We start from the raw sequence: 135742 nt of genomic DNA, 5'->3' as shown, positions 1-135742 counted from the left end.
CTGTTTGGGGTTTTTTGTGTGGTTTTGTTTTTTGCCAATTGACCAAAAGCTGCACGAGTCAAAGGTGAACTGTACAGGCTGAAGCCAGTTTAATTTGAGCGTGACTTGGTAATCGAGGACTGATGTGAAACATGGATGACGTGAACTTAATAAGTGACGTTTATGTTCTGATGCAGTTTATGTTTGCTTTTTAGGAGAAGTATTACAGGTCATATAAATTATTTTTCTGCATGTTTTGATATCATAGAATGTGTATTGTGTTCATATGTGACCTTGTTGATTGGATTTCTGTTCAGAATCAGTTATTAGAGAAAAATATTGTTCATTCTGCTGTAAAGTCGACGTTTTGTAGAAACTCTGTTGGAGAAAGCGTCCAATTAGAAACAGCTTCACTGCAGAACATCAGTAACCGTCTCCACATCCAGTCTGCATGTTTTTGGGTTTATGGTCCTTTAAATCGTTGGCACCCGCGAGCCCCTGCAGCACCAGTGGAGTGAATGAGTTGTTCCCACTTGGAACATCTACCCTGCAGCTGGCTAAAATGCTCAATAGCCGCCCAGACAAATCGCAAATGACCCAATCAGATAATCCAATTCCACCTGGCCGTCCAAACGAGCGGCTGAGCTGCCTGGGCGGTTATTAGCCATTGATTACAGCTCGCACAGATTGCCTATCATAGCTTTAGATAAGGCTTTAAGCACCCATGTGCTGCAAGCTCGCACTGGGTTAAATGGATAATAATGCAGATAGCAATGTGCGTGATTGATGGTAAGATAGCGGGCTGATGCCAGCAGCTGTTTGGCTCGACAGCAGGCCGCCAGTGGAGGATGACACTGACTGGATTCATTACAGAACCGAATGGGAGCGATTGAGCATTGTTTGCTTTTGTAATGGGGATTAATGGTGATGATGAACTCAGCAGGCTTCATAAGCCCATCAAGTGTGCACACAGAAGAGCGCAGACTCACACACTCACACACATGCAGTGTGCTCACAACAAATTGGTGGGAAGGAGCTACATATTGACGATATTCCTGCCCTCATTATGAAGAAAGAACCCGAAGAAAGTCACAGTGTTTGATCAGAAACCTGCTGAGGATCTCACTAGGGGGACACAAAATCCCAGGAGTAGACCCCCTCTCCACAAACAGACACTAGTGGTGCTTATTGTCGCCTCTCTTGTGCTTTTCTGTGAGGAAACAAACAAAAAGCAAGCCAATCCATTTGCATGCAGAGGCCGGTTCAGTTGAACCCAGAGTGTTTGTTCATCCTGCAGATGCCTTCTAGCCTTCAATACAAAGATAATGTAATATTTGCAGATATCTTCAGCTGCCGGTTTCAGACAAGCCTGACCTTTCAAATGAATATATCTTCTTATCATGAATGCACTTTTGATAGATTTGTTTGCCGCCACCCCGAACCCAAACAACAGCGCTCCCCTCGGCTGAATTTATTTGCAGTGGCATTTTGATGTGGCCCGCTCCACGCAGCGAGCTGCTCATCGGGGCCAGCTCATCATCCTCGGGGAGGAGATTGCTGACCTGCACCACACACTCGAGACAACCCACACGCAGAATAAAAAGTCTGCTCTCCCACCTGTGGTCAACAATCCTCACCTAATCCACAAACCTGTCTGGGGTTGTATAATGAAAAATTTACAGTGTGAAATTTACTGCCGGTGTGTGTAAACACATGTTTCAGTGCAACACCGTCAGCTCTGCCGCCTGCCCTGCAAAAACAACCCTGTTATACAGCAGCTCCACTGAAATGGAATGATGTTGATTCATTTTCTGGAGCCCGTGGTGCTGCATGATCAAACCGCCACTACACAGGCACTTTATAGCTTCCTATGAAGGTTGTGTTGCTCAGCCCCTTTAAGCTTTACTGTGTGGCGTATAATCAGGCAGACTGAATCACCCCTATATACGTGCACCAGCGGGAGATCACACCGGCCGGGTCAGACGTATAATAAAAGGTTAACATACAGTAAATATCAGAGGATATGACCTACTGCATCCTCCGTGCAGGGAGCCAACGCTGATGCAACACACACACATATGCACGTTGTTCATCATCCTCAGCCCGGCTGGCAGTTTGCTTTATGAGTCAGGGTCAGAAGCAGCAGGTGAACTTCCTGTGATGCCGTCACAAGCGAGCGAGGGGGGGAGGGGCTGCCAGGAAATGACTCCACGTCTCGGCGGCGATGCAGCCAGATTGCTCTCCTGCATGCAAACACACACCCGCTCCGTCCGTTTGTCCGCGCACGTGTCCGCGACGCTCCCATATGTTTGGCAATAAGATCCCTCGTTTTGTTCGCGTTCCCTCCGTTTGGATCACGTGACCTCAGGTTGCCGCTAGTGATGTAAACAAAGTCATTACTGTGGAGGTCAGCGAAGCTCCTTAAAATTACTGCAGCGTTTTATGCTCCCTCGTTGGGCGTTTGCCGAACTCATGAAAGGAAGGCTACAGAGTGGACGGGGAGGTGGAACTCCAGCCACGGTCCCTGAAAACGTGTCGTCCACTGGAGATCAGACACCAGACCATGGTATAATGCATAATAATGCAACAACAAACTAAAGATAGCTGCTCATCAAAGTGTCCAAATAACTGATTTATTTATGATTTCTGTCCATGTGTAATTATAATTAACTACAACAGTATAATAGCGGTGTGATGGATCCTGTCTCCACATCAGGGATCATTTATAATCATGACTAGATAAGGAAGTTATTGCTGTTGCTGTGTGCGTGCTCGTATGAATCCTGTCTGGTTCTGCAGGCCTTTAATAAACGTAGAAGAACAACTCCTAACAACACCTGGAGGCAACAAACCAAACTGTTAAACTGACAACTCACCTGTCTGATGTGAGGGTGGCTGTCACTGGATCACAGCCTGGACTGGTCCTATCTCCATGTTGGGGATAATTTATAATATAAGTTAATAATGAGGCTACAAGCGTTCCAGATGCCACATACACACAGCTGTCTTGCTTTTGAGACACTCATATGGATTCTCCTGCTGTCTGATGCTTCAGATATCTAACAAACTAAGAAGAATGACCCTCTCTGTGATGTTTTGATGACTATTGGCACTGAAATGTGGGAAAAGCATCATTGTTTGTGCCTCTGTTACTGTGACGGCATGCAGTTAGACTTGTGTCTAAGTGACAAGAGCACTCATTTAGACACAAAGCTGATGTGTTCAGTTGTTGTCAGATTATAGGTAAGTCATATAAGTCTGATAGGAGCCCAGCAATCAGGGTTGAACTGAGCCGACTCATCCTAACACCCAGCTAAATCAAAAATAAGCAAAGAGGTGGAGCATGAGTGGAGCTGAGCGTGCAAAGATCTCCAAATGTTTCTGTTGAAATCAAAACCATTCTCTTGCACCAGGCTGTAAACGTGCTACTTTTCATTATAAGGTCGGCCATTTTAACTCTCACGGGGATTAACTCGCCTCAAGTGGACATTTAAGGAACTGCAGTTTTTGGCACTTTTGCCTGGAAGTTGCTAAAATATAGATTTTTGCACAAAGATATCAGCTTTTGAAAGAAAATGTAATGAAGTCTCATGTAGTATGTTGTAATTGTATCTGACTCACACTCTAAAAGCAAACACAGGAGCCTCTGTTCCACCAGTGTAGATATCTGCTCGTTTTTACAGCTCTACCATGTGTGTATTGACTCAGTTGGTTTTGATGCGTCCCATGTTCTCTGAGTTACAGTATTTTTGACAGAAGTAAGTGGCACAGAAATCCTTCTGCTAGCTCGTGTTTTGATGGTGTAGCTGCAGAAACGCCAGTGGAAATGCTGACAAGGCTCTGTGCAGTTTTAACAATGGAGTATAGATCAAACTTAGCACGCTAAGTGTTCTATATTCACCATCTTAGCTTAGCATGTTGACAACATTTGCTAATCAGCACCTAACACAAGGTGCAGTTGAGCAGAATGTCATGATTTCTGCAGGTAAATGGCATCGATGCAGTAAAATGACTGCAGCTTACTTGGATGAGCATTGATTGTGAAGCCATCATGTGTCCTACTGTACATGCACTGTAGTACTTCATCAATAAGATGAATTCACATCGCGGCAGAAAAACAAAGGCCTTGCATGTTTTTCTGTGTATTGTTCACCTCTCTGGAGTTCCACGTGGTGCGATGCTAAACGATGCCCTGCAGCTACAATGCTGTTGTTACTAGAAGTAGATGGTTTAAGAGAATGAACCAGGCAGCTTCGTCTGCATGCTGACTGTGATCAGTCGTTTTATCTGGTCTCGATATGAGGCCAGGTTGTTTTTGTACATTTTACCCGTCTTCCACTTGAAGCGGCGGTCTGCAGCAGTTTGCTGTGGCCACAAGGATCAAAGCACCTCGGGTCACGGTTCTACCAATCTGAACTCTCTGTGCACCGCTGCTCCTCCTGCAGACATCCAGAGTCATCACAGACATGCAGCATAATGAAGACCAGTATCAGCAGATTATGTGCCGGGATGATGTCAGGCACCGTTAAATAACCAAAACTGTTCCGACAGAAAACGCTGTGCTCATGCAGGATCTTATTACTCATAACCAGAGCCTGCAAGTGATTTGAAAAAAAAGCGAGTGTGTTGTGTGTGTGCACCGTGGCTGTAATGGATTAGCAGTCCTATGTCAGTTTAATGTCTGAGCTGCAGGTGCGCTCTGCAAAAGGAATACTTTTTAATGAGGTTGCATTATTTGGTGTTAACAAGCACAGCAAGCCCACCTCCTTTCCTCTGAACGCTCCCCGTAGTGTTTCCACTTGCACCGTTTGAAAGCTGGCTACACTCTTATATCTGCAGTGAAACATAATACAAATCCCTCTACTTCCTCACCAGTGTTCCCTGTTCGCCCGGCTTATTAGTGAGGCATGTTTCACTTAATGATCACAATCTGAAGGTCCTTCTGTCTTCAGTTCATATCAGCTGTGCATCTGCGGCGTAGCCTCCCTCAAAAACTGTTTTTAAACACAAGCAAATTTGCCTTTGAAAGCCCAGGGCTTTTTGCTTACAATTAACATTTTTAAAGGCCTCTAATGTCATAACACCTTTGTTTTAATATGATCATTCATCTGAGAAGCATCTGCCGGATAATGGTTTTCCCATGGCATATTTTAGCTCATGATTATTCTTGGCCCAGGGCTAATTTAGCCCATCACAGTTTTTGCATTTACATTTTAGATGCACAGCTAACGCTGGGATGTGTAGCTGTGCCATGGGAGGAGGCCTCAATTTCAAGATCACCAGCATCATAAGCAGTAAATACATTACTTGAAAAACATGGACTTAAAACACCAACTGAACGCTTATTATAGGGGGTGTGATTTGACCCACATAAACCTTGTTGTTTCAGTTTAGCCCTGCTCTTAACATTTACCTCTGACGAAAAAAGAGGGCAAGTTCAGAAAAGCACTGGACAATAAAGCTGCTGTAATCAATAATCACATGTTAGCAGTAACTTAATTGGCCATGTCGTGCTAAAGGGACTGATCGTATATATAATAATCAACAAACAGGGAATTATCACCCAACTCTGCTCCTCTCAGCTCTCAAGCATTCTGCAGTGTTGTTGTCTGGTTCACTTTCACTATCATAGTTTCCCAGAACAGTTCCAGACCAGCACCACATGGCTGATTGATGACACAGCTAGCTAGCTCGTGAACATAGTCAAGCATTTAAAACTAAAAGAGCGCGAATGTCAGACGGGAAATCGGTCATTTGGGGTCAATGTGTTCGTGACTCAAACCTGCATTCTTTCTAACAGCCAGCAGGGGGCGACTCCTCCGGCTGCAAAGTCTGTGAGCAACTGACCTGAAATCTCACTCGATTGGTTACCTCACAAAACGTTTTCCTAACGTCTTTATGGGATTAGCTGCTAGTTTCAAGTCTCCTTCAATACAGTAGGATGCTCATTTAGTAAATTATTGTTCCATTTTAGGTTAAACTGACGATAAAGCAGGATATGCTTTAGGGCGTGGCTACCATGCAACAAATCTTTATTGTCTGAGGGTTTACAGTCAGATCTAGCTATTGTGCATCACATCTAATTATTAAAAAATAATCAGATGGCAAAAACCCAAAGCTTCAGAATGGTTGTCAACAAAGAAAGTATCTAAAATAACGTCACAGTGGTTTTTTCCATCTTTTCTACAGTTTGGGAATAACAACATAAATCTCTTCATGTTTAAACTCTAAGTCTGTAAATGGTGTTTATTTGTGATGCACATGTTCCAAATGGGCAAAAACAAACCCGTCATCACAACTTCTATGAACAAATTAGACGCTATAAGTGCATGACTCTGCAGGACTCCAGGTGATGCAGTAGAATCTCTGTCATCAATAAACTGATCAAGTCTGTCGGTATGTAGAGGAGACGGCACTCGCTTCAGGTGAAGCTCTTTGTTTTTTTGGGAGCCTTCTGTTTTCGTGTCTCCGACCTCCTGGATTGTAAAAGCAAACAGCAAGAAAGTGCAGCTTCAGATTTGAAGGATAATATTTAAAGGATTTTAACATTCGTCCAGTGCGGCTTATCAAGAGTGGAGCAGATGGAGCTCTGATGCGAACTGTCAGTGTGGCGCATTGTTGTTAAAAATTCCTTCAGTTCCTGGACATTTTCTTTTTCCCTCCCTTGAGCTGAACTGACAAAAACGTTGTCAGCAAAGTCTTGTACTGCTTCACACTTCATAACCCTGGCCAATCTGGGCCAACAATTCAGACATATTTGAAAAATCATACAAGGCCCCGACTGGGCCTGAGCCCGGTCTGCAGTCGGGAGGGTCTAGGTATTCAGTCTCGAACCCTTTCAGACTACGAGCTAATCTGCGCCGACAGCTGGGTTACTGCAGTCACACTCAGAATGAGAATAAAACTCATCCAGTGTGACATAGCATTAATTCATATGCTAACTGTGGCCAGTCTGGGCTAACCCACTTCTGCAGGCTACGTTCTGCTTTAAAACGGTCGGGTGTGACATGTTGCTTTGCCCAGAGCCAAGAACCAATTTAGTGTTGGTAGAGGGCTGGTGTGGGAACTGCTTCGGGGAGCTATAATCAATCATAATTGCTTAAAGTCGGGAGGTGAGTGCATTGCTCACCTCTCTGCAGTGGCAGTCCCCTCACTGCTTAGCTTGATCTATTCAGCTTTATGTAAAGGCGAACGCCGGCCGACATCGAGGGTTTCTGCCTCAACATCAGCCTCACAAAATCTGGATACTTCCTGTGTCTTAGGTCACAGCCAACTTCTGATTCCAGACATAAGAAGACGACGGTGCAGAGATCATTAGACCCTGACTGGTAAATTATAGATCAGCTGGCAAACATCCGTTCTCTTTCACTGTGATGCAGCTTTTTCTGCTTCTTCACCACAACATTTCTTTAAAAAAATGACTCTAACAATGAATTATGTATTGGTGTCAGTAATTTCTACCATTCAGTTTTCTTTTCTTCATACAAAGCAGTGGTGCTGCTTCCCACATTAGTGCATCAGTATGAGTTGTATAAACAGCAATCATCAGAACTGGAAAAATGGAAAAGCAATTATGTTTTGTGAGGATTTCCTCTTCTCTTTTTTTTGCCCTTTCTTCCCTCACTTATCATTGGATTAAGAGTTAATTAGACATTTTGCGAAAAAGAAGAAGAAGAAGAAGTGCATATTCGCTTTCTTTGCTGAGAGTTACATGAGAAGATCCCACTCTGGGCGTATATTGTGAATTTGTGACTCTACAGCCAACAGCTGCTTGGCTTCGCATGCAGACTGGAAACAGGGGAGACATATAAACTGGCATTGTTCAGAGGTGTCAGAATCTGCCAGCCAAAACCTCTAAACCTCACTCATTAACATGTTATATCCAGAGTGTTTATCCATCCGTGCCCTGTTGCTTATTATGTGCTGGATTGTGGTGGCAGCAGGCGAAGCAAGGCCGCTCACTCCTCACTCCCCAGACGCATCTTCAGAGTCCCCAAAAAGAGTCTGAAGATGTGTCCGGGGGATCCGAAAGCATTCCCAAGCCAGAAGAGATAAAAATCCTCCCACTATGTTCTGGGTATTCTCAGGGGGGCTCCTAGCAGTTAGAGATGCCCACAAACATCTCCAAAAAAAAGCACCCAGGAACCTTTATGGGATGGATAAACTGCCTCAGCTAGCAAAGAGAGAGCGGAGACTGCTTGTATTTGTGATTTCATTCTGTCAGTTCCTACATTCATGGGGGCATTTTATGGCTTTATTTGACAACCACTGTGGAGAAAGATGCAACATGTGGAGGAAAAGAGTAAGCGTCATAACTGCTTGGCTATTGGGTTGTCCCTTTAAGTTCAAAGCTTGTTGGAACGTCAACATGAAGGTCATTGGTTCGTCACCAATCCACCTCATCCAACACGGACACTTTGGGCAGCGACTCATTCTCAGCCCCAAAGGAGAAAAACCATCATGTTCCAGCGGAGAACCAGGACCTGAGGCGGTGGAGGTTCTGACTCTTGGTCTGACCTCGTCCCACTCGGAGGTCACATCTACAAACAACGGAGAAGCCAGGCTAAGGTTTCTTAACATGGACGCCTTTAGATTTGTGATCCTGTCCATGAAGACCCATTTAGAGCCCAACGTCCATCATAAATATCATGCCAAGAGTCTGGATGGTTCAGTTGATTAAATACACATGTAAAAACGATTCATCTGCTGTTTCTTGGTCACTACTTCTCTTGTTTATGGCGAGCTAAGCTAACCTGCTGCTGGTTCCACCTTAAAACATACTGTCTGCTCTGCAGAAAAGCACATTTTCCAAAATTGGAACAATCTTTTCAAGTTCACTGTATTCAGTGCCAGAAAAACAAAACTCACTTAGTGCAGCAGGTCGGTCCACATTTTAATATCTTGTCCTTAAAGTGCAGAAGCTGGGACGTGGTCATTGCCTTCTATAGCGCTGTCGTTCCCCTCCAACTTTCTCCCACTGAAGTTATTAACGGCTCAGTTATGGCATCAGCCCGCCTTATTCCCACAAGCGCAAGTTTGAAAAAAGAAACTGTTGGCCACACTGAGCCGGGCAGAGAGAGAGAAAGTTTGCCAACAGCACCAATTGACCTACTTCCGATTATGCGGTGAAGATCGGTTTCAGGTTTATGGCCAGTGGGTGGCTGCATGGTACGAGTGTTTACCCCGTACAGGAAGGGTGGGAACGTTTTTGGTGCAGAGCAAAAAACTCTGGGTTTCAGAGCCGCTGTAACCACAACCAATCAGGAGGGAAAATCTCCCCAAAGCCATTTGTGTGTGTGTGTGTGTGTGTGTGTGTGTGGTGAATTACTTTCCAATGCTCCAACTTTGAAGCTTACAGTTTCTAGTCTTATCAGATCTCTGGGGAGGTGCTGCACAACTATTTCTGACATTGCAGTAACCGTCTAGCGTCTGTATGTTGGCTGATACTATCAATGCATGTTAATAACGCCTGGGCCGATGGATGGAGCACAAGCATACAGCAGAGCACACCGACTGAACGGTTTAACTTTTGCTGAATGACATAGAACTACTGTGTTTTGGGTTGAACCTCCACATTGCTATGCGACTGCCAAGCTTCTTTCTATGGCATCCGTCTTTATTGTGTCAGGCCAGACTCACCAGGAGTTGTGTTCCTGTTTAGCAAATTTACCTCCAATGTCAGCACTGCCTCCTGTACTGGCAGTGTGTCCCACAGTATGTATAGCAATGTGAGGTGTGTGTACTGTGGAGATTTGGGAAATGAAGATCCTGAGAATTTTTTACACATATCTAGCCGGTTTGGCGTTGCTTGTGTCTCTTTGTTTTTCCTCCTCTGTTCTGTAGACTCCAGCTCGAGTGGAATTACTCATGGTATTCCAAACAAAACTGATTATCAGTTGTCCTGAATTTTAAAAATAGCAAACCTGGTCCCTGCCAGCAGCGTGCCTACAGTCAGCATGTTACTGGCATGTAGTTCGGTTAGCCGGCAAGTTGCCTGCTAATCCGTCAGCTTCCTTTTGTGTGTTCGATTTCAGTCAAACCCAGAAAAAATATTTGAAAGTGGCTAAAAATTGGTTAGAAATTAACTTCAAAAAACTTTAAGCTGCTTTCCCTACAATGAGCTGGTGAGGACAACGTCAACCAGACCCGTAAATAATAAGTCATCTTCTACTGCAGGAACTTTATTGGATGGCCGGACCTCTGAGCATGTCCCAACAAGGAGCTATCCCCGTAGAACAGGGGTGTCCAATCCTGGTACTCGAGGGCCACAATCCTGTATGTTTTAGATGTTTCTCTCTTCCAACACACCTGATTCAAATGATCAGGATCATTATCAAGCTCTGCAGAAGCCTGATAACGATCCTGATCATTTGAATCAGGTGTGCTGGAAGAGAGAAACATGCAGGATTGTGGCCCTCGAGGACCAGGATTGCCCACCCCTGCTGTAGAACTTCTTGAGCAGGTACTTTTTGTAGGTAGTAAAATAGTCCCTAGTCCAGGGTATAAACTTGTAGACATGTGAGAGGCTTGGTGCTGATCGGTAAAACTCACTGATTGGCTAAATCGACTGGTTCCAGGACAACAAGCATCAGTTTTTTTCTGTCGTCTTGACGTTCTTCGTTGACTCTCTTCTCTTGCATCACCTTTAAATAACATACAGTTTAACATTAGTTCAAATTCCTACATAGAAGTGGAGTTACAGCCAATGACTACTGTTTGTTTTCTTGCACTCCGAGTTACAGCTGTTGGATCCTACATCATAATGGAAGCAGGACTGGTAGTGTCCATGTAAACATCTGCACCGCCATCAGTCAGCTGCTGTAATCACAATCTTTGCCTGACTTTACCTGTACCTGACCTCTACAGGTACCTGCATGCATAGGTATTGAATAAATAAAGTCTCATCCAATCTTCTTGTTTCGTCCGACAATAGTTGATGCACAAAATACCTGCAGATGTGATGAGGATTCTTAATGATTGGTAATACTTAAAAATGGCAGCTTGACTCTGCCGCAGGAACACCACACAATCTAATAAATCAACAATTTTCTAAGCAATAAGGCATCAAATGTGAGATGACCATGACTGAGAGATTGAGAGGAGAATCTGGAGAATATATTTACACAGTATGTGACACTAGGTAGATGTTCCACCGTGGGAACGCTCCACAGAAAGAAGCTGAACTGCTGAATGAGTTTCTATACTGTGTACAAGATGGAAGACAGAACCTCCCACTGAGCCCAGTTTTGAGCCTAGATAAATACTGACAGTGAGCCTGGTTGACTTTAAGAATAGCCAAAGCTCTTTCACAAGAAAAGTCAATAAGGTTTCTTCCTTTAAAAACAGAACTCCACTCCAGCCTCCACAGATGCAGTCGGGCTGTAGTAAAGTGTGCAGCGTGTCCTCCGCTGATGTTCCCAGCCCTCCTCCACACCTTCTCTTTCTGTCCTTTTTTCTCTTTTGTCTCTCCGGTTTCCTTTTATTGGGGTTTTTTTTTTTTTTTGCTTTTATCAGCGAGGAGACTGCCAGCATTTCAAAGCCAACAAATCCATTGTCATCCCCGCGCGTCCTCGACCAATTTACTGCCAAATCAACTGACCGCCCCGCTGACTGAACAGCTCCATCTCATTCATGCATCTATTTCTGTTCTCAGTCGCATCAGGTTGGGCTTTTTGAGTCCGGCGGTGAAGCATGACGCACTCGTGTGTTACCTGCATGTGTCTCTCTCGATGCAGATCACAGGAGCTCCATCGGTTTTGTGGTTTTTTTGAAGCTGACTGCACGACTAAGCTTATTATGTAAATATCCAGTCTGTTTCAGCGATGGCAACGTGTGGGCCGTAATCGGGTTATTTTTATACCGAGTCGACCCATTTCAGCTGTTTGTCTGCGCGTCCAAAGTTTAAACAAGCCGGTGCCCAGCTGCAGCGGAGCCGGATGGCAGCGGCTCTGGCGTCATGGCCGAGTTAATAGAGATCAGCTCTCTGCCTTATGTCAAAACTTCCTAGAAGGAGGCGCAATCACGTCGCTGATGGGCGGTGATTGGAGCCAGGGAGCCCAGATGTGTTGATTTCCTGTGTCATTTGGTCCTCGTGAGTGGAGCCAAGCCATGATTCAAAATGGCAAAATTAAAGGCTCAGCGAGCGCCATATTCTGAGATGACCTCACGTGTAGGAATGCACGCATGTGAAAACTGCAGAGGGAGGTTTTTTTTTTTTTTACACATGCAGCTGAAATGTGGAAGAAATACGGGACAAACTGGGAAGGAGAGAGAGCAGACGTTCTGTTTTTTATTCTACTCTGGCAGCTCCAAACGCCTATAAATCCACTAACAAAGGAAAAATTGCAGCGATAATGAGACGTGTGGGGGGAAAACCTCAGGAAATTGAGTTTTGAATGAAACCAAGAAACCTTTTTATTAAAACGTATAATGCGATAGACAAGAAGTGCTGCTTTTTTGTAGATTTAATTAAAAAGAAGTGGCACGAAATAAACAAAAATATAATGCTGATTATCACTAAGTGCTCGTGGTCGGGAAGAATTTTCATGTGAAAGAAAAACACCCCAAAACGATTTGGGATTCAGACCGAACCGAAAAAAAAGGCCTCTTGTTGGAATACAGCAGTTATTTCTTACTGGAGAGGGAGGTTTTTCTTCTTCTTTGGCTTCAGCTGGTTGTACGATAACACGGCAATCAATCCAAGACCTCGTTGAAATGGAGGCTTCTCGCTGTGCTTCCAAGTCGACCTCTCATCTGGAGCGAGAACGTGATCCCATCGTGATCCCACCCAGCCTCAGAAAGCACATTAGCAGTTAAACACGCTGCGTTATGTCGCTTTACTCCCCCGAAAGAGTGAAGTAAATGCCAACTGCAAATTGCTTTTTGTTGATAAATTGCGGTGCATTTGATATTTCGGCGCGTGAGCCAAAGCAGGAGTGCCTGGGAATTACTCATCCCCACAACAGTGTAGGTTTGAGCTCTTTGTTTAAATTACCAATGAGAGCTCCGCTGCCGATCGCTGGCCTCTCTTCATCAGATCTTTTTTATTTTATTATTCTTTTGCTCCGAGAGAAAGCGAGACAGACGGGAGGCTTTGGATTCACGCTGCCAGGAGATCCAGGAGGTCTGACTGGGAGCAGATGCAGCAGTTATGAGACAGAGTCGTGTTCGCAAAGGGAGGCTTTGAGGATCCTGGCAAAGCTGCGCGCTGGTGGGAGGACCAGTTGGAAAGGGCCAGAACCTTTCAAAAAGGGTATTCAGGATTATCGAGAGAGCGAGAGAGAGAGAGGAAATCATTAAGGAGAGGAGAGGAAGAGAGAGACGGTGAGTGAGAGAGAAATTAGGAAGGAAAGAGGAACTCAGGATGAGAAAATGACTCAACAAACTTCTACACGAGTGCTGAGCCGGGATGTCAGACTTTCTAACACCAGCAGAACTACTGTAAATATGTGTCCTGGCACTCTCACAAATCTGCAGGTTTTTTTTTAAAGCTGTGTTTGTGCAACTTATCCAGCAACAACTGCAACACAAATGTAAGAATTTTAAGAAATCACTGATATGATCTTCATAAGTTTTGGCTTATATCCTAGTTTCTGAATGAGGTGAACACACCAGGATGAGTGGGAGCTTACAGGATCATCAACATGTTGTTGTTGTGTAATCAACTGCACATACTGTAGCTAAAATCTAAATCCCACAAAAGGGGAATCAGGTTTTCAGCTGAGCTCATGATTAGCTATTAGCACCAACAGTTTTAATGATTTTGTGAAGAACCAGGTGAAGAAGAGATCCCTGTGTAAAGGTAAGACAGCTCCATCGATGCTTGTTGTAAACGATAACCAGGCACTTTGTTTTTTACGTTTACGATATCTCACAAGCACACGTGAAAAGTTTATTTATCCTGTGTGCCTGACAAATAAGTCTAATGTTGTATTAATATGGATTTTTATGAGTAGAATTGTGCCTCTATACCCAGCAGTGCATCACACTTCTGGCAGTTCAGTCTATTTAAGAATGAAAATCAGAGATTTCATACATGTTGATGTTACCAACATAATAAAGAAGGGAGCTTCTGTGCTCTTAAACTGAGTAGCAGCTGCTAACTTGTGAAATTTCAGTGGAAATCTTTGGATCCATTTAGAATGTTGTAGGGTCTTAATCTTGACATTTAAATTAATCAGGGATATCTGTGTAATATGTCATATTGTAGGACCTTAATCTTAATATTTATATTGTATTAATCTTGTAGGGTTGAAACCATCAATATTTAAGTCAGGTTAATGTATCATGTATATAACATTGTAGGGTCTTAACCTTAACTTTTAACTTACTCAGACATGTTTGTGTTATGCATAATCTTGTAGGATCATATTTTGAAGTCGTATTATACATGGCATTGTAGGGTTTTAATTTAAGTTAGTCAGGTAAATTTGGACAATGCATCATATTGTAGGGTCTTAATCTTAATATTTAAGTTAGGTCATTTGTATATTTGAGTTTGGTAAATTAGTTTTATATATAATCTTGTAGGGTCTAATCCTTAATATTTAAGTTAGTCAGGTGTATTTGTGTTATATATCATATTGTAGGGTCTTCATCTTAATATTTAGGTTATGTAAATATGCATTATATTTAATATGTAGGGTCCTAACCTTCAATTTAGTCCGGTTTTCTTATACATAGTCTTGTAGTGTCTTAACCATAATATTTAAAGTAGATCAACTTGTTGTGTCTTTACTGTAATATTTAACTTGTTTGCTAAATATGGGATTATTACAGATGTTCTGGGATGCACTTTGGTTTAAGGTCTCTTGTTTTAAATAACAGTGACTTGACCTGATGCTTTACACCCACCTGTACTACCTGTACAACCAGTGCTGTTGTTGTTGTTTTATAAACTACCTACTTCTGGCTACTGCTTAATGGAATCTGCAAGTTATTTGAGCTAAAACAACTGCTGCATACAAATCCGTCTCTGAACAGTGATTCCACTGGTTTCCAGTCAAGTTTTATTATTTAAATACTCAAAATGTGCCTATAAGCTTTCATGACATTGTGGTAATGAGTTTTCCACCTCCTGCTGCTCAGTTATTAAACAGGAAACCCATCTACGCGTTAGCCCTCGCTGTTCTGAGCGATAGGGTGACATTAGCATCATCTCCCCGGTAAGAAAATGAGAGCTCGTCGTATTAATTTGAACTGCTCTACTGGGAGCTCTGAGGCTGATTTTAGTGTCCATATTCTCATCACTGATGAGGTGAATCAACCGTTTCTGTCTTCCCTTATTGCCCTCAATTCTAAACAGCGGCTCAGCTATGCAAAAGGTGAATCAACAATTCATGAGCCTCCACCTCGTTACACACAGTGTCGATTAATGAGTGTGTGCAGCAGCGTTGGCAGGCCCCTGAGCACAAACACAACCTTTATCCTGTGGGACCCGTGATGAGCTGTGTCACACGTCATCCCCTGTGTCTGGATACAGTCCATTCACACATGCAAACTGCATTAATAATAGTCCCACTGTTTGCAAGATAACATTTGTTTTTGGGATTCGGTGTCGCGGCATGTGCTGCAGGAGTTCGACACACGCGGGGGTCAAACAGCTGTCTGCGGTCGTACACCTGACTTCCATGCTGCCAGCGTGTTTTAAAACTTTAAATGGAGTTTTCCATTTAGTGTGATCTCTGAGAAGTCCTCGGAGGAGGACGGCAGGGCGTGTGGGCAAATTGAAACCTCATCAATGGGCTAATGGTGCAGCTCACCTAACGTGGCTGCAGCGCACACACCGACACACACATCTGCTTCCTCCTCATCCCTCGGTGTTAGTCTAAGTGGAAAATCATTGATCTGGCTCATTAGATCTGACCCTTCTTTATTATCCAGGAAGATTAAAGAAAGGCTTTTTTCATTTGATGCTCTTCTTTGTATGACTGAGGAGCCCCTGTATGGCTCCTTACAGGGCAACAACACGACTGTTTTAACACACAACACTACACCTTATGAATTTTAAGGAGATTGATTAAAAGGCTTCCTTGAAACCTTGAACACATCAGGCTCTCTACAGTAACAACAATGACAGTCCTGCTGGCATCATCATCATCATCATTTTTTACTGGAAGTGATGCTGACACACAGAACAGAGATGCTCACACTGATGATGATGTGAAGCGAGCCCATCATCGCCCTCTAGTGGCAATGAAGGGTTCATAACATAAATAATCGATCCCACACAGACAGACAGAGAAGCACAGTCATAGAACATCTACTGCCAGATAGAAAGCATAACAAAAATCTGCATAATGTTTTTTTTAAGATCTTACATAATAATAATATTTATATACATAATAATAACTTATAAAGTGCCTCTTGAAAATAGAGTCACAAACAGGCAAAGAAGAAGAAGCTGTCCAGGGGCTGTAGTCCCGGAGGTCACGGGTTCGAGTCCCGCTCATGGCCCTCTCCTTCCCCCATTCTTCTCCCCCACTTTCCTGTCTGTCTCTTGACTTTCCCATCCAATAAAGGCAAAAACGCCCCCAAAAAACTTAAATATACAGATATTCAAAAAAGAAATTCATATAACAAAACAATCAAGGGACAGTATGGATAGAAGCTTAATTAGCATTAGCCACATTCTGCTTCTGTCCCCCAGTGTTAGCACAAGTTGTCTGTGTTGTGATAAACTCACTCCGGTTGTGTTCGTGTGATAAAGTGCGCTCCTAAAATGCAACACAAGTGTTTATTTACGTGAAAAAGACGCGCACCGGGAGCCGCTAAGCTCCGGAGCAGCGTGTGCGGCTCCGCTGGCAGCGCCGCTGTTTTTATAGCGCCGTTAGATGAGGCGGAGAGGGGAGGGGCGGGGGGGACGCTCGTGCCAGCCCGCACATGCGCACTCGGTGGGAAACACGATTGAAAACGGGCAGCTATGCCGCGCGCTGCAGAAAACGGGGTGGACGCGTCCGCTTGGAACAACGGCCGGCGTACCGGAGGACTGACCCGGGGACTGCGGGACCACCGGGAGGCTGCTGACAGGCGCTAACAGGCGATTCTTTCCCCGGGGATAAACCTCCTCCTCCTCCTTGAAAAAGCGGCGGTCCGCTCCTTTCTCCCCCATTTCCCTGCTCCGCTAGCGGCTCCGAGGCACCAGCGATGTTGCTACCGAGCGTCTAGGATTTTACCTCCTCCTCCTCCTCCTCCTGCCGCCGCCGCCGCCGTCCGTCCGTGCGTTTGTACCGACTGTAAATAAAGCCGAGCGCAGACAGAAAAGCGACACCAGCGGGCTTCACTATGGTTTTATCGGCGCTCCGCAGCAGGAGATGTCTTCATAGCTGCTGTATGGGGACGTTATGCTTGCAGTTGTTGCTGTGGATTTTATGTGCCGTGAACGGAGAGGAGCAGCCGTTCAGCGTGGAGGTAAGATGTTTGTTGACATGACAGCCGTTCAGCTGAGCTTCACCCTCCCACCTTCGTGTTTGACATAATTTTTATTATTTTATAAATCCTAAAGAATAAAGTGTGAGAGGCTGCTGAGGCTCATGTTGATGTTTGAGCCACAACAACAGGGTCTTTGTGAGGATGTCCAGCTGGGTTGTAGTCCTGCCACACTTCTCTCTCTCTCTTTTTATTTTTAATTATCCTTTCAAATGGACACTGGAAATATAGCCCCTCATGTTGCTTTAAAAAGCTTTATGTGATGAAGCAAAAAAAAAAAAAGAGGAGTAGCTTCATTTCTGTGTGTTTTCATTCAGTCACAATACAAAGACAAAGAAAGTGTGTCCGCTCTCACACATCCAGAGAGACTACTAAGTGGACTATGTGAGCATCCAGAGACCGTCTTGTCGCTGCAGCTGAACCAGCACATGCTCCAGGGCTTAACTCTGGAGATCTTGTGGGGTCACGGGCAACAATGCGAGCAGCCAGATGAGAAGAGGGGCTTTCTTCACAAAGGGGGCTTTTCATTCTGATCTGATCTCTCGGCTTAATGGATCGCCAAAAGTCTTCAGGCTACGAGTGCAATGAACTCTGTGTCAGTGTTTCTGCTCTTTTCTTTCTTTCTTTCTGTGCAGGACAAGCTTCCCTCCCTGAGTTTTTTTTTTCTTTTTAAATGAAGGGCACATCTGTGTGTTTTACATCCTGCTTCTTGTTTCCAGAGCAAAGTGTGACACCGAGTCCCCCCTTCGCTTGTCTCTCGCACTCGGCTGCACATGGAGACGCCACACAGGATCGCCCTGGCATGTGCGCCGACACTCATTCAAGCCCTCACATCCACATGATTTGCGAGCTTGGCATGCCACGCCGTTCCATTTGGAAGGGCTGGAAGGCAGCAGATTTGGTCCAGATGCTACAGGTTATTCAGTTAAAATGCCCCACATGACAGGAGGAGGAGGAGGAGGAGGAGGAGGTGAGCTAGAGGGACGTGAGGAGTTTCATTCACAGCTCTTGTCGTCCCCGTGTGACCGACGTTGTGTTTGTCAAAACTCACACACTTGATCTGATTCTCCGCTGCACAACATAAACGTGATTAAAAGCGTAATATTAACATTGTTGTCATACTTCTCCCACGTCGTCCGCCTCCACTTGAATGTCATTATTCCTCCCCCTGCCTTTGCATCTCTTGTTCCTTTGTGCCACTGCATTGTGAGTGTGGCCCTGGCACTCTGACTTGCTCTTTAGAAATCCCACAACTGTAGTAAATCACTTTCAAACCACTCGTAGTCAAAGATATTTTGACTTCTATGCGTGCGAGATGTTTGCTTAGCGAGCTTGCTTTGAAGCTGTGTTTTCATTCACAGAAATGCCAGTTTGCATATTTTTACATGTGCTGGAGCCGGATGAGATGTTCTGCATGTATGTTGCTGGCAGCCTCCCGCCGGGCCTGTCATGTGGAGATACTGCTGAGCTCACACATGTCAGCTCATTATCCCTTCCTATAGATTGTAGCGCTGCGTAAACGTGGTGGTTTCACATCCGTGGATGTTTCCAGCTTCCTGACATGACAGCATCTGTGCAGGATTTCAGAGCCTTCACACGTTCTCGTGTTGGCGAGAGCAGGGCTTCTCGCCGTAACACGAGAGCTTTACGGCCCCTCATCTGACTGCTCTTGTTGTTTTGAAGCCAGAGAGGTCTTGTGGCTCCGGTTAATAGCGTTTTAAACTCTTTCATCGACAGCTGGTGAAGTGCCCATGAGCAAACTTTGAGGGTTTAACGCTCATCTGTCAATGTAATGTGCAATACTTAGATTTCATGTGTGATATCACCTCACTGTTGTCGTTACTACTTTTCAAACTGCATGTCATCTGTGCAATATCTGCCAAAGTTTTCTTCTGTCTTCAATGATCTTACCAACATGTTCAACATACGAGCCACCGTGGTCCCCAATAATAAGCCAATTTCTTCCTAAAATAACATCAGTCGCTTGGAGAAAAGATTATTATCATGTTGGGAAGTTATTTTTTATAGCGTGCAAAACATAAATCATGACATTACATGTTGTATTTCTGACTCTGACCTTCATTTTAGCATAGAAGGAGGAAGCACAGAAGGTAATCCGTCTGTCTCCTTCACAGTGATTGACACTTCCCACCCTGATGGTGCAGGATACTGAGCCAACATGAAGTCAATAGGAACCGATTGACAACAAAAAAAGGAATAACACGGCCGTGGTAGGATGAGGGTTAAACATGAAGGTGACTTTAAACTGACAAATAAGTAAACTTTTATTTGACCTCTGGGCGATCTGAAGCAAACCGACTGCGTTGTCCTTCTGTCAGGCGGCGGTTCAGACTCCACTGACTGATGTCTGTCTGCAGACGTATAAACACTTTCTGTCTTTGAAAACCCAAACTGGTTTCACTGGAGCCACTTCCAGCGCTTGTTATGACTGTGTGTATGTAAGTGTCTGTCACCACACCTACACCGCGGGTCACAGAGGGTAATAATGAAGCCAGAGATGAGCGTTTCTTCTAAATAACAGGTGTGGTTTGAGGTGGGAGGTCAGACCGAGCCTCCCCTGTAATTGCTGGTCAGACTGCGGCCTCTTAGAAAACCTGACCCGTTCCAGCGCCGACTTTCTGGATTTGGCTTCATGGCTGAACTGACTTTAATGCCACTTGTTCTCCGATCGTTTTTGCTTTGGATTGTGTTTTTACAGAACAAGCCGCCTGTCACTCAGCGTGTGATAAAACAGTGATTAATGCTAACGTGCTGCGCCTCACTTCAACCCTATAGATGTGCCAGTCTGTGCTTACTGCAGAAATATTTCCTGAAGCTCTTCAGCTTTTGTTTATCCGATTGTCTTCCCGCGAAGAAGTAATTTTCTCTGCAAATTAGACAATGTCATTAACAATGGCACAGCCACGAGTTAATTTTATTTATCTCCTCATGAGTTTTATTTTCTGTTTCAGTTGATTTTATGGAAAAAAAAAAAAAAAGAAAAGCTAATGATTTAGTGTGACAACCATGAAGTCATTTTTTAGTGCTTTTCTCTGCAAGGCCTGGTGCTGTAGGTGGGCTGTGAGAGCAGTCGAGCTATCTTGAGTTATTTTTATCATTAGCTTTTATATAACGCAGAGTAATTAAAAGAGAGATAATGGAGGTTTAATCTCTCCTCCCTGTCCTCGTTTGACACTGTCCAACAGTTAGGGGGAAATTTCACTTAACATTACGTAACTCATTCAGCGCCACCGACACACAGACGGTCGCTCCGAAGGATTTCAGCGTACGACGTCACATTCAGCAGCTTTTAAGGACACCTGGAACCGCCGAGCTAAATTTATTCATCTTAAACGCTTTTTGTTTCTAAAAATCGTTCAGTTACGTAAAATCCTCACTGTACCGCTCGGCTATTTCTGTACCGCGTGGTCTGCGTCCTCTGCGTCCTGTCGGGGTTTGATTCATTTTTCTCTCTCGCTGCTGCGGTGGCTTTCTTTCTCTAGGTACACAACAACAACAACAACAACAACAACAACAATGGAGGCCTCATGAGCTTCTCGCCGCCTTGGTTGCGCCGAGCGCTTCGCAGAGAGGCATCAGGTGCAGCGCTCGCGCTCTGAGTCACATTAAGTGTTTGAATCATGCCACTGTGCTCACCAGAGACAAAGTGAAGTTGCTTAGTCAGAGATAATCTGCTGTACAATAAAGAGTGCAAAGTTGTACTCCCATCTGCTAACACATCCTGTCTCAGATGGATGAATGAATTAGGAGGAGGTGGTTTGGTTCGACTCCGCTGACTGTCGGCTGTAATTATTAAATCCACCGAGGATTTCATCTGCTCCCTCTGGTTTTTTTTTTTTCCCTCCGTGTGTCAGCTGGTTATCTCTAGCAAAAGATCTCCAAGAAACGTAGTGGACAGTCTGAACTTTAGTCAGAAAACAACCGATTGCTGGTTGGTTGTCATCCAAAGAGACAGAACTAAGTTGTTGGCTTTTTGCTGTAAATGTCGGGACAGAAACACCTTAAAAGGATTCATAAATGTGACCGTATTACTGATTATCTGATCGCATCTGGAGCTGTGCTATCTTGAGTAAACTGAAATATTTTGCAGAATAATAACATTTATTTGCTGTCATTTATTTAGACCGGTGCCACTTGTGTCTACAGCCCACGACGCTAGATTAGCTTAGCATGAAGACTGGAAACTCCACGACAGATGGCTTTGATCCGTCCATAGCTCTGATATGCGTTTACAATCATCGATTTAAGCTTCTAATTAACACAACTCTCGTCTGGGCGAGCCGCGCACGAACTCAACTGGAACCGTTTGGTGGAACCGTTTCTGAACCGGGCACGGCGAGCTGTCGGTTTTACAGTTTAGGAACGAAACAAACAAACGAGATGTTAATTGGAGTTAGCTTTAGAAGCGTCGGTAGGCTTTCTGTACGCCGAGCTAAGCTAATTGTGTCTCTAGCTTTGTTTTTAATGGACGGACGTTAGAATGGCACCAAAGTTCTGATCTGGCGTTGGGCAGGAAAACAAACATGTGAAATATTCCTCTTATGGCACAAAAACAAGGAGCAGCGTTGCACGAAACAGTCATTATTTCATATAGACATTTCAGCCTCCTCTATTCCCATTAACCTTACGATGGTGTCACATAAGTGTAAGTGGCGTAGCTGTTTTCAGCGCCGTGCTAATGCCAGGCTCAGCGCCGTCCAGTGCAAACTACTTAGTGCTGTTGTCACTATGTGAGGAATGGCAGAGCTTCATCCCCGTCTCAGCTCTTGTTACCAGTTGGCATGCTCGGCCCCTGAGTGGCATCTGAATAATGGAAAGCAACTGGTGGGAATGTGTGTGGACCAGTGCATGTGTCTGTTTTCTTCGTGTTGTGGCTTCGCTCGCGTCCATGGATTCTTCTTCTAGCTTTGTGATGTTTGCGTCCGTTCGTAGCCGCTTGCGTGTTTGTGCCTCCAGCTTTAATTCAGAAACCCGCAGTCTGCAGGTCAGCGGACTGAAGGAGAGACTTTAATTTGGGCTCGACTATAACTACACACAACAAAAAAGCTGTGTTATAACCTCTTACTTGCTATTTTTGGTGCTAAGCGCCGAGCGGCGTGGGGTTTTTCAGCTCTGCATTTCCCAGAAATTGTTTGGCAGTCAAACAGTGTTCTTTGGTGCTTTGGCGTGTTTTTCCTTGAAACTTCTCCTAATGAAGTTTGAACGTTTCTTTACTTCCCTGAGCCATGGTGGTTATCAGCATTGATACTAACGACTTAACTGCTCCCCACAATTGTCCGGAATAGCCTCAAATTGAAAATGCATCTCGTCCTTTGCAGCAGAAGCTTTTTTTTTTTCCCCCCCAGAATGTAAAAGCTGTAATTGCCTCCGTCAATCAGCGGCTGTGATTGGGCTTTTGTTTGCATGAAAACGAAGTCCTTTATTTCCTCAACAGTTTACACACTCGTCTTTAACACAGCTGATATTGAAGCGTCGCTGCTGTTCCCCTGCAGCCACGTTTCCCTCCTACATACAGTACGCTTTGTATGTACGAGCTTACCTCCAGTGTCTGAGCGCACGCAGGCGTATTTATGTTGATGCGCTCCGGCCTCGTTTCTCGCCGAGCGGTCGTACGGATTGCGAGCGCGCACAAACGTGGCCGTTCTTGACGTCATTTGGCTTCGGTGAGGGAGCAGATTTCTGAGGCACCGGGGCGTCTGTGTCAGTCTGTTCACCCAATCCTGCAGAAATACAACAACACCTGCACGGACCTAAATGATTCATAATCACACACACACACACCTGACACTCGGCGGCAGCCACTTGTTATTGTTATGTATTGTTCTAAATCTTTCTCGGCGCGTGTCAACCGACAGCTTTGCTCTTTCCAAGACGTATCTTTGGTCACAGCTTACTGAGCTGTTAAATCTTTAATGTGACTGACAACTGCAGCATTAGATGATGCTGGTGGGGCGTCACGTGTAAAGCTGTCAATTAAGCTTTTGACAAGCACTCAGGGACGAGTGTGTGTGTGTGTTAGTGTGTGTGTGCTTCCACGCTGCACAGCTTCGTGAGTCATGACAACTGTTGCAATCTGTTTCTGCGCGCAGTAATATAATCACATTCCAGCATGTTTGAATAAGTGATTACTCTGCGCTTCATCCCAGAATTAACATAAGTTGAAACCTGAATATCAAACAGCCTTATGGGCGTTTTTTTTTTTGTGTGTGTCTATTAGGGTTTGATATCACGCTGCAGCTGATGTCAGATCTCATAATCTAGACATTTCTTGCTATCATTTTTCATCATCTTAAGTCATTAAAATCCTTTGACAAACCTCCCCGACAGATTATCCACTCACAAGCCGGCGTTCTGATCAGTATGTATGATCAGGCCGTGACATTTTTGGGTGACATTTTTGTGACATTTCGTCCTAATGGGGCCACTGAGATGGTGGACATTGCATGCATAAAGCCGGCGTGTGTGTGTGTGTGTGTGTGTGTGTTTAGGAAACGTGGCGGCGCCCTGTTCAGCCTCTGTGATAATCGCGGTGCGCCGGGGTCATGAGGTGCAGATGATAGTTTTGGTATCATTAAAACTCCTGTTGGCTCTTTTTTTTTTTCTAATTTAAATCTCACCAGCATGAATTCGAGTACAGCACTTTGAATTACGCGTGCATGTGTGTGTGTGTGTGTGTGTGTGTGTGGGTTTGTGGTTATCGGTGTGGGCAGGAAAGGCTGTGGTTGCCTTGACGACCCTGGCACACTCACCAGCGGTTCGGCGTGTAACCGATGAATAATTAAGGGTGGTCAGAGGCGGCGGGGCCTTCCTGGGAGCCCGGCATCGTGTTCCCACCAGCAGTCACCTGCGCTGAGAGCCGCCGTCGCCCTGAGCTGCTCTTTCACCCGACAGATTGACGTCTTACTGTCTCCACCTGCCGTGTTGTTATACAGTCAGAAAGATTAATGCAGGGCTGCTGGCACGCTTGCTGGATGCTGTCGTGGAATATCTCTGCCGTGCTGAATATTTTGCAAATGCATGCAGTAGCTGGATGCGCTTTAAAACGTAGGTGCAGCTGTTCTTAACCGTCCACAGCTGGAGCCCCTCTAATAAGTGACTTCTCTCCTTTCCGCTTTTTAAAGTTTGGAATAATTGGCAGACCTGTTATTTGTGGTATGAAAATGACTTGGGGCAAGGTCTTCCACTGCTGATTTTCCATCCTAGCAGGGAGCTAATTGTATTCTGTCAGCATCCCTGGATGTAAATCACTCACTGATTAGATGAGCAGAATAGAAAACTAGAAGGGCTTTAAGTGTCTGTGTCCTCGGTTGACAGGTCCTGGCCTATAGCACAAAAAAACAAAAACGCGTTGGCATTTTGCAGCCTACAGGCAGTATTTCTGTCAGCTGTATCTGTCTGTTAGTGTTTGTGAAATGGTGCATTTGACCACCGGATCAAGTGGTGCTTACAGGTTGTGCATCTCGTGCAGTTATTGAATCAGCTGTCAGTCATTTTCTCGACTTGTTGATCAGTTTGTTTTTGTATAAAATGGCAGAAAGTGGTAAAAAAAATTTTTCCTCGTTGTTTCGAAAGGCCAAGGTTACTTTCCGGAATTGCTTTTTTTATTTTGCCGGGGGGGATAGGAACCCGGAAATTTTTCCCTTTTGGGAAAAAAAAAAAAAACTTTAATCAATCCATACATTACCAAAGTAGTTGGCAATACATTTTATTGGTTGACAACTAATCAATCAAACATTGCAGCAGTGATTTGAAATAGCTTGATGTAAAAACATACTTTATTTTGAAGATGTGGTGCTCTAATTACAGATCTTTGTGTTTTGAGACAGAAGATGCCATCGTGCCGTACACGATAGAGGTACTGATGCTATGATATGAACATACAGAACCCCTTTGTGGGCTCAGACTGAGTAATATTACTAAATTAAAATACGAGGTACAGTAGATCTCCTTTGTTCCATTTCCCTGTAAAGCTTCTCCAACTGGCTGAGCTTTGTAAACAAGCTCTACTTTGTGTCTGCGTTCATTGAAGGTCTGTCTCATCACCAGAGAGAGATTTGAGACCAGGCTGAGCCTAACTGCCCCCGACGTCATCCTGTTTATCATTTGTACAAAACATTTAAAGTTTCTAACTAAAGAAAAGTCTCGACACCAACATATCAAAGCTGAGGTCACCTGATCTCTCCACCGATGTCTTTTTGTGGCGTCTCATAAAACTTTCAGCCGTTTTGAAGTCACCTTAATGTCAAACGTGTGGCCCCGCCCCCCGACTAAAGCTCAGCTCTCATGTCCACAACTCGCCATCAACAATTAATGCACATGTGATCTGCAGCGCAGACCGCATGCTGTCCCTGTAACCTGAGGGGGACCGGGCTCCCGTCAGCTGATCAGTCACCAACGTCAACATCGCCAGGCGCCGCGTGTCGTCGTCGCCATGCCGACCGCACTTCCCGAGCCACGTCTCATCAATAATTAACCCTCGCTTACAAGTCGGCCTTTTGATGGCACCTATCGGCTAATTGGCGCGCCTCCTGCTCGGCGGGTAGTGGGCCAAGCCGGCCCGTTGAGAGGTGGTCTGGGGACATGAGCGCTGCGAGTTCACCTCAGTTGGCTGGTTGAGGACGAGGCCTCTGAGTCATTCCTGTGCTGTGCTCGCTCGCCGACTGGATAATTCACCTGCTGCTCTTTATGAGTTTACCTGAGATGGCTTTGCTAATGCTGACTCTGGTTTTAGCCGCTCTGTTTGCAAGCATTCTCCACCTGAAAGGTCTTAAGTAGCCGGATAAGAGGCTTAGAGAAATGGGAAAATGTATTTTTCTGAAGATAAGGGTGTTTAAAAGCACTGAAGTGTCCTTTAAGGCCGGCTATAGGACCAAGATTTCAAACCACAAGCTGTACTTTTTCCATAATGTGACAAAGGTGAAAAATAAATGCGCTCTGCGTGAAGGAGTGCGGAGGGAGGCCAGGCCAGGTTCTTCTCGCATCTGAAGCATGAGAGAAATCTACTTCAAAGTGAAGTGAAATCAAGTGTGGAGAACCCAAAAATAGGCACTGATGCATTTCAGAGATTTTAGCCTTCATCAGGGCCTTGCTGGTGGACTCCTTATCTTTCCACTTCACGAGCGCCTTGATTTCTGGAGAAGTTTAACCTCGTTACAGCACTCACTGCTTTCTGCTTTCGGGAAGTGCTCAGTAGTTCTAACAACATTATTGTTAGATCACACAGATGTGAGGGACCCGCGCTTGTTCTCTGACATATTAACGCTTGGCTGGTTGAAATCGGTTGAAGCCTGGTGAGAGCTAGAGTCGCTGTGAAGGCGTAAATGAACCGAACTGACACTCCGAGATTATTTCTGCTTAGTTTGTGATGAGAATGCAGCACAAACACAAAGCGCGCTGTGTGTTGAGATTGATGTTTGGCAGACTTGTTTTTCTTTCAGTCATTTAAGAGTAGTTTATATTTTGATAAATATTCTCATTCATTTCATTCATGGCTGTACATGAATCTGCTGCTAGTTAAAATTAGCATCAACGGCTAATTAGTGAAACTGAAAGATGCTCCGAGATGCATTTTATCACCTTAAGAACAGAGCTAGGAAAAGATTTTGTTATCGTGGACTCTGTTGGCCACAATACATGTTTAGCTTGATGCTAAGCTAAGCTAAACACCTGCTGGCTGAAGCGTCACATTCAACAAACAGTCAGAACAGAGCATCTGATTGTGGAGCGATAACATTAATGCTTAGCTTTGCCTTCTTCAGTTCCCTTTCAGTCGCTGTGATTCAGTTTATGGTTTAAATGGCTAAAAGCTAAACTGTACCTATGAATCATTTTCTGCTTTGATCCACAGAACTGAAGCGTCGTGGTGAACATGCTCCTAACACGTCTTCATTAACCTTTAATGCAGTTTTCAACCCCGTCTTTCCTCGTTCTATCATCAGAACAGTAGTTTATCGTCCTGCGGATGTTTTCCTGTAGTGACGTGCGCTTACCGTCCTGTGTCACCGTTATTACATGAACAAGGAGTCCAAATTGAACAGCACCGTCCATGCTTACAGGCTCCCTTGTTATCCATTTGCAGAGAGAGGACGGGGAGGAATTTCTGTCTTATTGAATAAAGGAGGCTGTCGAGCCGGAGCCTCCTGCTCTCAGGAATCCTTACATCGGCAGAACGCCGGGAACCATACATCACCAAGCCAGAGAGTGAATCAATGAGAAAGAGAAGTGGGCAGCGGCGAGCGAGGGCAGAGAAAGAAAACAGAAAGATGTGAGACAGATAGGAGAGTTAAAGGTAGAGGAAAAGCAACGAGCTCGGCACTGATTCAGCAAAACGCATCTCTGAGATTTGCACTTTTTGGGTCGCCATCGTGGACGTGGTGAGCTGGACGCTGGATTTAACAACATCCACAGTGTTCAGCTGTATTCTACGTTATAGGAAATGCAATAATCGATTCCTACTGTTGCTTCTTTTTTTAACCACTTTCCCAAAGAAGACGCAGAATACTAATAATGTAGAAGTCAAGACATAATCTATAAACTCTGGCATGATGATGGAATCACAGATCAAAGACTGGGGTTTAATCTTTGAGAGCGTATGCAGTATTCATGTGTTTGAGCCTTGAGCTCGTGCTTCTCTTTGATTCTCAGATTGGAGGGTGTGGATGTTTGATTCTGGAAGTGCAACTGTGGCAACTTTTGTTTGGCCATGGACGGAGGAAAAATGCAAAAAAAAAAAAGCAGGTGGCGGTTTTGGGAGAAGCCTTGGAGGGAACTTGGTGTCGACTTATAGAATATTTAACTCATTTAACAAAAAACTTAGTCAGAGCTACTTAATAAAAGGGAGGCGTTTTGACAGAGATGGGTAACCTGATGATGACATTGTGATTTTTAAAAGCCATTTAACCATCCATCCATCATCTCTACACCTTAATCCTCACTAGGGTTGTGGGGGGCTGGAGTCTATCCCAGCTGACTCAGGGTGAAGGCAGGTTCACCTGGACAGGTAACCAGTCTATCACAGGGCTACACTTAGAGACAGACAACCAAGCACACTCACATTCACACCTACGGACAATTTACAATCACCAATTAACCTCAGCATGTTTCTGGACTGTGGGAGGAAGCCGGAGAACCCGGAGAGAACCCACGCTGCACGGGGAGAACATGGAGACTCCACGCAGAAAGATCAGGACGCGAACCGGCGACCTTCTAGCTGCGAGGCAACGGTGCTACCCACCGGGCCACCTTGCAGGTCTAGTTCCAAATATCTATAGTGTAATTCTGACTCGTCGTACTTCTAGTTTGCGGTATCTTTAGTTCCCCTCAATACAAAACATCCACAATGTCTTTTTCAGATGTCGTGAATAAAGTTTGAACTCGTCAGCATTAAATCCAAGAAATCTCGAACTGGAATTCTTACAGCATGCAGCAGAGATATCTTGATTTTAGGGTTTTACGAGGTGAAATGACAGATAATGGCAGATATCTGCAGTTACATCAGAAGCGATGGCAGGCGATGGACGGAGGTGGAGGAGGCTTCTCAACACACCAACCGCATACGGCGGCGCTGCGTGGGAGATCAGTGTTCTGAGCCCGTCACAGGTCCTCAAGTGGTTCTGGAGACAGAAAATCACAAAAAAAAAACAAAGCTTTACGTTTTAACTGCGAGTCTCTAATGAGCAAAACTCTTGTTGTCCACAAGTTCCTGCCTGTAAGGATTTCTGCTGATGAGCTTCTTTTATTTCATGTTGTTTTCAAACGACGCAGCAGCAGCTGGCTTTGCTTCTGCTAACGTCGTTCAGATGCTTCGCTGGAAGATATCAGATGAGGAACGCAGACAGAAACAATTCAGATTAGTCACAATGATGTTTGTTGACAAGTCAGGATGATGTTATAGAAATGTTGAATACAAACTCTGACTGGTCGCAGTGTAATTACTGATCAGCTATTAAACGCTTCAGTGATTAAGCCTTTAAAAATTGAATGTGAAGAGTTTGAAAGAAGAAAACGTGAATATTTATGGCATCATGGCAACTGTAGGACTTTTGGAGCTTGTGTTGGACTAAAAAGCAGTCTACCTCGCTGCTTACACAAGTATTTAGTGCTAAACACAACTAATTTGGGCTTCTCTACTGTAACGTTATTGTTTACTACACTTACATTGCTGTATTTTTATTTTACTTGTTATTTATTAGGCTTTTTATTAGGCTGAGCACTAATTTCGTACCATAAACACGTGAATGTGAGCAGGCGTGACAAACAAAGTTCCTTGAATCCTTCAGCGTGTGATCATGCACGACCAAGAAGCTGCAGCACGTGTGACGTTTACCTGCTTTTCTATTTTCATCTCTGCATGAACCAGTATCAATTTTGATTTGTCTGCGAAGCGCTGCAGCAGAAGAGACGCGGCGACCAGAACGACTGGGCCGACGGCGCTCGCTGTCATCGTAGGAAAGTTTCGTTGAAATCACCGGCTGCCCTCTTTCTGCTGGATCCATCCTTGGTGCCGTCTCGCTGTTTCCCGGCGGTGCTGTACGTAAAGAAGCAGCGTGACAGCTACACCCTCCACATCCTGCCTCCGTCTCGCCGTCTTCATTCTCATGTGGGACGCCGAGCTCGCCTCCTGCACAGACATCATCCAATATCCTGTCAATATCTGAGCTACAGACATGACAACAGCCTCTGCTTTCCGTCTCTGATGCGTCTGATAGTGGCTGCAGCGTCTGGAGGCGCACAACCTTCACACTGTTCGTCACGAATACTTTCTTCATGCTTTACAACGTCTTAATATCTGGAGTACACGTTTTCCTCGGGAGGAAAGATAAAAAGGCCGACACAGGCTCTTTTATCTGAGGAAAAAGTGGTCTAAATTTTATTAAAATGCATCAAATGTAGTGCAGCTCAAGTTGAATTAAAATATTCCTCTGCTGGCAAAATCAGGTTGTACAGTCGTCTTTTAAGACTGCAAAGGGGGAAAAGAAAAGCGCTTTTCTTCAAATACGCAGTGCCACGTCTGAACTACAAAACTTTTTCATCTATATCTTTTTTTTTTTCTTTTCTTTCCTATTTCACCCCAAAAGCACCAAAGAATCCACCAGGGCAGCGGTTACAGGACAGAGCCGAGTTTCAATATAAAGCTGCAGTGTCAGAGAGGAGATGAGAGGGAGGGACGGAGATGATTACAGGACAAGAAGAAGGAAAGTAGAAATTAGAAAGAAAAGAGAGCGACGTGAACGGAGGGAAGATGTCGGAGGAGCGAAGATCTGACGGCGTGAATGCATGATGTTAAATGTTGCTTCGGGTTAAAGCGAATTGACGACGGAGCGTTTGAAAGGCTGGAAAATAAAAAAGATGTCAAGGATTCCAACTAAGATTTGAATGTCTGTAACAGCAGCTCAGTATGTAGAGACTAAAACAGGCCCTTTTAGCTCAGTCCTCTGGTGTTTACATCTCCTATAGAGCGTCCGTCATTCATTGGTGCGATTTAAATTTTTTGTTTTACTTTCAGAACTAAAATTTTACCTCCTACATTTTGCCTTTCTCACGCCAGAACATACCGTCTGCTCTGGAGGAAGATTTGTTGACGTGCTTGTTTGTCTGCTGCAGCGTCGTCTCATGATTTCTTGACTGTGGACTGTCATGTGTCATTTCATGCCCGAGCTCTCTAAAAGCGTCACCGGGCTTCAGAGTGTGTGTTTGTGTGTGTGTGTGTGTCTTTGCCAGCTTGATTTGTTTGCAAGCGTTTCGTCAGCGTGTGCGTCTTTGTCTGAGCTTGCATGTGTGTGTGTGTGTGTGCCACATTAGTGTAGTTTCAGTAGCCGAGCAGCTGAATGAAAATCTCACCCATGAACCTCTCTCTCATTCTCCCCAGAGGTTTTTTTTCACAGTGTAAAAACCTGACACACATTGTAATGTTATCACCCACTCACTCAGCGCTGGGGGGTGGAGGAGGGTGGTGGAGTGATAGAAACAGAGAGGTGGTGGGAAATGCATGAAAAAGACCAGAGCACCGAGCGGAGAAGGATGCAAACAGGAAGGAAAATAAGGGAGGAAAAAGGACAGCATGCAGACGTCAGGTGGACAAGGTTTGCAAATCATGTCGTGTGCTTTTTAACATCTGTCCCGCTGATGGGTGCTGCAGAGTGTGGATGTGTGCATGCCTACGTATAGTCCTCAGCAGGCAGCAGAGCAGAGCATCAGGGTTTTGTCAGCGTGCCAATCACAACACAGATAATCTGCAGAGAGAAAGTCAGGCTTAGATACTGTAGAGCTTAATGGTACAAGGAGACTTAAATGTCAGTCCATTTTTTCCTGTGATACACGTGTATAAGTCGAGGCTTTCGCTATAGGGTTTAGTGTCTTCTAGGATGTGGTGATTGTGCTATAAAAGCAATACTTTATTAAATGGGCTCTTAATTTTATTTCCAGGAACAGTAAAGGGAAAATGTAGACAAAGCTCTGAGACTCTTTTAAATTATTTAGCTGCGTTGGGTGGATAAGCAGTTGTGGATTTGCTCCAATTAAACCCAAGTAATAAAAATTACTACATGTTCAGCTGACCGCAGATTAAAATAAGTAAGTTTGCCATTTTTGTACTGCACATTATAATAGCTCCCAAAAATAAAGTGTTATTTGTTTAGGTAAATCTAAAAGTGTTTGTTTTTTTAATGAATAGTTTAGTATTTTGGGGAAATAGCCTTATTCACTGTATTGTAGAGAGTTGGACAAAAAGATTGATACCATACATGGCAAGGCTACAGCTAGTAGCCGGTTAGGTTAGCTTAGCTTAGCTTAGCATAAAGACAAGAAGCAGGCTAAGCTAGCCTTGTTCAGTTTGAATGTTACAAAAAAATCTTGCCTGTTTTTGTTTTTACAGATTAAACAAACAAGGTATAAGATGCTAATTAGTCAGCTTTAGAGATGCTGGTAGGAGGAGACATGCTGCCAGTCTTATGCTAAGCTAGCCTAATTATTTACTGCAGCTTCACCTATAGGACAAAAATTAGCTGTCGAGCTGCACACAGAACATAGTCCTTATTCTTTTAACAGAATATTGTAAAGCAGTACACATCTTATTCTTCCTAATAAGCCATCATGCTCACTGAAAATAGTTCCTAAATCACCGGTAGCTACCCCAAGACAGTGTTATTGTATTTATATATTTAGCATTTCCAAGTGCTGGGTATCAATATTTTTTTCTGAGGGTTTTTTTCTTTTTTTAATTCTGTATTGCCCATAGCGCTTCACAAGTACTTTTTGTCAGATCTCACCTGGTGTTAAAATTCACAGTTACATTTACAGGTTCTGTAGGATCTATGTATATTTATATATATTTATATATATGTTCTGTATATACACAGTGTTCCTGCAGCTGGGCTTCTCTCTGGTCTTAGAAGACATTACCAGAAGTCAAGTCATGTTAATTGAGTAGCATCCTCTCGCTACGTTTAATTTCCACAATCAAAAAATAACAAAGATGTGCTTCCTTTGCACTTGTGACAGACATATATATTTTCAATCTTGCTTGCACTCCCGTTAAACATTTATACGAACAGCGAGTTTTAAAGTCTGATTTTTCTAAAGAGCTCGTTGTTGTTGCTGCTCAGAGTCCGACACGAGGCTCACTCACTGCAACCAGAGCTATAGGCTCACATTTGTTCCTTTGTGGAGTAATGGTTTGCCTTTTATTGCGTTCTCCTCGCTTGCTCTCACACCATGCCTCCCTCCCAGTTTGGTGAATTTCATTCTCAGTGTGTATGCTATCCTGAGCAGCAGGCCTCCGCGATGACTGAAGCAGCTCGACAACATTGTGTACGAGAATAGCGCTCAGGTTTCACAGCACACCGCTGCTGAATGAGGAATAAAAAGGGTCTGAGGCAAATACGCAGCCTGTCGGCTCCGAGTTCATCGGGTCTTTGAGATTCTAGGCCAGCGTCGTGTTGTTTCGCTTTCTCTACACTTCAAGCAAAACAATTTAGCTGCGTTTTTATTGGTTGGTTGGCTTTGTGTTAGGAAGTGCAGCAGTTGCCGAATCTGTTTACCATTTTTATGATGAAAGCTGAGAGAAGACAAAGAGGCTGGGACTATCCAAATCCCTAAAGCCTCTTCTGTGGGAAAGCCCGGCCGATCCCCCCTTCTCCTGCCTGGTCCAAAGATCTGAGCTGTGATTCCCTCTGGCTGGATTTTATAGAGACACGGAAAGCTCTATTACACCAAAGCTTTTCCCTGACAAGCCAAATGACATGATAACAGATGACATTCTGCACTATAACTGGTACAGAGATTTCTCTTTCTCTGCTTTTATGCCCTTTTACAAACGTCTTTCCCGAAGCGTCTCTGGATACGTTATTTGCTGGTTTTTGTTCTCTGTAGCTTTCATACGAAGCTGTATCTTGATGACATTTGAGTGTTGTAGGTCACGTAGAACAGGTTATATTTTATTTTACTTCTACTGAGTCTGTTTAAAATGCTTTTCAAATACAATGCTATGAACTCACAGCTAACACGGGGGTTTACACTGTAGTTCTGGTGGCCCTGCGCTGCTCTGGTGGGCCACATGGACCCTGGTAATGACTGAGCTTCAGAGCTGGTGGAAAGCATATACGTTTAAACAGCGTCAATTAACCTTTGAAGCATCTCTATATGGTGTTATTTATACGCTAGAAGATGCATCATCTAGAAACTGTGCACCGTGACGTTATATCTTATCATTTTAAGGCAGGATGGGATTTGTTTCATGGGAAAGAAAAACCTAAATATGTACTTTTGACACACAGAGATGAGTTTTGAGGCGTTTAATGAAGAACCCAGGGCTGCACGGTGGATCAGTGGTGAGCACCGTTGCCTCGCAGCTAGAAGGTCGCCGGTTCACGTCCCGGTGAGGACACCCGGGATCTTTCTGCGTGGAGTCTCCATGTTCTCCCCGTGCAGCGTGGGTTCTCTCCGGGTTCTCCGGCTTCCTCCCACAGTCCAGAAACATGCTGAGGTCAATTGGTGATTCTAAATTGTCCGTAGGTGTGAATGTGAGTGTGCTTGGTTGTCTGTCTCTAAGTGTAGCCCTGTGATAGACTGGTTACCTGTCCAGGTGAACCTGCCTTCACCCTGAGTCAGCTGGGATAGACTCCAGCCCCCCACCACCCTAAAGAGGATCAAGGTGTAGAGATGATGGATGGATGGATGAAGAACCAGAGAGAGATTTTAACGTTGGACAGAGCCACGCTAGTTGTTTCTCCTTGTCTTTATGCTAAGCTACGCTAACTGTTTCCAGGCTGTAGCTTCATGATAATCTATTTATTCTAATGATGTCAAGCTTCCAGTTAAACTCCTTTCAAAAAAGACAATAAGCATATTTCTAACTGTCCTTTTAGCCACTTTGCTGCGCTCATGGTTGAACTCTGTGCATTGGCAGTAATTTGTGGACCCTCCGATAATGTCTAACCTTTTCCTTCCTGTTTGCTTGTTTGCAGGCATGGCTCCAGAGGTATGGCTACCTCCCTCCTGCAGACCCCAGAATGTCAGTGCTGCGTTCTGCCCGAGTCATGCAGTCTGCTATCGCTGCCATGCAGCGCCGCTACGGCCTAAATGTCACAGGGAGTCTGGACAGCAACACTATAGAGTGAGTCACACACCTTTAAAAAACACCCCTAAAGATGCCACAGTGTGAACCGGTCGCTAATAAAAACAAGACAACACGGGCGGGTGATAGCAAGCAGTCGATTCCAAATACAAACTGTAAATGTGGATTATAGACTTTAAATTGATATTACATCTGTGTGGTTAATTATGGAAATGTCAAAACGTCAGCCAAAAGAGATGCATGCTCCTTCGATACTTTCAGATTTAGCTTTACGCTTGATGTTTATAATCTGAGTTCTCTCAGGGCCTTAGGCGTAGATAGATCTTTTACAAAAAGTAGTTAACGAAAGGCAGCGGGTACGACACGCTGTAAACTGTGTTGTTGTTGCAGCCGTTTGTTGGTTTTGATTAAGATTCACAGTGTTCAGCGTTAAGTGGACGCGACGTGTTCAAAATGGGGCTACAAATGGTCGGTGCCGCTTTCATTCGGGCCCTGTTCTGCATTCTGAAGGCAAGCGGAGCCATTTTGCCAGACACAAAGTTACACTGACATAGATTAAGTGGGGCGTTTTAATTTGATCAAAGGGACCTTTTGCAGAGAGTACACCTCCGATGTCAGATCAAAGGCTGCAGAACGCCTCAGTGTTAAGATTCAGCGGAAGAGAACGAAGAACGGGGACAGCGTTTGGTTTCCATCAGTTAGACCTCAACGTCGCGGCCACGAGCAGACGAGGACGACGCGTCGGTTTGGGATAAAAATCAAAAAGCGATTCAGTCTTATGTTGTATGATGTCCACACACACGAGTGTAGACGGGGATAAAACCCACCTGACGCGTCCATGAATCTTTAAAGAGACGTTTTTAATTATGCATCACGTTAAGAATCATAGTGATAGAGGCAATAGATAATTCATGTTTGAAAAACCAAATATAGCCTGTTTTACCCGGATTAACCTCCGCGCCTCAGCCAGATGTCTTTATACCTGCACATCTCTGAAACAGTGCTCACTGACATTTGTGCCCACCAACAGTGAAATACCATCCGTGCCACAAATAGCAAATGAGCTGAAATTGGCCACTGAACTGTGAGGCGGCGATGTGGTGGCCAGCGATGTGAACGCCGACTAACAGCTGTCCAACCACTGGGCTGAAACACAGTGAAATGTGATAAGCTAACAGTGTGTCTGCTTTTTTTTTTTCCCTCCTCTTCTGCTTCGCTTGGTTGATGTAGCGATAACACGATAAGGTGAGGCGGCTTTTGCGTGTGGAAATGTGTGAATGGAAATACATGAAAATGGCATGTAAGACGTGTGTTTTATCGACTGATGGTTTGTGTGTTTCTTCTGCCAACACTGTGTTTTGATTGCTTATATTCTACATACAAGTGGCTTCACATCAGTTACTTTGCTCTCATCTGTTAAGTCAGAGATACAACGGGTGAGGGGTGATCAAAAAGTTCTGGTACTGAATACATCATCCCACACTGTGTCTGTCAGCAGCCTGGGATGATCCAATGTTTAGGATCATCACTGGTGGGAAGGAGTGGGACTGCGGCTACTGCTAAGAGAAGAAGTTTTCACAGCCCACAATTTCCAAAAACACGCTTGTTGTTATTCTTCAGCATCCATGTGCTTGGTGTGAAATTGTTCCCCAGGGTCAGACTGTCAAGGTAGAGTTCTAATGTGGTGTCAGCAAGCGACCCGAGCTCTGGCGTGGTGGTACGTTGGTGCTCCGATCACAATGTGGTAAATGTGTGCCGGGGGTTTTGTTTTTTTTTAGTTTTTTTTGGGCCACAACACCACCGTGGTCGTTCCCCACCATCCCTGCTCGCTCCCTGTGACTTCTCCCTCTTGCCCAAAGTGAAATCCAAGTTGAAGGGTCACCGTTTTGACACAGTTAAGTAGAGTCATGGTTCACTGCAGATGGTGCTTGACATGTTTGCATAACAGGACTTCCAGGGAGCGGTACAAGCAGGAACGCTGGGAGCGCTGTGTCACGACACAAAGACTCTAATGGGGAAAGTTAAATCAGGTAGAGGTTTTTACAGGGGCAGTCTCAGAACTTTTTGATCACCCCTTGAGCGTCACGAAATGCTGCATATGTATTCAGTGTTGTCCTGTGGCCTCCTCACCTTTGTCCTGCAGGTGGATGAAGAAGCCCAGATGTGGGGTTCCTGACCAGGTAGGAGGAGCGTTCAAATTCAGCGTCAGGAAACGGCGGTACGCCCTCACAGGACAGAGGTGGCAACACAAACATATCACATACAGGTGGGTGGATTTTGATTTACCGAACCAAATTTTTGCAATGTTTTCATTTGGGTCAGTGCCATAGACTGTGTAAAAGATGGACGTAGCTACCGCGACGTCACCCGTTGGTTTCTGCACTGAGAAAATGAAGCCAGGGTTTTATTACTTCCTGGTTGACATCTTGGATTTTTGGAGCCAGTGACGCAAAAGTAGTCGGAGGGGGGCGGAGCCATAGGAGCAGCGATTGGTCAGACGGATTGAGAGGCGGGCCCTCTCTGCCCCGCCCACATTTACCGCCTTCTGCTCACTTCGTCTGTATGGTTGCTGCCGACTGTCAATCAAGCCAGCCACGCCCCTTGCCCCGCAAAATGTTGACGATTTTTTTAAAAATCAGTATTGATTTATTTTCAGATTGGCCACCTGATCTCTGGATTTGACCATGAAAACTAATTTTTAAAAAATCCTGAGCTGTAGGAATGCAGTATTTCATGATCTGTGATCACTTCTTTTCCAATTCCAGTCTATGGGAGCCAGGGCTTTGTGGAGCCAGCAGCGTCCGGGTTGGCTTCATTTTTCAGGGCCGGTCCGTCTTTTATACAGTCTATGGTCAGTGCACCATTTCCTAATAATCCAGCTTCCCTCCGATCCCTGTGACACGCTCAGAAAATCCCAGCAACACATCCCGACTTTCCCCATCAAGGGAGCTTTTGTCAAGTTGACACTCAGTCATCAAGCCAGTAGAGGCCTGCAGCCACAAAGCAGTAACTGATACGTGCACACATTCAGAGAGGCGTGCACACAAACAGGGCTTCAGGACTCCACCGGTGTCGCCGACCTTTTCATCAGGCAGCACGGAGACAACCAGAAATCAGCAGCTGTCGTAGCTCTCATGCACACCTCGCTCGTTTCTCGTCTTGCAGTTTTCAAAATCCACTTAATATTTCCTCTTTGACTGTTAGATCTTTTGATTGCACAGATCCCAGGCTTAAACATGTCCCCCCTTGTTCAGCAAATAAACAAGAGATCAACACAGTATTTTACATAATGGACAAAAAAAATAAAAAGGTCAACTGAAATGTGACGTTAAAGCCGACATCTCATCACACTGGCAGCACAGGCCCGGCTCCTCAAACCCGCCCCGCTGTAGGAGAACCGGCCTTATCCCTCAGGGAACATGAAGTGCAAATGGGAAAACAGTGTTCATGTACATGTCTCTGGTACACACATGTACCAGAGGCCTCGTCGCCAATTTCATAATTCACCAGCCCAGTTCTCTGACATCCAGCTACATGAGTAATAATGTATAGGACAACATGCTGTACTTATATAATATTTCTCTGTAGATTTAGCGAGGCCAGCAGCCCAGATTCTGTAATATTTTATGCGTACTATACTGTCGCTTGCCCCCAGCTCCGTGTTTCATGGATTAATCCTTAAGAACGGAGCTTGTTTTTCATTTTTTGCTCTGCCTCCGGGATAAATGTATAAGCAGCATTACATGCTAAATATAATCTATGGCTCAGTGACCTACAGCTGAAGTAGGACTGTACATCACCGACGGCTGCGCGTTCCTCTTGTGGAAGAATTACACCGCGATCGGCTTTGAAATTAGTTACGTGAGCGCGCGGTTCATCTGCGACGGCTGTGAAAGGAGGCAAACGAGCGGGCTTGATGAAGAGCAGATAGGTGGAAATGAGAGAGGAAGGCGAAGAGTGGAGGGAGGAGAAGCAGCTGCAGAGAGAAAGCCGAGCTGAGAGGAAAGGAGGAAACCCCAGTGGAAGGCAGAGGGTGCTCTCTGACAGATTAGGGTTACGTAATAGGATGGGAGCGTTTTTGAGAGTGTGTGCTCGTGTGTGTGTGCGTACGTATGTGTGTGTGTGTGTGTGGTACATGGATGTGTGCCTGGCCTCCAGTCAGCAGGAAGATGTGCCTGCAGCTGCTCCTTTTATCTCAGATTGGCGCAATGGAGGTGGCTGGAGAATGCAGCATTCATGGAAAGATTCTTATAATCTGCTTAGAAGTTGTTGTTGGAGTTACAACCGTGATGTTACCGAGAATAGAAGATGTGCAGCAGGAACCTGAATAGAATGAAAGTGCAGAAACAAGAAACATCTTCATCGAAATTGTCACTCGTTGTAGCATCTTGTCCTCAAGATGGACCACCATGATGCCACCCACTGGTTTGGGGACTGCCACCATCTTTTAAAAATGGACAGTGGCTCCATCCGTCTCTTACATGCAGTGCTCTGGCCTTGAGTTTTCATTTTTCATATCACTGCAAACTACAGACTGTCAAAACCGCTTTATTTAGAAGTCAAACGAGCCGTCATCCAACTTGGTTTTCTCTTCCACATAGTTTCTAGTAACCCAGGAGTTTGACTTTCCTCATCAACATGCGATAAATGTCAGTCCTCCGATGCAACTCTGTCCTAACATTCTCACATACTGGTCCGAGGTTTTTAACACTCACCACCCGTCACCAGAACCCTTATTAACCATCCTCGGAACATCAGCAATATACAGGAATCTGACTCAACAGAAATTTATTTCCTGCTCTCTTATAACTGCAAAAAAAATTACTCTTGATGTCATGAAAAGGACCAACAGTACCCAATGGCAAGAGAACTGTCTAATACATCACATTTGGAGAAAATAGGATACACGCTGAAAGATAATGCGTCACAATTTCAAACTATCTGGCAACCTTTTGTTGATTTTTTTTACAATCTGTGTCTGTAAACACCCAAAACAACTTTGCACTATATTAAATATTTACATATCTATAGTATGTATGTTCTGTGTTCTATTGTTCTTTGTGTTTTTTCTATATATACAAAATTCTTGAGCTTCACTAAAATGGTAAACGGAGCTCTGTGTGTTGTAAAGTTCGTGCACATAACATTGTTTTGTTGTTGTCTTCCATGAGGACAGTGTGGTGACCGCCATCGCTATGTCTGGCTGCCACACGGTCACACAAGCAGCTAAATGAAAGGTTGTTTTATTTCAGTTTAAAACGCTAAGTTGCAGCGTTACATCACCCAAAATAAGCACATTTAACAGCATCCTTTTTTTAAAAATCACCTTTTTGATGAAGTTTAAAGCCGAGGGATCCTTTCATACGCTGCGTGTATCATGTGCCGTTCTGACACGAGGAAATGCTTCAGTCAAAGGAAACGATTGCAAACGGATGTCTCGTAACTCCCTCTCCTTGAAAAAGCCTCTTGTTTTTCTCTTTCGTGCTTTGAGCTTTTAAAATAATCTTGAAAAACAACGCTGGCATTTGGAGAACATAACAAATGCATGAGCGCCCCAGGTGTGTGCTGGTTTCCATGTAGCCACATACAGTCGTTTCTGTGGGGAGGCACTAATTAGCTTTGGCATCCCCACTGCTCTCCCTGCGTGCAGGTACTATTACGGCACACGAGTCGCATCCAGTATCATTATCACCTCGCCACGTGGAGTTTAATATAACTGATACGGCCTCAGAGCAGACTGGGATGCTTTTCATTTGTTGTTTTGCAGCTTTTCCCTGCGTGCGTCTCTCTCTTCACCCTTAAAATAGGACACAGCACCTCGGGTCACAGGCTCAAGTGAAACCTTCTTTTTCTTCCTCAAGTAGTTGTCGGCGAGGCCTTTCGCACAGGGCAGGACACGTATTCACAGAAAACCAAGGAGGTGCGACGGTGTTTTCTCTCGATTTGAATCTCAGGTGAAGACGTTTGTGCCTCTGCAGACCGTCTGAGCTGATATTGATTGGGAAGAGAGGCTGTTTCCTTGTGTTTATTGTGCTCGTGCTTCTATCTGCTCTCTGCAAGCCCTTCAAAAGACAAAGCTGCCATTTGCGCTGCCTCCATAAGTGGTCTCAATCAGGCAGAGATGGTTTGCTTAGTCAACAGCTAACTATGGCACTAATGCTTCTTCAGCTGATGTTCAAGATAGTTTCTGTGATTTGGGGTTTGCCAGCCTCCCCCCCCGTCTGGAGATGGACGCACTTATCAGCCAGGACGACTGAGGACAGTCTTCAAGCTGTTATTCATCACAATTTGTACCACTTAAGACAAATGTGATCACGTTCAGCAGCAGGCTGTCGAGCTGCGGTTGCTGCTGCTCATAGCTTATGGTCCTGTTGGATACGACGGAGCATTTAGGAGTTAGAGACGCTATGTTTCTCTCAGGAGAGACAGCGTTGGACTGTTTCTCTGCTCAGTGTGTAAATGAGCTTCTGTTCACTGTGTCAGTGGGGTTATGTTGAAAATGTAGTTTACCAGAAAGTGCACATACATGTCCTTAAAAGTAGGTGACAATATTCCATGACTCAAAGTGAGTATTTTATATACGTCGGATTGCTTCACCATCGATTTTATTGTATGAAGGTAGCGTTTACACAATACTTCTATCTTTATCTGTTTTCTCACAGTATGAAGTGGGTGTCAAAGATAGAGAAAAAACAACAACGTCAATCTGCAGCGCCTCACAGAGCCGGGGAGCTCGCTCGCTTACCAAAAGGCTGACGTTCTCAAATGTAAAAGTTGTTTACTCACTACAGGCCTATTTGACTTCAGTGTAAATTCCTGCCACTCTGGCAAATCATGGTTAGAAGTACTGAAAAAATATTTGGAGTGAATTTTGTAGACGATGCCAAATAGACAAATTTTCATGAAATATCACAATTTCGAGCTTTGGTTGAGTTTCTGAGACACATTACAGGACTGTCTAAAAGTTGAAATATCCAACAGTTCTTTCCCTTTTTCTCGTTTCTGGCTGCAGTGGAAGGTGTGATTTTGGCAATTTTTTAAAATGATGACGTGGCTCTCGAACCCGCCGGCAGGTCTGGGGGTTCAGAGAGAAGGTTGAATAAGAAATCCCTTCATGTGATCTACTGATTTAAGAAGCACCTGTAATACCAACTATTTAAACTGTGACTATAGCTAAATGCAGTGTTCTAAATACCAGCTGTTCTATTCTGTGATCATCACAAACAGAAGCCACGTCGGATATCAGCTCCTCTTTATGGTTTGTTTCCGTGGACCTGCCTGTTCACATGAAGTGTTTTCCATTTCCTAGTGATACCTGAGTGTGTGTCTGTGTGTGTGTGTGTGTGTGTGTGTGTGTGTGTGTGTGAATGTGTGTCTGCAGCTCTGTCAAAACAGAAATCATTAGCTGAAAGAGAAAGTTTTACAAAACTTGTGAGAGCGTAATTAAAGCAAACACGTCTCCGCTAAAGTGGCGGTCGGCTGTCAGCGAGTCCGTCTTGAAAGAGCCGACAGAGAAAGAGAAGCGGTGTGTGATTCGGTATTAGCAATTACAACATTTTAAATGAACATTGCAGGTTGTTCAGCAGCAGCAGCAGCAGCAGCAGAGTGCTATTTATATTTCCCAACCAGCCTGTAGGTTTCCCTATTCACCGAGTTTGATTTAATAATGAATCTGAGCTTACACGCGGTATAAATATGCACTATGGATAAATGTGCCTCGCAGCAGCAGACAAAGACAGCCTGATAATGTTTATTCCTATTATGAGAAATGACAGCCTGACAGCCGAACATAGGCGCTAAAGTGAACAAGGCAACAAAGGCGAGGAGGTGACGGAGGGTACACAAAGGACACAGGGTGAATGGGAGGAGGAAACGAGGAAGTCTTGAATAAACTTGAAACACTTGAAGACATGTGAAGGAAAAAAAAAAGAAAAACAAAGAAATTGGCACGGCGCTGTTCTGCTGCACACTTCTCTTATTAACTGAACTTCAGCCAACCACCTTCATACCCAAACCCAGACGCTGAACCACCACCAGCAGCAGCGTAATAAGACCCAGTGTGTTTACAAGAGTCTAAGTTGGATGATGTAAGCGACACCTATCTACCTCTCCCCGGAGACAAACCCCGTTTTAATAGAGCGTGACACTGAGATATTTCCAGAGCGAATAAAGTGGGAGAGGTTTTCCTGATTGCCCGAACCAGACCGGGGCTCTCAGCAGGCAGTGGGCTGTTGATAATCCTTAATTAGAAAATAAATTCCAGAGGCAGGAAATTGTCCCGTCCTCTCCACACCTGCAGCAACTCGAAGCCGGCAGGGGAGGACTCAGCTGTTCCCCCTCGCAAATCGCTCCATTTAGCTCTCTGTCGGCGAACAGGATGAGCGTGAAATGGCAGCATGCAGGGAAAACACTGATAGTTGAGGGGTGGTTTTTTTTTGGGATCATGTAGATTGACATGCAGAAGGAGTCTCTGTCCTAAACTTCCCATTGTTCTCTATCCCGTCACATCTCATGCTTCACAGGAGTTTACTTTCCCTGATTAGGTTCTATTCTTCATTTTTTCCTCCGAGTGGACATCCAGCAGAATAAGCCACTCTTCGGTGTGCTTGTTTTACCAAACGCTCGGAGCGCCCGAGAGTCTTATCAGGCCAATTTACAATGGATTTGCTCATCCTGACAGCTGAAGGAGAAATCCCGATCTGAGGCTTACTGGGGCGTGATGATAAGAGAAAATTATCTGCTTGTGTGAAATGTTTACAAAGACTTCGAGTGTTTTCCCGCTCTAACTTTCCTCCTCCGCCGCGTCTCGTGTCTCCGCAGCATAAAGAACGTGACGCCCAAAGTGGGCGCCGAGGAGACCCACGACGCCATCCGGCGAGCCTTCGACGTCTGGCAAAACGTGACGCCGCTGCGCTTCGAGGCCGTGCCCTACAGCGAGCTGGAGAGGACCAAGAAGGACGTGGACATCACCATCATCTTCGCTTCAGGTTTCCACGGCGACAGCTCGCCCTTCGACGGCGAGGGGGGCTTCCTGGCTCACGCCTACTTTCCAGGGCCGGGGATCGGAGGCGACACGCACTTTGACTCGGATGAGCCGTGGACGCTGGGCAACCCCAACCATGACGGTAGGCAGTGGTTCATGAAAGATCACTCAAGAATCAGGCAACTCATCTAGAATGGCTTCATATATATTTGAAGGTATTTATTAGGTATTTGAAGATAAAAACGAGGTTTTCCTGGTATGTCTGCTGCTGTCCATCTGCACCATTAGCCAGCTGCATACATGCGTGTCTCCCCGTCTGCTGATGCATTTGTCTTAACAAACCGTGAGTCTGCGTTATTCTACGTCATCCCACTCAGCTGCTGCTGAGTCGCTTGATTAGCAGGTAAACAGCACAAGTTGTGATTGTCTCGTTGCAATCACCCTAATTAAGCAAACGCTGCCACAAAGTTCAGGATTATATTCTGCAGATTAGCCGAAGCAACCGGCAAACTATTCAAACCGGCATAGTTTCTTTATCAAGCTTTGCATTTCTGCTGCCATCACGAGTACGGGAGGAGGCCGTAGTAGCATCACCTGCTCTTTATTTCTTCTCTGTGGCAGCAACGCACAGACATAACAACTGTTTTGCTTATGGAGTCACGTCATGGCTGATAGAAGTCACCCTCATAGCAACGCTTTCCTGTGTGAGAGAGACTCACTTCACACAACAAACCCACTAGTGTGCGTCGTCACCGCCTTCCTTAAAGGAGATGTGCAGCCAGACTGTGGCTGTTCTAACCTCAGTAGTAAAAATAAGTAGTAGCACGGTTTGTTTACCTTGATGGACGGAGATGGGAAGTGTACAGATCTTACACCACGCTGGAAAAGTCCTGCATTGAAAGTTCTGCCTGAAGTAAAAGTATCTTGGTGTAATCAGAAAAATGCAGCGTGGTAGTAAAAGTAATAGTACACAATAATACTATAATACAGGATATTGCATCCATATATTGTTAGTACCTCTGTAGTAATGTAGAAGTAGGCTTTTGTTTTTTTTTATATTTCTGTTTAAATAATCTCAGCAGACCACTTAAAATGTTTTTCAGAACGTTCAGCTACATCTTAAAGTTTTCTTCGGCGAGTTAAACTGACTCAGTATTCGTGTTTCATTACATTTATTATCGTTACTGAAACTGAGCGTGTGATTTGTTGCTCATCGTTGGGAGGTGATTTTCGTGGTCCAGCCGTAGAACCAGATCTTTGCAACACCACGACTCTGACAAACATGGAAGTGGAGGATATTTTGTGCGTGATGCCTGCTGGACGTCGGTCGGTGTTCTGCTGATTTCTGGTCCGCTCTGGTGTGATTTAAGTCTGATTTGCTGAGACTCGCTCAGTCCTCTCTCTCTCTCTCAAAGCAGATATCTCCCTTGCTGAACTACAGTAATCATATCACCTCTCGCTCCACGCTGACCTCCAGTCCGTGCCCTAGCCGAGTACTTGCCCTCAGAGCCTTGCAGCTTGTCAGGCTGCCTTTAGCGGGGTCTGTATGTCATTCTGCTGTGTGGGTTGCATGTTGAGCAGCTGTGTTGCTGTCTTGCGTTGAGAAGAGATCCGCCCGATCTCTGCTCGTGTGTTTGCATGTTTGTGAATCAGCGGCAGCGAGCGGCCGGCTGACTAAGCTCCCAGGTCGACCTCCGAACCCGGCGCATCCTTCAGTGAGCGTAAAGAGGCAGAGGAAGGGACGGGAAATGAGATGCAATGTAAGCAAAGGTAAATAAGAGTCAAAGATAAATGACTTGGGGGCTGATTCCAAACTTGTCTTGGAGATTGTAAAACAAGGACGATTTCAGCTTCTCCTCATTAAATCTAACAGCGATCCTGCCCTGCAGTCCGCGGAGAGAGAACTCAAGAGGAGTCATGACTGTGACTGAGTCATGAGTCAAAGCAATGACAGAGGAGACAAGGAGATGCTCTTAAGAAACAGGGACACCAACGTAAGGCGGAAAACAGATGAGTTTACGAGCAGGAAGGCAGCGGAGATAACAGTGAAAGAGAGGATAAGAGAGAATGGCAGAGTATCTCTAGACAAATATTGGAGGTTCAAGAGCTCACAAGAGAGACAGACGGAGAGGGAAAGACTGAAAGAGCAGCATAGCGAGGAGTAAAGAAAACATTTGAAGAGGAAAGGGGAGAGAGGAGAGCAGAGGAGATGAGTGGGAGCTGTTGAGCACTGTGCGTCGGAAATAGAAGTGAGGAGCTCGCTGCTGCCGAAGACTGAATTTTAAGCAGGAGCGGAGGGCCGTTTGTAGGCTTCAGATAAGGCTTCTGCACGGTTTGATCGAACCGACAAGAATCAGTCCTGCAACTTTAACATCACAACTGACGGGATAACCGTTACCTCCAGCACGTGATGGATACGTGCCAACACATACATGTGCGGGTGAAGCGCCGGCGTTGTCGTGGGGGAAGGAGAAGCAGCTGTCATTGAAGGCTATGATTCACTCCCTTCAACACACTCTCTTCTACCCCTTAATGCAATATTAATACAGCCCTGCTGCGGCCCACACTTCTGTAAAAACATCCCGTGATGCATGCAGTTCTATTACCCTCACTCCAGCTGGCTTTCTGGCCAAATGTGAACACGCTCCGGCTGAATCCTGACTGCCCGCCGCGGAGTCGGGGGTCGCTCCTCTTCCTGCATGATGGCCAGCGTTACACCGAAGATGAGTTTCTGAAGACAGATTACGGCCGCTTGTTACCAGTATTTTGTGCTGAGATAGAGTTCTTATGCCAAAAACTACTACAAATATCAGGTACTCTGTATTCCTGCCAGATTGTTGTGTGTTTTTTTTTTTTGTGTCTTGGCACGAGAGCCGAACTTCTGAGGCAGTGTGTAGCTTTTGGCAGACTGAGACTTAAAACTTGTAAAATAATAGCACTGCAAGTAATAACAGCAGCGTTACTACCAACAATCAAACCTGCTTCAGTGCAGCAGCTGAAACCAGTGTAGGAGTGATCAGTTGAATATATTATGAAACAATCTCTTATGATACAATATTGACTCTCTGGCTGCAGTTTCTGTGAGTCAGAAACGCTTTCTTTTCATCTCATGAGCAGATTTAAAGTCTGATATCTCTTGCGCTGACAGTCGAGCCGTTTGCCAGTTTAGAGCTCTTTGGTGTTACTGTATACGTTATAAAAACTAATTTACTGAATGTTTAAGAGCAATACTAAAGCCAGAACCTGATTATAATTCAAATCTAATGACGGAACTGTTTACACAAATGCATTACAGATGATTTCATGATCAAGAAATGTCTGAGCAAAGATCCATCCATCATCTATACACCGTTTAATCCTCACTGGGGTCATGGGGGGCTGGAGTCTATCCCAGCTGACTCAGGGTGAAGGCAGGTTCACCTGGACAGGTAACCAGTCTATCACAGGGCTACACTTAGAGACAGACAACCAAGCACACTCACATTCACACCTACGGACAATTTACAATCACCAATTAACCTCAGCATGTTTCTGGACTGTGGGAGGAAGCCGGAGAACCCGGAGAGAACCCACGCTGCACGGGGAGAACATGGAGACTCCACGCAGAAAGATCCCGGGTGTCCTCACCGGGACGCGAACCGGCGACCTTCCAGCTGCGAGGCAACAATGCTACCAATCGAGCCACCTTGCAGCCCCCCAGCTACACATGCAGTCATTTAAACTGCAGCGTTTTCATTCGACTGGGACGCCACTGGCCGGCCAGTATCAGGTTCTTGATGCAGAGTCGTTCATCAGCCCAACAGAAAGGCAGCAGCCTGTGACTACAGATATAATATGAAGCAGGAGTGTTTTGCATCCAGATAGTGAATGGTTACAGAACGCTCAGTACCACATTAGTAATAAAGGCAGAAATGACGAATACAGGCGCTCTGAGCTCTATGAGGCTGGAGGCTCACTGGATGCCAAAAATCCTTCACAATGGTTTATAATGTTATGAAACTAGAACTGACCACTCTGGGAAGTTATCATAATGTGCTCTGGACTGGCCGGTGCATCACCTTCCAGACATGGCATTGTGACTAAGCACGAGTCAGACCATCTCTTTAATGGAGCCGATGCTCAAATGAACGGCGTTGCTGCATTTTATTTAGTTTTTCAGTCTCCCTGCTGACAGAAGCGACGCCTACTAGATTATGATTTCCCTTAAACCTGTGAGTCTGAACAGGATTGATGAAATAGATTTAAACAAACACGTGTCCTTTGTTTTTGCCTAAACATAATCATCATTTGATTCCAATCAGCCCTTTTTTTTTTTTTCTCCACATCTCCAAAATCCAATAATTTAATAAATACACGCACGTAGATGTTCATTTTAATCTGGATGCAGTCGGAGCAGAGATGGATAATTCCATATATTTCCAGTACATGTTGTTTCGGGGATTTGTAATCCATCTCCCATCAATCTCCTCTCCCGTTCCACATCCACGCTTTGTGAGGAACAGCTGGGAATGATGTAATTTTAGCTCAGAGCGGCACATGATGTCTGGCGTTTTCTTTTTCCTTTCTTTCTTCTTTGAGTCTCCCTTTTTTTTTTTTTTTATTGTGTTTTAAAGTTACAGCGGCAGACACACACACACACACAGGAGATGAGCTGCCGTCCGGTAAGCTGCCCGTGCCTGTCATACCTAATCCCCCCGTACACTGTTGTCGAGGAGGATCAGTCGTCACGGCGACTGTTGCCAGCATCGCACCATAGATGTTATTGTTGTTGTTTTGGATGATGACATCACTGATGCACACTGGAGGATTAGTCCCCGTCTGCATGGAGATAAACACTCGCATACACGTGTTTTAAGTCCTCACACACACACTTGGTCGCTCGCGCACACACACACACACACACACACACACACACACACACACACACAATGTCTGCACCTTCTCTCACGCTGCTGCGACTCAGGCATTTGAGGATAGAGGATTACTCAAAAGTTAAATTCGGTGGGTTTTTTCGCACACACTGCAGAATGATGTACTTATTAGGATTAGCTAATGGCATTCGGAGAGACTTGGACGTACAGTATACAGCAGCTGCTTTCTGTATGTGTGGGAAACCACAGTAGCATCAAGATCAAGCAAATAGCATCTGATCTGAGGTTCCTTTTTTTTTTTTTTTTTTTGCAAAATATTGAATATTTTAGTCATCAACATTCACTGGAGCTGCCCTCTCGCTGTGAGGATGTACTGTTTTCCTGAAGCTTTACATCGTTGTAAATTAGATATCTGTGGATTTTTGGAGCATTAGTCAGACGAGACGAGAGAGATAAAATAACTCCTCGATGTCCAGCGTTGTCATTTTGAATTGCAGATTTTTTGACGTTTGATAAATGAAATGATTTAGAACGTGCTTGTCAGATGCATTGATGATGAACGTCAGCTGCAGCTCCTCGTGCATGTAAACACGGCCTTTCATCCATTTATTAGCTGAGCATCGACTGATAGCATCATGCAGGGTTTTGAGAATCGTTTTTAACTAAAACGTTCAGTTTGAGATGCTACAGAAACACTGCTGCATATTATGAAACGTTTTCTGGACGTATCATCTGTAATTCACTGCATAAGAACAGGTATCATATATTTACACTGAATACTTTGATTTCATCGATGTGTTTGCATGCACACAGTCCACACTTTATGCTGCTTTTTCCGCCTCTATATATGAACATACACCTACAACGTACCCATGAAAGCCACGATAGCCGCCGTCACACACCGTGGTAATGAGAGTGTCCTTGCCTGTAGCGGCAGCGCTGTCATCCGTGTGTCATGACTGGGAAAGATCAGGGGAATCTCCAGGGAAGTGAATCTCACATTCAGCCTCTATCAGGCTTCTGTTATCGCCTCTGCTTCACACTAAACCCTCTCCTCGGCGCTGAGTTGTAACTCGTGCCGCGGCTGACGCTGGACTCTGGGATCGTGTGACACGTGCTGAACCTCCAGAAGCTTTTGTGTGCGACATACTACATCTGGAAAGAACGCCTTAAGTTTGGAGGTTTGGAGAGATCCTCTGTTGTGAAGACTAACTGATGGGTTTCCTGCCGCTTGTCTCCCGTTCACTACAAAGTGTGCTTTTGGTGCTGCTTTCAAACAAAGAGGATTTGTTTAGGCAATATACTAGCAGTGGATTACAGATCGGCTGCTCTTGAAGTTTTGCACCATCATAATGAAAACCTGTATCATGTTTGTTCACCGCTCACACATCTAATAGGGCCGACCAGTAAATTGGATATAAACAACCTCCGTGTCCGTAGAGGAGATGCTGTTCAGGAGGATGTGATTGGTGCATCCATCCTGGAGGTAGATAACGCTGTTATGTAATCTCAAACCTGCTGGCGCCGTAGACCGGTCACTTCCTTCTCCTCGTGCCTCTGAGCTGTCGAAGAAGGACGAAGAAGTCGCATTAAAACGAAGCCCACTGACTGACTGACTGACTGTTCTTGGATCTTTTTCATCTGTTCTACATCGCTTTCTCTCACTCCGTTTCATTCGATCTCACACTGTGAGAATTCACACATTATTGTGTTAAGCATTGCACAACGATGGCTCCCGGTGTTATTTTAGCCGGGATGATGCACAGCGAGAGACAACGGGGAAGCAGCGTGAGGGGGCGGGTGATCGGCCAATATTCCCATTCAGAGAGCAACAACCCTACGGCCAAAACAGAAAGGAGTGCTTCTGGAGCTCTTACAGCTGCTTTGACTGTTTGGCTTTAGAGGCTGATGGATGAATAGCTGTGAGGGATCAATAGATGGAGGGACAGATAGACGCACGGGAGAATAAACTAAAGGCATCATAGGTTACGTTGGGAGAGAGCACCGGCTGAATGGGAAAATTATGCAAGGAGAGTAAGAGGATGAAGTGTGGCTGCATGAAACCTCATGGAAAAAGTGAAATGGGGATACAGAGGCAGAGCCTGGGAGGGCAGCGAGGGGAGGATTGTGGGGGGATTTAGTGTGAATGCGGGATAAGGAAGAAAAGAAGTGGAGATGGAGATGATTAGATTGTCTTTTTGCCAGATCTCGGCGTGCCACGACCACTTTTCAAAGGGAGCGCATTTGCAAAGAGACGTTTTTGTTTTCCGGTTTTCCATTTCTGCGCAACAAAAAAGGCGAACAAGCGAGCGCTCATCTGTGCTTTATCACAAGGTCATCTTTGTGGGCTGAGGCCGCTGTGTTTTCCTTTGTGAGGAATCAAAGCGATTCACGCAGGAAAAGATAAGACGGATTCCATTTACACTTTCAGTGGCGCTGAGGCTGATTGGATTTTACGAAAGAGAAAAAAAACAGTTTGGCACCCAGAAAAAAAAAAAGAAAATCAGCTTGTGCATACCATGACTGTACACAAACACCCCGCTTCACCCGAGGGTGACTTATAAGGCCTGGTATGTCTATGTCAAGGACCTCCAGCCTCCAGTAATATCAGTGAAAACTATGGAACAACACAGCATGCGGGCCGGACCTACACACAGGAAATGAGAGATTCCAGGGCTTTATTATGTTCCTCACCCTTGCCCCCAACATGAACCAAAGAGGTTAGAACAACACGCCGTCACCAGGAGCAAAAATACGGCGAGAATTTATGTTTCCAGGTATCGGGATTAGACAACGGGGGCTGGGTTGGCGGCGCACTCGATAACAGAGCGATGATTGGCTGAGGGAGGGGACGCTGGGTCGGACGCGACATCAATCAAGCGGCCTGATTGATGGTCGCGGGAGAAAGCTCGGCGTCCTGACGTCGATTGGCAGAACAGTTTATCATCCGTGTCGATGTGGCTCGATCGCACGTCGAGAGCGGCTGTCGTTTAGGGTGTTTTTACCAGCCGGCTATGAAAGGGGATCAATTTCTGTCTTCTCAGCAGCCGGCGTTGTTATGTGGAGCATCCTCTGTCGAGACGGGGTACTGTAAAGATAGAAAATAGAAGAACTAAATTAAAAAAAAAGAGAGAGAGAAAGGCAGAGATGCTGGAGCAGGTAGAACACAAGAGAGGATAAAGAAAGAGTAGTTGAAGAATAGAGGAGCATATGGTGTCCTTGCAGGTTTATTTTTAGGTCGCTACTCCTACTGGGTGATGAGGAGGAAGCAGTGCACTCTGTCTTTTCCACCCCGTTTCTCTTTTTCTGTTGTTCCTTCGCTTGTCATTCTTGCACTCGCTCTCTCCATTAGGTTCAGTGGGTTTGCTTGGCCTGATGCGTTTCCAAAGCACCGTTAAGGCTTCTGAAATAATAATGACTACAAAACAAACTGGCAAAACAAGAATAAAAACAAATTTGACTCCCGCATGCGAGCGACTGCGTATCCCTCCCCGAATAACGGAAATGGAGAAACCTGCTTTATTTGCTTGATTGACTTGATGATGTTTCCCTCTGGGTGTCGGGGTTTTTTTGTGGCAGGCAGTAACGTACTTAACAGCCAGATTCAGGAGTTATTTCACCTCGTTGTCCAGACATTAAAATTTTACTCGTGTATATTTTTCCAAATGCTGGAAAGAATGCTGTCTGGAGAACGTTGGAGGAAGTTTGTCTGGGGCTGGTCTCAGGCTGTAGTCGGTCATGGCCTTTTTTTTTTTTTTAGATTTCTTATCAGGTGTTTTTATTTTAACCACTCAGTGTGCTGCTGCATGTCTTCCAGGTTTGTTTGTTTGTTGTTCCACTCCAGCACATGATCTAGTTTGTGTTTTTTTGGTGTAATTTGGTGCCATTTTCTGGTTTATGATGCCAGTCGTTGGTTCGATAACCTAAAGGGATGGAGTCTCTATTTTGTTTATGTGTCTCTCCACATCTTTTTAAATGTTAAAGATACTGACCTCAAGTGAAGTGTGAGCTTTGCTAAGCCATGAAACTCAGTTCCACATAGATTTTTTTTGTTCCAGTTACTTCACTGGCGCGGGTCGGGCCTCGTATCTCGCTGAAACCCTGAGCATTATTTACTTTAATCAAATGGAAGTGCCTTTCACAGTCTATTTCCAGTATGATTCGACAGATAGTCTCCACGTTTTCTGGGGCTCCGCGGCGCATTGTTAAGTGGATTACTTGGCAACACTGACTTCGTGCTGGGATCAGATAAAGGCGCTGAAATTCTTGGGAAAACATTTGTTGTTTCCTCATAATCGCTAATAATGTGCGCATCAAAGAGCCGGTTCTGTGCACATTTAAAGGTTTCTGATTTAGTTTTTTTGGGGGGGGGAGGGGGGGTCTTGTAGATTAGATTTACAGGCTTTAATGTTCAAAAAGCTTAATTATTTTTCTCATGCTGTACACGGCTGCAGCACTTCTACTCAATGCTCAGTTTCAGCTCTCGACTCTTCCTGAAAAGTCCGGTGTGCTCTGGTTACGTAACATATCCACAGATCTATGAGTGAAGGACGGTAGCTGTGTTTCGTGGTGATGGAGATAAGTGACGGAAGAAGAGCCCGGAGTTCAGTGGTTTGTTGAGGAAGGTAGGGAGCAGTGTTTTCTGTGGGCGAGAATTACTCCCTTTGATGTAGCTTCATATGGGCTCTTTAACTCGTCTAAGGATGATTTGAATTCGATGCTCGATGGTTTAAAATCACTTTTTAGCCTCTGATGTTAGTGTGACTGCAGATTCCCAGACATCAGAAATCCCGTTACCTCAACCTAGATTTCTTTACAATTTGGCTTTTTTCAGTAATGACTGAAATGTTTAGGCCTAATTTAGTGTAAAAGAAGCGTGTCGTCTGCGTAGAGGAGGACTTTGTTGGTAAATTAGATTACGTATTTCACTATAGTTTATTTTTTTATATATATAACAAAAGAAACACACTGATTAAAATATAGACAGGAATGAAAATAGATATCTAATCTTATTTTTTCAAAGGGTCTCCAAGCTCTTGTTCAATTAAATCCAGAAAAGTTAAATAATTCCTCATTCTCTCAAGGTTGCCAGCTCAGAAAAACCTTCCTTCATCATTTGGCCGTTTCTCTGAAGAGTTTTAATCTTTCCTGTGCCCTTCAGTCTCTATCTTTGTCCTTCCATCTCCCCAACTCCGCCGCTGCCTGTCTCTATCTCCCAGAGAAAATAAATGGGGAGATTCAGATGCTTTTTCTTACTGCCGGAGTAGATCTTTATCTCTTACTGGAAACACGTGTATGTGCGAGTCCACGGCCAGCACATGGCTACATTTGGGCAGGCGGTAGGAGCGGTATTGATGGCCGGGTTACTGTAAGTCGGGTGGTTTGTGGAAGGACACGGCCGGTAAAACAGTTTATCTCAAGGATACTGGATGGCGGTTGACATTAGATGATGTAACACTGTGATAGGATCCAGTATAATATAATGGATCAGAGTGGGATGCTGTGCAAGCCCGGATAGGAGCGTCATGATGAATATACTTCATGCAGTAACATATAATACATACATACATACACACTGTACGATGGGTCTGATATGAGATGATACCTGTGAAGTATGGTGTAATACATATAGGTCTGTATGCTGTTGTTTTTTTAACCCTGGGCTTTGTCTGTCAGGCTACGTACAGGCTGTCATAACAGTGACTGGGGAAGGGGCTGTACGTGACCTGACAGGAAGAGCTGCAGATACTGTTCAGGGCTGCTCTTCATTATGCTAACTTATGCTTCCTTGCGTTCTCTCTCCTCCGGTGACCCAAAAATCGGTTCCCCTCCACCATCGTCAAGGATTTTCCTGTTACCCCCTTGAGGAGCGAGGAGAAAGGGGGGATTTGGGAGTAGCTTAGAGCAGGAAAACACAGGTGTATCCTGTGCAAGAAGCATTTTATGAAGTGCCACACCTTCGTAGATGGTTTTTCGACTCGACAGGATCGTCATCAGTAACTGGTGTTGAGTAAAACTGACACTATAGAATGAAAGAGTTCTCATTTGGCAGATTGTTTTGTTTGTTCTCTTCACTGCGTCTCTCTTTCGCGTCCTTGCTTGTAGGGACGTTTGCACATTGAAAAGCTCTCAGGGATTCAACTTTAAAAAGCCCTGCTAATGTACATCTTTACTAAAGCTATTTGTCTTTTTTGTAAAGCTACAAATACAACTATCAGTGAACTTCAATGGGATTTTAAGCATAGTAAGTATCATTAGAGACTGATAAGACTGGCTGCTTGTGTCAGAAAATCAGATGGATTGTTGTGCAGAAAGTAATTAATAGCTTCTACCTGCGTCATGAAATCAGATTGTGTGGCGCTTTTTAGCAAATAAATAGGAGGCATATGCTTCGTGGTAGAAATCTGGCACTGAAGCCAGAAACGATAGTAACGGGGACGGGCGAGGTGAAGAAAGACGGTCTTCTATTTTTGTTAATGTTCGCTACAACAGTTAGGCAGGTGTTAGATAATGGCCAAGTGGCTTTATCGCCTTTTTACTCGCGTCTGAATACGAGTCCGGCGCCTTTAATACCTTCTTTATGTTTGCGAGTATGTATTTTGTGATTGCGTAACCACATTTGCGGTTAACAGTTTGGAGAGAGATGAAGGATTTAAATCGTTGCTTTCACACTTTTTTTTCAAAGTAAAAAAAAAAAGCAATGAAGAGAAAAGAAAGCAGAGATATCACCATGCGTTCCTGCCCACCAGGTCGCCACTAGAAATAGACGGCCGCCTACTGACAGCAGCATCAACTTCCTCGTGGGCGGCAGCACTCTCTTCCGCCCCCGCACATGAACACACTCACGCACACACTCACACACTCGGAGACGCATAAATCGCGCACCTGGGGAGGCTCGCCCTCCCACCAGCCAGTCAGATGCTGTCATAACCTCGTACCCATAATCCTTAGCAAACAAACAGCGTAAACAACCCTGCCTAGGGTACGCCTCCTTCGGAGAACACACAAAAACGCTCTTGAAGGAATATCACTTGTGTCTCTACTGATATGTGATGCATGTTTTTGAGTTTTGAGGATGGATGTTGTCATCTCTGAGACCTCTACGGGGCGTCAGTGAGATCTCAACCTTTGCTATCATTTGGATCAACTAACAACCGAGACAATCACTACTTACATTAAGACCTCGGGCTAGATCGGGGTCGGCCACCTTCGACACTCACAGAGACATTTGGACCCGTTTCCAACAGAAAAGAAAACACCAGGAGCCACGAAACCCTTCTGACATCTAGAACGAAGATAGCACTGCATATATCGTTTTTACATTAAGCTCTAAACAACTATAATGTGTTGCATTTATGAACTCAATGAACTGCAACAGAGGAAGCTAAATTTTATTTCTGCAACGAAAACATTTTGAACTCAGAATACAAAAACCCCGCTGGGTTGAAGGTTACTTTCAAATAAAATACTCAATGTCTATTTGATTCCTCCTCGTATTTATGAAATAAAAAGCTGAACTTAAATCATCCACCTGCAGCAAAGTAAACATGCTGTCTGGTTGTCCTGCTGCCTGCAGCTGGGCCTGCTGACCAGACTGCTGACCGCCTGTGAGTGCTTTGGGACGGGAGGAGCTCACGGCTGCTCGCTGAGGACAGTAGCTGCAGAACAGAGTCTCCAAAACACCAGAAACAGTCGCTAGATTTGTCTCTCGTCGCTTTTGACAAAGAAAAAAGTCGCTAAGAGGATTTGGAAAGTCGCCAGATTTAATGAGAAAGTCACCAAGTTGGCAACACAGAGCATGGCGGCGGGTGTGACGCGTATTTAGAGCGACAAAAAATTAAATACGTTTTATCCATAATCTTCAAATTCAGAATTGCATTTTAAAAACTAACTACCTGAAAAAATTACATCGGAAACACCTCCACACGTGTCTGTAAAGATCCGATTGGTGGTCGTGCATCCTGGGAGAGAATCGCACCTCATAGCGCTGCTTCAGTTGATACACTCATGAAAGCGAGAAGCGTTTCGGCAAAGCAGCAAACACTTTGACGACACAAAGAAAGGTGGAAAAAATCTGAATTTTGCAGTCAAGAGATTTAAAGTAGCTGAAAAGTTGCACCAGTAAAAAAACGTTGCTATGGCGGTGAAAATGGAAGCGCTGAAAGAACCTGAAGTGTCGATTTAGGCGAAGTATGAACGGAATGCGCTGAAAGGTGCTGAAGTGTCAGGCGGATGGAGTTAAACTGGAAGGTGAAGGAATGAGTGTAAACAAAAAGGAAGAGCAGGTTTTAGCATACATCACATCGTACCAGAGAGTCTGTATGTAGAAGCTTAGCAGGTCTACACAATATATTTCTATTGTGTTGAGCTTCCTGGATTTATTTAAAATTCTATTTCCATTATGTGTTTGGCTGACGGGTACGAGGTGAGTTCAGACGGTTACCGCCAGCGTTTTTGTGGTGAATCAACATTACTACAGACTCAGCTCCCGACGTGTACACACACACACACACACACACACACACACACGCATGCCTCACTTACCATAGCCGATGCATTATTAATGATTAATGATCACAATGAAAATGTACACACATCCCTGTCTTGCTCGCAGGTGCTGCGCAGAGATAAACATGACAAGAATAAAAGATGTCCTTTCCTTGGCAGCGTTTTTTTTTCCCCCTCCCTCCTCCTCCTCCTCCTCCTTTCTGCCGGTTTATTTACCTCGAGTCCACGGGAACGGCCAATATTTGGATCCCTGGCAACGTTCCACGCACCGAATTTCAGTCTGTAGCCGTCTCTGTAAATAAATAATTACTCCAGTGTACATATGTTGCTCTCATCAGTCGGGGTTTTTTTTTTTGTTCTCTTACAAGCTTGTGAGAATTAAGTGTAATAGATTCGACGGCACAAGTGTTGCTCAACCAGTGTCAACAGCCTCGAGCGAGAGGAGCAGAGAGGGAGGACGAGGAGAAAGGGAATGTAAGAGGAGGCGAGGGAGGCGAGGGATGGACTGTGTTCCTCTGTAGGATAGTGTAACTCAGTGGCTGCTGCTGTAATACTGCAGGGCTGGGGCTTTGATTAACGCCGGGGATAACCGCACTGACACTGAGGCTATTTGAAGTTTCCACTGGTCTCTGTGATGTTTTTCAAATATGAAAGAGGTGGATGAATTTGAGGGAACGCTGCTCTTGTGATGACATTGTTGTAACGCTACTGAGCCTGTATGTTGACTATATGACTGTTCTGCTCCCGTCACACGCTGGTTCAGCATCGTGTATGATCATTATCCAGATTGTCTTGTGGCCACGCTGGCCGCTAAAAGGCAGCTTGCGTAATATACTGAGCGACTGATTATCAGTGGTAGGTGGCACATCTACATTTCATCAGTGCCCACAACACCAGGAAGCAGTGATATTTTCCAGCTCTGCTACCCGACATCTAAAAAGCTCGGCGTTTATACTCGTGCTACTGTAAGTTAATTTGGTGAAATGCACCGACTGGCACGCTGTGAGCTTCTGTTGTGTCCTGTGAGGGTATTTTGGAAGCGGGGAGAGTGTGAAGGCGAAGCGAGCAGAATGCAGCCATTGTACATTGGCTGCATTCTTCACAATGGTCACTCTGTCAAATCAGGCACACAGCTCGGGTTTGACAGCCAGCAGAGCTGTGCGTGCCCGGGGCCCTCTGAGCCAGGCACTGAACCACTGGGCTGAGATCATCTGGCAGCTTGTCAGTGCAGCACACCACTCCTGGACAGCCAGCGCTCTCATTGACTCACACTCTCCGTCTCACTGTCTTCTCCGGACTCTCTGCTTCTCCTTCTCACTTCGCATATCTCCAGCCTCCTCCGGTGTCAAGGTTGATTTCTGATGACGTGCCGCCTCGGACAAACAACATCCAGTGTCGGGGTTGTGTGCTTCGCTCCAGCTAGTGGATAACAGCTGATTTCCTTCCTTTTCCCGCCCGGCCCGGTTTATCTCTCGGCCGGTTTCAGGGACGATGTGACAGCGTTTGCTCTTTACTTTGCGTTTAACTTCATAAAACCTGGTGCCAGTTCCTCCATCAATGCTGGTCGAGCACTTTTCAGATATTTAAATTGTTTTAATTAGCTCCTATCAGGTGACCTTCTTCTTCTTGTAGCGTTAGAGAGATTCTGCCTGAGCTAACACAGCTTAAGCGTGATCATGACTGATTAGGTGTTAATGAGTAATTATTAAATGTTTGACAAAAGTAGTTCGCTTGACATAATGGATAAACAGTTGAGCTACAAGTCGCAGTTGAAGTAGCTTAAAAAATATCTGTAAATGGTTGAAATAACGGTTTAAAAGTACAGATGAACATTCGAAAAAGTTGGTTAAAGGAAATGGATGTACAGTTGGAATGATGAGTTAAATAGTTTGTATGTTTACAAGTAAAACGTACTGAGTTAACAAATGATTAAAATAGTTAGCTAGTGATATCTAAAATAGATGATAATGAAAAGGTTCGTTAAAAGTTAAAACATCTTAATTTGCACCATGTGATACTTGTAATGGAGTAGTGAGAGAGCCAAATGACAAAAGATAAATCAATAAATGCACATTTTTCTGCACATATTTCCTTTTAAATGTTGCTTTAAATGAAATAAACTAATGTCGCTTTGAAAGCAAAAAAAAGCAAAAATTTTTTTTTTTAAATATCCAAAAATCTTTTTAAAAAATTATTTTAAAAAGTTAAAAAATGATTTTAAAAAATACATATGAATAAATACATTTAAAAGAAATTCAAAAATAATAAATAAATTATTATTTTTTAAAATTGCATTTATTTGACTTTATGTTTCTACTTTTATTCGCCTTTTCTTTTATGGATTCATTTTTGATTAATATTGCTTCATATTTCCACATTATTTATTTTTTTTATTTTGTTTAATCTTGTTTTTACTTCTACTTTTTTTTTTTTTAATTATTTATTCAGTTATTGATTTATTTTTGTAATTTGGCGCTCTCACTACTCCATAACTTGGTGCTCAACAAATAAACAAATAAATATTTGTGTTAAATAACATCAGGTTAATTATCCAATTTAGGTATTCTTAGGGGAAACTTAAAAGTCTCCTCCAGTCATTAAAACATTTAGCATTACTCTAGTGTGACTAATAACTCATTTTATTTTCCACATAAAACTTTATTTAACTCTTTTTCTGTTCAATTCAGTATCTTAAATGTGGATTCATCGTTCACTTTTAAAAGTTTTAAATCAAAAACAAGCTCCTCTTAGAGCTCCTTCTCATTGGGCGTTTACTTAAAGCTATACATATACATACCGCACTTGTTTACATCGCTTATGGGCCTTATGGGATTCTCCACACCACAAATCATGCTCGTACATCTTCACAATGTTTTTCTAAACGGAGGGAGGCTCCAGGTTCTTGTGGCGCTGCAGAAACCACCCAGTGTTCCCGCCGCTCCACCAAACCACCAAAAAACATTCCTGCAAATCGCAATTAACACCTTTTTGTGTTTACTGCGCTGGTTTTTTTCCGACACCGTTCCCCAAAGCGCTGCGTCAGCCGCTCGGGGAGCTGTGGGCGCCGAACAATGGGGAACATTCGAGGTCCTCGGGGGACAAGGAGAGCGCTCGTGCTCGCTCGCACTTGGACGGCAAAAACAACAGCAGCTGTTTTGCGAAGAAGGAGAGAAGGAGTTTAGTTGAATTGTTCGTCTCTGCTGGACGCCCTCGCCGCCGCCACGGGAGGAGCAGTGACAGTTGTTGCTGTTTTGTTTGAGTGCTTCCGCTGGTTCAAGATGCTGATGTGGTGTTAATGTCACGGGGGGATGCTGTGTGTTTGAAAACATGGGGTGTGTCTGCTCTGGACCAAAAAAGACTGGAGAGGGTGATGATGAACATGCAGGAGCTGGAGAACCAAGAGTCAGAGAGGGTTCCAGGCCCCGGGAGGCGTCCGCTGACATCCTGAGCTATTACTGCAATTGAACAGCAGCGACCAGGACCCTACGTCTGTGTGTGTTTACATCTTAAACCCGGTGTTGTCATGTCATGTGGACCTGCCTCCCCCCGGCAGCTGACGGGCCGCCGTGGCATCGAGCCGGTAAATTATGGAGAGAGAGAGCAGGTATACTGGTTTCTAATCACAACCCCTGTTTGCTTTACCGGGGGATACACAGGAAGGTACATCTGATCATAAATCTCCAGTGACTCCCCTCTTCCACTCCATCTTTTTTTTTTTTTTATTTCTCTTAGCTACACTATCTCATTAGCGGCAACCTTGACCTATCCCGAGCAAGACTGCTGCCGCCGCGGGCTGCCTCTGTGATCATTGCCCACTTAACATAGAAAAAAAAAGCTAAATAATTTAACAGAAGTTGGAATTTGGTTGCTTCAAATGCAGCTTTCATGCTCTAAATAGATGCTGGAGATGACTTACTTTCATGCCAAATTCTCGCCCAAACGGCACACGTGATGAATCAACATATGATCGCTTCACCGACAACACGCTCTCGTCCTCAGCGGGTCGGAGCACAAGGCCTGCAGGGATTTGTGTTTTCTCCAACTGTATCCTCCTGTTTTATAATTTGGACGGGCGGGCGATGCTATAAATGCCAAGGTCAGAGGTCACAGCCGTATAATTCATCATCTCTGTCGTCCGTGATGGAACATCTTACAAGATAACATACAGTCCGGAGCCTTATCGTTTTCCTCGCCTCAGTTCTTCCCCCTCTCCTCTTTATCACCCGGTTTTCTCCCACTTTCCCTCACGTATCACTCCCAACGTCCTTTCTCCTCGGTTCGCCTCATCTTTCTTTTATATCTCTGTGTTTATGTTCTCTTTGTCTCCCACTCATCTGTTTGTTCGTCCCGTAACTTCTTTATTCCTCCCCTTCATCTCGCTCCTTTTCTTTTCACTGCTCTTTGAGGCTTTCATCTCTCTCCGTCTTCCTCGTACCCATCTCTTTCCACACTTTGCCGTTTCCTGTGTCGTACCTTCCAGCTGATAATTAGGCAGGCGGTACAAAGCGCCTCGGCTCTGTTTGTGGCCCCGGGGCCGAGGGGACATCCCCGTCTGCAGCAACGTGACTTACATAAGCGACCGAAAACAAAGTGACGCCGCCGACCTCGGATGGACCCGGGAGGCAGAAAGGCTGACTCAAGACCGAGGGATGGAGCGAGACAGAGACGGAAAAGCATCGAGACAGTCCTTCAGTTCGCTGGTGCAGCTGAGGTGACTGGAGCATCTTTAGCATCAGAACAGCTCCGATGAACTGCGTTTAACTGGAATAACTACTGGCTCTTGTTGATTTATGTTTGATCAGACAGTGAACACAAAGAAGCAGATAATCAGGCCGGATCTATTCTACATTTCACACCTTTTTCCAATCTTGGAGATAATTGTGTAACAAAAATGTTTGCTGCATCCGCTTTTTAGAGCATTTGGTGGTAATAAAATGGGTTTTTTTCCATTTCTACATGCGTGTTTTTACGCTGTTTTTATTAGGGATGCTACGGATCGCTTTTTTATTTGTTTGTTCGTCTGTAAGCATGATTATGCAAAAACTGCCAGCTTGAATTTCATTAAAACTTGGTGGAAAATGGGGCTGCACGGTGGCTCGGTGGTTAGCATCATTGCCTCGCAGCTAGAAGATCGCTGGTTGGCGTCCCGGTGAGGACACCCGGGATCTTCCTGCGTGGAGTCTCCATGTTCTCCCCGTGCAGCGTGGGTTCTCTCCGGGTTCTCTGGCTTCCTCCCACAGTCCAGAAACATGCTGAGGTTAATTGGTGATTGTAAATAGTCCGTAGGTGTGAATGTGAGTGTGCTTGGTTGTCTGTCTCTAAGTGTAGCCCTGTGATAGACTGGTTACCTGTCCAGGTGAACCTGCCTTCACCCTGAGTCAGCTGGGATAGACTCCAGCCCCCCATGACCCTGGTGAGGACTAAGGTGTAGAGATGATGGATGGATGGTGAAAATGGAAAATAAAAGTTTGTTTTTTTTAAGTTGGGAACTGATCTCCGAGTAGGAGTGTCGGTAAAACTGTGTTTGACGCTTTCATGGGATAATTCTGCAGCTAATCTGCAGTTTGCTGCCAAAACCTGGATGGAAACACGTACAGGTTGAGGATCAACTATGGTCCATTAAACCACAAACTTTTAGAAAGCACATGTAGGTTTGTGTCTTTAATGTTCCTGAAAGATGTGCTGAGCATTTTCTATGGATATATATATAAACTAAAACTGCACCTCAGTACAGTGGAAGCTCCTGAATGGCCGCTCATTAATGCGCCATATGCTCATTGTGATGAAAGGCGCGTTTTATGAGACATTATGTCCGATACGGTCCATTGAGCTTTATGGAGCTCCGTTCCTCTCAACCAATGCATCAACTCCTTAACGCTCACCCAAGTTTCTGCTGCTGTGAGCTGAATGGCATCGGCCCATTTTGGATCAAAACGTGTACTAATACTGTGCGATGTTTGAGAAGCACAAACCCGTTTGTAATGTACCGGAACTGCTGCAGCGATGGTTCCTCGCTCTGTGATGAGCGCTGTAAGAGCGCACACGCTGTAAAAGGTAGTTTCTGACCTTCTTCTGTCTAAATAGGGGAACATTACGATGTGCTGTTTTCACCCGAACTACCAAAATGCTTCCAGGCTTTTAGAATTTCTTTTTAGCAAAAAAAATCGAGGTGAATGTCAAGATGTTCAGGTCAGCGAGTCTCCATGTAATCCAGAAGTCACAAATGACGGCAATCAGGATTTTCCTTTTTAGAAATTGCCAACAGAACGTCTATTTTGAGAACAGAGTCTACATCACAGATCATCATCACACTTGTGTACAATAATTGCACCAGCTGTTTGCAGCGCAGTTAATTTGGAAATGCTGTTTTGGAGCCTGGAGTTTAATGGAGCTCTCTGAGTATCACAGGAAGCAGCCCGAGGAGGCATCTGAGGAGCTGCGTCACTCCGTTTCCTCCACGAGTGATCCCCGAGTCGCCGAGCCGTATCTCTGTCCTCTTTATCGCCCGTCTTTCCTCTTTATTTGCCATAAACCACGTCTCCAGACACTTGTTCGATGTTACAAGCTTGCATAAATTTTGCCTCAATTTCTGGACTTCTCCAACTTTAACAAGGCGTCTGCTTTCACTGGGAGGCTTTTGGCTGAAACATGAAGCTCTTTGGGCCAAACCCTGGATATTAACGCAGCCCTGTGCGGCGCTGGACTTTACATCAGGCCCATAAAGACTCCCTGACATTTATTCAGGCAAATATCATTCACGAGGTCTCAATTAAGCCGTTTCTCTGTGGTGGCCTGGTCTGTAAATTCTCAAGCATCGCACTGTACTCGCTATGAAGTGATCTGAATCACCGTCTCTATCTGCTGATGCGTTATTCATGTGACAGATTTGCAGCAGATAAGTGCCTCACTTTAGTAGGAATTCCAATGAATAAGTGATGCTCTTTTCCATTCCTGTCGAGTCCCAGCGTGATAAGAAAAAGAGAGAAAGGTAGAACTGATGAGAGATGGCAGCGGGGAAGGCATCAAGGGGGCAACCTTGAAACTAGAAAAAATGTTTTCTTGCTTTTGGCCAGCACAAGTCCAATTCACCAGTATCAAGTGTCATTACATCGCTGGGTTTTTAATGCAAAAGAGACCGCAACTTTTTATTTATGATGGGGAGGGAAAGGCTCCCCTTTGAAGTCCAAGAATAACATATTGAAGCATGAGACGTCTCATTGGAATCAGGTTAATAGCTCGCCACAGACAGCCTGTGTAGCGTTATAAATAATAGAAGACAGAGCGGTCCGACCCTAATCGTATGGTGATGAGCTTCTTTATGGGTCGGGCTCGACGTTTCGTTGGCGAAACATCAGACGGGAGGTTGGTTTTTCTGTTGTTGTTTTGGTTTGCCAGTGACGCAAGTTGAGGAATTCAAACGGGACGCAGACGGTGGCGGCTTTAAAATCCAGAATTTCTCAACCCAATACGTTTGGGGATTGGTTTGGGGGTTGGCTGTCGGCCACGGAGGGTTTCTGAGTCAAAAGGTCAACGCAGCGTAGTCATCGGCTTACCGCGGCTCGAGTCTAATTACAGAGCGCAGCCTTGTCTGTATGTGTGCATGTGTTTCTGTGTAACATGCATCAGTGCTACATAATCCACTCATTAGGTACACAAAGGGCGGATTATCTCCGCTCACACACTTATCCGTACATGTCTGGATGCATATCGGTGCGACAGGAACCCTGAACTAACTTTGCCCCTTAAAGCGGCCGTTTGTTTAAATCAGTCGGTTCAAAACTTGCAGAACTTGGCTTTATTCTGAAGGAAGCGCTCCGGCGCTGCCAACCAGAACAGGTGCAAACTGACAAGCCGCGAGGTGACAAAAAATAACCCGAGGCTGACCAAGATTTTTATTCATCTTCGCTCGCTTGTGAGAGACATAAAATGCTACAAACAAATTTACTGCCAGCAGCACTGACAGAACCGCCGTCTCTGCTTCCCTCCCTCTCGTCTTTGTGTTTCTAGGTAACGATTTGTTCCTGGTAGCGGTCCACGAGCTGGGCCACGCGCTGGGCCTCGAACACTCCAACGACCCCACGGCCATCATGGCTCCGTTTTACCAGTACATGGACACGGACAACTTCAAACTGCCCATGGACGACCTGCTGGGCATCCAGAAGATTTATGGTAAGGCTTCATCCAGGAATATCGACACACCAGACAGTTGGCGGAGATATTTCTCTGCCAGTTATTGTGATTTTTTTTTTGGTTCTGAAAGCCTGATGTCACTGTGACAAACTACAGCTATTATGCCAGCAAGCCAGCGACATGCTAACATTGTCAGTCACAATAGCTCTCCAAGCTACTCAGCCTGCTAACAGGACAATGAGTCAACACAGTGTTCCAGCACAGACATGTACCAGCAGCTGATTGTTTGCTGCCCACAGTGAGCAGCAGAGAAGCACACGGTCCAACACAGCGACGCTTTTTAGCTACAATATCTTCGACCGCTTTGACCCACAGCTCCCATAAAAGTCAGTAAACTAAACTGATGTCGCCACAAGAAGTTTACATGAATTTACTTCAGCAAATCCACTTACTAGAATAGTTCTTTTAAAATGAATTCATATTATTACTGACATCATGTGCCGACTAGCCACTAGCTCTACATCCATCCATCATCTCTACACCTTAATCCTCACTAGGGTCATGGGGGGCGGAGTCTATCCCAGCTAACTCAGGGTGAAGGCAGGTTCACCTGGACAGGTAACCAGTCTATCACAGGGCTACACTTAGAGACAGACAACCAAGCACACTCACATTCACACCTACGGACAATTTACAATCACCAATTAACCTCAGCATGTTTCTGGACTGTGGGAGGAAACCGGAGAACCCAGAGAGAACCCACGCTGCACGGGGAGAACATGGAGACTCCACGCAGAAAGATCCCGGGTGTCCTCACCGGGACACGAACCGGCGACCTTCTAGCTGCGAGGCAACGATGCTAACCACTGACTAGCTCGACTGTCACAATATGTTTTTATGCACATTTATGTTGAAGTATCGCACTAGAAAAAGTTTATGAAAACAGCAAATTTTTAAAAAAAACACTTCCCCAGTTTTGCCCAAAACGTTTAAAGCTTGGTCGAGGTGGTGTTTGACTTTTTAAAAAATGAGTTAATGCTCATGATTGGAATATTTAAGTAACGAGTGATCAGTGTGAAATATGATGAACACCAGCTGACGTGAGAAAATAATTACAACTCTCACAACTGAAAACAATTCTTTTTTCTTTGTAGATTGACACAGTTTTGTTCCTTCGTCTTCGACAATTTCGACGGTTTTGTTTCCAGATTCTTCTACTCTGGTTATCACAGTCCTGCATCTTATCGCACATACCAGAACCTTCTGATGGTTTATTCACTTCAAAGCAGCAAACTAGCCAAACTCAAATTCACTCAAATTATGTTTGTCTGCTTTAGAATTTCTTTCAGCTGTGTGTCTGAAAACCTTCGGCCTGTTCTTTGGGGCTACTGTGACTGTTCTGGTATGTTTTGTGGGACAAAGCGCTATCTGCTACAGCGATGCATGTCCGGCTCTAATCTCTGACGAGTGTCCACAGCGGTCGCTCCTCTGTGCCCTGCTGCTGTTCCAGACCTATCTGAGCTCGCCACGAACCCTCCACTCATTTGTTAACGACGTATCTTATCTGAGCACATGAGGCAACCCAGACGACGCACCGACAGGAAAAAAAGCTGCAATTTTTGGATAGCAGCGTAGTTAAAATAATCACATGTGTTTTGCATTTTAAACGCCGCTACGCCTGCAGTCAGCCGTCATGAACGGGTTCCTCGTAGCTGGAACGGTGTGTTTTCGGTGTTATTTTAGCCCAGTTAGAGCAACAAATCACTCTGATAACACGTAAAGCAGAGATGTAGGATTATGACCTAAATTTAAGATCTCAGACGTCACCATCGGAGCACCTGCAGCACGCATTCCTCACCGACACGCATCTCGAGCTGACAGGCGCTGATTGCAGAGCGCTTTGTCTACTCATAAAGCTGATGTGGCTCCTGGGCCGCAAGCGTGGAATTCAATTTGATGGTAAAGGATTTATGTAAGCAGAGTTTGGAGTCGAATACGTAGATCGGGGTGGCACAACCGGGGTTTAATGTTTTAGTCCAGCGAGGTCGCTCTGGTGAGGAAGAGCTGCCCTTAATATTTAAATGTTGTCATCTCCGCCTCGGTCTGACATCTGAGTTAGGAAACGACTGGGTGGTAAGTGACAGTATTGTCCCTCACAGCTGTCGACGCTGTAAACCGGTCGCACTCCGCTGAGATGACTCGTCACACACACTAACACACTAACAGACACACAAAAGAACCTGCCATCTGCTTACATGGTCAGGGCACGTCCCTCTGGGAGTGACAGACCTGGGCAAGCGATCAAATCTCTCCTCATCCCTCTTGTGTTTTACTCCTCTCCCTCCTCCCCCTCTCTGTTGTACCAAGAGTTGAAGGGCAGGACGAGTGATGGCAGCTCAGCCTCGGCCTTTTTTTTTTTTTTTTCCCATGCAGCAATTGGCCTCCTTTTCTTCCTCATGGCAACAGCGAGATGCTAGGTGTTGGAGCTAAAGACAGGAGAGGCACGATTTAGATGGACTGCACGGCGGCGGGGTTGAGGTTCAGTAGGCCGATAGGTGAGGGGGTACAACAAGCCCAAACAGGAAGGAGGTTTTAGATTTAGGAATTTGCAGTCAGGTGCAATAACAAGAAAAAGTTTTGACAGATCAATTCGCCGTTACCGTGTTTTTAGGCGTGTAGCTCCGCTGTTTGTATTTATTGCCTCGCTTTGTAGGTGATGGTTCTGTAGGGAAGCCTTCTGGCTGCCTTTATTCCTCAGATCATTTTTATTTCTTTTACAAACCCATAAAGATATTTATTGCCTTAAAAGATAATAAAAAGTGTAACAGCTTGCGAGTAACGATGGAGTCATTCCATATAAAACCCAACAAAGGTGAAAAAAAGTCCCCGTCTGACCTCCTCACAATCAGCTGATTCGTAGTAAATGATGTATTTAATAAAGACATGAAGTGTTTTACCTGGACAGACCCTCAGAGTACGTGTTTAATTCAGATTCATTTTTGAGCCTCTATAACTTAATATGTGACATTTGAGCTCCGTTGAAAATCAATTCAATTTTGCATCCAATCGGAAGCTAAAATCATGTTTCTGTTCATCACAATTTTGTCCAGAACTGACTTTGTTCATCCATATTGTGGAATATATAACATAATAACAGAAAAACTGCACCTGTTGTGTTGTTCTGACCATCCACTCGTCCCACAGGCTGATACGAGCATTAAATGTTTTCCCAAAATGCATCATCCCATGATATCACATTTTGTTGAATACACTAAAAAATATTGTACAAAACAAATCGGCTGATTCAAAGACAATCACATCATTAACACGCTTATAGAAGTGGAGCTGCTCTCACATAGCCTCTACTTCTTCCTCCCTTTAATTCTTTGTGTTTTCCTCGCTGAGCTTTGAAGAGAATGACTTCCTACCCTTTTGAAGAGAACAGCCCACTTCCTATTTACACAAGCCTCTGATGTAGGACAGCGCTGACTTCACTGACGCTGCTGCCAACTGAGGAGGAAAGTCAAAATCAGCTTTTTTCAAATCACACAGCAGTAATTGTTCTAAATTTCAACCTGATATTGAGAGAAAGCTCTACCGCACCCACTGACTTTAAAAAGAAAACTAGTTTTGTACACATACAGGTCGCATTTGTCCACGTTGTAACAGGAGATATTTACACAGAAAGATGTTTTAAACTTTTAATTAAACACATACCAGTTACGTACACAAATATGTACCGTAGATGCTTTTTTCCCAAACAGTTCCTGTAACACGGCTGGTTAAGGAAATAAAATTCCAGCAGCCTACCAGGAAAAGTCACTGATCGCTATCTTCATCTTCCTCCTGCACTAGAACCACTAAAGTCGTCTTCTTCAGTGTCTTCAGGAATTGAACATCCTCAGAATCACTTCGTCTTTTGTTGTCGCTCTCAATGTCACTTTGGTCTCGAGGCAAATTCGTAAAACTTTTAAAAATCCATAAATTAGCCGCATCATTGTGTTCAAAGCGTGTGAAAAAAGTTGCCGCTTATAGTCCGGGTTTACGGTAAAAGGACAAAAAACATGTGGATGAAGTGCTTTCGATGACTGTGCAACAACAAATTACCCCGACAACATCACGGCCAGGTCATCGAGGGAGTCTTTAGGTGTTGAACACCTATAGCGCTACGTCCACGTGTGTTTAGCAAAACAAATCAGCAATACATGAATGTCATTTTATGGTTGGTGTAGTTTTTTAAGGACACTCTAAAAGGTTCTTCAGATGCTTCTGTTGCTCGTCTACTGGTTTCCATCTACGGTCCATTAAGGTGGACTCTCACCGCAGTCGGCCGCCCCACCAGCTGAGTCCACTGATTAGATTCCCGTCCTCTGGTTTCGAGTGCACCAATCAGCGAAATGAGCTGATTGGCCGAGGCAGTCCTCACAGCGCCGCTCTGGCATGTGGGACCACCTGAAGATCTCCGGCTCAGTTGTCACGCTGAAATCTGCAAAATGCCCCCGTTTAATATTTCATGTGGCGGGTTTAGCACGACGCCGCTGCTGTGTACACACATTAGCATGTTTGTTTACATGTCTGCGACTCTCCCCACGCTTACATAACGGCGCAGTGCATCGGCGCCGCTAATCTGGGATGCGTTTCAGGGGATTTCATTTAGTCGGTGAATGGAATTTACTCTCGCCTCGACTCCGCCGATCAGTTTTGCGGACTGGCCGATGTCTTAATCCCGCCGTCGTCTGGTTCGTCAACTAATTTGTCGGTTTATCCTTCCCCCTGTTCGTTTGTTGGATTGCTCACCGTGGATCATTCAGCAGTTTTTAATCCCTCCTTTCATTCACTAACGTTTAAATCAAGTCATCATTCATGCATAGCTGCTGGAAGCTTTCAAGGTCATTATTTATATACGCCACCGTTACTCATTGATACTTCCCATGACTGGGGAGAGGAGGGGGAGGGCCGTCGCGTTTACATCTCTGGTTTTCGCGGCCGTCTATTCCTGTATCTGTTGGCCCCAATCAACACATAGCAACTCATATCCTCACAGTTACACAGTGTGTTATTCATGCGTCGTCATGTTCTCAATTATTCATCCAGGCGGCCCACTCGTTTGGCCCGCCTCCACCTCTCTGCTCGCTCTGTTTTCGCTCCGCTACCGTCGCACTCTTCCTCTCATGTAATTCATGAATGTTAAATGACACCCAGGCATGTCTGGGCCTCCATTTGGGAGCAAATCTTATTTTTATCCCCACAGTGTCTACATTTTTTAGAATTAATCCCGCAAAGTTTTTTCTTATTTTATTTCGTGTATATTGTTCTTTGGCGACACAGTTTGAGTTTACCCACTGATTTCTGCAGGTTTATATATTCTTTTTCTCCTTTTTCTTGATTCCTTGTTGCCATCCATCACTTTTTTTTTTTTTCTTTTGCCGACAGTTTCTGTTTCAGGTGAAAAAGCCAAACTTGGCTTGAGCGTTTGGCTCTTCTACAAGCTGCTGGTTGGCTCTAATTGGTGCAGTAATGATGAGCAAAGTGTTTTACACTAGATTTACATGCATTTTCACATCCTCGAATATCTGAAAGTATCGCATTTAAAAAGTAGTTTATCTTCTGCCTACCCAGGACAACTCATTTTGGGATGCATCAAATGTGGGCATTTGGGTTCTGCTTTGGCCCAAATACTTTGCTTTTACTTCAGTTAAGGGATTCATAACATGTGGATTCCTCAGATGCGTTCAGCAACACCACTGCTGGCATGTTGAACCCAGATGATGAATTCTGATGACTTTGGTGACTTGTCACCGAGGGCCACGAGCAGATTAGATTTTTACTTTAGTAAAATATATCAACAAATACAAACGGGCATTGGAACATGTTTTCGTGTGTCCCAGGTGACCGGTGGTCCTCTTTGTGGTTTCGAGGTGGATGACTGTAATGAAATTAGTTTCACCCACATATGACCTGCTCAGGATAAACTCTGATAACTGCTGTGATCCCTTAAACCTTATAACCCGACATGGTTGAAGTGCTCCCAAAGAATCTAGATATCTAGATATGTTAATATTATGTCACAGAAAAGAGTGGAATCTGAGCTTTGTAATAGTGCTTTTGACATACTTCCACATATGTGTATAAATTAAGATATAATGTTGGCATCAAGCACATATTTATTCCAATTTCAGAGATATTTACAGATTCCAAATAATTCCCTCTACCTTCCCTGCCTCTATCTTTATAGGGTTAATTATACTTCCAGTGTCATCACTGTCCTGCGTTCATATTAGCTGTAGCTGTAGGCTAATAGTAGCATGCTAACACGTTATGGTAAAATTATGCCTTACCATCAGACCAGCTAAACATGAACACGTTAACATCATAAATGTGAGTAATTGCACTGTGAACTTCACACCAAGTGAGACGTATTCCTCTGACTTCCTCCAGGGCCTCCCGATAAGATTCCCCAGCCGACCAAACCTTTGCCCACGGCGCCGCCTCCTCGCTCCCATCCACCTTCAGACCCACGTAAGCCAGACAGGCAGACGCGACCCCCAAGGCTGCCCCCGGGAGACAGGCCGTCCCACCCCAACTCTAAACCCAACATCTGCGACGGAGGCTTCAACACCCTGGCCATACTGAGGAGAGAGATGTTCGTCTTCAAGGTAAATGAAGTGTCTGTGATATCAAAACAAACCCGAGGCCTTTTCACGTGTGGTTTGTTTTCGGCAGTCATTTTGAACCCTCGAGCTGTTTTGCTTTTACCCGTAGCCTGAATCTGTTAGCAGCGTGAGAGCACAGCAATCTGTCTTTGCAGTCCAAAACAACTCGGCAGACCTGAGGAGAGTCCCCCTCCTGCATGACATCTCTGGCTTAAATGTATAACTTAATTGGCTGATCAATGCAACAAAAGAAGAACTCATCCCTTAATTCAGCCCAGTATGTCCTGTAGCTTTGAGAGAGCGCTAGCTGCAGCTTGAACGCTCGGAGGATTACCTCAGTATACAGAGGGTGGGAGCTTTTCTGCTAATCTGCTTCATGTTTAGCATGTGCATCGTGTGCATAATGTGGAAAACGCTCACTTGGATGTGCTATAAATTATTTGGCTGGAAAGTTGGCTGGAATTTTTGAGGAGAGAAAGTTTGACACGGCGGTTACGGCTTGTAGAAATATGGCGGAACCTGTTCTGTTATCTTAAAACTAGCGCCTGTGTATTTTATTGCATAATTAAAGAGGCTGCTACGTCTGGAGGAGCTTTTTCCAGATTGCTCGGAGGCCTACTGAGCAAGAATTTAGAGGAAGTGGATATTTTACTCAACACCACGCCGTGCGCGGCGCAGTACAGTTTCCCTTTCTCCCAGCGAACTCAGCCTGGTTTTCATTCCAGTACAAGAGAGAAAGTACACATCTTTATCCTTGGTCTAAGCTTGTGAGCACAAGGCCTTGGCAACATGCAGGCAGGAACAGAGGAGAACCTCGGGGCAACACAAAGCTGTCCTGTGTTCTCGGCAGAAAGGAGAAAGAGTGCCTCTGATGCTTAATGTGAGTGTGACTGTATTTTTGTGAGGATATAAATAGATAGTATTCATTGGTTAAATAAGAGGCTTGTGGAACCAGGGAAAAACCCTTCACTGCACCCCCCCACCACCACCTCCTCTACCAATGTGTTCGAAAAAACAAATCTGGCTGGGGAAGCGGAGCTGCTACCTGTGGAGGTATTTAGCCAAAATTAGCCTCAAAGCCCCACACTGTGTCTGCTGTGTAATTGAAATAATCTGCTTGTCACAATAGTCTAAATGCAGCCCCGGTCTCCTTCACATGCAGCAGCTCCTGTTAGCCTCCATCACTCCCGGGGCAGCAGGCTGGTCCCACGGAGCGATCATGAGGTTTAGCGTTGAGACCAAAAGGAGTTCAGCAGTCAGTCGGTGTTTTTATGAGTTTAGGAAGTGGAGGAGACGAGGACAGAAGGGCTGCACAACGTCTCTGTTGTCACCGTAATCACAGTAATTAAATTTGAATTTATCGCTGCACAAACTGTCTCGGCACGACTTTTTTTCTGTTTCTACTTTTATCACTTCTGTTATGCTGAACGTCGCTGGCTTACATCTAAGCTGTTGTTAAATCATATAATTGCTTTAAACGGATACCAGCTGATCAACAGAAAACTGTCTGTTGGGAAGGTTTGTCATTTGATATTTTGGTGTTTGTACCATCAGTGGGGATGTGTGTCAGTGAGGCATCTCGTTGGTTTGGTACCAACTTTATCCAATGTGACGTCTTTATTAACTTATGGTGGACAGCCAGTTGATTTTTTAAATTTACATTTCTGCTGATTTGCAGCGCAGGATGCATAGAGGTAGCATGCAAAAAAAAAAACCTAATCAGGGATGTTGTGGTTTTACTGGATGCTATTTAACTATTTCCAGGATACTAGTGACAGTTACCATGTTTTTTAAAGATGTTAGACTTGGAGAGATGTGATGGTTTGTGGCTCGTGAGCACTTTTCTTTTGTCAACTTAGTAAAAATACAAAACAAACACTGTGATTCAGCTCTAGTTTATATTTGAGTTGTGATCAAATAAGACTTTGCCTGTTATAGAAAACAAAAACTGCACCTCATTTAACTTTGGACGCCGTCCCCGTAGCAGTAGTCTTGTTGTTGTACAGTTAGCCCAGCGCTTCTGCAACACTCCAAACATTCCCTGGAGGTTACGTAAACATGTCAAGCATCATTTATGATAGGTGCTGAATCTCCTAAACTGTGTCAAAACGGCGACTCGTCAACTGAAGTTTGTTTTTGGGGAAGAGGAAGAAGTCACAAGGAGCCAAACCTAGCGAGTAGACCGGGTCGGGGAGTGCATAATCATGGTACTGTGTCCGGGTCTACGGCACACTGGGGCACTGACATGCCAGTGTGTCACAGTTTAGGTCCTCGTGAGCTACTGTCCTGCAGGTTTTAGACGTTCCCGTACTGGATCATTACCAGACTTGTGTAGAACTTGACAACAAGCGGTTGGAGATCCATTCATGTGAGTCAGGTGTGTTGGAAACATCTAAAACCTGTAGGACAGCAGCTCACGAGGACCCTGGTTTAGGTTGTTGGCACCAGTTCTGCCCAGGGGAGGACTAATTAATGGTACAGAACACGTAAATGTTGACGAGCAAGCAGGCTTTACCGCCGTAAACCCGCTGTTTCTTTTCTCAGTGGTAGCTGCAGACCCATCTGTGATGACGCTTGTAATCCCGAGCTGCTGACCGACACACAATTTGATCTTGAACGCCTCCTAGTGACACAAAATCCCATATAACATAGTTCCCGTTGTTGATAGCACAGCGTCACATGGGCTCCTAACAGTTAACCATGTTTAACACGCACCACCAGCACTCCCTGAACTTGATTGCACCGTGATTGTAATTACTTTTACTTCTTTTGCACAAGTTCCCAAGCACACTTTGGAGGCCGGTCCTCTGGGGCCAACCATGCAAAGTGAACATGAACTGCATGGCTCCTCTCTTTTATTTCAACCCTACACTTTACATATTAGCACCACCTTTCCATTATATAGGAGAAACTGATCCCTAAGTAAAAGGCGATGAGACATGGCAGTCTGTATGTTCAGTATTGTATCATGTGGATACTAGTAAAGAAAAAAAAACAGCCAACAAACTCATACAGAACCAAAAGTGTCCGGCTTGTTTGCCAGATTTGAGAATTCTCCATGAAGTTTATGACAGCACGCTAAGTAAGGAGAAGTAGCTGTAATTACTTTGCTTAAGTGGGACTTCACGGCTGATGTGAAGTTGGCTTTTTACTTCCATCACTCTGAGGGCTCTGAATGTTTCACCAGCATCAGCTCACATTTTCCCAAAGATCCAGAGGAGTGGAAAGGAAACCCTGACAGAGAGAGGTGATTTGTTGCAGAGCGCATACGGGCGCAGCCGTAAATCCACAAGTCTTCACATCATTAGGACCACCAGTAATATCAGGGCTCGCGATGATTTGCTCGCCCTTTAGCGTAATCCTCGTTTTGTTACCGTGAATCAAGCGTGCTGGGTGAAGTGAAATCAATAAGGGATCCCGGGTTTGACTTGGATTCACAGGAGGAGCAGGTGGTCCCAATATTTCTTGGTTCTCAGCGAATGTTTTGCCAGTTTCCTCCAAGAAAACCAACGTATCGTGTGAACGCCTTCTTGTCTCCTGGTAGATGAAGCTGCCCAACTGTAAAGCAGTTTATCTGGAATCACAATTAGAGATGTTTGTGTTACTCCAGGATCGGATATGTTCCCTTTGGAACCCGCCAAGGTCTAAGTATGAGATGAAGGACTGGTTAAAGAGGTGGCTCACACAGAAGGAATGATGGACAGAGTTATGTCTCATTTCAGTTTTATTAGAACGTCTTGTCGTCTGTTCCCGTCATTTATAAGGGTGATTTCTTCTTTGCTTGATGGTTCCATTGATTCCTCGCTTGGTTACTCCGTCCTGTAGGTCCATTTGGCCTGCACAGCTTGGCTGTACTCACCGTCCCTACTTGATTGTTTTGGAAGATTGGAGTCTGGTCGATGCCAAGTCATTATAGCAGAGATCTCAGCAGTCTCGCTGCCCCTGAGGTCCACAGGTGGTCCAGCAATGTAAAGTAGGGGCTTTGGAGCAGCTCTGTCTGGTGAAACACACTGGGAACAATGAGGTTTTTGAGGAAGCAAAATCTACATTTCTGCTGGAGAAGTCTGTTACTTTCTGGCTTTAATTGACTCATTGGGTGCTTTAAATGCATGACTCATTGGCATTTGCAACTCACTGTCAGCATTTTAGCACAACTCAGAGCTTGTGTTTCGTTTCAGAGGAAGCATCTGTTCTCTAAACGGCAAAATAAAGCAAAAGAAAGAGATTATGGTCAATTACAGTTATGTTTTCAGAAGAGCCTTCAGGAATCAGCACAGCTGTGATGATTCCTTTTGTCAAAACTTTGAACGTTATTCCCACTTGATTGTTTTCTGCCTTTTGAAAGTCTAATGGAGGCTACAGGTTCGTATATTGCCCTCACAGCCATTTACATGTAAATAGAACATTTTTTCTCAATCTTTGGGGTTATTTGCAATATATACTGTGGGGTGCCAGTACATTTCAACAAACATTTTGTCCTGTGCTAGACTTTCAGAGCCTTTCAGAGTTTGCAATCTCAGTGATTTGCACAAACAGCCACTGACTCTTCGTGTTGGTGGAAAGCGGTGAAACCAGCGATGGTGCGTTGCCCTGCAGAGGCAGAGGTTATTGTTTTCAGAAATATTTAAATGTTCCACTTCTGAAATCACAGAGTGGTGCAGTTCATCACAGCACTGCTGGGAAAACTGTTGAATATTCAATTGTGTGCCAAGTCATGAAGACAAATATATTCTTTATTACAGCAGGACGTCAGCACGATCCGTGAAGTTACAGATTTAGGATTTCACTTCCATTAAGTTTATGGAAAAGACATATTTAGAATTAACACATAATGCACAAAGCTCTGGATGCCACAGTTCTTTTAACGCACTTCAGCATCATCATTCATTAGACGAACCTCCCCGAGGACTCCTAAACTTCAGGATCTACATTTTCTGAATGCACCTATTGCTACCGCTGCAGATGGGGGTGCAGCGTTCAGCTCTTCTTCCCAACACTGCTGAGAGGCGGCTGATTTACGCGAGGCCTGTTAATCTACAGAGGCAGGCTCCGAGTCATGCTTGTTAAGGCGCTTGTTTTACGGTTGCTCATTTTTCTTTTCCACTGAGCTGACACGGGGGTCAGCCGAGGTTCACAGATGACTGCTTGGATCCAGTGTCACCAGTAAATGTCCCAGTAAACTACAAAGCCACCAGCTTTATGGTCTCAAGTCACTTCAGGTTCAACTTTCCATGAACTCACAAACCATATGGTGTCCCGGCAGAGCTGAGAGTGCACAGTCATGTATATGCATGCCTACATACATGAATAGGGCTTTTCTCTGCCGTTAATTGCAGCCGTTTCTATCCAGCTGTACGGCCGGACCGTGAGCCTTATACCGTCTGACAACAACCAGACAGAAAGTTTCCAAGACTTCATTCATTTCCCATCAGGCTTGGGAGTGTAGCAAAAATATGGATGTAGAGTCTCAGACATCATTATTGAAGTTTGGATTTGGGTTTATGGCTCGCTGCTATCTTTTGAGTGTGTAGAGCCAGAAAATCCGAACAGGGATTTAGGGATTTAGACCGAGCATTCCCTACAACGTACTTCCCTTAAAGCTTTAATATTTCCGTAATGGAACAATAACGCAACACAGGGACACGCGTTACAACAAGCAGAAATTAGCCTCTTTGTTTGTTTTTTAATTTCTTGTACAAAGTTGAGCTTTTCCACAGAGTTGCATATTCCCAAAGCCAATTACTTATTAAAGGCAGTAAAAGGCTCAGACTTCTGTACGTTGCAGAGAAATGGCTGTTAGATAAGGGTTCACTGTACTTCAGCTCTCATTTATCAGTGACCGCTTATAGCTCGAATGTTCAGAAGTTTGTAGCTGCAGATCACTGCGTGGACACAGTCTCGGCTCAGCACGATCCTCGTGTCGAGGAAACCACTTGAATCTACCGTCCTCGGCTCTAACCTCCATCATCAGCCCGCTGCCCAGCTCTCAGCACGAGGCAGCGTGCAATAAGGGAAACTACCTCCCGCTCCTGACTCAATGAGAGACACTTCCTTCCTTGATGTGGCCAGATATAGCGCTGGGGATTCTGGGATGCCGGAGGGTCACTTGCTGTTGAGGATTGCTGATGTTGGAGCTTTGATTCCGACTTCCATTAATGAGAACACAGCGGCGGTAGGCTGTTCGCTCTTCTTAGTGTCATTCTCCTTTCCAGCACTGGGAGGGAAGATGTGGAGAGTCCAGAAATAGCAGGACGACCGAGCGGACGTTTTAATGCCACGAGTTCAACTTTTGACCAGTTAAAGACTCGAAAAGTCTAAAATGACTGAATGGCTGATTACAGGGTTGAGTTCATCATCTTAGATACTGATTCTTTTTATGTTTCGAGAGTCCTAAGAGAAAGTAAATTAGATATGACTCCACAGCCAGCAGTTAGCTTATCTTAGCTTAGCATAAAAACAGGAAACAGAGTGGCCGCCAGCTGGACTTAGTCTAAACATAGCAAACTCTCTCTGCCAACACCTCTGGATTTTACTAATCAGTGTGTCATATATTATTACACTGCAATGTAGAACCAGCTCATCGTTCCCCAGTTCTTCCGGTCTTTATGCTAAGCTAACTGTCTCCTTGCTTTGTTTTTAGCGTGCAGACGTGAGAGTCGTACCAATCTTGTTTTCTAACTCTTACCGAGACCTCAAACAGGCAAAGTTCCCACGATGTCAGAGTGTTTCTCCAAACATAAACACTTATAATCGCAATAAACAGTTCCAGTTATTGCTTCCCACGGTCATGTAGCTTCTATTCTCAGGAAATTCACTCTTTTTAGTGTAGCTGGAGCTTTTTTTTAAAGCCTGAAACTGCAGGATAATGACCACAGAGTCAGAAAACAGAAATATATTACTGTAGTTCTACCTTCTGCACTCGATGCTTCACCTGTTGAACATCCTCTGATTTCCAAAATGGAGCCGTACATGTTAGATTAAAGTGCCTGCGTAAAGCGCTGCGCTGACATTTATTGGATTGGAAAATCTTGCCACACAGACACAAAGCTGCCATATTAGAATGAGCGGTAATGGAAAGAACCAGCTGCAGGTTGAAAAGTTGAGCCGCTGTTTATTGCTCTGACGACCGCTTTTCAAGGTCGACCTTAATTATTTACAACGGTTGCAGTTTTGTTCATGCGATTTGGGCCGGTTCGGTTCCAGGCGTGTGCACAGAACCACACACGTATTAAAGAAGCTGATCTTCTGCAGTTCATTTCCTCAGAGAACCGAGTAGATTTTTGCCAAGAGAACCCGCTCAATACTGTGATCTCACTCTTCAGCCTTAATCCTCATCCCCCTGAATTATTTGCACTCACGTTCTGCTTACAGTCGTGTGTCGTACAAAGCGAGTGAGAGGTCAACGCCGCCGTCGTCCTGACGCCGCTGTCTGTCAGACTCTCACCTCTTTACTCGGATGCAGCAGCAGCAGCAGCAGCAGATGCTCACCCGGGGTTGACCTGGATGTTGGAGGTTTTAGGCTTAACCTCGTTGATGCACTTGGGCTTAACCCAGATACACAGAATGAAAACTTTATTTTTCCCTTGTTTCATGCTTCTTTGTTGAGTCCACTTGTCGTTGTGTGTTCTTCGTGTTGTGTGTTTTCTCTGAAAGCAGGCTTCTCTCCAGCTCTTCTGTCCGTTTCACCAAATTTATTATTTTCATCCATATTTATCTATTTAAATTTTGCATAAGTAGTGATTTTATTATATTCGATTTGTAGATGATGAATTTATATGTATTATTTTTGAATGAGGACATTAGCATTATAGCATATGTTGGGTAAATCCTTGAGTTTTGATTCCCTTTGTAGTCATTTTGTGTCACTTTGTGGTTGTTTTGCATCTCTTTGGAGTCCTTCTGTGTCTGTTTTTGTTGGTTTTACATCTCGTTATAGTCTTTTTGCATCTCTTTGCAGTCCATCTGTGCCTCTGTGTGATTGTTTTGCTTCTCTTTATAGTCATTTTTTGTCTCTTTTTGGTTATTTTATATGTCTTTGTGGTTGTTTTGTACCCCTTTGGAGTCTTTCTGTATCTGTTTTTGTTTGTTTTACCTCTCGTCAAGCCCTTTTGCATGTCTCTGCAGTCTGTCTGTGCCTCTTTTTGATTGTTTTGCGTGTCTTTATAGTCCTTTTATGTGTCTTTTTGGTTGTTTTGCATGCCTTTGTTGTCATGTTTGTGATCCGTTTTTGCATCTTGTGTGGCTGTTTTACGTTTGTTTGTGTCGTTTTATCTGAATCTCCCACCAGAAATAAAAACACCGCTACTGTGAGCATTAATGAAAAGCGGTTCCCTCCATGTTCAGCAGCTAAAAGTTTGTCCAGGCTGAACTTTGTTCCCTGATGCTGCGCCCTGATGTGTGTCGTATGTTGTTGGTTTTGAGCTTACAAAGCACCCAGCTCAGTCACTGGCAGGGCAATTTCTGAAATTTGTGTTCTGCTTCACAGACTTTCCTCAACACTGACATAAACCCGTTGGTAGAGACGGTTTATTAATGCGGCCCACAATTCATATTCCTATAGAGAGCATATGGTAATTCAGCCTTATTGCTGTGAAGGCATTATCATGCAGCATGAGACAGTCTGCGTGACAAACCCTCCGCTGCCCTTTTTCTCAAAGCAGACAACATGAACAATTTGCGGTATAATATTTCCAACTTCTGCCGCGACTGAACTTGTTGTGATTATTCTAGACGTTCCTGTAATTGCAAAGTGCCTGCTGAAATTTTCTACAAGTGAAGTCTGCTCACTGCCGGAGCTTTATTTTCAGAGTGGGAGTGGGACGGGCGGGAGAAAGAACATTTTCCTTTTTATAAAGTCAAAAGGATTCAAATGGGTCGGATTTCACAGTTTGATCTGTTTTCAATTACTGGGCCGAGCCGCGTACAGAAGAAAACGCTGAACAATTGAAATCTATAGAGGCAGTAGGTATGGAGTGAGAGTGGGAGAGGAAGAGAGGAGGAATTGGAATGAGAGACAAGGGGAAATGAAAAGAAGGAGGAGGAAGAGTCTGGGGAGAGGCGAGAGTCCCAGAGAAACAATTGGATTAGACAAAGAGAGAAAGAGAGCAGCGTGGAGAGTGTTTGATAAATTGGCTGTTTATTTAGCTTTCGCTGTGAATGAGGCAGGGTGTGATGATGTGTTGTCTCCCCTCTCTCTGCCTCCCTCGCTACGAGGTCGGCCTCTCTGGCCCGAGCGGTCGGCAAGTTCAGGAGGCGCAATTGGCCGTTCGTTGCCAAAGGGTGGAACATCTCGCTGAGCCCTAATGGCTTTCACAGCTGGGTCTCACCCCGGCTCCCTCTGTCATCAAGTTTCATCCAACATCAAAAAGACACACCTTCCACTTGGCCGCGCTCACGTTTCTCCCCCAGAGGAAATCAGAGACTCTTGGCTTCTCATAAAGCTGCTGGCTATCACTTTGCCCCCGTTACTTGATGGTTTTCCCAGTGCGTTCTTCAAGCTCCGCATGTGCAGCGACTGTCACTGAAGCTTTCCAGGCAACCTGAGAGAGTATCCGCGGATCTTAGAGGCATCGCGGCTGTCAAAGCAGCAGCCGGAGTTGATCGTCACGGGCTGGCTTTGTTGTACGAGCAGCAGAGCGAGGACTTGGCCTGAATTCACCGATATCAGATGTTAGAATTTACCACCAACTGTGTTACAATATGTGGAATCTTTATGGGTTTTCTCTTGCCTCGGGGCAGCGTGTTGTTGGGTCTCAAGAAGCCTTAAAAGTAATTAAAACTTTTGTATGACAGTTTTTTTTTTTTTTAAAGAGACTTGTTTTCTCATTTTTTCGCTCCACGTCTACGAACACACATCATGTCGCTGTGTCGTGTCTACTGGGAAACAGTCCTGAGTGCTTTCTATTAAAAAAGCTTAGGGAAGCGGCTCTGGCTGCCCTTTATCAGAGCCGGCGAGGTTAAACCTGCATTAAATGATTTTTGGTCACTTGGGGCAGCGGAAACAAGCTGTAATCACAACGGTGACCTTTTAACGCTGACGGCAAACGTGTTCGCAAACATTCATATTTACACGTCGAGCAGACGGGGAGTAACTCTGTCATTTAATTTGATGATTGGAAGTCCAATATTCACTCTTGGTCTATTTTTGATCCCCAATACCAACAAAAACATCTTTAGCTGATAAATGCTCCACTTTTCTCTAAAACTACTTGCTAGCTTTATCTGGTGCTGCAGAACAAAGCAGTGAACTTGCAGAATAATGAGTTATAGATGTTGTAAATACAAAAATACTAATTTAAAAACTCACGTAAAGCATAGTCTTTCTCTTCTTCATTCTGGTGCATTAATTGTAAGTAGGCTCATTACGTTGGTCAAGTTAGGTGGTTTCCTCCCAGAGCCTGGTTCTGTTGAAGGTTTCTTCCCATTAAAAGGAGAATTATTCTTCCTGCTGTTGTCAAGTGCTTGTTTAAAGGGAATCACTGAATCCTCTCACTTATATAACATTGTAAAATCATGACCTTTCTATGAGAAGTGCCATGAGATGACTTATGTTGTGAATTGGCCCTATATAAATATAACTGATTTAATTACTTTCCCTCTGATGTTGAGCCATAATGAGTTAGCTGGGTTTTGTTTTGTTTTTTTGCTGCCCTTTCGCCATAAAGGGGCAGTTACAGCAATTTACAATCTGGTTGCTTTAACCAGTTTTACCTGTGGTTAACTTCCACCTCTGATGAAGCAAAATTCACTTTCCTTGTGGGCAGCAGCCTAAATGGAGCTAATCCACAGATTGTATTTAAAAGACAGATGTCGCCATATCTAAGGCTAAGTGATTTAAACCGGCATTCTTTCTAATAGCCAGCAGGGGGCGACAGAAAGAAATCCAACTGTGTAGAAATCAATGAGGAAATGACCCGACTTCTTACTTAATTTTTCCCCTCATTGAATTCTTTTTGAATGATTTTATGGTGTTAGCTGTTAGCTTCACGCCTCCTTCAACGCAGCGTGACGTTCATTCTGTAAATTGTGAACTCACTTACAGTAAAATAGAGATTAAAGCAGGGTTTACTTTAGGGCGAGTCTACGAGGTGTGTCAGAGAAGTTCCAGGACTGGTGTCACAAGAGATATATTTCAAACTACAAATTACCAGTTTTCCCCCTCAGACGATCAACAAAGAGATCATTCAGAAGAGGTGAGAGTTGTGTCAGGACCAGTCATGGCTGCTTCACCTTCTGACAGTTCCTGGCTGAGAAGAACATCTCCTGAAACTTTTCTGACACATCTTGTGATTCAACAGTCGGTACCATGTGGGTTTGCATAGTGTCTTAGAGTTCTCAGGCGGCCTCAGTCTTTGCTTGTCGTTCTGGTAGATTAATCATAGCAACTGGACTCGCTTGAGTTCCTTGAAGACGTTCCACCTCATCCAAGAGGTCTTCAAGGAACTCAAGCAAGTCCAGTTGCTACGATTAATCTACGAGAATGATCGTGACCTGAATGAATCTTCACAGACATCTTCTTTGCTTCAAAAGTCTAACAAAACTCCAAACTCAAGGCTTCAAACCAGTGGGTGCCTTCACAGTGGCCGTGTGCAACCTTCATGCCCTCGTATCAAATAAACCGATTTGTAATTTTAAGTCCTACTTGACCGTTGTTGTGCTCTTCTGTCTCTTAACACCCTGATTCGTTTGCTTTCAGGACCACTGGTTTTGGCGGGTGAGAGATAACTCGGTGATGCCGGGATACCCGATGCTCATCAGCGTCTTCTGGAGGGGCCTCCCACCCAAGATCGACGCCGTCTACGAGAACAGCGAGGGGAAGTTCGTCTTCTTCAAAGGTACGGCCGCGCTCTCCGCCGCCATCGCCGCTGTTGTCATCATGTTGAGCCGTTTTCCATTTGAGGCAAGCGTCGTAAAGCTTTGATTTATTCTGTCCCCGCAGTTTTTGAAGCCCAATCAAAACACTGTGTGCACTTGTGGTTTACATTAGCGCCGTGTCGTTATTACCCGATGTATTATTCATCCGCAAGACTCCCTAGATGTGTTTTGTTTACATCGATTCCCCGTCGTCTCCTTTATATAAGCTGTGTGCTCATGTCTTTTTAATGCTCTGCATGTGTTTAGAGGGAAAACGAGGGTTTTTATCTCCAGTAAATGCTATATGTTATCACGCTCACTCAAACTACTGCCTTGATCTTATCTGTGTACGAGTTCCGTGTAAATCCGGGGAAGATTAAAGCGGTGTTTTGCTCGGTTCGAGAGAAAAAAATCCACCGTAATCCACCAATTTTGACTTTTAATAATACATGTGCTGTTGGTGCTAGTGATGTATTTTAGTATAAACCTTCAACTGTAGCTTTACATAATTAGCACACACAGCTCCTAGAAATCACAATCACAGCGCTCGCCAAAGAGCGCCGCTGCTTCCTGTCTGATGGCTCCCCGATTTAGACTCTCGCACCTTTCTGAATAGATTTGTGTACATGTTTAAATCTAGACTGAGCTCGCCCCAAAACACAGAGCTTTAAAGCTAATTATGTCTAAAGCTGAAAAGCCACTTAAAAGAAACAGCAAAGAAACACGGCAGTATTTGCTCTGGAGAGGAAGAGACGGAGGGAGGGAGGGCGAGAGGCAGGCGGAGAGAGAAGAGTTGTTGACAAAAGAAGATGTAGGTAAGCATTGGAAGTCTGCTGGGATGAAAACTACAAATCTTCTCTCGAACCCCGTTTCTATTTTCAACACCAGACAATTCCTGGAAACGCAGACGGCTGGTCCCGTGCGCGCCGCAAACTCTGCAAGTTTGATTTCCTCCAAGCCCGCCGTCTATCCGGGCCGCATAGATTTAGAAAATTTATACTAACAGAATGCCATTTTTCATTTGAACACGCACAGCTGATTTCCCAGAAGGCCCTTGTTCTGTCTGTCCCCGTTTTGGAAGGGAAAAAAAAAAATTAGGAAGAAAGTCGGTCAGAAAACAAAACGCAGCACTCCGGGTCCTCGTCTAACCAGCCGGTTTGAATATCCCCTAATAGCTCCTGGTCTGATGAATTCTCCTAAAATAAATGCACAGTTTGGGGACTTCAGAGTCTGGAGAAGCCACGACGGAGACGCTGATTAACTGAGAGCTTTAAAGGCATCACAGAGCAGGTCAGACACCACTGGTACACATCAGATCACCAGTCTTTAGTCGTTTCCCTGTTTCCATTCTTTACTGAGACATCTGAAATGTACATGCAACAGTTGAGCCGAGCGTCGCCACAGAATCATCGTTCACGGCTCAGCATCAGCAGATCAGCAGTAATTTATATATAGAGCTGTTTATTTAGCCTAAATTGCAGGTGAGAGGCTGCATTATAAATCGAATCGAATTAAAGCGATGCTTTTTTTTCGCAGGGCTCCGCGCAGAAACCATGCATATGCAGCAACACCTATACATCAGCGTGCGTTTTCCTCCCGGGAGGCAGAATCCAATCAGAGCTTGATTGGGCCTCTTGTGTCAGAGGACAGACAGAGCTGCTTGCTTCATTTATATCACGCTGACATGTCTGAGAGTGGGTTATTTTAGATTAAAGGGAGAGCAATGCATCAGCTGGGGCCAATATGTCTGCCAATATTAGCTCAAGGCCCATATAGCGGTATTGGCATGTACTCTGGCTGTACGTTACCGTTTGAAATACTTAATTCTGGAGACAGTTTCATCAGCTGAGGCCTGCAAGTGACCGCTAATGCTAACACGAAAGCTCAGCGGGTTTCCTGAAACTGAGTCTGCAGTTTAATATTGTTTCCACTGTTACTGAGGGAGTCTTTGGGTGCATTTGGTAGCTAAATACAGCGTTATTGGTGTGTTACAGGCCGGAGGTAATTAACAGTCCTATTATCATGCAATATTATGAATAATAATGGAACTAAAATGCTCTTAATTCTGACCCAATATAGAGAACGGGGTGTTACGACGATTAACGGGTGAGTTTGTAAAGTGTCCCAGAGCAAATAAAGTTCAGGGCACAGCTGCTAATGTTAGCCTAAACTTTAATATCTGTGCATTTTGTCATTAAAAGGCTCCTAAACAGTTGTTAAAGTCATTAATGATGTGATCCTGGCCTAGGAGATGAAACGGGACTACCACTGAAAATATTAATCTAGTTAAATGGACCTGCTAAAATATAAAATAGACGTATCACACACAGTTTAACTCGGCCTTTACTTTGTAAACAAAACTTTGCTTTCATTAGATAGTTGCTGTTGAGATTGGCTGACATCAGAAGGTGGCGAGCTCCGATCAGAGCGCCGTGAGCTCAGTCTGAACATGTGGAGAAAGTCTGACGGACTGAAAACTTTCATAAACTGTGCGGTTCAGGTCAGAGGACGTAGAAAAACCCTGTCATGGTTTGTTGTGTTGTGCAGATTCTTTGACACACTCTCGATGATTTCGAGCAAACTGTCGAGAAATTTTTTCACCACAGAGCCGCGACGGGCGTGCACAGACGTGACGAGTCGAGCACGCACACGTGTGTTTGGTTTCCCTGTACGATGCGTGTGCTGGTGTGTGGCCTGTGTCGGGAGGAGGCGTCTCTTTTATGGAACAAATCTTCATCCTATATAACACTCTTCATACACTGTTGAGGGCAAGCAGGGGATTAGTCGCTGCAGTGCAGCAGATGCTGGAGCTGCCACTACATCAAAGCAGCCCTCACAGCTCTGAAGATGAAGCTCGACTTTTATGTGCAGGGCGATGCAAGTCGACTCCAATTTAAACAGAAAGAGAGAACGGAGAATCCTATTTTATGTAAGATAAAAAGAGAGAGAAGGGCTGGTTTTGGGTTGTGCTTTTTTTTTTATGAATCAACTTGAGCTCGTTCTTGTTGGCGATGGGAGACGATTAATCTCAGGGTGTGTGTGTGTGTGTGTGTGTGTGTGTGCGTGTGTGTGTGTGTGTGTGTGTGTGTGCGTCAAGGCCAGAGGAAACGTGACCCACACTGAGTGCAGCGCTGTCAGAGAAAGACGTGAAATGACAGGAATTTCCTCTCCAAAAAGAGGCCACTACAGGTCTCTCCTTCCCACTTAACGTTCCACCAACAGCCCGTCCTACCGTTCCTTCCTGCGCTCCGTCCACGGCGCTCCGTGTGGTTTACTTCTTTAAGGTTAGGTGTCACATGGCGTGGCCTTTATAAAGCAAGGAGGCGAGCGCAAATATTGCTGGGGATCTCGTCTGCTTTATTTCACACCCATTTCCTGTGTTTGTTAAAGAAAAGCGCTCGGGTCATCTTAACGCTGACACTGCGAAAGCTCCACACGGCGTTCGAGCCTCGCCGGTGTTTAGTCAGACGCCCGGGAGGAGTCGGGATCCGGCTCTTTAAACACAGCTTGTTAATCAGCTTCTGCAAACATGGCTCCGATATTTTACATTTAAATGTTTGATTCTGTTTTCTTTGGGGAAGAAGTGTTCTCAAATATTAATCAAACCGCAAAGAATAAAAGTCTTTGTAGGAAACAGGTACGTTAACGTATTCGTGAGAATCCAGCGTATTGTATATTTATCCGCCGCTTCGTTGCTGTTTCTCTTCCTTTCGTGTTTTCTTTCTCCGGCTGAGGGAAAAGAGACACTCATTTGTTTTCGTCAGTCCTGAGATTATTGAAAGACTCTGTAAAAATGTCCGTCTAATTTGGAGATATTATCATATTTATAGTCTTTGTGATGAGTTTTATTTTCTCTTGCATAAAATAGTGAACATTCGTAGCCTCAGGCCTCATTCCAGCGATTAATCAAATGAAAAGGGAATTTAAAAAAAAAAAAAAAAACCTTCTGCCTTCGTCATTCCACTTTTCTTTGGTAACACACACCTCCCCCGCACACACACTTCCTCCTGGCCCAGCCTACACCTCCGCTGGTGATGAAGAAACGCACTTCCTGAGGTCACGCTGTGTCAGAAATGTGCAGTTTAACCTAATTACACCACAGGAAAGGAGAGAAAAGAGGAGCGCATGGAAAAACTCACACGGTTTTTAATATCTCTAAAAATAACCCCCAATCCAGGTGATTTCTTCGCTTCGTGTTCCTGGGAAACTTCCTCAAAAGGCTTTAATTTAAACTGTTTGGTCGGCAGTTTTCCCACAAGGGTCGCTGCTGTTTGTTGTTTATCTCAGCTAAGCAGTCGCCGGCTCACTTCGCCAGCGCCTCAAAGTTCCTTCTAGTACCTCTAAGCAAGGGCAAGGAGAACTTGTCACCATGTTTGTGTCCTATTTTAAATTAAGGAAACATCAACATCAAATGCAGTAATACAAGGCAACAGGTTATTGCCCGCCGTTCGTTACAAGGCCCGTATCTGTCCTTCACGTATGTCTCGCTCCTGGAGGGTAATCCCTGCTGTTCCTCGTCCTTGTTCTCCTAATTTATTTCCCCCACCCTCTCCTCCTTGATGCACAGGGAAGCAGTTCTGGGTGTTTAAGGACACGGTGCTGCAGCCCGGATACCCCAAGGACATCACCCAGTTCGGCCACGGCATGCCGGCCCAGAGCATCGAGACGGCCGTGTGGTGGGAGGACGTGGCCAAGACCTACTTCTTTAAGGAGGACAGGTGAGCGGAGGAGGAGGAGCATTGTTGTAGATTTAGACAAGACTACCTTAAAAAAATCTAATTAGTAATAAATTAGCAGCCCCACGTCGCACCTACCTTAAGGACACATGATCATGCAGATTTATTCTAATATAGCAACTACAGTCGTGACTCCATAATCGACCCTTAACAATCCTAAACCTGCTATCACACAGGTTTTTAGGAAAAACCAACAGAACCCATAAAAACAGCCTTAACATAGCGACAGCCTTGGATTGTGACTCCGACATGACTTTTAATGTCGCCAATCAGGATGACGGCGTATTATCTGACTGAACAATCCCACAGATTGGCTACGTTCACACTGCAGGACTTGATGCTCAATGAGGATTTCTTTGTGACTTCCTTCACGTTTCCAGTTCAATGCGACTTGTATGTGATCTGCTGTGTGAACTTCATACGAGCCAAAAGTGTCCCGCATGCGCAGAAGAGGACACGACGACGTCACACGCAGCGAGCGTGCTCAGTGTTTATGGAAGTAAACATGGATGGTAACGGTGGAGCGTATCTGCCACTCCCCCGCCGCCACCGATGGAGGAAACAGAAGTGTGAGCGCTAACTAAACTAGCATCAGCAGCCAAGTACTGCCTGTGTGTTCTGGACACTTCCACCCCGTCAGAGTGCTGCCCCGGGGTGGAAGTGTCCCCCGACCGCACCGAATATTCAGATATTCATCATTAATTGGGCCTGAATATCCAGAGAGCAGAAAGTTCTATTGGGACCAGCCCTACTAGTTATTATAACAACTATGAACAATAATGAACAACTAATGAACCTTCCAGCATCAAGCCCTCCTTGGATCTCGACCTCCGTCTTGACAATCCGACATGAAAGTAGGTTTTACATTTAGTGTTGGGTTATTGAGTCATGACTTTTTCTATTAACATGATGCTTCCTCTCTGGCAAAGGCTTATCGAGTACTGAGTAGATTTCATTTGGTGTTTCAGTGATGGTACTAAAGAACATTGTGTGACACGTTGCTGTCACAATCTGGATCTGGAGCATTATCGCACTGGAGCCACTATCATTAAAGTTTTGCTTCCATTTGTCATCTATCCCCACGTCACTAGTGTGGAAAAACGGTTTCAGAGTAAATGTTATAACTTTAAAGAGTTCACATTATGCACATTTACACGTCAGGAATTTAATTTTTGGGGCTTCACTTGAGCTTTATTTTGCTCAATATTGTTCACTGCTGCAGCACCTCCGTCTGAAACGTTTTAGCTCCTGTCTCTTTAAGCTCCAAGAAGCCCAGTGAGCTCTGATTGGACAGCTGGCCCGACACAGCGAGCCAGCACTGGCGAGTATAGGGATGTAGCCCGAGCAGAACTGGCTCTAGCGAGGAAATAATAGGGACTAGAACCGCAAGACAGCTGCTCGTTCTTCGTTTGAGGTCGCGCCAAACTAGCCGCCAAGCAGACGTTCGGCATATGTGTTAAATGGTGACGTTAATGGGGAACGGAAGGAAGGCAGGTATGGAGCAGGGATTTGTGTGGGCTTGAACTTCAGGCTTTCTAAGTTTGCAGGAAACACACTGAAGGAAAGAAAAACCCCCAAAAGCAAAACATGGGCGCTCTAAATCAATAAGTGATGGCATGACGGGGCTTTCTTGTTGCCCAGTGGCTCTGACCGATATTATTCAGCTTCATTCAAATACATTCATCTAGAGGAAGCCCTAAACCTGACATGTGGTGCTACGATACCAAGTCTGAACATAAACTACCATCTGTTGTCAGTTTCGACCCCGTTTCCTCCAGCGTTCGTAGACATACAGTACCAGCTTTGTCTTCCTGTGGCTCATCATTTGTTCCTGTTTAGGTACTGGCGCTACAATGAGGACATGAGAACCATGGATCCTGGATATCCTAAGCCCATCACAGTGTGGAGAGGTGTGCCTGACTCGCCACAGGGGGCCTTCGTCGACAAAGCCAATGGTACGATTTGTCCTGCCCAATACTCGGATTTGGCAATAACAGCACAGTTCATGTGCCAGGCAGCATTGATTTCAGCTGGTCACTGGCACACACAGTGTGGGAGGTAAACCAGGCTAGCATTGATTGAAATTTGCCCCAGTTATTACACCGAGTCTTGGTGGGTGGCACGCTTCCATACATGCAGTATCAAGGGAACCAGGCATGTGTTTGCATATTGCAAAGGCAAGATGAAAACAGGTCAGTTTATCCAGAAATGCCTTTCTTGTTTTTGAATTGTTTCACAAGCGAAATATTCCATAATCAGTTCATCCTGCTCAGTGTGCCATAAGACCCAGTTGGAGCAGGACTGTGGAAAGCAGAAAGGACAAGACCACCGCTGGGCGCTCATTCCGGTTTAAGCCAAGTGGCCCTTGCCAAGGGTGGGGAGGCGGGATTCATAACTCTCAGAAAGCTCACCCATAGGCCGCTGAGGCAGACGGCAGAGAAGAAAGCTTTCCCCATTGGCTGCGTTATGCCAGGTGGGTTTGGGTCTGGTCTTGGCAGCGGCTCGGTTGGAAAAAGAAGAGCAGGTGGCGTCGAACGCTCGGGCCATCTGCGCCGAGGATCTGCTGCCAGATCCGTAGCCGGGCGTGTCTGCCGGTGAGGCCAGGTGGAGCGGGCATCAATCAGAGCATGAAGGGTGGATTGATGTCCAGGAGGATGCGTGCACGTCTCACTGCTCGTATATGTGTCGCCGGCGTGCATTTATTTGGCCGGCTGGCTGTTTGCACAGACAGTGTGTCAAGTGGCACGCTCATAACATTGACCCAGATAAGCAGGCATAATTGAGTGCGCCGCTGCAGCCGATGGGAGTGTGTGTGAGGCAGCACGTTTCAGAGCCGGGGCCCCAGGGCGACGCTGACCTGGCTCTCACCCACCATACCTCCGCCTGGCTCTCCTCTCAGCCTCCCCCCGCCTCCCGCTCCCTTTCCCAACAGTCATTCTTGTCACCACACTGTATGTTTGCTTTCTATCTGTTGCTTCATCTGGATCTTGCTGCCGCTAAAAAAAAATAAAAAAGCCTTTTTGCTTAATTTGTGTTAAATGTAGGAGAAAAGTATTGCAGAAGCGGCTGCCAGGTTGGAAAGAATAAAACTCCAGCAGTGGTTATAATTCTTCAGCTAATCACAATACTCAGCTGAAGCCTAAATGAGAATTTAAAGGGCGTTGTGTGTAGGTTGGCTCGTGTTGGACTGCGTACACAACCACATGTTGCTCAGGCTGCAAGTGGTCAGGTTGGGAGGACCAAGCTGAGCCTCCTCATGGAACACAATACGAGTCCGAGTCTTTTATAAGCCGTACGAGATTCAGCGTTTTCAAAAAAATACACGGGTTAGAAAACACTGATCCTATGTGTGTGCATGAAGCTGGAGCTGGGAGGCCTGGCTCGCTGTAAACATGTGCCTCCAGGATCACTAATTAGCAGCCTGTGTTACATTTGTTTAATCCGTACACAAACAGAAGCGTAAAAAAAAAAACACAACTACGATTTGTGGTTTCAGAGTGTTGTGCGGAGCAGCTAGTCTGACGACGAGGCTCTGGGAAGCCACTGCTGCCGGCTCACGCTTGCCAACAAATACTGAAAGCACATAAATCCTTGTAAATGATACAACACGAGGAATACAACATGTGAATCATTAAGGTTTACAAGTTCCAGTAAGCAAACGTCTCCGACTTCGCCAAGCTAGCTTTCCCCCTGATTGCTGGCGTTATGCTAAACTAATTATTTGGCTAAGCTAATGGCTACCTGGTATCAATCTTTGACTCTCAGTATGAAAGCAACAAAAAAAAAAACAAACGTGTAATTTTCCAAAATACACTGGGAGCTGGACTCAGGGCACCAGCTTGTCTGTTACTCTGAGTTTCTATGCAGGGATGAAAGACGTAGTTTATGTTGTGTGGCCAGAAGTTAGCGTGTTCTCATGTCAGCTTGATTTTTTTATCGCCAACCAGAGACATAGAAAGGCAGAGCTGCTAAAGTTCACTTCGACCAGTAAAGTGTTCAGTCACACCCGATAGGTTTTTGGTAGCTTGAGACAAAAAATGATCACATGCTGGAGCCCTGATTGTAATCTACCGTAAATTCCGGACTATGAGCGCACCTGAATATAAGATTTTTTAAACTTTTAATTAAACACGTACCGGTAACGTACACAAATGCTTTTTTCTGAACAGCGCCTGTAACACGGCTGCTTAAGGAAATAAAAACTAAAGTCATTGATCACTATCTTCATCTTCCTCCTGCACTAAAACCACTAAAGTCTTCAGTGTGGGACTTGAACAACCTCAGAATTCCTTCGTCACTTCCTCAGTCTATCTGTCATCGTCTCAATGTCGCTTTGGTCTTGAGGCAAGTTTGTAAACATCCATTTAAAAAAAATTAGCAGCTTATAGTCCAGGATTTACGGTACGTTGAATGTCTCTGAGATTTCCTGCTGCCCGTGTATTAGGTGTAATACGTCAGTCATATAACGCCCCGGGCATCAAACCCACTGATCAGGTGAGTGAACCTCCAGCTACGTCTCTGTTTTTTAAGCTGCCAGGTTTCCGACAACCTCATTGGAGAAGGCGTACAAAGGCTCCACACAGGCTCCAGTCATTTGTTAGCCGCTCTTCCTTTGTGGATGCCCTCAATGCCGTTTCATTATTTCATCTCCTTCCAAGATGAATCTTTTAAAACTTCACCCCGTGCGTCTTTGCTTCCCCACCAGAAACATCTCCGGCTAACAAGTGATTTAAAAAGCCCTGGCCCTCCTTCGCTGGAAATTTAGAGCATTCCTTCCCTCATCTTCCCAGAGAAGGGTGTACATGAATAATAAATCGCCAGACACAAAGTGTAAAAGGGGGCCAGCGAGGAGGAGGATGATGAGGAGGAGAGCTGGAGAGCTCAGCCAGGCTGTCAGGCTCACTTCTACACAGCATATACTTTCCCAACCAGCGTTTCAGGGACAGTAACTTGCAGGAGACGGGAGCGTTTAGTGTCAAATAGCAGCAACCTTTTCACGGCGCGGTGTTATCACGCGACGGCAAAGAATGTCGTTGTCACAAGATATGTTGGGATTGGCGCGAATTTGTTTGAGAAATGTTTGTCTCGCCATTTTAATTGCAAAGCGGGTTCCCAGAAGGAATGAAGGGCGGCTGGCTGCGGTGCTTCTGGTAATTTGGGCGACAAAGAGACACGTTCCTGTCAGAAAACAAGCGTCACTCTGGTGGTTTGAAGAGCAGCTTGTGTCTCCATGACATTTGCTGTTGTGCGACTCTGGCTGTGGGGTCTGGCTCCTGCTCGGCCCTCTTTCCTCTTTTATGACCGACATAATTAGTCCTGAGGGACGGTCGGAGACATGTTGGAACACTGAAACGGAAACAATGCATCAGCAGCAGCGCCGCGCTGATTCTGAGAGAGTCTGAGGTGCGCTTGTTTTTGCTACCTTACTGGCCGGTCGTCACCACTGAGACTCAGGTTGAGTCGATGTTAAGAGGAAAACACGTTTTATTGGAGAGTTTCATTAAAAAGAAAACGTTCCTCCTGAACTGAGAGTGAAGCAGAAGCACAGACAGATGAAGGCATTCAGCTGCTGTTTGGCGTCATGAGGAGCTCGTTGGAATGATGATGTTAGAATATGTTTATATGTGAATGCATCAGTGAGAGACTGACAGGACGGTGACGAGGCCACTGAGCTGCATGTTTCTACGATGACATACATCTTGCTAAAAAAAAAAAAAAGAAAATGCTTTTCACTTAAGGCAGGTTGTAGTGTTGTTGTTGTATTATTTATTATGTAGCAGCAGTGTTATTGCTTTTCTTGTACTCATTTAACTGGTAACGTCTCTTGACTCTAAGTGTCTTTGTTGGATGACTTGTTCCACGACAGCTGAGCCCTGTTCAGGACTTTTGGGGTCTTTTGGACTTCAGGCCGTTTGGTTTAGGTGACAGGTTTTGGTTTTTTAGTTTTGAAGATTTTCAAATTTGCATTTGGAACCAAAAATACGTCAACATATCAGAAAATGTGTTTAACAGAGTATAAAAAATGAATACCAACAAATAGTTTGCACATATTCTTTCTTGGGGCTGCACGGTGGATCGGTGGTTAGCATTGTTGCCTCTTAGCTAGAAGGTTTGTGTCCCGGTGAGGACACCCGGGATCTTTCTGCGTGGAGTCTCCATGTTCTCCCCGTGCAGCGTGGGTTCTCTCCGGGTTCTCCGGCTTCCTCCCACAGTCCAGAAACATGTTGAGGTTAACTGGTGATTCTAAATTGTCCGTAGGTGTGAATGTGAGTGTGCTTGGTTGTCTGTCTCTAAGTGTAGCCCTGTGATAGACTGGTTACCTGTCCAGGTGAACCTGCCTTCACCCTGAGTCAGCTGGGATAGACTCCAGCCCCCCATGACCCTGGTGAGGATTAAGGTGTAGAGATGATGGATGGATGGATACTTTCTTGGGCTCCAATGGACCCTGAACAACGCTCTACGTCTGGCACCATGAAAGTCCTGAACAGGATTAATGCTCATTGTTTTGTATTTTGAAGAGCAGCATTGCAACAAACGAAAATATGACTTCAGTTGTTTGTGATGTTTCATTTCTGAGTCTGAACCAGTTCATCACTTTTCAACAGAGTAAAACCAGAACCAGCTGTGAGGCTCTATGACTGGACCACACCGCTAAGAGCTCAGTGACTGGACACTTAAACCAGTGTTAAGTCTTTAACTCTTTAAATCTTTTCCGTGTTGCGCTGACAGTTTGTTTCTTTGTTCCTCCCTCCAGGTTTTACCTACTTCTACAAGGGGAAGGAGTACTGGAAGTTCAACAACCAGTTCCTGCGAGTGGAGCCGGGCTACCCGCGCTCCATCCTCAAGGACTTCATGGGCTGCGAGCTGACCCCCATCGACCCCGGCCGCCCGCCGGCCGACGACGGCAACACGGACGTGGTGATCGAGCTGGACAACGAGGCCAACACGGTGAAGGCCATCGCCATCGTCATCCCCTGCGTGCTGGCGCTGTGCCTCCTGGTGCTGGTCTACACCGTGGTGCAGTTCAAGAGGAAGGGTACGCCACGCCACATACTGTACTGCAAACGCTCCATGCAGGAATGGGTCTGAAGCGCTGGAACGAGACCGGAGGGCGGGGCGAGGGTGGGAGGAGAGGCTGCTGACAAACAGGACGGCCGCCGGCTTTCACAGGGAGGAGGAGGAGGACGGCGGACTGGGGACAGCTTTACTCTAAACACAGCCACGCCTCCTCCTCTGGGCCGACCCGAGACCTTCGCTCAGACCCGCACAGACAGTCTGACGGCGATCCCTCACGCTGAAGGCGATCCAGGACTCAGAGCTGACTCCGCTAGCCCCCAGCCTTTTTAACAAACAGGGGGGTAGAGGGGCAGTTTGTGGGGGGAGGGAGGGGTCTTTGTCAGGAATGACCTTCAGTCCCAATCCAAAAAAAACAAAACAACAACAACAACAAAAAAACGAGGGTCAGCATCACTTTGTATCGCAGAAACTTGACTTCCTGTCCCCCTTCTTCTTCTTCTTCTACTTCTTCTTCTTCTTCTTCTTCTTCGGTTTCTCCGCCTGACTGCTTTTAACGAGGGGAGGACGTTCAGGGGGACGAGCTGCATCGCCATCCGTCATATCAGGTTGTTGGTCCAACAACACTTTTCTATTGACTGGTGTGGGTGCCCCCCCTCCCCGCTTCATTGTGCGCTCAAAAAAACAGTCTTAGAAAAAAGTTAATCACATTACCCATCATCTTTTATTGTTTTTTTTTTCTTTCAAATTTTTTCTTTTAATTTGAATTTCTTTGAGAAAGGAGGTCCTCACTGTTCCCTTTAAGACACTCCTGAGGAAGAGACCAAACGAAACCAAATAAAATCAATTTCTCTCCAAAGAGGATCACGTTTTTAAACTTTTTTTTTTGTTGGGTTCTCATTTCCGTTTCACTCTTCTTTCCCTTCTCTGGATCCGTGCAGCGATTAAGAGTCTGGGAGCTCCGACTGTTGTGGCAGTCTGTTTGAGACACAGGGGCCAAATTATTCTGCAATATTTTAACTCGCCTTAATTATAGATCATTACTACTTGTGCTTGGTTTTTGCTGTTCTTGGTGTTGTTTATTTTTTTGTTTGTTTGTTTGTTTTTTTTATTCGTATACCGCTTTTGTTTTCGTTTGTTTGTAACAGGAGCTAATTAAGCGCTTCTCGTGATTGGTATTTTCTGGATTTTATTACCCAGAACCCTCGGCACTGGCTTGCTGAGCCGTTCTGGACAGAATACGCAGCAGAGGTGGGCCTGTACTGAGAGTCATGTGTTGTATCGTGTAGAGAAGGTTCTGGAGTAAAGCCACTATTTTTGTGTGTTAAGATATTTGTTACTGTTCCTTATTTCCATTCGACAGAAACGAGGCCACAGAGAGCTGGAGGGCCTCGTTATGGGATTTGTTCTCGGTCTGTACCCCCCTCAGTTTGAAGAACAGCTAAAGTGTGCATTCAAAACGGTGGCGTGGTTATCGGAGACCGGACAGACCTTTTTGTTTTTATTGTGTTTTTTTAAAAAGAAATTCTGTTGACTGCCTTGTTTGAGAGAGCTCACAGTTCCCAGAATGCTCTTGTCTCGTGACTGAGGACCCACAAAGTGAGACACCAAGTCAGGATCAGTGCCTGTGTCCACGTGCATGCAAGCATTTACTGTACATCCACCTGGTTCTGCTCAACATGGCTCTGGAGCCTCCCTCAGAAGCTGAGGAGGACGTTTTCTCTTAAAAAAAAAAATACTGTTTTGCATTTATTTTTGTACCTTTTAAATGTTCCCCCAGCCGCCTTCCTCCAGGTACAACGAAATCTAAGAGATAAAAAAAAAAAAAACAATCTATGTGGTACATTTGGGAAATTACTGGGAGATCTGATGGCGATTGGATTCTTCAAATTGGCCTCGACGAACCGTGTCGTGTCCTCGCCGTGGTGGCGAGCGGTCTTTGAATGTGTGTTTGTTTTCATGATCACATACTGGGTTTTTACTTTTTCTTTCTTTCCTGTTTTCTGGTCAAAACAAATTGGACATCTCACAATGACTTCTTTGTGTAAGACTTTGGGACGCCAGAAAAACCATGTCCTGACTGAATGAATAAACTGATCAATACATGATGAAGAGCTGCCTTCCAACTCTCTGCTCGTCTTTTAACTTGCATGTTTGTTCGGCGCAGGTCGTGTGTCGTGTGTCCAACTTTTGCTGATCTGTTTGTCGGCTGCTGTCCGGCCAGTCGAGGCTGCATGTTGGTTCGCTTGAAACAACAGCAAACGCTAAACTTCCAGAGTTTATGTCAGATGGCGTCAATGTAAAGCAACTGGCACCATAAAGGTTGACCAAAGTTGACACCCGAAGATGCAAAGGAAGGTTTCCAACACACCTGATTCAAATGATCAGCTCATCATCAAGCTCTGCAGAAGCCTGATAACGATCCTGATCATGTGAATCAGGTGTGTTGGAAGAGGGACACATCTAAAACATGCTGGATAGGGGCTCTCGAGGACCAGGATTGGGCACCCCTGCTCCAACCCAAACAGTAGCTTAACGTTAGCTTAAACAGCTAGCCTAGCTCTGTCCAGATCTTGGTAAAACTGAGCAAAGTGTCAACATTCGTCACAACAAAACCCCAGATTCTCATGTTTACATTTGTGTGGGTTAAACAAACAAAAACAAAGCGTTTTAATTGGTGACTTTTAGAGACACTGAAAATCCAAACAAACTTCGTTGGCATGGACTTTAGCAGAATACGAAATTTCTGTCACATGGATCCTCACGTACTTATATACTGATTATACTCTTTTGCAGACGTGGACACCACAGACGCATTGTTGCTCTTATTGAACTACTTTCTAGTCCGGTCGGAGTCCACTAGGAGGACTCAGTTGATCAGTGCCTACGTATTGCAGCAAACTCTACATAAACACACATTTCGGACTTCCTGTACAACACCGGCCTGACTAACCCGGCGACAAAACTAACAAACATTTAATTTTTCCCCCCGAACACCAAATTGTTCCTGTAGATGAATGTTGACTGGAGCTAGCGTGGCCGTCCCACACACACCGCTGACCTACAGTAAATCAGGCTCGAGCCTCGACGTACTCTGAACTCCGCAGATCAACTCGGCCGGCAGCGGGGAGCAAAAATAAAAAGCGGCGTTTGATTCGGAGAAATGTGTGTTGATGTGGGTTCTGAGAGCTCAGCAGTCCTCTGGTATTGTGTGCGGCTGCTGCTGCTGCTGCTGTATTTTTGGGGTGGTATGATAAAAAAAAGAAAAAAAAAGAAAAAGAAAAAACAGCTCTTTAGATGTACGATCCCAGAGGTGCAGCGCTGGCATTTACTGCGGATTGAATGTGAAACAGGAGCCTCACAGGGCCAGATAGTGTTTATTTTAGCTTTGCTGGGACACATTTGACATACAGTTGCTGACAACAAAGTGGGTGAGGTCAAACCAGTTTACTGAACTGCGGTCACTGACTCCTTGTGTGTGTGTGTGTGTGTGTGTGTGTGTGATGAAATTACACTCTTAGGAATAACACTTCATTGGTTCTCATCATAGGACTGTTCAGTGGTGAAATTGCCTCTCTGCTTTCAGACAAAGGCATTATGTGCTCAGCTATGTTTAGATTGGTGCTTTTTCTGGAGGCTTTTTACTCATTGTCTGTTCTTCCTCCGTCGCTGTAAATACAGACTTGTGTCCATGCGCCTCCCTCACACGTCCCGGGGCTTTTATTTACCTCCCTCCAATACGAGCGGCGTAGTTTGTTAGACGAACTCTTTCTCTGACTCGATCCACAGCAGCTGAGGAAAAGTGCTGTTGTAGAAGTTCTGAGTCGGTCCCAGAGCCCCACTTTGCTGTGTCCATCAGGGTGTGTCCGTCTCATCGTCTGCTTTCTAGTATGTAGATCTGTGTGTGTGTGCGTTCGAGTGCATGTCAGCCTCACAAGCGGAGCTCGGACCAAACCCCGTGGGCCCGCCAGCCTCTCCTGCGCCTGCCAGGCTAAAACATTGGTGCTAAACTGACCTACACTGGCGAGGGCTGTTTTTCCACAGTGCTATTTTTGTCAGCACTCCTCCTCCTCCTCCTCCTCCTGCTGCTGTCATTGGCTCAAAACTTGAATGATTACAACAGGAACCAAAGTCATACATTTTCATTTAACCCGAGTCCTTTACGGTGCTCTTCTTAATGGCCCCCTCTTAGGTTAAGGACCGTATATATCCTAGCGGTGGTTATTAGCGCGGCACAGTGGAGCGGCTGAAGGTCGGCAGGGGTCGGATGAAAAGGGTTAAAACGTTTAGCGGTGGTTTACTGTCTCGGCGGATCACGTGTGCCGCCGTTGTACCATCAACATCTTCTCTTGCCATTTTCTGTTACGTGCTTGTCGGATCATGATGTGACATGTATTGTGTTGACTGTGTGGCGCCTCCTCGGCTCTCAGCTCACTCATTGTCAAAATTGACTGTTCGCTAAAACTCTCCCTGAATCGTGTAAGCGGGCCGGTCAGCCGACCGAGGGGCTGCTCCGTCGCAGGAAAAACCAAAAGCAGCTAAAGTTCAAGTGATGGATTAGAAAGTCTTTGTCTGCCCTGAGCTGTGATCATTAGCATGTCCTGCTAATTAGTTTATTAATCAAGAGTAACTTCCAGAGCCAGAGAGGACGTCGTTCACTAAGTAGGCGACATCATTTTACGATTGAAGGTTACATACAAAAATAAAATCCACGTAGCGTAGCTTCACTTTGTCTCAGTGATTCAGGTGTTCGACGCAAAGAAATGTTTAGGGATGAACTGGAACAACGTCTTTCACAGTTCAGGTTCAGTAGAACATGGAGCAATACTGTGACAAACTGAGCACCAGTAATTCATAGAACAGAAATAAATGGGTGTATTGTGCCTTTGCACAGTTAGCATGTCAGGAAACAACAAGATCACAGTGATCCAGTAGAAGGCAACTGGACTTTTTACCCTCACAACACCCAACACAAGCTCAGAAATGTTGTACATGCAGTTCAGTGCAGCAGGGAGTGGACAGACTCGTACGTAGAGGAGATTTAACAACCGCTTCTAGAAGATAAGAGACTCCTTTGGGGACAACAGTGTTTACATCCCGGCCAGAGAAGACAGGTAGTCTGGGAGGAGTGAAGGAAGACGTTAAACTGGAGCAGCCATCTTTAAACAGAGCTCTGCAGCACCACCTATCAGATACTTAGGATGCAGTCTTTAGATCGCTCCCCATCAACACCTGAAGTCAGGCCTCACCTGGCAGTTCAACAACCCTCCACACCTTGTTGTTAACAGACCATGAGCCATGTGATTTAGGGTAAACACAGTTAGACCCGAGGAAGCCTCTTGGAGGAGATATGACGTCCTTGAGAGGAGTCCAGTTGCCTTCAGCTGAAGCGCTAACACAGCTAGCGTGTGTTAAACTAGCTGAATTAGTTTTAAGTTATGCTTTAGACAATTTGACTGTCAACACAGTCAAGCAACTGAACAACCTGTTAGCTCATTTGTTCTTTCAACTTCCGACACGCAATGAACTCCATCCATAAAAAAACCTTTCAAACGTAGTCAAGGCCAGTTTTGACTGGATAAAAATGGAAGGAGTTCACAAACATCACAGATCAAAGTGTTTCCTACATGTGATGGACGTCCGGTTGACTCGCATGGACACAGAGCTATGCAGAAATAAGATGCTAAGCTAACGTTAGCTGCCATGTCTTTCTCTGCCCTGCAGTACAATAACGATACTCTTCATTTCCACGTCTTCTACTGAGACAATAATTAGGACAATTAGCTGCATTTTTCTGGCACGATAACATCAATTAAAAGCATATTTAACAACCCTTTACATCAACACAAAAGTCATCCGAGTCATTCGCTAAATGTTGACGTGGCTAGCTGATCAAATCTGCCAGCCAAGCGGTTGCCGGCTAGAAACAAGAATCCTGCTTTTGTCCACATAACCGTGAATTCTGAGCAGTGATTCTGAGCGTGTCCCCTCCAAGAGCAGAGGGCTTGACGGGCGTAGCAACACTCAGGGGGATGGAGCTTAGCGAACCATCAATTGAGCTGTCCAATCATGTCATTATGTTCGGGGTGGCACTCTGATGACATCCATTTAAAAAAAAAAAAAAACTGTCTTTTTCTACCATTTTTTCCACTGAATGTCTCTCTGCATTGTTCTTTTGTTGTAGTCTGTCTTTGGAAGTGCCGCTCTGTCGATCAATAAATACATTTGAAAAGATGTTTCCATGCATCTTTGTCTTGTTCATGCCGGTGTTGGCGCTCGCGTGGTCTCGACCCGTCAGCGTTCCCCACAGGAGCCCAATCCAGCTCGCTCAGCTGTGACATGACGGGAAAAAAAAAAAAAGAAGTTCACAGATGAACTTTGTTGAACTTTCTTTTACATGTATTTGAGTATGAACCTGCCAAACACGGGATCTAAATTGCATCTTTTGCCAATTTTTTTTTTTTCCCCCTCTGATGATTTATATTCACAGTTTGATCATATGTCATCCTTTCATGTCATTCCTCCCACATCCATTCAGAGATCCTCTATCATTCCTTCAAAGAGATGAACGGAGCCGTGCCGTGATTTTTCACTTTTTTTTTTTTGTAATGAAATAGAATAGTTACTGTCACGATGTGGAGTGTGACAGATGAAAGCCATCTTCCAATCTCCCTCAGGTCTATTCAGAGGCAGAGAGCCTTTCTCCTCATGCCACAGAATAGACCATCTTCATATTTTTGCAGCCATAAACCACCTCTGTAAGGACAGGAGAATTTCCAACACAGCGCCATGTAGAATGATATTGAATGAACAAATCAATGACACCTCTCCGCCGCAATATACGGGCCTCTACATCTACAAAGAAATACCCATTTCAGCGTCTGCTGACTTTGAACGAGCTGCTCGGACCAGACGAGCTAGTAATCTGTTTCCAATTTCTATCATTTCCATCATTGGTTCCAAATGGTTTTTCGTCCGTGGTGCACCTTCTCGCTGAAATCTGCTTAGAATAACACCTACATGCATATGAAAACACACCCAGGGCATATTGTACATTCCAGGCACTCAAATGAGACACATTATGCTTTTGTTGAAAGTATTTCAGCCCTGTAGTAACAGTATTAGATTCTTTCTTTTTCTAATTGCTGACATTTTGTTTAGCCTTCCCACCATGTTTTGACTGAAAGCTTTCTACTCTCTGACTCCCCGGCTGTCTCCAGCACCGCCGCCGCCGCCGCCATGCGTACGACGTTCACATCATTAGCTTCAGTGGTATGGGGCTGATGGATTGAGACACAGAGAAGAAAAGGTTTAATGCAGAACAGGCCTAAATGAAGCAAGGAAACGGTTCTGTACTGTGCTATCACTTGCTCCCTGTCGTGTCCATTTGCTATCCCTCCTACTAAGCGTTTGGTTTAATGGCACCGGGGGCACAAGATGACACAGCCTACAATTAGGTGCTAATGGGGTTGGAGCTACAGGCGTTATCTTACTATGCAGATGAAGGTAATATAGATTCAGGGTAAAAAACCTACGGACCATCTGGTCATCCATTAAGTACAGATACTGATTTCAGCGATAAAGATCCGTCCATTATGAGGGCTCCATTACTGCTCAGCTTCTCCAAGCTAATGTCTACAACCAGCATCGCTACGATTAATAACAACGACCACAGTAATGGTGCCGCTGGATGCTGGAGCACTTTACTTACTTCTGTCAGGAGAATTTTATGCAAAAAAATTACAAAACATTTCTTCTCAGGAGAGCACCAGAGCCTGTAGGAGGTCATCTAGGACGTCTTTACCTGATCAGTGGATCACCGGTTTGAGTTTGCTGCTTCTACGTTGGTGCTGCACAGAACATGTACGTTTACATGTCCTAACTGTCTGCTGCCACAAATATGTGGAACTACTGAAATGTAGACCACTCTTGTTTGTGTTTGTGCTGTTTTGGAGCTTTTTGCCTTTGCTGTGAGAAAGATAGAAGTCGTAGTGGAGTGTCGTGTCACGAGCTTATAAATGTCAACACTGCTCATCATAGCAAACGGACCCTTTATCCTTTCCAGTTCGATGCAACCTTTCAACCAGTCGATCAATGTGAGTGACTCCACCAAAGGTTAACGCAGTGGTGACTCAGCCTTAAACAAGAACTCCCATAATCCACCACTCAGATTATACAGACCAGGATGCTGGCAGCCATACTTGCTAGTTTGCTTGAAACCTACTTGGAGGACTTCATTCCATACATGAGGTCCATGCATGCACACTGCTAGCCGAGCAGGGACACATGGACACAACATTTTGGACAAAGGGGTCGATGCAGACTCTTGTGAAGTTGTGTAGAGGACAAAATTGACATCATCAGACCGTCATGTATTCATGGACGTGTAAAGTATAAAACTGGCCTCACATGCAGCAAAAATAATCTGCCTTCATTCACCGTCCTTTTGAAAGTAACCGCAAAAATGCCGCAAAACAAATCGTGAAAAAATAATACCAAATTGTTGATCAGACATTTTACGCCAATTCATCAAGGAAATGGTGACACATTTGACAATATACATGAAAAAAATAAAAATAAATAAATTGCCTGCTAGTGGTGCTACATGAAAAGCCAGAAGAAGTCAAAGGGATTCGCTTTCTGGGTTCAATGTGTTTAGGAAAGTCTTCAGTCATTATGATACATCCTGTAGGGGATGTGAATGTCTACTAAACGTCACATCAGTCCATCCAGGAGTTATTGGGAATTTTATTTTTATTGTATTTTGAACAGACTGATTGAAAAGTGACATTTTAAAAAGCAGCATTTTCCAGAAGGGGAACCCATTCCTCCTGCAACTCAGTAGTTTTCCTCAACAGAAGCTGCTTCACAGCTGTTAACCTGCTCACCAGAGAAGGACGCGCTGCTGTTGAATTTGGTAAAAGCTGCTTTTTCAAACAAAACTCCTTTGACCTTCATTGTACTGATGTGGTGGCTGTAACCTCAGAGAGAGACGCCTCACTACATGAAGAAACAAAATCTAAATTATCTGCAAGGCGAGATCCCATCAAAGATACAGGAAATGACAAACTGATGTAAACGTAGGGAAGAGAAAAGAATGCCTGTTCAATGGTTAATGGAGTCATAAAGCTCAGCTGACTCATGTTGTCATCCCCACCCATCTATTGTACAAGTCCCTGTGGGCCCATCTCTTTTCTCTTCTCTTTTCTCTGCACGGGTCACAAGTTCACACTTTGCAGCGGTCATCCTGAGAAAACCTCCCCCAGGAGGCTGCATGTTTTTAGTCCTATTTCAAACTGCCATCTCAGGTGGCCTCTGCAGTCATGCGACCGAAACTCACACAGAAGGGCATCGCGCGACCCCCGTCCCTCTGAAACTGAGCTCAAGGTTAAGGTCAGCTAACGACGCTTTGCTTATTGTTGCTGCCAGATGAAAATGTCCAAAATGTCAAGGTTGCAAAGGTTCAGGAAAACCAGCCCTGACCATATGCTGACCTTATCTAAACGGCGATGCGTTCTGCGTTTTGAAAGGAGTTCATGAGTCCAAAAGCTCTAAATATCAAGCCACAGAGAAGCATGTTGTACTGAAGAGAGCAAACCCAAAAGACACCATAAAAAGAGGCTGCATGTCCTCGTTCCGGCTCTAAGAAGCGCTCCATGTATACTAAACCTAATTCAACCCAGCGTTACATCCTTGACTACTTTATCTTGTGGAGTAACAGGTTACTTTCAAACATCCAAGGCTAAACCAAGCAGACGACGTTGACGTATCCAGACTGCAGTTCTGTGAACGGCCACCAGAGGCTGCTCCAAAAGTGAGTCGATCCCAACAGGCTGCCATTATAAAAGACAACATCTTACAGCAGAGATAAACATGATTACAGCTAAAAACTGGTTTCATCGTCCACAACAGCTACCCGGGAGGTTATAGCTTGATTGTTGAAATTAAGACTTAAAGTTGTGCATCAATAAGGGCGTGGTCACTTTAAGAGACAGGTGGGTCCACAGCCCAAAGACATGTCTACTTCAGCTCCACTCACACTCATTTTTTTGATAAGCTGGGTGTTTGAAGAGCCAAGGTGTCACTACACTGAGCATAAAAGCGCCGCTACAGCTCACCTGGTTGAGCTGGCGTCCCATGTATAGGGGCTATAGTCCCAGACGCCGCGGTCGTGGGTTCGAGTCCCGTTCATGACCCTTTGCTGCGGGTCCTCCCCTGACTTTCCTGTTTCTCTGTCCTCTCTAATAAAGCTAAAAAAAAAAAAGCCAAGAAATAACTTTAAAAACAAAATGCTGTTTGTGTTCATCAAACCTTATCTACAATCTATGACGTCACCTTGTAAGTTCTTCTCCAGTCACTGATTAAACTCCTAAAAACTCACCTCTGTTCAATAAAGTTGCAAATTTAGATTTTCTTTCCACAAAAATTCCTCCTTTAAAATGAGTAAATGTACCTATGCGCGATCTTCTTCCTTTCCTGACTCGCAGCAGCTCGAGCACACCAGCTCACCTGTGGTTCTGTTCAATAATACTCATATTTGAATTATTCAGCCATACGTGTTCAAACTGGAAATAGTTCTGAGGATACAGAAGGTCCCAGTCTGCAGGTTTGTCATGTGTGAAACCTGGGAATCCTGAATGTGTGTTTCTGAGGCCGTCAACGAAACGCTCCGACATCCGCTGATTTTTTCCAAGATGTGTCCTTTAGCACACGAAAAATACCCCGTAGACACATAACAGAGTAAAAAACTGGATCTTCTACAGGTTTATAGGAGTACATTAATAGGTTTATAGGTTAGAAGGAAACCAGAAGCTGCAGGCCTGTGGTGTTTATTTACATTCCTGTTGGTGTTTAAGGGATCAGTTTGGACTGAAGCTGACATTTGAGTCAGTGTTTCTTCAGCATTTTCATTCAGGTCATGGTACATAAAGCTCTGGAACAACATTTTCAGAGGCAAAAAAAAAGAAAGAGACTCCACAGAAAACCAGACTAATGAAATATTGTTATGAGACAGGTATGCGAGGCAACATTTCAAGTCAGCACATTGTCAGCGGTGGAAGGTCACGACTCCATAAGCGGCGGCGGCGGCGGCAGCAGCCATGCTTTCAGCGGCGGCTGCAGATAGCATCTCTGCGTGGCCGGGCTGCAGTCCCAGATGACTTGTCGTCCGTGGCTTTCACCCTCCGCCGTCCTCTGTCTCTCTGCGGGACTCTCATTAGTGAAGCAAACACATTATCCACGCCGGCTTCCATATAGACAGGAGGAAGGAGGAGATGGAGAGCAGGAAGTAATGATCCGCAGTGTCCAGGTAAAATTAGCTCCATTAATCACACCATTGATTTGGTCAGCTGCAGAATGCGATGGGCCTTCTCCGTCTCCTTCAGCAGCAGCACTTATGAACTTGTGGAGACTGGCGTGGCTCTCTGCTTAACTATAAATGATATGTTTTGATTGTGGAGGAATAGTCTGTGTTGAAATATCTTTGTTTATCCGGAGGCTCCCTTCTCGCGCTCTTTGTGTTTCTCGGTCTTTAGAGGAGCAGTCGATACCCGTCTCCGGCTAGATTAAGAAGAATTGCGCTTGAAAACTTCCTCCGTCGTCCGCTCATTCACAGAAGTGGGACTCAAAAGTGATTTGCTCGAAAACTTTCAAATCTTATTCTCTGCATCACCACCTCTGTTCTCCCTCCTTCCACCCTCGGTAGATTTTCCGCTGCCTCCTTGACCCAGACATTATGCACTGTTTTCATTTTTTAGAGGCCAGATTCCAGAGGGGGAGTGAAAGCGCCTTCTCTTTTATTGATATCCACCTTTCAGAAAGATGTATGAGATTTCAAAAGGGGGATGCCAGAGAGGCCATTACTATGCATCAGCCATCAAAGCCGCATACCTGTAAAATGAGAAAAAAAAGAAATATATTTTCTCCAAGTCAAAGAGAGACTGCGGCTTTTTTTTTACTACAATGGCAGGAACTTAGATCTGTTTATGTGTTTTTGAAGTTGAAATAGAAATGCTAATAACTCATTTGCATTGTTTTAGCCCAGTTTGTCTTCTTTAATCGATGCCCTTAAACAGTTGAACCTGTTGATCCAAAACCTGTTTGTTCCATCACTGTGGTTGTTAGACAAGCTGGAAGACATTATTATCTGTGAGGAATAACTTGCTCTAAATAAAAATAATTCCACCTAAATCGTAGGTAGATTCCAGATGTACCCAGAACCTCGTGGGTCCGTTTAAGAGCCACACTTGTCCTACAGATGTGGCACCACTGGACGTGAAGCCGTGAAACGAGTGCATCCGTCTTCATTAGTACATCTCAAAATACGATCTGTGTCTATTTACATGATGTGTATAAGAAGAAATGTATGATGCTAATTGCAAGTCAAGATCAGCCCGACCACATTTGGACCGTTATGACCCAGTCAGGTCAGAAGAAGGAGGAGGAGGTGGGAGGAATATTCAGAGATCAAAACTGACATCCTGATTCCAGCACAGCGAACCAATAGGTGGCTATTCAGGTCCAGCCCTAGTATGAAAATCCACATTTTAAATACTCCCGGTCTTATTTGCGCTTACCATCTTGCATCCCAACGTCAACACAAACTTAAAATGAATTTCAAACTATGGTTACCGTGCCTGTCAAAATAAAAGTTTTTTCAAAATAAAAAATAAGTTCAACCTGAGACGCTCATTATATATTATTTAATTTTGACCAGCTGTCTGAGACCCACCCAGAACAGGTCCACGACCCACTTTTGGGTCACGACCCACCAGTTGAGAACCCCTGCTCTAAACAAACCTCCAACTGAAACCAAAACTCAGGTGTTAATGTCTCCTTCAGTATATCTGGAACTCCCAACTAGTCAGTCAGAGCTGATGAAGCCTCTTGGATGAGAGGTGGAACGTCTTCAAGGAACTCAAGCAGGTCCAGTTTCTACCACTAATGTACAAGAACAACCATAACCTGGAGAATCTTTACAGACACCTTGACGTGCATCAAAGCATTGTTTCACACACCCTCCATGGCAGCAGCATGGCCTCCCACGGTGGTGTAATGTGCCCCACCACACTGCAGAAACCGCTAACAAACAGCTCGAGGAACACGACAACGAGCTCAAGGCATTCACTGAGTTCAATCATATCAGGCATTTGTGAAACGCGTCAGAACAAACCCGATGCACGGAGGCCTCACCCGGCAAACCACCGGGCTCAAAGGATCCAACATCCAGGTGTCAGACACCACAGGACACCTCCAGGAGTCTTAACAGGTCAGAGCTGTTTTGGCATCACAAGGAGATCTACAACATCGGTCAGGTGGTTTTAATGTTGTGGCTTATCGAATGGCCAACAAGTTAAAACGTTTCCTACCAACCCAAACCAGTAGCAGCAAGTCGTCCCTGTTTTGAAATGTAAAAGATCCATTCATGCTTCCTGTTACCTGCGATGTGGCGTCACTGTTTACAATCCATCAGCACCACCTAACAGCCTAATTCTGGTACCACTGATATAACGAGAATTAATTCTGGAGTTCCCTGTACGGGACAAAACCATATCTGTTGTGAAAATGCAGATGTCTAGTGCGGCTAACGCACATGTAGCACTGCTTTGTTTCTGCTGCATAGAAGCTCGGTTGAGATTGTTTAGAACAAGATTGACAAAATCCGTGTTTGCTGACTCATTGCTATGAAGCTACTCTCTGAATAGTTTAAACTGAGGCATGTGGAAATAATAAAAAAAGAAAGAAATGTCAGTTTTTGCTGCAGTTTCTCCAATCTCCCTTTGCCCCGGTGATGTGGACACAGAGTCTTATTGTAAATTCAGCCGAGTGTCTCTTATCTGTAGAGCCCGAGGTTGCTCAGTTTGGCCTCACAGTTCTGGGCTTAATTCAGGGATGTTTCTCAGATTAAAATGGCCAAGAGCTCAGAGGGATTAATGCCAGATGTAAATGCCAAGGACTACCGATCAGATGTCATCATCCAAAAACATATATCCAGTTACAGATCACGGGTCGACATCTGGTCTAACTGTGGCTGTATAGTAGCTAATTGAGCAGCTAAAAACGTTTCCTGTTTCCTTCTGCATGGATGAATCTTCAAACATCTGCAAATGTGTCAGAGAGACAAACTTATTTATTTTATGTGATATGGAAAGAGAGGAGAATTTCATCCACAATATGTGTCAAAGCAATTATGATTAAATATCATTAACCAGAATATATTCTGTCAGCAGGAACCTATTAATGGAGTTCACAAGTTTGTCATTCGTCTGCAACTTAAAGGGGGCGGTTGGATCTCAGCTGAAGCAGCAGAGGGTGACTGGTCCTGGTTTGGAATCCCTAAAATGGTCCATGGTCTAAAAACGTTCCCATAACACACTCGATGGCACCTTTAGACTTACATCTGTCAAAAACAATGCCCAAGTTGCGCTGATGATATCAACACAGTTCCTTTTTTACCAACATATTGCTCCCTACAGAACCGTAGAATGTAGATAAAGTCACTGACGCCTGCATTCCTTCCAACAGCCAGCAGGGGGCGACTCCTCTTGTTGCAAAAATGAATCCGACTGTACAGATGTTATCCTGAAAATGACTCTACTTCTCACTGGGTCTGTTACCTTAGTAAAGATTTAACTAATTAGTTTATGATCTCGGCTGCTTGGTGGTTAGCACTGTTGCCTCGCAGCTAGAAGGTCGCTGGTTCACGTCCCGGTGAGGACAGCCGGGATCTTTCTGCGTGGAGTCTCCATGTTCTCCCCGTGCAGCGTGGGTTCTCTCCGGGTTCTCCGGCTTCCTCCCACAGTCCAGAAACATGCTGAGGTTAATTGGTGATTGTAAATTGTCCGTAGGTGTGAATGTGAGTGTGCTTGGTTGTCTGTCTCTAAGTGTAGCCCTGTGATAGACTGGTTACCTGTCCAGGTGAACCTGCCTTCACCCTGAGTCAGCTGGGATAGACTCCAGCCCCCCATGACCCTAGTGAGGATTAAGGTGTAGAGATGATGGATGGATGGTTTCATTAGACTATGTTTTAGGCTGTTCCTTGTGATTCAGTTGTTAACATGTGAGCTCGCATGTCAGATCCACGACTTGTTCGTCGCATCTGGTTTCAAAAGACGACCAAATTCCAAACTCTATCGTCCATCTTTTCTATGCAGTCTAAGATCACAGTGAACTTTATGTAGCTGATTTCATGGACCAATGATCAGTACTTACTTGACTTTATGTGTAAAATAGGTGGACTTCCCTTTAACAAAAGTTAGCTTCCCGTGCTTTGAATCCACATCTTGACCTCCACACGAGCAGAAACATGAGCGTGAGAACATCCGAAGAGCAAAAATATCTGTTTATTTTTTCCCGCACTGATTTCACAGCTTCCTCTGACAGTGATAAAGTTTTATCAGCGGGAGACGTGGGATACAATCTTTTCATGTTGAATGCGACCATTTCTGAGGACCTCAGCAACAAATCTGCTAAATCAACACACCCCAGACGTTTTCCCTCTTTTTTTTTTTTTTCTGTTTCTCGCTCTCTTTGGTGATTATTTTCAGTGAGGGGAAACTCAGGCTCAGGAAGTGTTACGCATTTCAAACAGTCCACAGAGGCCGGCTGCACGGCTACCCGCTGGCAACCCGTCTTATTTGCTTTCACTCGCTTTGTCTCGAGCCTCGATGTGAAGATAATACCAGGGAGCTGCTCTGGACTTTGTTTTGGTACCACAGTCACGATGGACCCCTGTTTGTTTCCAGAGACAATTTTCTTTCCTGTGCTCAGCAGATTTCTGCTCACATCTCAGGCAATTAGGATAAGATCTGTGGGACTTCAGTCAAACACATCTTTAATATCTAACAAAAACATTTTACCCTCATAAGTACACTCCAGCGAGGATGAAGTCTCTGAGGAATATGTAAAGGAAAGGAAGCGAGGGTTAAAATAGGATGACAGGAGGCTGGACGAGACAAATGACTGTGGGAAAGAGAAGGGAGCTCCACGAGGCAGTCAACCTGATGCAAATGGCTCTTTACAGAGGAAATGTGGGCTTTGGCCTTGTAGCACAAAGTGCATGTTATGTATGCGGCAATGTATGATCACAAAGGAACTGACTGGGAGCAATGAAGAGCAGAGCCGCATGTTGTTCCACTTACAGGATGTATGGTCAGTGGCCTGAATAGCCTGAAATATGCTTCATGTGTTGTGTGTGTGTGTGAGTGTGTGTGTTGCGTGTGTGTGTGTGTGTGTGTGTGTGCACCTATCTGCGTTATGTCTGATGTGCTCTCAGTATGACTCACAGGTGTCCTGAGGTGTTGCTGTTTGTGTGGTTCATATTTGGCTTCACACACACACACAAAGCAGCGTTCTGTTGCTGGGTCACACAATTTACTCTTCCCCTTCAGGCTGTACAGACAGTATGTAGGCTACGCAGAGCCCGAAGGCCGGCGCCGAATCAGGTCAACCTACAGACAGCAGATCACGTGCATCATCGACGGGAACAAACGCTTGTATGACACCAGGGAGGCAAGATTTATGAGGAGCTAAATCCTGAATTGGCTCTATAAAGGGTCGGGGTTACCGCTCAAGTTGTTGATTTGACCCCCAAATGCTCATCTCAGTGCATTGAAGTCACAGACTTAGAGAGTTTCTCCATAACTTAAACTTACGCTGTGCTTCCTCTGGAATCTGTAAATGCAAGTTTTTTAATAATTATATATTGTAATATGTGTGTTACTTTTCGTTACATAAATAAAGACATTTCAACAATGCACTGATGCAGATCGGCACAAATTGGTGCATAAATTGGTCACACATGGTGCATTTACTGTCTCACACCTACATCAGGTCAATTATCATGTTCCCCCAATCTGCAAGTGAATCCTTTGCTCATGCACACAGAAAAATAAATTATATATGAATATTAGCACACATCATTAGAGAAACAGACACACTTTTGTCTTTTTTTGATTTTTTTAATCATGTCATTATTGCATAAACAGCAAAAAATACCAACAAAACCAGGAGTTAAGTTGTTATATTCCTGAAACACACACACATGGAACCAAATCTAAGATTTAAGAAAAACAAAGACAAAATTAATTGCAGCAAAATCCAGACATGTTACCTGATGCTACTGTGAGACCTTAAACGCACCTTGGCGGTGTACTTGAACGCCACCTGCTTGTCGCTGCTGTGTGGCCGCGTATTGTACAGCTTTTAAGCTAGCTAGCTAATATTAGCATGACGCCGCTTTAAAAAGTTTTGTGGAGATAATACTTTATTATCCATTAAATTGCTGACTCATTTCAAGATGGACAAGAGCTTTTCCACACGTATAATTAAGGAGGTATTCTTATTTGGGATGTAAAGATCTCCGCTTCTCTCCAACAAGCTAAGTATTTGTGCTAACTAGCTAACTCGGTTTGTGGCTAACTGTAGCTGCTGCTGTCATGTTATAGTTGGACTGGCGTTAGCTTGATGCTAATGTTGTCTTCTCTGCTGTGCTGTTAGCCTATTAGCCTAGCCGGGTGCTTAATTTGCATTTTAACATTTTAGTATTAATGGTACTGTTAATTCTTTGAGCCTCAAATCCTGAATCTTTATGCATTGATTTATTTATTTCTGTTAATTGTTGGTTTAAATGTCTTTTTGTTATTTAGGAACTGGCTAACAATTCAAAAATATTTGGAATATAATGCGATAAGGCTTGTGTGCTTTCTGTTTTACTTTTAAGTCACTGAGAAGGTGCCTGTTCTGATCTGTGATAAGTTCTTTATTTCTACTGTTAGACTGTTTGCTTTGTTCAGTGTTTTCCTCTGCGTGTTGTCTGGAGGGATGTTGACATGTTTTCTTACATAAGCATTTCACATTGTTTCCTTGTAAACAGGAAGTCGATATAAGATTGCTTTTGATGGGGTTGTCAGGGCCACATTTTCAGCTCTATTCTGGGGGTTTCTTTGTCGTCAGCTTCCTGTACTGCTCTTTACTTTGCACAAATTACACAGCTCCAGCTTCTTGACTGATGCTGCTGCTGCTCCACTCATTGTTAATCTGAAGCAGTTGTTTTTCTGATTGGTCTTTCAGTCATTGGCAGTGGGTTTGGGCGCTGCCTATATTCTCTTCCTGACATTTCTCCGGGGTGTACAGTACAGTATGTATAGGCATGGGTGATAGAAACATGTCAGTATTTACAGGCGATCATCAATAGCAGCAAGAAAACTGTTCGATAGGATGTTCTGATAAAATCAAACGCAAGTGTTCATGAAGGCACAGAACAGAAATGAAATGTTTGGTGGCATAAGCATCCCACAAACATGCTCCCTTCCTGGAACGTAACCGTCCCATTTTATTCCTTGATAGCAGATCCACTCAGAACTTAACCTCAGTGCTGTACGACAGTCTCAATGTGCCATCACTTGTTTTCTTTATTTATTGTGTATCATGGCAATAATTCGTCCATCTTTATTAGTTTTATATTTCATTGTTCTGGTAACATTAAAATTATTGCCTGTGTACGATAATGATTGTTGAAAATAAACCGCCAGAAGAGGCAGAGTTGTGTCAGGACCAGTGGAGGCTGCTTCACCATGACAACGCCCTGAGCATCCCACAGGTCCTGGCTGAGAAGAACATCTCCGTGCTGGAACAACCTCCCTACTCACCCCACCTGGCTCCGTGGGGTTGTTTCCTCAAGCTCAAGGGGGTCATCAAGGGGACCCGTTTAGAAGACATGGACGACATCAAGATGGCTGTGACGACGGAGATGTGGAGGTTCCTGGAAGAGTCCTTCCAGGAGTGCATGGCGGCGTGAAGGCAGAGAAGGCTGGAGAGGTGGGTTAGACTCCAGGGGGGTTACTAGGAAGAGCAACACTCGTAGTTTGTCCTGAAACTTTTCTGACACACGTCGTATTGACTGAGATGAAACATTTTCTTGTAATAAGTTTTTAGGCCGTCACCCTGCTGTAGGTGGGTGTATGGTGGTATTTGGGTTAAAAGAAAGAAGAAAAAAAAAAGCTGATTAAAGTAAAAACTACTGCATGTATGATGATAAGCATCCTTCTTCCATAGATTCTTATCAGACGATCTGACGACACTTGTTGACAACGAGGGAGCAGAACACATCCGTGGGCTGAGTGGAGGTGATGTGAGGACGGTCATGTGTCTCACAAGCTGCATTTCGTATCTGGGAAAAGTCGTCTCAGGACAGAGGTATGTGTGGCAGCGCGCCACGTCTAACTTTATCACCGTGTGGGTTGACCCATGAGCTGTGGGTTGAGCTGGTTCAGGTAAGGTTTGTAGAAACAGTCCGGGCATGTCGGGTGAAAAAGTGGCAAAGCAGGGTTCCTGTTATAAATAATTGACAGGAGTGTTGTGTGCATTATGCCAAGCTGTGATTACTCATCCACCTCCTCCCCCCTCCACCACACACACATCATGTCCTCATGTGCCCCGACCATCAATAATCTGCGTTATCAGACTCTAAAGCAACCTACAGATGTTTGGTGTAACCTGGGAGCGCAGCAGGGAATGAGACGGAGGAAGTTAACCTGCTCTGACCGCGCGTCTCCCAGCTGCTCCGGTTTTATATATAAGTCGAGGTCATGCAGCTTGTGGCGGCCGTGCACCGTGTTGTGAGAAACATGAGAGATCCCTGCCTGAATAAACTCCGTCTGCTGTATTATGTGTCAAGGTGTTTACTCTGTAGCTGCTGATACACAGCTATAAAAAGACAACTGGAGAGAAGGAAGATGGCTGGACACAGCTATGAGGGTTGGGTTCAGGTGGCTGATGGTTCTGTGGGTCGGGTCAGTGGGTGTTAAAAAGCCCTGACCCACACATCCACAGTACACAGCGTCAATCCCAGTCCGGTTGTGTCGTTCCCATCACCTCAGCTGCCTGGTCCATCCCAGTTTAATAGAAGGAGGATTATTTGGGTTTCTTTTGGACGATATTACAAATCCCCACCTTTGGGTGTTTCTCAGTACCGTAGTAATACCTTGATACCACCTGAGCCGACTTAGAAGACGTGCTTTTGTATATAAAGGTTTTACCGCCTCTCCTCACCAGATGATCCGTCATGGTCTGAGGTGTCCAGCAGGTGGGGATGTTTTGGGGGAAATTATTGCACTAACGAGAAACAACATTTTTAGTTTTGGTGGAAATGGTACAAATACAAGAAAACAAGCAGCTCAGGGTTTAAGAGAAGACGTTTACTGGTTTGTAGACGTGTTCCAGGTTAATCATCAGTTAAAGAGCAGGTTGTCTGACTTTTAGATTTAACTCCATCGTCAAGCAGTTCTGTTTTTGTGACGCTGTCCTCCTTCTCCTCAGCCCGCTCTCATCATGTCCTGGTGTTTGCAGATCATATTTAGGAGAAAACAACCAGCTTCGTTACGCTGATGATAAAAAGCTTCTTGTGTGCGTTAGTGTTTGGATCCTCTGGCTGGAAAACCCAGTTCAGTGTTTACTGTCATAAATCACTTGGCGTAGTTTTGGGTTGGATAGAAGAAGGAGCGGCTCTCGCTACCTTCATTAAAGCTCATTAATGCGTCTCGTCGTGTTGGACTTTATCAACGGTAACATGCTGAATTTTAAAAAAAATGAACCCCTCTGCCTTCCTCTGACTCTCAGCTCGGGCCCCACTTGGCTCGACTTTATGAATCGATTTAAGACTTCATAATGGAATTTTCATTATTAATGACCGGGTGTCAGGCGTGATGAAACTCTGCGCCACAGACGGGCCTTTGTGGGGGAAACACGAACAGTCGCTCGTGATCCTCCGGCTGTGACTCAACGTTGTCACCTGCGCCGTGAGGATGTAGAAAAATGGTCTATTTGCGGTGCAGAGCGGAGCTGTGAAATGCGCTGCTCAGCAGACGGCGTGTATTTATAGCGAGAGGCGGCGGCGTTAGCGGTGAGTAGCCGTGGCTCTCTGACAGAGTTACTTAGCAAACCCCTGTGGGCTCAGACTATCTATCCCTTTTACAGGGAAGTCATTATAGAAGTGGATTATACACGACAGCAGAATCTCATTTCCAAACCTCTCAGGAACGCAGGCTGAAACGTTTGGATTAAAATACTCGGGCAAAGCTTATTCCAAATATGAAACATAAATTTGCACTCAATTTAAAATGCTCTGTACAGTTTAATTTTTAACTCCGAGACTTGTATTTATCAATAAGTAAGATGTTTTTTCTTTTTTTTTTATAGTGGACGCACTTAAACTATATGAAGTTCGGGCCTCGGACTTCTTGTTTAATGACTGAAGGCGTCTCCGGTTCTGATCCGATCTGATCTCTCCTCTAATCCCACAATGCGCCGAACCTTTGACCTCCCAAATTTGTGAGGTGATTATCCTGCTGTGTGATTTATCGTTTTCTTGTGCGCTCAGGAGTTAAAAGTGGATTACAAACTGTGATCAGATACGTTCCTAAGAGCGATGAGATGATGGTTATGCTAGTCTCCACATATCAGCCTATCAAAGCATCAGGTTTTTATTTAAAAATATGAATAACGACAGTGTTTACCGTCTTTTTCTAATCAGGTGTACCTTGAAAGAATGTAATCATAACATACAGAGGAACAAAACAAGGAAGCAGGTAGTGTTACATTAGAGGAGAAGCACTTAGAGTCCTTCATTATTTATTCATCTGAGGACTATTTTATGATTAATCCATTTCTAGTTTATAACATGTCAGGCAAACTGGGAAAACACAACGTCCTGAAGCCAAGAACGCGTCACCCGCCGCGTGTTTGCTTTCGCCCGGCCGACAGTCCAAAACTCTGAGTGATACAAAACAAATAAAAGCAGCACATCTGAGACACTGGAAGCAGTAAATATTTTGGCATTTTATCACCAGTTAATCACAAGAAGCGCTTCAGCTGTTGAGCCGACATGCGAACGAACGATTCTGGAAAACATCACACGTGTGTTTTATTTGTCCGTGACTACCTGGTGACAGAATAGCTCGTAAAGTGACTGTCTGAAACAACAACATGTGGTTTACTCTACATTAATGCTCATTTCTGGGATGTAGGATCACTGTAGCTCATGTAGCAGCTGGACCATCAGACTCCACAATAGTACCACGTGTTGACCAGCGTGTTTCCAAAAGTGTTTTTTCTTTTGTCTCTTATTGTGCAGATCATTTGCTCTGCGTCTGGGTTGGTTCGTGAACTCCATGCCATCATCGCTGCACGGTTATTGTCGCATCATGTGCTTGTTTCAGCTCGTCCTACATTCCAGTGTCAGTCAATGACACTGACTCCTGTCTGTCATGCAGCGACCCAGGCAGGAACAGCTCCGCTCGTTTTGCTTTTCCTTTTCTGTCTGGTGTCAGATATGAATGAGCTGCTTGAATTTTCTGTCCAACCCTTTGTTGGTTCCTGATCCGTGACCTTAGACTCTTTCTCAGCTGATATCCTGATTTTTTTTGTATTTTTCTGTTGAACTAATTTTCCAAAAGTAAAAACCTTCAAGCTCAGGCAAGGGCTTAATATGAATTAAATGATACAATAAATAACACTTTATATGTTGTGTGTATACGAGGTGTGTCAGAAATGTTTCAGGACTGGTGTCACAAAAGAAAAGATATAATTCAAATCAAAACTCTTCCAACTAATCCCTCTGGAGTCTAACCCACCTCTCCAGCCTTCTCTGCCTTCACGCCGCCATGCACTCCTGGAAGGATTCTTCCAGGAACCTCCTCAGCTCCGTCATCACAGCCATCTTGATGTCGTCCACGTCTTCTAAACGGGTCCCCTTGATGACCCCTTTGAGCTTGGGGAAGAGGAACCAATCCCACGGAGCCAGGTGAGGTGAGTAGGACGGAGATGTTCTTCTCAGCCAGGACCTGTGGGATGCTCAGGGTGTTGTCATGGTGAAGCAGCCTCCACTGGTCCTGCCACAACTCTGCCTCTTCTCTGAACAAAGCAAACGCTGCAGGATCTCCTTGTAGACCAGCTGGTTGATTGTCTGAAGGGGAAAACTCCTAGTTTGTAGTTTGAAATACATCTTTAGTGACACCATCCTGGAACTCGTCTGACGCACCTTGTATACAAGGAGCACCTTAACTGCTTTACAGACTTTGTGGCTAATAATCACTAACTGAGAAGGTGTCCTTGTAGGTAACCTGGATGTGACGCTGTCGTGACCCGATGAGTGGAGGACGTCTACCTAGTGAAAGGGTCACCATGAGGAAGTATGTTGTGACGCTTAATGCCAACTGCTCGGGGCTCTGCTTGTAGACGAGCTAATGTGTGCTAACACATTGTCACTGTGGCCTGGTGGCTGATTGTCGAACCACGTGAGAGGTCATGTGACACAAACTGGTTGACTCGCTTATGTCACATGATCCCAAGTGGCTGTATTAAGAATGAGCTCATTTTGTGGTGTTGATTAGTTGGCTCTTGATTGATAAGGCTGCTGATTATAAGAACTGCATCTCTAGTAATGGACATTAAACACCAGCTGACCATGTAGAGACGCTAGCAGTTTCAGTGAAGCTCTTTCGGTGCTTCAGTGTAGTTTAGACTCCATCATGACCAACAGTGACGACTGTAATAACGGACCATCTGACTTCTTCTCGATGTGCCGTTAAAGAAAAAGCCGTGACATGAATCAGGTCACACCTTCACTTCAGCGCACCGTCAGTCGTCACTAAAACTCTCCGTCTCTCTCCCTCGCTCTCCGTGAAAATTACTTCTACAAAAGAGGCTAATTAAAAACTGTACTAACTCTAACACTGACTATGGATCTTATCTTTGGCGATCTGTGCATTGCGTCAAAAGCAATTAAGCAAACTGGATGGGCTAAGTTGGCTTTTGTTCCCCAGTCAGTTTAATTAGCGCGATGAATAGTGAAAGAACCAGGATCTAAATGCCATTCAGCACATAACTTGTAGGACGGAAGTCTGAGCAGAAACTCTTTGTCTTCGTCCTTTATTTCAAACACTGTACTTTGCCAGGGTGTTCTGGTCGGCTGTAAAAATGGACCTGAAAGCCCGAATATTAAATGTATTCATCACAGACGTGCTGGGATTGAGCTTGAGTTGTCTCAAACAAACACATGAACTTTATTTCATCCTTCTCGTTCTCATAGTGCAGCTACAGCCATAAAAACTCAATTAAAAGCAACGGGGCTCATTCGTCAGGTGATGGAGATCTAGACAACAGAATCCTTCAGTAACGCCGTCGTTCGTTCACAGCCTTGTGTTCAGAGCGCGTATACATCTCATCTTATCCTTCAGCGGCGTGCTCGCTCTCATGGTCCCATCACTTAACAGCCTGAATAATTCAGGCCGGCTGATTCCTCTGGTTGTGGTCACCGCGGCCCTGAAGTGGATTCATAGCTGCCATTATTCATGCTGTTGCGTCGTAGCTGCTATAACTACATTTCTGGCGCAGCGGGCCTTTAACGCCGAGCGCGTCCGCGTGGAGAGTTTGTGTTTCGATGAGAGAGCGAAAGACAAAGACGTCTCATTTACTCATTTCTCTGGAAGTATTGATCCGAGCCGAGCACTGGAGTGGTTTCCATGCGAGTTCTGTTGTGGGCCCAGTTCTGTGGAATCGTGTCATGTTTCAGTGATTCCCTTCAGTGATATCTGAACTTCCCTGAGCTTGCTGCGTAAACACGGTGTCTCCCGTGTTGTTGTGGCGCGGCTAAAAATGTCTTCCTCCATATTTGGCTGTTTTATATGAGAGAGGCCGTGAAGTTAGTTAGTTTACCGTAGAAGCATCTTAAAGTTCAGGATGTTGGATATTTCTGCTCATGTAGAAGCCAAAAGGTGCCAAAATTTTGTTGTCTTAAATGTCAAAGTAATGTAGAGATACCAAGCTCTGTGGGAAGTATGAATTCAGATGGTCTGACTTCAGGGATCAGAATCAGTATTTAGAGATGTGTGTGTAACCTTTGATTAAAAACTGGAAGCAGTTAATTAACTGGATGATTTCATGTTTTTACTTTAAGTTCATTAAAAAGAAATATTTCAGGTGAGCTGTTTATTTGTATTTCAGTATTTTTGGAGGTCATTAAGACAAGATGTGGGTCCACATTGTGTAGTTAACATCTCGGTGTGGTTACAACAAGTGATGCTTCTCTTTGTTTTTGCGCTCTGTGTCACCACAAAAGCTCCTGTCCTGGAAAAAGTGTGTTCGTTGGTAGAGAGTTTGAAGTCTGCACAGGTTTATGATCACCTCCACTAACTCCACCAGTCAGAGTTATTATTTAAACTAGAAAAGCACTCGGACAGTGCAGACCTCCTCCAAGCAGCTCATTTCCACCATATTGTGATTTCCAGCCAATGTTAAAAGTCCTGCATTCATTTCATCGACACCATTACATTCATGGAGAATCAGAACATAGCTTTAGCATTTAAACTAACATTGACATCATTAATAACAAGCTGACAGAGTGATGAACACTCGTTCTGTACTCACAAATATTTTGTACACTTACGTTTTTTCTGCAGTTACTTACTGGTTTTTAAGCTGTTGGCTAACGTTATGCTAAGTTGGCATAACTTCAGCGATGCTATTGCTAACATAAACAGACAGGGAGTAGCTTAAGCTAGGTTAGCACAACTTTAGCAATGCAACATAAATGAAAAACATGACTGAGCATCACCAAAATGTAGTCATCTGTTCATTGTGCCAGTATCGACATTTCCTGAAACTTTCATGACGATCCGTTCATAACTTTTCGAGTTGTCTTGCTAACAAACAAACCAACAAACAAACCAACAGATAAACACCAGCTAAAACATATCCTTCTTTGCGGAGGTAAAAATTATTAATGTCAAATAAAGGGGCAACTGGCTTAACTAAGTGAGCAGAACGAGGTAGTTAGCTTAAGCTAGCTAATGTGTAGCCCCTGGCTGGGTAATATAAGTGAAAAGTTTATCAAGATAAAATGATATCTGCAATTATTAATAATGTTTAATAACCATTTTTTTGTAGGATGTAAGCACCCTGTGCTAAATGCAAGTGCTTTAACCTGTCGTTCAAGCTACACATGTAATAGTTTTGATGTTATACCAGCATTAAAAAAACACATAAATAAATGTACACCTAAATAAAAACAGATAAGGTGTAAAGGATTGATTTCACCTTGATGCACAGTGGAAAAGAAAGCAAACGGAACCCAGAGGCATCTGGAGGGTGACCGAGGTTTAAGGCTCTGACTGGCTGCCCTTGACCAGCTAATCCCCACATCTGCCTCCATGTGCACCCCGACGACAAGTCTGTCAGGCCTCAGAGCAAACCAGTCGGACCGGGTCGCTTAGCTGGAGGTGGAGAGGGACACAGGGTCACTGGTGTTTTTAGGCCACGAAGCCCGTCTGGCGAGGGCAACCACCAGACGCTACCAGCCCCTGCCTCCGCTGGAGGAGGTCTGTGGACGAGGGGGTGAAGAGGGTAAGGAGGATGAGGAGGGTGAGGAGGGTGACACACACCGGTGCGTCTCAGGAGACCTGCATGGAGGCCACGGGGGGAGTAACAGAGGGTGAAGAGTCTCTATGAGGCTGTTTATGAGGCAGGGAGGGAACATGCTTGGAATTTATGTATGAATCTGAAGTTTGTTTTTATCATGTGGTTTAATGGCACTTTGCATCTGATGAATGAACAGTTTGCTCTTGGCTGTTAATGAAGAATCTTTTAATCGCCCCGGCCTGGTGTAGCATGTAGTTTCTGTACGGTGACTGTAGAGAAATATGAACATTAAACACTGAATATGTGGAGTTTTGTGACAGACAACACAAACATTTTCCGTGGTTGTGTTTAATGTGACACTGGGCTGACTGGGAGTGGTCCCCAGGTTATGATGGTGATGAAAGTAGTCGGTGGACAGGTGCTGTGACTTGGCTGCAAAATGACATTTAAAAAAAACAAAAACAACATTTCTCTGGTCTGATGTGGATAAGCTGTTTTCCAGCATACCTTGTTTTTTTTGTTTTTTTCTGCCTTCCTGTTTATGACGTGTTTATGTGTTCAGCTTCCACATCTGCTCCTTGTTTATGCTTCATGTGGTGCTGCTTTACCTGATAGTGACTGCTGCGTATACACTCGTAATAATTAGAGACGACCATGCCAAGCCAAGCTAATTTACTTCCTGATGCTTCAAGGTGCTTTCAGGATACAACAGAAGTGCACCGTATTGTGACTTTATCCCTAAATGATCTGCATCTTTCTCTATTTGACAGATGTGTAAGAAAACCATCTGACAAGGAGAGATAGCAGCTTACACCTTCTTGACATCTTCAGATCACTAAGATGTAAATTTGCTCTACACGTACACTGAAACCGTTCCCACTTAAGTTCTTCAAACGTCGGATGCATATACGATCGCTCGCAATGTTTACCGCAGAATTCCTGGAAAGCATTTCCAAGGTTGCTCCAACAATAAAAAGCTTTAGGATGCATTTCTGCCGCGATAACTGTCTGCAAATCCTTAAGCTGCTTAAAGTAACTGCTTAAAGAGACATATGGTGAGTTGAAAGTTATTTTATACAGTTTATTGCTGCGGGCGTTTTTCCACTCTCATTAGCCGGCGAGGCAGATATACAGCGCGGACACGGAGAGGCTCTGGTGAAACCAAGGCAGATGGAATAATCGTTTAATAGCGGAGCAGCCACAGGTGCTTGTTCGTATAATTCATCTGACGTCCCACAGGTGCCTGTTAAGGGAAAAAAAAACCCACATATGAACACATACACGTTCCTAAACAGAGCACGTAATGTAGAACGTTCACTCTGAGGATTTACTCCCATAACGCGAGCCTCCTGCATGGTAAATAATGCACGGTGGTTCTTTTGTGTGTGTGTGTGCGGTGTGTCAGACATTACTCCTCGTTCGCTCATTTATTACTCCCTGTTCAGTGTGGACTCACTGGTGAGCAGCTAAGTGAGATTTTGGACACTCATTTATTATCATTCGGTGCTTATATATGCCATAGTGGTGGCAGCGCGCATAGACGCAGCGCCCCCTTCAGGAGACAACGAAAGTTTTGAGTGTCTTGTCCATCCCAGACGTTCAATCTGTAAAACTTACAGCCGGGAGACTTTGCTGGGCGTTAGGACAGTGAACATCGCTGGAATTGCGGCGATCGGTTGTGATGTGGACATTCTGCACCAACATGGAGTCCGACCGGAGACGCCGGCAGTTACCTGAGAGAGAAGGAAGCGGTACGAACGTAAACAAAGGAAGAGGAAGAGAGCCGGGATCCATGCTAGGCTAAAGGCTAACCCCTCCAGTCCAGCAGGACTGTCCTCCTGCTCTTCAATGTCACAACAAGCTGGACGAGCTACGTTTGCTGAGAGAAACCCTCAGAGAGTGGAGGGACTGCTGTGTGTCTGCTTTAACAGAAACATGACTCCATGACAGCATCCCAGACGGACAGACAGCTGGAGGGGATGCAGACAGACAGACAGACAGCTCTGGGCAGCATCTGCAGCTTCACCATCATCTGTGTCTTTGTGTCCCTGAAGACCTACCAGGACCTGAAGAGGTTCGCCATGTTGAACGAACGGCGGCGTGCACAGACACAGCGCCCCCTTCAGGAGGCAGCGAGGGTGGACGTTTAGTGTCTTATCCCAGACGTGCATTCTGCAAAACTTACTGGTTGAATGATCCTGAACAAACGCTCTCTCATCTTGCCTGTACTACTGTGTATGAACAGCAACATGACAATAAACCTGATTTGATTTGATTTGTTGACAATTAAAATGCAGTCCTCAAACGAGACACAAACAGGCAGCTCGGTGCACTGCAGGAATACAAGCAGAAAGTACGTTTTTTATGTTTTATTCCACCGTGGAATTCTTCATATATTGAGGAAAACCAGACACACATGGCCGACGAGATAGCGGACGCAGCGTACTGTATAACAAGCAGGGAGTGATACGGCCCGTTCACGTCCAACCATCACAAACACATCCACATGCAGAAATAGAGCCGCGGAAGATAAATGGCAGCGGCGTCCTCACACAAACACACACACAGTGATAGATAGATGGCATTCTGTGGCCAACCCACCCCATTAGAGCTGCACGATGTCCTCCCTCCCCGCGGCTCGGTCCACCAAACCTCACCCGGGGGGTCAACAACAATCTAAATTTCAATTAAAGAGGAAAATGCCGCTGATAGAGAGCGAATGAATGTTGATGCCTCTTCGTCTGAGGGGTTCAGGTTTCAGCGGCTGCATGGGAAAAAAAACCATTTGGGGCAATTATTTCATTATCTCAAATCCGCTCGCAGCGGGCCGGGGTCACAGCTCCGGCTGAGATTAGCCGGAACCACAATTATTATTACAATTAGAAAGCAGACAGCACCAGCGTAAGTGTTTGGCCCCGGGAAAAACTGAATGTCAACTTAAGACTGTTATTAGAAAGCTGAAGGTGAAGAGAAGATTGAGGATGCGGCGAGCGGCGGGGCAGCTCGGGCTTTTCTTTCTGTTTTCCGTGTCGTTCACGCGCGACGGCGAGCGGTTTGTGCTTCACTGTAAAGCCTGAAGTCCTACAGAGGATTTAATGAGTTGAAGAAAAAGGAGGAAAAGTGAAATGTTTCCTCGTAGCTGCTCTACAGAAACTACATTTGCAGAGTTTATCGGAATAAAAGCCAAAGTTTACTTGCAGTTAAAGAATGAAAGGCCGGTCTGAGCTCATAATGCTCATCGGGTTTAACCGGCGAACTTTAACCCACTGAACTAGTTTCGGTTTTATTAAAAAAATAAAAAATCTCGCCGTTCTGTTCTTCGACTGCTTGGAAAATAACGAGAGCGGACAGCGCCGATGACATGAGTGAGGACTACACTCTGTAACTAAGTAAATCAAATCTGCGTTTGCATTACAAATGAAGTCCAGCTGCGTTTTACTTCCATCATGCCTCTCCAATTACTGCTAACAAAATGAAGTGCAGCGCAGATCTGTCGGCGTGAGATCAAAGAGGGAACAGAGCACGATGTTGAAGGAGTGGAGGGTCAGAGGAGGTGAGGGGAGCGATCCAGAGGGGGGTTTCCAGCCACATGTGGCTGCTGTGACCATGTTGGTGACGTAAGAGGTAGTTTATGAAGAATCAGGGCAGCAGCTAGTGATTGTCTGCTGATTATTTCCTCAATTAATTGATTGGATGTTCGGTCACGTAATGGTGAAAACTATCAGTCTGAAATGTCTAGTTTTGTCCACAACCCAAAGATATTCAGTTTACTGTCATAGAGGAGGAAGAAAGATATTCAGATCTAAGAAGGTGGAATCAGAGAATTTAGATTTTTTTTTTCTTACTATTAATACCTTTTTTAATAACTGATTAATTTAATAGTTGACAACTTATTGACTAATCAAATAATTATTGAAACTAATCAGGTGTAGTTATATTATGAAGTAGTAGTTCTTTAAATTAGGGATGCACGATGTAGCGGCGACCACATCGGTATTGGCCGATATTAGTATTTTGTCTGATATATTGGTAGCGGAAAATTGTCTAACATCAGCGCCTACATCTCTGCACGTGAAATTGCTGGTATTTTACGGATTTTTTACGTAAATGGTCCTGAACTTGAACGTTAAATATGTTAAAATCAGGAGTGGGACTTTAACTGTGATTAATTACAACAAAAATAACGCGTTAAAAAAATTGTGTCGCTATCTGTAGCACATTTTCTAAACCTGTATCTTCTACCACCGAAAGTGTTCTACAGTCCAGAGCGATCCGTTTTGCAAGCGAATTTATGAGTTTGTCAGATGTCGACGTACTAATTCTGGCTCTGAATCCAGTCATTGGGTCCAGTGTGGGCTGCCGACACCAGGACCGCTCGCGCTAACAGCTCCAGCTTTGCATTCAGCTGGTACCGTACGCTTGATGTGCTTCGGTGGGATGAAAATTATTTTTTGCACAAGTTGCACAAAACCACACTCTTGTCAAGGCTTCCATCAGGCAGTTTTCTAAAATGAAACTCGCCCTCCATCAGTCCAAGCGATGCACTCTCATCGGGTTGTTGTTGTTAGCGTAGCGCTGACGCATCTTGTGTGGATCGGTGGACCATGAAATCGGGCGCTGACAAACGGTCCATGTTGTCTGGATGCAAATGGTGATTAAATGCGTTAATTTTTTAACGCATTATTTTTGGTGTAACTAATTAATCGTAATTAACGCGTTAAAGTATATTATTAAGTATATTTCTTAAAATATATTTAAATATGTTGTACTTCCTTTGCGTAATATAGAATACAGTGTGGTCTAATTTGGGCTTCTGTTGGTTAGTTTTCACGTTCTCACAGTGCTTAATTATGCTCATTTTTCAGTGTGAACAAAAACTGAATATAGACATAAATAATATCGGTTATTGACAGTATCAGAACTCTAATATCGGATATCGGTATCAGCCAGACATTTTAATATCGTGCATCACTCCTTTAGATACTTGCTTTTTCTTTTAGTTGCTGTTGTCTTTTATTTCACTGCCTATTTTACGATACAGTCACAAAGTGTGGATCACGGAACTAAAACTTTTCTGGGTTTGGTCGGCGTGAAACTGAATTTTTTACCAAGATTTCTGGTTCTTTTGATTCACCCGTTGAAATACTTACAGCAAAAGTCACCAAAGTTCTTTCACGTGAGCTCCTGACAGAGTTAACGGGCAGGACTACGGCAATTACAGCGATGGAAAAACTAGAAACACATCTTCAGCTTAAATTGGCTAAAGAATGAACACAGTCCGCCTCTGTTCAGATTCACACCTCTGATTGGCTTCGTAGCAACACCTTCCACGGCTCGTAGGTATTAAAAGCTGCCAGATTTCTTAGATACAAATAACATAGACTTCATAACTCGTAAACAGACTTACATTTAGGGATATAAACGTTACGGTGGGAGAATCATGCGACGATCTTTTGAGGTAAAATCATGAAGCACAACAGCTCCTGTGATTACATAATGAGTTGTGCTTATGGTTCCCTGGATACACAACCACTTCACATGCACTCCAGCTCAAGGATGGAGGCCCAACTCGCAAACCGCTGCATCCTGTTTTTGCTCAGATTTCTATCCTAAAAGCGGTGATTTGTGTCTCTGCTTCCAGGATGTTGGTTTCTGACATTCATTCGTACATTTCGTTTACAAGTGGCTGCTCTTTTGCTTGCTTCGGACGGTTTGGACAGCCTTGTTATTTATTTATCTAATTACACAATCTGGGGGATTCCTCCGACAAACAGATCAAACGGCACATTAGGTTTGTCCGTCGTAGAAGATGGTCAGATTGTCCAGCACTGCTTTGATGTGTGGAATTAGTGGAGATAAGTTAGAGGGACAATCTGACCTCTTCACCTCTCAGTCTGTTGATGCTGTGAAGACATTGTGCAGGCGTGGTTTGGGTCCACTTGTGCTCTTTATCCTGTGATGTCTGTCCTGATGTGGGTGGCATCCTCCAGGATGCCAGCGTTCCCATCCAGAGGTCACGAGGGGTCACTGGATGGTTTGAGTACCACCACTGTCCAAACACCAGACGAGGGAACGTGTTTTAGAATAATGTTCATCCCTCCACAAGGGTCCAGACTGACTTTATCACTGGTAGCACTGGTAACTTTCTCGTTTGGCATAAGTAAATCATGTCACTTGTCGATCATCTGCTTATCGACAGACACTCCAATTTACCAATTTTCCCTGAATGCCTCGCGTTGCAGGCTGCGGTCGACGCTGCCTGATGGATGCAGTTCACTCAGACATGTGTGGAACCACAAGTTTCCTGGAAAAGAATAAAATGTCAGACTTGTCCAAGATGATTTTTTTGTTTAACTTCATGCACTGTTTTCAATGAGCAGAGAAAACGATTGTGTTCTTATAATAATGGGAACCTAAAGTCATGATTTTGATTATTATTTGTTTAATTTTGCAGCCCCACTACTGTAACTGAATTGTTTTTTTTTCCATTCACTGGCTCAGTTGGCGTCTCCCTGAATGCACTCTGATCATCAGATGTGTTTGTCTCCTCGCCTCCTCCTTCCTCATTTTTGTTGTAGTTGCCCATCGATGGGCAGCTATACAGTAATCATGCCCATGTGTTTGTTTTTGTGTTTTTTTGGGAGGAGTTTGAACCTGAAGCTTCATACACGACCTCGGTATGGTCCCTTCTCAGAGTGATTGGATTTTGGGATCAATACATGCATTGGTGAACGCTGCAGAGGTCAAAGGACGCATCAACTTAGGAAGACATTGGACGCCTATAAACTAGTGATGTGACATATGACCTTGAGACAAAGGTCAAGGTCACATTGAAGGTCGTAAATCGTCACAGATTTTAAATCCATTATAACTTGGAAAAGGTGTAAAATAAACAGGGAACCCATATTGGTGATGTGACATCTGACCTTAAACGAAAGGTCAAGGTCAAACACAAGGTCATACATCTTAGGTACTCAGCCATAGGCGGAAATTACAGCAACACGCTTCCTCTCCATGCAAACTACCTGTGTTACATGATAGAATAAGCTCTAGTTATGTTATGGATCATTTTATAGCGAAATCAAGACAAGTTCATCCTCAGTAGGCGCACAGTGAAACACAGAATCAGCTAAACATGCAAACATCGGGCAGCTATGTCCCTCTGCTGAGGACTGTCTAGTTTTTAAAATTTATCTTTGGATCACACAACAGCTAATCAGCTTCTTTTAAACAACAGGCAGGAACAGGTTGACAGATGTAATGAAAGTACCACTCTCCACCTCTGTGGACATCACAGTAGCTGCCTGTGCCGGTTAGAGCGACACCAGAACAGCTTAGTGATCATCATTCACTTTAACGAATGCGACCACTTGAAATTTTAACTCACGCGCTCACTGAAGAAGGTTGCAAATGTGACCATCTTGGTTCCAGTCTGGATCCCCGCTCCGGTAGAGTCTTGGAGAATCAATGCTCAGTAGCACTGAAGCTGTGACCCAACAACTTCCCCTTTACTTCGTAACCATCTGTACACACAACAAATTAAAGCTCCGTCTAGGGCCGGGCCATATCATAGTGTGCATGGTAATACCAGTGTTATATTGGGGAAGGATATGAAATTGAAATATCGCAATAAAATCTGAATTGTTGTTTTGGTCCGGTCTCATGCACATGGAGCGAGAAGCACGGCGGCGACCGAGGAGGAGGGCGAACGTAGTGCATCGACTGACACAGTAGGACTGGACCCAGATATCTGAATATTCGGTCATTGTGGTGGTGTCGCTGCAAGGTGGAGCAGTTGGTAGCACTGTTGCCTCACAGCAAGAAGGTCGCCGGTTCGCGTCCCGTTGGGGACACTGAGATCTTTCTACGTGGAGTCTCCATGTTCTCCCCGTGCAGCGTGGGTTCTCTCCGGGTTCTCCAGCTTCCTCCCACAGTCCAGAAACATGCTGAGGTTAATTGGTGATTGTAAATTGTCCGTAGGTGTGAATGTGAGTGTGCTTGGTTGTCTGTCTCTAAGTGTAGCCCTGTGATAGACTGGTTACCTGTCCAGGTGAACCTGCCTTCACCCTGAGTCAGCTGGGATAGACTCCAGCCCCCCATGACCCTAGTGAGGATTAAGCGGTATGTAGATAATGGATGGATGTGGTGGTGTCCGCATAGCAATTCTGAGATCCGAATATTCGCCTGCTGCTACCTTCCTCCCGCCACCGCCACCACCTGATGGTGGAAACAGAACTGTGACCGCTGTCCTAAACTGGCATCAGCAGCCAAGTGCTGCCTGTGCGTCCTGCCCACTTCCACCCCGTCGGTCCGAATGTTCACCCGCAGAACATCCACTTTACTTTTGTGGATGCGATTGTTCTGCTCAGGATTTGTGAGCCCACTTCCATCTGAAATGCCTTTTGATTAAACAAATTGTCAGCAAACCATTTACAACTTCTGCACTATTGATTTTGGTACAATGCAGCTTTAATGCACATCAGAACCGGCTGCTTGCTAAAAGGAAAAGAAATCGATTTTCGATTTTTCTCATTTATATTGTGATAAATATTTTTGGCTTTAGCTCCGTGTTGTATTAATATCGTTAGCTGGATGTGCCGACATTCGCATCGTATCTCAAAGCAGGATATAAACACTCAGTTTCAACTTGTTTTACTTTTGTGTTTGTATTTTTAGTCATGGAAAGGCAGTCAGATGGTTAGCTGTGTGTAAACACTGCAGAGATATAAACACAATGGGCACCGTTAACACTCTGGTCACCGTGTTGTAGAGCGTCAGCCGCTCCTACAGGGGGAAGGAATCTATTGGTATTCTGGTCTTTCTCTTTGTGTTTCTGTTGGATGAAAATGAAGACAGTTGTGTCAATCACACACATCTGTGAGTTATTTGTGAGCTGCTATCGTGGAGCAGGTTGCGCTGCTGTTACAGTGTCGTTGGTTTACAATATTGAAAGCTGTCAAGAAAAAAAAAAAAAAATTCAACAGGTGAAAAAGCAATCTGTGAAAACAAACAGCGTTAACTCGGTGCGTACGCTGTGATGTGAGTCTCCGCTGAGCAGCTGAAGGGCTTTACAGCCACATGTACGTGCACACATTCACACTCCTTCATAAATGTGAATTAGCTCTACTTAGCAGCAGACCTAAGATGCCATTAGGGCAGCCCAGCATCAACCAGAGGGTTTTTACTGAGAGGATAATAATTAGAGATTTGAAGAGGTCGTCCTCTGCACTAATTGACTCCAGCATGGAAGTGGGCCCGAGTCGGTCGTTTCCCAGCCGGTTCCTATCGATAGTTGATATTAACGTCGTGGCGAGGTAGCAGAGACGGCATTCAGAGACGGCAGCATAACTAGTTTTTGATTTGTTTCACGGCAGGGAAGGAAATGGGATGAGGTCTCCGGAGCTGGCGCGTGCGTTCGAAGGACCAGGAGCACATAATGATAATCATAGTCATAACATTAGTGTCTGGGCGTGATAATGTTTGGAGCGGAGAAGTTAGCACGAGCTAATGGGAACATAATGACTGTGGGTCTGTTTGCTGGGAGGTGGGATCGGCATGGTGCGGTGGAAAACCATTTGTCAGAGTAACAGGAAGCTGAGTGGAGAGCAGTTTTTAAACAGCTGATTGAAAAGTAACCAGCAGCGGTTGAATATTTCATCAGGAAAGTTTTTGAACCGTAATTACGATGACTTCTCGGGAGCACTAAATAACTGTCTGTACAAATTGTGAATTACATGAGGTGGTCAGTGACAGAACTCCTGCAGAATAGTCAGGCTGCATAGAAATACGAAAATAAACATGTTCAGTTCTACATTTGAGTTAAATTTGTGCCTTTTTTTTGTTGCTAAACCGTTTCACTTGGTCATTTGGTCGTAACCCTCGACTCCACTTGACATTTGGCAAGTCATTACCTCCCGACTTCCTTCCCCTCTTAATTAGCCATCCCCGCCGTCAGCAGCCGTCTCAGACGTCACGCGGCGTTGCCTCACCGCCGGAAATCAGCGCCGAGATAATCAAGCTCGGTGGAAGTGGATGTAACAGGTCGGTGGGTGATCAGCTGCTGATTAGGAAGCCGCCTGACTGAGTCGACCCTCGGCTAAAGAACTCATTACCACACTTTAGCGGAGATCGGTTTGTCCTTATTCGCGGGAAGGAGAGCAACCGTTGAGCAAATTGCAGCAGTGAAAATGTCGTGAGTGCGTCTGGGAAGCGTGGCTGGGCTAATGCCCTCAAACAAACAGGAAAAAAAACATGCTGTAAGTGGACTGTTAAACCAGAGGTACAGCCTTGACTGGTTAAACACTGGTTAAAAGTAATATGATGGTAAAGAGTCAAATGAAAACCACATTTGGAGAAACCCTTTTTCAGATGGAGGAGTTGGGTTTTTTTTTTTTTTTCCAATTTGGTGAAATTACCTTTTGAACCTCCAGCACTCCAGACTCACTGTGGATATAAAATCCTGCACCTCTATGAAAACAATCCAATCATGGTTAAAGGTAGCAAGAACTCAAACATGTCTTGTGCAAAGTTATACCAACATAAATCATAAAAAAAGATAAAAATAAAAGTTGATTTTCTTTCATCATTTACAGTCAGATGTATTCATCCCCTTCCATTAAAGAAAAGGCAAAATTCACAATAATCACTGAAATAACTAGAAACTGAAAAAAGTACTAATAAATAAAAATTTGCAAAATTATTATTTAGTGAAATAAAACATTGATTTTGAATTGTGGTTGAAAAAAATAATTCAAAAAATTAAAAACAAAACTGTCCTGGACAAATTAGAGCACTTTGCTGATGAGCAGTGCTTGTTTTTTGTTTGTTTGTTTGTTTTGTTTTGTTTTGTTTTGTTTTATATTTCTGTTGAACCACAATTCAAAGTCATGATTTTCTTTAAATTTTTATTTATTATTACTTTTGCCAATTTCAACTTATTTCAGCTGTTTTTTTCCTTCTTTAACGGGAGGGTATGAATACATCTGAGGACGACTGTATTTTACAAAAATTTAAAATACCTGGACTCAACATGTCCACTGTTTTTTCTTTTCTTTTTTGGTGAATTGGTGAAACAAGACTTGTAAATTAAATATCACTATAGTACGAACAGAACAACACATTAAAGACGAGTAGTTCAAGGACTGTTGGAGTTGAAAGCTGAGTCTTCTGTTTTTACAGTTTCTGATAAATAGTGTAACTCTGGCAATTTAAATTAAAAAAAAAAAAAAAAAAATCATTATTTTTAAAGATTTTATGCCTGTCAGACCTGCCAGTGGGTTTTTGGAGTTCAGAGGGGTTAAGGAAAGTCGGGGTCTCTGTTTCCATCTGGACTTTAAAACTCTGCTCCACATATTTTCTGTTCAGTCATTGTGGTCTGGCCGGAGCTTTGGCAGCGGCTCGCTTTATGCGCTGATATTACTTTGCTGCAAAACCAAATTTGGCCGATCCGAGCTAAAACCGTGGCGCTCCCCGCGGCTCGCTGATTGGTCCAGCTTTACATGAGAGGCAGCAACGCGTTGGCTGATTGTCGACTGATTCTAATGACCCGGGGGCCCGCCGACATGTGTTGACTGAACCCCGTGACACGTCACTGATCCCCATGTAAATGAATCACCCCTTTGTTGATTTAGAGATGGCAGCATGCCCTGACTCCCCGTGGTGTCTTACTGCTAATTATTTATAAGTCCCAGCAATATGGATCTGAAGTGCTAATGAGATGGCACCCCCTGCTTTGCCCCCCTCCCTCCCATCAGCATCAGCAGCGCCGTGCCTGACTGGAGGTTTTAAAAGCGTGCCATCGGCTGACACGTGCCACGGGCTCAGCTGCCAACGAGGCTCCACTCATTGATTCAATGTGGCTGTGAAGTAGACTTTTTTTTTTCCCCCCTCTCTCTGTGCCTCATAATAAATTCACCGGGGTAATGATAGGTGTCTGAGCTGGCTGTGGTCGGAGAACGTGACTGTTTGTCGGTAATGGCCAGCAGTTTGCCCATACGAGTGCACACGCTGCTCAGCGTACACCAATATTACCCTTCTCTCCCCACCATTACTCCCCTCAACATCCTTACATCTACACTATATCTCCTCCGCTCAGTAATCCCTCATCCAGTTTTCTTTTCTTCCTCCACTTCCTTCCCTCTTTTTTTTCTCCAAATGGTGCCATCAGTCCTTATTGAGGCTATTGCCCAGGCTCATCACGCAAAGTGCCGCTGGCTGCAGCTGAATGCATCTCTACGGGCTGGCAGCGAGAGCCGAGGGACGGGCCGGAGGATACATCTGCCATGACACTAATGCACTGACTCAGCGCTCAGTGCTCCACACTATGGCCTGGACGGGCTCCTGAGGGCCCTGGACAGCACATCCAAGCACGCACACACAGGAAATCAAGTTTGCCGACAGACGACCGTGCGCTCGCATAAACAAGCGCGCACAATGAAAGTTTGTTTGGATAGGTGTCCGGAGATTTTCTAAATATCGAGGGATACACACATGCACACAGATGTATACAGAGCGAGCCGGCTGTGCACCGGGACGCCCTCGCCGCCGCCTCCTCTCGTGTTCACACAGAAATCCAGACGACAGCCCATTTTCCAGCGAGCATCTGGAATACGAAAACACCATCGACCCTCTGGCCACCCATCCTCTGCCAAGATAAAAATTTGCTTCCTTCCAACAGCGTCTTGTGTTTTGCCTCTCGTTCCCTGAGCTTTATCTCGCTCACATCGTTGTAAATTGCCTCCTTTATGAAAAATACAGTGTGAGACACGGGGATTCTTAGACACACAGACGCACACTTTGGGGATTTTGTGGGGATACTGGGAGTGCTGCAGCTGTCGTCCTAACGTTGATAAATGGCGACGGGACGGGTTGAGGCGGTTTTGTCTTTGTTTGCGTCTGCATCAGTTGTCCCCCTGAGCAGAGCGATGATAATGCCTTTAATGGCTCAATCTCCATCAACTTCCTGCACAGGGATGTGGACCAGGATGCACGCTGTCACCGTCTCCTCCGTACGCTCCCAGTCCTACGTCTTCTCCTTCATCTTCCTCTAAGCTGGCCTTCGTTCCTCTGCTCCTCTCTCCTCTCTTTCTTCTTGTCCTGTTTGATGTCAAGGCCACCTTAGTGGACGTCTGTCCCCTCGTACAGGCTTCTCTTCAAAAGCGACATGGAAGCAGAGATGTCACTGAACGCTGCAAAAAATGTCAGTATTGACATTCAGATTTAAAAGAGATGTTACCTTATAATAAACATCACTTTAATGCAAATTGTGCTTTACATTTCTGCATATACTTGCAGAGCTCTAAAGATGGAAGACTTTTTAATATTTAAAATATTTCAATATTACATTACTAATATACAGTCGTGACTCAGTAGTCCGACACTAAATGTAAAACCTTCCTTTATATCGGATATCAAGGCTGTCGGTTTGTCAAGACGGAGGTCCAGATACAAGGAGGGCTTGATGCTGGAAGGCTCATTAGTTGTTAATTATTGTTCATAGTTGTTATAATAACTAGTAGTTCTGGTCCCAATAGAACTTTCTGCTCTCTGGATATTCAGGCCCAATTAATGATGAATATTCGCCC

The 135742-nt window shown here is 44.7% G+C and overlaps 1 protein-coding gene across 2 annotated transcripts; it reads left to right on the top strand.

Moving 5' to 3' along the window:
• The first annotated feature begins 16934 nt into the window (after positions 1-16934).
• LOC103363253 (matrix metalloproteinase-16-like) lies at positions 16935-97861 on the top strand. Of its 2 annotated transcripts, XM_008289928.1 has the most exons (11): positions 16935-17388; positions 34890-35038; positions 36230-36244; positions 37143-37265; positions 43820-44124; positions 65369-65530; positions 71930-72147; positions 83840-83978; positions 88565-88715; positions 90573-90688; positions 95488-97861. In XM_008289928.1, the coding sequence occupies exons 1-11, from the start codon at positions 17263-17265 to the stop codon at positions 95820-95822; spliced, it is 1839 nt and encodes a 612-aa protein (XP_008288150.1). In that variant the 5' UTR covers positions 16935-17262; the 3' UTR covers positions 95823-97861. The 2 variants fall into 2 exon arrangements, with proteins under 2 accessions (XP_008288150.1, XP_008288151.1); XM_008289929.1 differs by lacking the exon at positions 36230-36244.
• The last annotated feature ends 37881 nt before the right edge of the window (positions 97862-135742 follow it).

Source organism: Stegastes partitus, unplaced genomic scaffold (genome assembly GCF_000690725.1).
Source record: "Stegastes partitus isolate 25-593 unplaced genomic scaffold, Stegastes_partitus-1.0.2 Scaffold646, whole genome shotgun sequence".
In the NCBI taxonomy this organism is placed as follows: domain Eukaryota; kingdom Metazoa; phylum Chordata; class Actinopteri; family Pomacentridae; genus Stegastes; species Stegastes partitus.
This window is presented reverse-complemented; position numbering and strand designations above follow the sequence as displayed.

What these genes read in the sequence shown, in the direction of transcription:
- LOC103363253 (XM_008289928.1), top strand. Translation starts at nt 17,263, where the DNA reads ATGGTTTTATCGGCGCTCCGCAGCAGGAGATGTCTTCATAGCTGCTGT. An exon ending in AGCAGCCGTTCAGCGTGGAG is followed by an intron (nt 17,389 to 34,889) that starts GTAAGATGTTTG and finishes GCTTGTTTGCAG; the next exon opens with GCATGGCTCCAGAGGTATGG. An exon ending in TACTTCTTTAAGGAGGACAG is followed by an intron (nt 88,716 to 90,572) that starts GTGAGCGGAGGA and finishes GTTCCTGTTTAG; the next exon opens with GTACTGGCGCTACAATGAGG.